The sequence below is a fragment of the Meles meles genome, chromosome 8 (assembly GCF_922984935.1).
Source record: "Meles meles chromosome 8, mMelMel3.1 paternal haplotype, whole genome shotgun sequence".
Lineage (NCBI taxonomy): Eukaryota > Metazoa > Chordata > Mammalia > Carnivora > Mustelidae > Meles > Meles meles.
In genome coordinates, this window is record NC_060073.1 from 29,488,606 (window position 1) to 29,632,784 (window position 144,179).

Genomic DNA, 144,179 nt, shown 5'->3' on the forward strand with positions numbered 1-144,179 from the left:
GCTTGCTTCTATCTCCCTTTGCCCAAGAATGATTAGCAATGAAGTATTTCAAACATACAGAAGAATAGGTCAATCAAATCACCTAGCTTTAACAGATGTCAATACTCCACTGTACATGCTTATTGTAATATTTTTAACAGAGCTCTTCAGTCATCACTGCCCTATTACAAGAATGTTTGGCCTTTTGCTATAACGTGTCAGATGAACACATCCTTATGTGAAAGTCAGTCAGATTTCTCTGAAGTACTTGCCTCGCTGTCAGCCCCGTGGTCTTTGCTGTTCCAGTACGGCCCCCTCTCATCTCAGGGATGAGACCAGGTGGTGTAGTGGCTGCAGCGTGGCTTTAGGGCCACGCAGATCTGATTTCCAATCCTGGCAACCAGATTACCAATCTGGTGGGCAGATGTCTGTACCTAGTTTCACATTTATAAGATGGGACTAATACGACCTACGTTGTAGAGCTACTGTGAGGTGATGTTAGTGAAGCATGGGAAGAGTACCTAGAACAGGGTAAGTGGCTGTTACCAGCTTGTGTATCTGTTGTATGTGCCAAGCAGCCCCATTCTTCTTGGGTCCATCTCTAAGTGAGGTGGTATTTACCAGGAACCAGCCAACCACCATCCAGATAATTAACAACTTATTTGTGGACCAATGGACACCAGCTTTCCACATGAGCCTGGATTTAGCCAGTAAAATGGAGGTCCCTTTTTTTCCTTTCCTTTTCTTTTTTTTTTTTTAGCAGCTGGAGGTGACTTTGCCCCAATAGTATGATCTCAAAAATATGATGGAATTTTTAAAAAAGATTTTATTTATTTATTTGACAGACAGAGATCACAAGTAGGCAGAGAGGCAGGCAGAGAGAGAGGAGGAAGCAGACTCCCCACCGGGCAGAGAGCTCAACATGGGGCTCGATCTCAGGACCCTGGGATCATGTCCTGAGCTGAAGGCAGAGGCTTTAATCCACTGAGCCACCCAGGCGCCCCAAAATTACAATGGAATTTTATAGAGTTTTATAGTACTTGCCTTTGTCAAAATTAGACCACGTAATAAGGGAGCAGTTGGTTATAATCAGGAAGCAAGTCCCCTCATGACCATGGGCATTATTTATTTCTGTGAGCATCTTCTCATCTTGTCCTTAGGTGTATCTATTATTTGTCATTAAAGCAAATTGTCTTTAAAAGACCACATAGTTTGGGTGCTGGGTGGCTCAGCTGGTTAAGCAACAGCCTTCAGCTCAGTTCATGATCTTGGAGTTCTAGGATCAAGTCCCGCAACCGGCTCTCTGCTCAGCGGGGAGTCTGCTTCTCCCTCTGACCCTCCCCTCTCTCATGTTCTTTCACTCTCTCTCTCAAGTAAATAAAGTCTTTAAGAAAATAAAAGACTACATTGTTTAACAAAGTGGTTCTCAACCATAGCTGAGCCTCAAAATCATCATTTTTAAATTGTTCTATCTATTTATCTATCTATCCACCCCAAGGCCCCCACCTAAAACATACTGGGAGCCTCTGAGAATGAAATCTTCATCTCCTGGATGAAGTGGAAGGGATTAATGTTCCACCCAGGTGAGGACCTTATAAACCCAGGGTTGAGAATCACACTGGGTTAACTACTTGAAGTGGTACCTACCTAAAGGGTAATTGAAAATTTTGGAATAAATCAGGAATTAAAAAAATAATAATTTTGAAAGCAAGATGCTGCTATTCCAAGTCTTCTGTTGCAAATGACATCTTCCCCAGGAACGAAGCATACACATGGTCCATCCAAGAACAATGTAAATCAAAACACATGTCCACAGCTGGAGCAAAAGTCTTAGGACTGTCTAACTGGATTCCATTGGAATGAGTCTGCGTGACACCATGTCAAAGTAACTGTGCACAATGTCCCTAAAGAAAGCTACATGAAGAATAGCCAAAGCACAAAAAACAGTTGGATTTAATTCAATTAAAAAAAGGATAACGCACACACTATCTTTTGCAAACAAAAGCACATCAAATGTCGGAAAGTGACATAAGACCACATCATTTTCCAGACTTAAATAGACCAGTGTTTCCAATACTCACCTTCCCTGCCTCCTTTCCTTATTCCAAATAGCTGTCTGCTCTCTCAGGTAATTGGGCGGAGAAGTGCATCTAAAGATGGAGGCCATTAGGAAATCATGCCTCCCTTTATTTATTAGTTTCCATGGCAAAAACAAAATAAAAGACAATTGTGTTTCAAAGCAACAACACTAAAAGAAGCAACATCTCGCTCAGGCAGACAAACCTCAGAGGGAAAGTCAAAGCTACACTACCCTCCATGCCTTTCCCCAAACCAAGAGGCATGATTTCTAATGGCACTGCCCAGGTAGACACTAAGTCCAGACACCGAGAAACTACTCCTGGAAACTACTAACTTTTGTATTTTCCTTGGGGATTCTGTTGCTAAGCTTCTCTTTCATTTGACTCCCAGAAATCTCAGGGGCTTTCCAGGCCACCAAATTCAAAGCAATCAGGAACCAGAGTAGGGTCAGGATGCTGGCTAACTTCTTTCAACAAACAGGGACCTAGAATGCGGGCTACCGAGGTATTTCACAGATCTATCCCTCAAGACACAGTCAGCACGTAAAATGCCCCAGAAGATTGGGTTTTGTAGTACCCGAGGCAGGGAACTCCAGGGCTAGATCCCTCTTCCTCTGAGCAGCCAAGGCCACCACATTCATTAGTAACACAGTGGTCTACTCCTGCACTGCAACCTCATTGTTATGGGTCCTCTGTGCCTCAAATTCAAATGCCTGGACCAGATCAACTGCAGCAGTTTGCTTTCCTTTTCTAATAAAGTCTCCAGTATCAAATCATTAGATTCCTCAACTACCCAACACAATGACAGTATTCTTGATTAGCCTCCATGGCCCCCTGTTAAAAGAGTGGGAAATCAGGCACAGGTAGAATGGTGAAAGCAGTAGTTTCTACCCCCCTCCCCTCCTTTTTTTTATTTTTTTTTTTATTTTTTTTTATTTTTTAGGGAGGAAATTCCCTCAGTGGATAATCCACTTAGAGCAAAAAATGATTCTCACCCTTGGGCTTGCCCCTACATTCATTCATGTTGGTACTTTTTATTTAAGTTTTTATAGTAGGTAGGTTCCCCTCTGCCTAAAAACCCAAGGGAAAAAACCCAATTCTTTAATTTACTCACACCCCGCTGCTATGCTTTCTCAGGCTACTCATTTCCTTACCCAGCTTCATCTTCAGCTTCAAGAAGCTGGAGTTGGAGAAAAGGGGGAGGCAGGTCAATTGAAGGTTGTACTGACCTCAGAGGGAGAGGACCCTGGTCATCAACACCAGGGCTGCCCTAGGCTATTTCAAAATGTCAGCAGGCTCAATTCCAGAAGAAAACACCATTTGCTTCCCAACAGGCTGGGGCTCAATGGGGCATAAAGAATAAATTAAGTAAATTAACCAACAAAATTTGGCAATTGCTACTTCCTGAGAACTTGAGAAAGAAACAGTAAGAGGTATCTCCAATCTTCAGGGCCATGAGGAGACTGCTTGATGTAGTAAAAATAAAGGAATGATGTACTCTACAGATTTGGAGAGGTCCTCCTCTCTGGTCCTGGGGGTGCCCATGTCCCTGGCTCTAGGAGACCATCCAACCCGCAACACTGACAGCTCAGAAAAGGAGTGTTGCTCTTGCCCCCCTTACCACTCAGGGCTCTGGACTGCTTTTATTCTAGGGGTGATTTTAAATGCTTCTCTTCCTGCCATGGCTGTAGTACACTGTGCCCCGTCTCGATCTGTATATCCAGGTTTGATTACATGGAAATGAACTCTGAGCATCGTCAAGGAGCCACAGATGGGAGAAGGAGGAAGAGGCAGTGAAGGGGGGCCAGAATGCCTACTTTGGTTGACAAGTATAGTCATGATCTTGGGGTGGGCTGGGGGGATTTTGTGTAGACAATATGTGAGACAGGACCATAAAATAAAGGCACCCACGTCACTGGCTGGCTGGAGAAGCCAACTTCACTACCGGGCCACCACACTGTATATGCTCATGAACCATACTGTATATGCACATGAACCACAGGTCTTTTTTTAAGCCCTTGCTGGCATATCTACTTCTAGCTCCTCCTACGCAGCCTTCCTTGGTCACTACTGAATCATCAGTTATCTCCAAAGCAAAGTTTCCTGGCCCTCGAAATATGGACCTCTGATCACTTGCTATTTGTAATATTGCCCCCTGAAATCTGTCTCCTTTGGGGCTCACAATGCTTGGATTTTGGCATTATATTCTTAAACTATTAAGTCCCCCACATTAGGGCCATTCAGAAAGTCTAAGCAGGCAAGACTAGTTCTTTTAGGAAATGGCCAATTTAGTCCATGGTAATCTGTTCCTTTCATTGCCTGGGACCTGTGGATAGCTAGTTCTTAGTCTTTCCCTAATAGCCATTTGACTTCGGGGAAAGACTTGCCTTTTCTCTGGATTTTAGTTTTCTCCTCTTAACAAATGAGAAGTTGTCTAGATAGTATCAGTCATATTTCCATCAGCTGTATATTCTATGCTCTGTAACCATGAGATTGAAGATTGGAGAATTCACGCATTCCCAAGGAGCGTAAAAAATAATAGTGCCTAACACACACTTTCCATGTATTAAGTCATTTAATTCTCTGTAGAATCCTGTAAGTATTATGACTCCTCTATTTGTTGGGTGAGGAAAAGGCCTAAAGAGGTTGAGCAGCTTAAATTGTGTCATAAAATAGCAGTACAATGGGGTACGAACTGGCTCCAAGGTATGTTCTAGAAACCACATCAGATACAGGGGAATAGGCAGATTTAAGGACCGATCTTCCTTGATGTTTCTGTCCTTAGGTGGGAATCATAGTTATCTGCCAATCAGTAGCAGTTACAAGGAGCCAAGAGCAGAGCTCGCCAGCATCCTCTCTGGCACCTGCTGGATTTTCCTGCATTATTTAGGGCACACATTACCATAGACAAACACAAGCACTTTGTGGCAGTGGTGTAAATTAGGATGATTCTGCCAGCGAAAGCCTAGAATCATGAAGATAAAATGACCAGCTTGGGATCTCTGCCACCTACTGAACTGTCAGTGTACTGATGCCATTTGGGGTAGAAAATATTCAGAAGACCCTGGATGAGGAGGGAACACAAGAGACCAGGCAAAGAGAGCTACTTCAAAGACTAGTTTAGGGAAATAATCTGTGTGTTCAGGGGTCTGGAAACACAGTCACTCTGAGGTTCTGACTGCCCTATTCTGATGTCCTAGCTGTCCTCCTCAAAAGCAAGCAGCCTTAGCACCTTTCCCGGAGGCCAACCCGGAAGCCAACCCCAGCCCAGGGAGATCTGTGCACAGGAAAGACAACAGGCTCATTCATTTTAAAAATAGGTCCATTAAGAACCCCAAACTCAACAAGACTATCTACCAGGAGAGTTCTTGCCAGTTCACTATAGAAAGGTAGTAATGAAAATTATAAGGCTATCTTGATTCTAAACTCATTGCCAGTAGGGCCCAAGGTCCTGAATTGGGCCTCTTTTCAATGCTTATTTAAACATTGCTGAGTGTTGAGTGTTGAATGTTATTTAGTTCTGTGCCCTTCAGGTCTTTTCCATCTTTAATCCTCTTGGAGCAGGGTGGGGCTGAGCTGGGAACTAGTGTAAGTCAGCTTGCAATCATCCTTGTGCAATCTAGCACATCCACAAGGTAACAAGGCCTTTCGGGGGAAATCAACACAATGGTGCTGTTTGATACAGCTTCTGGCTGCTCACGGTCACTGATAGGTCTATGGCCAACTGGGAAAGAGTTCTATACATTTTTTTTTTTAAGATTTTATTTATTTATTTGACAGAGAATGAGCGCAAGTAGGCAGAGACACAGGCGGGGGTGGGGGAAGCAGGCTCCCCACTGAGCAGAGAGCTCCATGTAGGGCTCCATCCCAGGCCCCTGAGATCATAACCTGAGCCAAAGGCAGAGGCTTAACCCACTGAGCCACCCAGGCACCCCAAGAGTTCTATACATTGATACTTTCTTTGACCTTATCTACCAAATGGCTATGTGGCATACAAGCTATCATGCGGAGTGAAATACCTTTCTTTCCCTGGAGCTAAAATCACACTATTATAAGAAGCTATGTATTCTTGCCGCCATGTCATGATTTACCTACTGTACTTTGTAACCCAGAACTATGAATCATCCTTCCTAACTTTTCAGCTAACAAAACATGTTCCTTAAGATAAAATCTCTTCTTTATCTAGATTTATTTGTTCTGGATCCTAATGCATTCTTAGGGCATTATTTCTTACTGAAGGTAGCCCTCCCTCAGTGTTTGTTTAATGATAATTTTTATTTCAAGTTCTTCCTGAGTAGTAGGCTTTAACCTTTCTCAAGGCTTTATATTCCTAGGACTCTCTGAGTCAGTTGTCAGATTTCTGGCATCTGTCAAGAACAGGCAAGGGGGCCGTATTTCCTTGCCTTTCTTTCATGGGTCACTGAACAGTGCTAAAATTCTGAATTCCTTGGGAACAGAACTCAGAGACAGTTTCATTTATTCCCCCCTTCTCTTATTCATTAGTTTTAATTTAATTTCTAAGCAGTGGAACAGATCATTTATTCATTCCAACACGAGTTGAAGAATCATCACGTGTCAGGCACTTTGCTGGGGACACAGAGATGGTCCGCTCTCAGGAAGCTCACAATATGGTGAACACGATCAGGTCATGATTAGAAAAGCAGTATGTGCTCCAAGGTCTGCAAGGCATTTCTAGGTGTGCAGATCCCAGAATATCCATCCAAAAGCCAAGAGGTGCTGCTTGACCTGAACTTTGAAGGACAAGTAGTAGTCCTTTTGGAAGAGTCCAAGCAATGGGTAGATGGATGCAGCAGAGGGACAGAATTAAGGGACTGACTGGAGAGTCACAGCCAGAGCATGAAGGGCTTTGTCCTTTGGGCTAAGAAATTTGAACTTTATCTTAAAAAAGAGAAGGAACCATCAAAGGGGAGAGGCAGCAGAACTGTAACATAGAATGGTATTATGTATGAAAGAATGAGAGCTCTAAGTTCACAAAAGTTAGTAAGATTCTGTGTCCCCATGTGCTTGATCTGACACTGCTCCTTGGCCCCCGGGATGGCATACAGAGCATGTGGAGACTAGTCCGGGCTCAGTGCCAGTTCATGGTGCCAGTCTGCCTCTCCAGGAGATTTACAACCATGACCTTCTTCCCACTCTGAGAGAGCCGTGCTTGTTGTGTCCTCGGCCCTGTACGGTGATCGTCTGGGAAGCCTCCCTGGAGCACGGCCTCTTTGCAGAAGGTCATGAAATAAGGAATCCAGATGGTGGACAGCAGTGCAAATGGCACTTGGGGACAGGAAGAGAATGTGTGTGCAGAGGTGGAGACAGTCAGCAAATACAGGGAGGCAGGGAAGAGGTGGGGAACATGGGGAAAGGGCCAGAAGATCCACTGGTTCCCTTCCAGGAGAGTGCGGCTGCACAGAATATGAACCCCTTTTCAAGTAGGAGAAGCTAAGGTACAAAGAGAGAGAGCCTGAATTGTCTCAGCACAAAGGTGAAGCAGGAGCAAATGAATAAAACAAATCACACGGGTTTGCTTGCTTCTTTTGCCGATCTCTGTTCTCCAGACCCAAAGCAGTCTGCCTGTCACATCAGGTTAAACATTCTCCCTGGGAAATCATGCAGTCGCAGAGCTTAAGGAAGCCCACAAATGGAAATGTCATTACTTTAAAAAAAAAGGAAAAAGTCCAAGTCCTGTCCTAATCACCTCCTGTTGCTGTTCCTGTCTGTAGCAGTCGGCGCGTGCTAATGCACTCCAGGCTCACGAGGGGATTTGGAAAATGCTCAAGGGAACAACTGGATGCCTAATGATCCCTGGAAAATTCTTTTCACGTTTTTCTCTGGACACTGACTTTTTACATTTTCCTTGAGAAATTCTGGGTATGGCTAATGAACATACATACCAGAAATGTGATGGGTGCACAGAACTTAGTTTAATCTGGTTTCGTGAATGCTGGCTCCCTGTCCACAGCCAGCCAAGGTTTTCCCCTCTCACTTATATGCTTTATGATGGATTTATGATGGATTTAAAAGAAAAGTTTAAAACTTTCACTCAAGCTGAGGTTCCTCAATTTTTATTTGTAAGTTCATTGGCCAGGATGGGACAAGAGCAATTTCAAGATTGCGGCCCCGTGACTCTCAGCGTAGCAAAGAAAGTGTTTTGTGTTGTTACTGTCCTCAAATATACCCTTTCTGCTCGGACGTCACCCCTAGTTCCTCTCCTTTGGGCCACATTTCCTATTTCACAGCTATAAAAAGACATGTTGTGGATACTGTCCGATGAAGGTAAGGTTCCTATGTGTAATGCAATAGGCGCACGTGTACAAAACATACGTGAACAAGGGTTTTGTGAGCACCATTTAAAACTATGTGAAGGGTATTTTCTAGGGAACTTTCTGTGGATCTTTCCAAAAAAACAAAAAGCCCTATGGAAAAATATCCATCTCTACTTCATGCGAATTTCAGGTTTTCATGGACTAATTTCAAAAAACTGAAGAAGGCCACCCATCTTTCTCCTTTATCAAGTAAGCTCCACATCAACACAAGAGCCAATCATGCTTGGCTGTTAAGCTTTGCTAAACAAAGATATTTGCAATGTGGAGTACTGAAACAGAAAACTTCCCCATGAGTCAGTAGCCAACCCCAGCAAAGGACCTCATGGTTCCAACTAACCAGCCCACAACCTTTCGTATCCAGTTCTGCTTTTTCAGTGGTTTCTACAGTCGAATTTCTAGTTAGGAACTGAAAAACTGGTTTGGTTTTGACTTCCGTAGGATAGGTAGTGGTGCTAGCCACAATACGCTGGGAGTTCCAGGATCTCCAACACGTGCATGCTTCCCCACCTGAAGCCCCCACTCTAACCTCTGCTCCATGGGGTTCCAAAGGGATACCACATATGAGCAGAGAAGAAGGCCAGGCAAGAAAGACATCTTGTTTGTGGGACTCCTAGCTCGAACCCTGGGCAGCTCACTTGGAGAACAAGCACTCTCACCCAAGGAATAGTTCCCAATTCTTAAGCATCTTAATCACCTGGGGAGGTCTGGATTTTGTGGTTTCAAGTCTAGCCCCGGACTGATCTTCAGGGGTAGGGCCCTGGATTCTGTATTTTAAAAGGCAGATTGGCGTATGTCTCCTCTGTCCCACCACCACAGGCATGAATGAAGTACAGGTTAGAGTTGGAAGGCGGAAAGCGAGGAGTGTGGGGAAGCTGCCTTGTACCAGCTTGGGAGAACTGACTGTTAAAAACAGCAGACTGTTTCAAGAATTTTGCAAGCCCTTACTAAATGTTAAATTATATAAGCTTAACTATTAAATAATTATCAAAACCAAAAATAATATCCACAGCTCATCGCCTCCTACTCATTTCCTATTATCTATGTTCTTGAGGTTTTTCACATCTATTGTATCTGTACTAATGGTGGGAAATGCTACATAATGGTGCACAGCCATGTGCCTCTTCCCTGCTCTACGTTCAATAACATCACATTGGTAGCTTGAGATCAGAGCATTTATATAACAGGTGAAAGCTAGGTATCAGGTCTTGACTTATTGTTATGTCCAGGCTTAAGATGGAAAGGGTAAATAATGCAGATTAAATGTAAAGATATGTCACAGGTAGAGGGTGTCTGGGTAGCACAAAGTAACTGACTCTTGGTTTTGGCCTGGGTCGTGATCTCAGGGTCGTGATACTGAGCTCCTGTCCCACCCCACACTCAGCAGGGCGTCTGCTTCGGATTCTCTTTTCCCCTCCCACTGCCCCTCCCACTAGTGCGCACTTCCTCTCTCTCCAAAATAAATAAATCTTAAAAAACAAATGTCACATCTATAGCTGGTATATTGTGAATAGCACAAAATTTGAGGAAATGTTCTTCCAGTATCTGAAAATTGTCCGATTTCGGTAAAGAAGTGACTCTCTTCATTGACAAACAAGTGAAATTCCAACATATGTCTATTGTGCTTTCATCTTAGTCTTTCATGTAAAGGAAAATCCCAACCAACATTCATGCTGGGAATCATACTTATTCATCAAGTGCAACCATAGTTTGGCTACAGATAAAGGAGTTCCATAAAATCAATGAACGCATTCTGTGAGAATCAATGAGCTATATAAATTTACAATAAAGTGGACTATGTATTCTATTATTATTTTTGAACTGTGTATTTTATTGCACTGTATTATTAATGTATTTATATACTATTATACTTAACAGTACTACATATTCTATTCAATTTGCTAATTGTATATTTAATTATTTGTACCTTAGTAAAATTTATAAGACTTACACTGGGTTATATGTAACTATACGTTTTCTCCCAGAGGGCCATTGTTAAACATTTCCCAGTATACCCCTGCCTAAGCCAAGAACAAAAACAGGTTGAACAGCTTCCTTGGCTTCTATCCTATAGGTCCACACCCTTATCTCAGCCGTTTAGTTTACCACCCTCTCATGTCAAGAAAAACACCAAGAACTGTACAAGAATAGAAATCAAAAGGAAAAGAGATTTTCCTGAAGACTCAAAGCAGCTAATTTAATCTGCCTAATCCAACGCTTCCTAGGAAGGGTGCCTTCCAAGGAGGGGCAGCTTTGGGCTGATCTGATTACACTTGCCACTGGAAAAAAACAAGAAAGGAACCTAACAGATGGCAGTTTGGGCACTATAGCCTAATAAATATCTTCCCCCTTGAAGCCATATAGGATGGTTCCTTGGGAGCAGAAGTAAGGGGACTACAAAGTCATCCAAGTAGGGAACAAGAGGAATTTGAATCTTCCCATCAGCTATGGTACATGTTTGGGGTACCTAACAAAAGGATCAGTGAGGATTCCCACTTGTCACCAACCGGAGTACACAGGCATACCATGGCTTCTTCCATATTTAAGTTGTCATTGCTTGTGATTTAAAAATATCTTTCTAGGGGCGCCTGGGTGGCTCAGTTGGTTAGGCGGCTGCCTTCGGCTCAGGTCATGATCCTGGAGTCCCGGGATTGGGTATGGCATCAGGCTCCCTGCTCAGCGGGGAGTCTGCTTCTTCCGCTAACCTCTCTCCTCTCATGCTCTCTCTCTAATAAATAAATAAATAAATAAAATCTTAAAAAAAAAATGTCTTTCTAAACATGGAATAAAACCCAATTACCAAACCAAGATGTACAGCAACTTTAAAAATTCCGTTACTTGGGGGCATCTGAGTGGCTCAGTCAGTTGAGCATCTGACTCTTGATTTCAGCTCAGGTCATGATCTTAGGGTCATGGATTGAGTCTTGTGTCTGGCTCCATGTCAGGCTCTGTGTTGGGCATGGAGTCTGCTTGAGATTCTCTTTTCTCTCCCCCCTCTCTCTGCCCCTCCCACCCTCACACATGCTCTCTCAAAAAAAAAAAAAAAAAAGAATTCTGTTACTTGGTAGTTTTATAACTACCAACATATAGTACATCTTTAGTCTCAGATGTAGTGTTTAACAATTTATCAGTTGCTTCTGAACGTCTTGTATATGGTACTGCAGATGTAAACACAGAGACCTTTTTCGACCTTCAAACAGAAGAGGACTCTGCTATCAGATACATAGCTATCCACCAGAAAGGGAGACTGGTCTCAGAACTCATCCTCTAGAGAGCATAATATTATGGGTGAGTCTTGCAGAATGTTAACATTTTTACTTCATCAGTGTGTTCTTGAAACCTAGGCACAGAACTGCTCCAACCAGATTCCCCAGGCCCTTAAAAAAAGGAATGTTTGTTGAAGGTCAGACCACACATTTGGGGATTGGGAGGAGGTAAGACATGAGAAATCCAACCAGTCAAGAATCCTATAACATGTCAGCCTATGTTTTGAACTAACAGCCTTGAAAGCGATCATAAGTATGAGGGGTGCTGTGATAATACTTCAAACAAAAACATATCCAAGACACTTGCAAAACAATCTGGGAAAAATCAAGAGGTTTCTACTTACCTGGTATCTGGCATCTTATCTGGTATCTGCATTGAAAGAACACGTACTTTCAAGTGCAAAGACATTTATTTATTTATTAAAAAAAAAAGATTAAATAGTTCTTTTTCCATAACTTGTTATCTCAGAGAAACACTGAAGAACTCTGGTCATCACTCAAAAACTTGCCGTGTAAAAAGAAGGTGGAGGTGTCTTCCTGTTTGACTAATTACTAAACCACATCAGCTACCACCCCTTCATGAATCAGAAGATTAAAGGAACACATCACTCATTAATATACAAATCTAGAGGGCACTAAACATCAGAGTACTGTGGCTTTAGCCAGACTCATTTGTATGATATTCCTGTAGGAGACGCTACTGAGTTCAATAAGCTGTCTTTATCAACATAGAGGCATTTCTGCAACTTGTGTCTTTGTCATGTGCTAAGCTCCAGAATTTCCTAATAGACGGATTTTTTTTAAAAAAGGACTCTTTTGCAAGGCTCTGGGGCCAGCCTGCCTGCCTTGACTCCTATCATCACTTCCTGCTAGCTGTCTGCTCTCAGACAGGTTACCTAATGTGTCTTCTGTGAAGTACTGATAGGACCGATTCCTATCTCAGGCGGTTGTGAAGATTTAATAAGTTAATAATACTTTACAAAGCATTTGGGAGAATGCATGGAACACATTAAGTTCCCTATTTCAATCATATTATTATATTTTCATGGTCAGCATATGTGTAGTTGGAAGAATGGAAAAAAGGTCCACGCCTACTTAAAGAGTATTAAGTAACTAGAAAAATTATATTAAAATAGCCACCTGGAAAAGAAAAGTCCTGTAGAGGATTTCCCAAGTAAAAGAATACTCTGGGTTTTACTAATATATGTTTCTTTTATCAGTTTTTCCATTTTTAAAACATTTTACGAAGCTATTCTTCCCAATATTTCTCAGAGTCGTGAGGATTCCTTCAGGAAATGAGGACACACACATACCAAAGCCCTATCCCCTACAGAATACTGAGTTTCCAATTTGCCCAATTCATAGGCTCATATATTTTCTGCATAAAGGAATAATGGCTTCTGAAAAATGGCCAATATTGAAATTTTTAAAAGGAGAGTTTGAGTCTGCTTTCAGGAACAGATATATCCATAAAACTTAACATATTTTCATTCTTCTGAAGTTATATCAAAGCATTCAAAGTATAAGAGAATACCTGGAAACTTAGTTCTGATTAGCATTTAATTAACAGGTTGAGATAAAATACACTCTTATTACTTTGTCACTAATTAATAGATGATTTGCTGCCAAAATGAAAATGCCCACAGACTGCATAATGTATTAAGTAATAGAATCAAGTTAACTGGGCTGGGGGGGGGGGAGGGAGAAGGCTGCATGGTGCTAGTGGGCGAATGAAGTTGGCTTCAGAACCCACTAATTTGATACTCAGTATCAAAGATACTGAATGGTAGAAATAAAGCTTGATATTCACTTGGACCTACCATTTTGCTAAGCTAGTTGGAGAGCCCAAAGATGATCATGATTCTCTAAAAATAAATTTAACAGATGGTCCCCTTTGATATGTGAAACAGTGAGCCTGAAGATACCTGAAGTACGTGTCCTGGCTGGAGACTTACTCCATTATCAGAAGGCATCTGCACATACATCTTCAAAAAAGCAGAGGCTGGGCAAGAGGTAAGGGAATGCAGGTAATATTAAAATACATTTCAATCAAACAGTGCATGAGTGCTTATTCCTAAACTAACCTTTCTTTAGGCATGACGACCTTGGCAAGAACATCTTCTTGTAGATAAAGTGGTGTAAAGCTTTCTCTGCCCATGAACTGCCCCCGTGGAGTAGCTTTCCTTCCAACTAACTTTCTAAGCTCTGTTGGAGTTAACATTACTAGAACAATATGCACAGGTACCTGGGTCAGAGTCATACAAAGATGGACTGCTGACACCCATACATTAGGCATATAAAAGGGGCTAAATATTTAGCTACTGAAATTAGAGAAGTCAGAGACAAAAAGGATGTCGGTTAAAACCAGTGAAAACCTGCTTCAAATGTTACCTTCTCTACAAAGTCTGCCTCTTAACGCAGCCCCTATGCACATACTTTGAATACAGAAGCCACCAAGTTGCTCATCGTTCATCTGGAGTTTAAGCTGATTGAACGGAAGGGCCATCAGCTGTAAATCCCGACTGCTGATGCACAGATGCTCACCGCTACTGAATGAACACTGAATTTCACACTTTACTTCTGTTTCACACTTTAATAACTGTCTCACCTAGGAAATAGGCAAACTTATTTGAAATGAAGCAACGATATTTTCAATATTACCTCTCTTTTAGGTAATTTCTACCCACAAAGCAGGTCATATATAGACTGCTATGCCTGCCTAAGCTGTCTTTATTATTCAGTATGATTTCAAGTAATGACATTGCATTTTATTTCCCAGCCTTTCTAGTTGGGATGATTGTGCCAGTTATTAATTCATTGTCTCTCAGCTGACTCTTGATTTCAGCTCAGGTCATGATCTTACCTTACCATGATCAAACTTACCCTTCAGTGCCTGCTCTAAAACAACAAATGTAATTCTTGTAAGCGTTTCTCCTTTTATAGCAGGAACAATGTTAGGCTTTCTCAGAAGATGCATGAAGGAACGAGTGGGTGTCCTTGCCCCTGCCATATGTCCAGAATGGCCCTCCCAACACTGTGTCCCCATGGCCATCTCAACATTTACATACCATGTGTTCCAGGCCTCCCATCCACTGTGGCGCTCCGACCCCCTCAGTGGACCAGCCCAGTGGCTGAGACTCATCTGTGCCCCAGAGGGCCACTTCCTATTTCCCTGGCACACGTGGACAGATCTGGCCTCAACAACCCAATGGACTCTGCCCGACAGTGAACTGCAACCAGGGATCCCTGACTGATAAGGTCAATACACGAGACTGGACCCTGACAGAGATGGCTGTCCACACAGAAGTCTGGAGCCTCCAGAGGAAAAACGGGGAACTACTTTTGCTTTTGAACTTGGACTAGATTCCAAGGTATTTATTAAAAGTGAAATGTTCTATATATCATGATTTTATCTTCAGAGGAACTAAGCTCCTAGTTTTTTAAGTTTCTAAGCCTTCCATTCAGAGAGAGGATATAATACTTAAGTTCAGCATTTCAAGTTAACAGGCGTTGTCCATATTAAAACAAAAATCCCTCGGCACTTGGGGCGCTCAGTGGGTTAAAGCCTCTGCCTTCGGCTCAGGTCATGATCCCAGGGTCCTGGGATCGAGCCCCGCATCTGGCTCTCTGCTCAGCAGGGAGCCTGCTTCCCTTCCTCTCTCTCTCTCTGTCTGCCTCTCTGCCTACCTGTGATCTCTGTCTGTCAAATAAATAAATAAATAAAATCTTAAAAAAAAAAAAAATCCCTCAGCACTTTGTGCATACGATTACCAGAAAGACACCAGGAGAACTACTACAGAAAAACTGTGAACTGATTTTAGAGCGGTCATGTAGCAAACACATCAGTGTTAGGGCCGAGGAGCAGGACCTTCAGTTACTCCAGGTGGAAAATGCTATGTGTTAATACGGAACTGTCTCAGCAACAGTACTACACCCTACAAACTCTGTCCTACGCTATGGCCAGCTTGAATTTGGGTGCAGCACAGACCTGGGTTCAAATCTCAGTTGTGGCACCTGAGCTGTGTGCCTCTGGCCAAATGACATCCTCTCTGAGTCTGTTGCATTGCACTCCCTGGCAAGGATGATGCTCAAGTCGGATATATTCACCTTAGAGAATTGAGAAGAGATTAAACAAGATCAGCAACCACCATGGTTAATTTTTCCTCCTGTTTTCTCATTTTCTAGGTAAGAATACTGAGGAAATACTGAGGTAGGAAATGAAGTTTCTACCAAGAGCACAGTAATTTATAGATAAAGCTGAAAGCAGGCTAAAATATTCTTGATTTAAGTGTGCAAACTTGGGCAACAAATTATGTACTAAAGACCAGTAATTCTGTTGAGGACAGTAATCTATCAAGTGTTATCCTATACCTTCCTTTACCAGACAGACCGTGGATGAGCCACAGAAAAGTATAGAATAAGTGCAACTTATGTGATTAAACACTGAACAACTTACATTTATAGAGTACTCTGTGCTTTATGAGCTCTGTGCTATGACTAATATTTCACCCGATCACAACAGCTTTCTCTTCAGAAGACTGCTTTTTGGGATCGCCTGGGTAGCTCAGTCAGTTAAGCATCTGCCTTTGGCTCAGGTCATGGGTCCTGGGATCGAGTCCCACATCGGGCTCTTTGCTCAGTGGGGAGCCTGCTTCTCCTTCTGCCTTCTGTTCCCCCTTCTTGTGCTCACATACTCTCTCTCTGACAAATAAATAAAATCTTTAAAATAAAATAAAAAAATAAAAGATTGATTTTTAGTGATGATAAGATAATTCTTTCATAATAAAGAATTTAATAAATCAAGAAATTTCAGAAAGAATAAATTTTATGTGTGAGTAAAGACAAATCATGACTAATTCATGATTTTATGAATAATTTCTCAACTTTTAAAAATGTCCAGGTTTCCTTTAGTTGTATATGTCATATGTAGTAGAGGGTAAGTTATAGGTTTTAAAGTATCTGCTTTCCTGGGAAGAACAGGCTGCTTGAACTTGTTGCAAAAAATACAGATGAGTGATAACATGTGAAAGTTAGCTTTATATACAATCAAGAAATAAAAGACTGCTACTAACAGAGTCTAATCATCATTTTTCAGAACACATCTTTATGCCTTATAATTTCATTCAATATTACAAGTCTAGACAAACCACACCTTTCCTCCAACACTGCGCCTACCCCCATCTGATGAAACCAATGGAAGCACTAGAAAATATAACGTAAAAGTCCACAAAACTATTTAAAATTATTTTATTGGAAGACCGCTGTTTTTTCCATTTATAAAAAGTTTAAATGGAGATATACCAACTGCTGTAACCTTTTAGAGACTGGCGATGTGGGCCATGGGGGACTGTGTTCTGGCCTGGGAAATTACATCATTCTTGCTACATCAAACACACCCACTCCATATATTCATAATATACCACAGCAAACTGACATGTACAATATTCTTCATTCCCTCCCTTCTTTAAAGTCCCCTGACTTAGTGCAGAATCTAGTCAACTCACACTCTCATTAATGCAAAAGCTTCCAGATGGTTCCTGCTGCCTGCATCCCTCGACCTGTTTTGACCTGCCTTGCACATTGTGGCCAGACTAACCTTACAGCAATTCTGCACTTTTACTTCCGTCTTCAAAAATCAACAGAAGTTTCCCATTAATAAGGTCATATTTAAATTAATGGTTAATTCTTACCTGCAATATACTTGATTCCTTTACTGACTCTTCACGTCACCTGAGACAAAGTCCATCGTGAGGCAGTGTGTAATGAGGACATATTTCCCTTGAGCTCGAAGATTTAAATGCCATGTTAATTTTTCTCCCACACTCTAACTACAATCCATTAACTCACAGCACCACCTATCTTTCAAGTAAAAGGCTAGAAAACTAGGTTTACTTTTAACACAATTCTCAAATGTCTGGCCTATATAAATTAGTAGGAATTAAGTCCAAAATGCAAAAAAGAAAAAAAATTCTAAAAATAAGTTTCACTTGACACCATTTGTAAGGTCCAGTCCATATAAAAGACTTATATACGTTTCAAAGAAAGAAGTTGGGCAAGCAGTATACTGATGCTACAAAACAGTGAACAAACTCGATCTGTAAATGTCAACTAGAAATTGCAATTGGAGAAGCAGAACCATTTGACCTATGTCACCTTTTCCTTAGACTTCCTTAGAAGTCTTCCCAATATTTTGCTTTTTCCCTGTTTAAATGAGAAAAAAGATGACCAAATATAAAATTTCATGTTTATATCTGTGTGATAACTATCAGCAGTACAAATAAATATTATCTATATATAGATAGATATATACACTATACATAAATATACACACTATATTTATTTATTTATAAATAAATAAAAACAAACAAATAAAATCGGGGAGGGAGACTGCCCAAACAGTGCATAGCTTGCTCTCTGTAGCAACCCAAGCCAAGTATACCATACCTCTTTCTCAAATCAGTGCTATGGCAATTTCCTTACATAATCAGTATAAATATTCGAGAAAACACTTTTAGTCAGAACCAAAAAGCCTTTGTACCAAAAGCTGAGAGGTCAACCCACGAAAAATCAAAATGTCTTAAATGTACGTGTCATTTCTCCTGTGCAGTTTGCAACTTTATAAGGCACGCTCTGGTGGATATCAGCGCCCACTTTACTGACAGGAAAACAGAGGCACTACTGTTGATGCACAACACAACTCCAAGCCAAGGCCTGTTTATGGCTAGCCCACGTTCTGTTCCTCAGATATAAAAATTAGGAAAAAACACTGGGGGGCCTGGGTAGCTCAGTTGGTTAAATGTCCGACTCTTGATTTTGGCTCAGGTCATGATCTCAGGGTCATGAGATCAAGCCCCATGTCAGGTTCTGTGCTCAGCTTGGAGTCTGCTTGGGATTCTTTCTCTCCTTCTCCCTCTGCCCCTCCTTCCTGCTCATACCCTCTAAAAAATAAAATCTTTTTTAAAAATTAGGAAAACACAAATAATTTCAGTTAAAACTGAAAGCATGTAACATATAAAAGTTATTTTGAAAATAGCACTTTGGTTATAATTTTCAGTGTAACTCTTAACGTAACAAAAATTTGGAAGACTACTTTGGAAAAACAGCTTATTGAAACTGAATAACGAAGTTAAGCATATTCTTGACAGCTGATATACTGGGGCTCTAATTGTTTCAGCAGCTCTTTGGTTTGGGCCTAAGTACTGCACTGTCATACCACACACTTAATACCACATGGGTCTTTTTCTTCTGGCGATTGCCCGCAGCAGATACCAACACAAGCCTTTCTGGGACTGGTTAATTAAATTACCACCCAATTTCAGTACAGTTAACTTGCCAACTGTAGAAAAGTTGTTAAAAGAGAGAAATAAGCTATTCTAATTTTTACAATAATTAGTAAAAATTTCATACTATTGATGGAGTAAAAAGGAGAGCTCTTGCCTACTTCGTAAGTTTTCCCTTCCACTCTCTTTCAAAGTTTCATATTCCTTGTTCATTGTCTTCCTAATGTCATATGAAGTTTAAATTCTTTCTCTCCTCCTGTAGAATTTCTTATAAGTTGTTCTACGCAAATTACTAACCTACTTGAAGGTTTTACTAAACTTCTGTGTCCTAACATTTAAAATACAATAGAAATTTTTAAATTTTCTCACATTTTATTGCACAATACAAACTTGATTAAAACGCATTAAAAACCCCCAACATTTTGTGTTTAAAGTAACACAAATTTAAAATGTTTGGTATGATATAGCATAATTTATTATATTCCAACTTAATATGAAGGTGAGTAATTTATTTCAGAAAATTTAGATATTTTACCTACAGTTTATTACTGAAACAAATCTTTTGGTCTCTCTCTCTTGCTCTTATTTTTGACTTTTTAATTCTTCCTCTTTAGAAGTTCACAGTGTCACAGAAGTGAAAAATAAGACTGACAGAAACCACTCTAAGACCTATGGCTTTATATACATAAAAAATTCAATAATGTTGCCATAACCCCTAATATAATGTGATCCTTACTTACTTACTATTATCTAGAATAAACTGTACATATTAAATTGTTCAAGTAACAGCAGTGCTTATAAAAAGTGAGGTCCCACTAATTAAATTGATGGGCTTCTCTTTGAAGATCACGTCTAATTTCAACATTAATTAGTTCTAACAATTTTTCAATTTTACAATTTATCATACATTCTCAAATAGTCTAAAATGCTCAAATGAGCCAAACATTTAATTTAATTTACATCGAGTTTAACTCCACTTTAGTACAGCACCGGAGGTTAAAAAGGGATCTAACCAAATGTTCTCTTTCATTAGTTACAGTTTGTTATTTATTTCTACATCATTAAACCCAAACTGAAAATGAAGACAACTCGGGCCAAACTCATTCACCTTGAATAAATAAACAACTCACCCACTTCATGCTTATACAGCTATTTGTTTTCCTATAGTGTAGGTTCTGGTAACAGCTATACGATAAACTAAGCCAAAGACCAACTTCGTATGAGGACTAGGCCAGTCGGATAGGATTCTCCAGGTTTGCTTTAAAATTTTTAAGAAACCTGGTAGCCAGTTCATCGTCCACCACTCGGCTGTCACTTGACATGGTGACTGTTAGAAGCTGGTGCTGCTGCAGCCTGGGATTCCCCTCTTCGTCCTGCTCCAGCTTGAGCACAGGTCGGAATCTCCCAACAGCCAGAATGCAGGCCTGAGGAGGGTTGATCACCGCAGTAAATTCGTCGATGCCAAACATGCCCAAGTTGGAAATACTAGGGGAAAACAAAAGCTCTGAGAGCGGCATGTCCTCTATCAAAGAACCCTTTCCCAGACGTGAAAAACTGTGACATAGAACCTTAGAGCAAGTTATTCAAAGACCAAAGACAAAGATGCCAGGTACAATGGTATCAAAAAAAACAACACGCATATATAAGTAATGTATCTAATATAAACATTCATTCAACATGGACTGGAAGTCTTGGCAGTGGATTATGACAAGAAAAAGAAATAATAAAATATAAGAAGAAAAAGAATAAAGAAATAAAAGTCATTATTCACAGATGAACTGACTGCATACAGGAAATTTAAGACTCTACAGATAAACTGATAGGATTTATAAGTGAATTTAGCTAAGCCACTAGATAAAAAGGTCAACATAAAAATCCATTTTTTATATACAGGTTGCTATAGTTAGAAAATGAAATTATAAAACAAATACCATTTATAGTAGTAGCAAAAACCAAGTATGAAGAATTACATCTAATGAAACAAATTTAAGACCTCTGTATAGAAGCCTATAAAATGGAACTGAAAGAAACCAAAAAACTAAATAAACAATGGTTTATACTATGTACACTGCCTGGAAGACTCAGTGCTGTAAAGACTGAATCCTCAAACTGATCAAAAGATTTAATGCAATCCCAATCAAAACTCTGGCAAAGTTTATTGATTTTGGTTCAGGTCATGATCTCAGGGTTGTGGGATCTGGAGCCCTATGTTGGTACTCTGCGTAATGTCTGTCTGAGATTCTCTCTCTCCCTCTGCCCTTCTCCCCACTCATTCTCCCTGGTCTCTCCATAAATAAATAAATAAATAAACAAACAAATAAATAAAATCTTAACACACACACACACACCCAAAAAACTCCAGCAAGGTTTCTATGTGTCTGTATATGGAAAGTGTTAAGTTGACTCTGAAATTTATTTGGAAAAAGAAAGAGCTATAAAAGACAGTATTGAGGGTGAACTAAACTAGAAGATTTTCCTTACCAGATATTAAAAGTTACAGCTTAGTGGTACTGAGCAAGGGATGGACAAATAGGCCAATTGAAAACAGAACACAGAACAGACCAAACATACACAGTCATTTTCTCAGTGCTATGGAGTAAGCTTTTCAATAAGTGATGCTGGGTCAACTTAATATCCATATGGGGGGAAAAAGAATCTTGACCTTTATCTTACACAAAATCTAGTTTTAGATGGATGGTGATCTACATGTGAAAAGTTATAAAGCTTCTAGAAAATAACACAGAAAAATAACCTCATGATTCTGGGACAGGCAATAATTCCACACATAAAACAAATAGTACCAGCTGTTTAAAAAAAAATACTAATAAATAGAATTTCATTATGATTCAGAACTTGGGTTCATTAAAAACACCATAACCAAAGTTCCAAAGGCAAGGGACAGAGTGGGAAAAGATATCTGAAATAATATGTATCCTATAAAGGTCTGTGTATCTGGAAATAAGAACCTCTACATATCATTTTTAAAAATGGACACAAGACATCAACAGGTACTTTATCTGATAAGTTACCAGATACTCAAAAGGTTATTAAATAAAAACAGTATTCAACATTATTAACTTGCATTTCTCTGACCACAAAAGAGTACCACTACACACCCCAACAACTGTTACAATTTAAAACCCAACATTTCTAAGTATTGATGAGAATATGAAGCAATGAGAATTCTGATACACTGTTGCTAGAAGTACAAATTTGTATAACCATTATGGAAAACTGACAGTATCCGTTAACACTTTTAATTCAGGTATTTCACTTGCAAGTCTATACAACAAATATGTTCACCATAAGATGCTAATAATAAGAATGTTCACAGTGCCATTATTTGTAACAGCATCAAACTGTAAACAAAGACAAATGCCCAACAGTAATATGGCATATGTATACAATATACTGTAAAATACCATATATTGCAATAATAAACAACTGTTTCATACTGCAACATGGTTAATCTCACAGACATTAATACTGAGTAAAAGAAGTCAGACACTAAGGAATATATATTATTTATATAAAGAAAAAGGTAGCAAAAGAAATCTATGGTGATGATTTTTGGAAGAGTGGTTACCTTGGCAAGGGAGATATTTAGGAAGGGGTAAAGGGAAGCTTCTGGGATGCTAGTAATGGTCTATATCCTGCTTTGGTTGGTTACACGGGTTTCTCCACTTCTTGAAACATTCATACTGTACTCAGTATATTACACCGTGTATAAGTGACACTTAAAAATAAAAATAGAGCTTATGATAACTAAAGGCTCTACGTGTTAATATTTTCCTTCAAAGTGCCTTTAAATAAGAGATCACGAGTAGAAAAAGTTGAGGTTATAAATCTATTATATTTATAAATATATTTTTTTAAAGCTTTAGAACCTGGAAGTCATTCTGAGAATACCTGAATGGGTTAACTAGCTAATCCTAGTGGGTTCCTACGAGCCCTGACAGGTCGCTTCAATTAAAAAAAGTGTTTCAAAAATGACACAGACTCCTAGATACCTGTTTGATGCTACTGATAAGTAAGAGTTTAAATATTACCTAAAAGATCCTCCTTGGTACTCTTCAGGTAACAGTTTTCCATCTCTTGCTTTCTTCGACAGGACCTGGGAAGGAAAAACACAAATACAGAATGACAACCAACACCACATTACAGGCTGATTTTGTCACTTAAAATATTTGTAGAGGGTATACACTCATCTCTCATGTGCCTTGATTTGACTTCATTTTCTCTAATACAATTAAAAAATGAACAAGTTAGAGAGCAGATAGTTTTAAGAAGCTAAAGCTGTAAACTGATACTCTACAAAAACTGCTTTCCTAAAAATTCTTCCAGTATTAGAATTACTCTATACATCGTTACTATGCAGAATGCTTCAGTGTTTTCTATAGAAACAGTGAAATTTATTGTGTCTACGCTGTTTTTTTCTTGTAGGACACAGTATTACAAGAAGCCATTCTTGTCCATCGGATTGCTTTTAATTAATTGTTCAATGGCAACAATCCCATAACCAATGTATTAGTTTTCATCTTTCAGTGTTTGCTTCTTTTTCACATATAACATACATAACTACAGACAGTTGTAAACATTCTAAAGACGCTACGTCTGCCACAATTCAGTCACGTCCCCAGTGTTTTAATTTGGTTCGCTGGTTTTTCAATTATTTCATATAAATTTTCAGAAGTGAAATTACAAAGCCCTAGAACATAAACATTTTCTTGGTTCTTAATTTTACAGCTGAGGCATTTCCTGAATGAGCTAGTCCAATTTGCACTGCCACGAGAGATAGAAGAATGTAGTAATTTTTTTATCACTTTAGCAAAACTGATTTTTAAAACCGATAGAGGGAAAGACAGACACTCTGAGACTGACTTTAAGTAATTAAATTTTCCTTTACTTGCATTTGCAATTAATCACACTTACATTAACGTTTATTTCTTAATGCTTCAAAAACAAAGGAATGGAGATTGAATCATTACATATGAGAAATTAATAATGAACTAATTCATGAGTGGAAGAGAAAAATTAAACTATTGTCATTTTGGGAGATGAAATAAATCTGATGCTTAATTTTCTGTACTATACAGCTAACATAAGTACAATTACAATCACCGCTGAGAACTGTTCAATTTTAAACCAGAGAGGACTTAATTTTTGAAAAACGAAAACATTCTTTAAAAGTCTAAAAGTGATCTCAACGTATCACTGTGACTTTCTGACAGTTGAGACAGATGTAGTTATCTGGATGCAGTTATTTATAAAACTACTTGGATCCAAAATGAAAACTGAAAAGATGAATTTAGACTTGTGTGGTCCTTGGACTATCAGAAATAGACAGGACAATCTACAAATGTGTTTTTTCTGCCTTAAGCAATGTGCCTGCTCACATGATATAAACAGATATGTATCATATGAACTTCAAAAGGCATTTCTTTAAAGGCACATGATCTCAACAATCCTGCTGAGTTACTAGGCTAAAAACAAATAACACAGACATTCTTTAAAAAACGGGATTGCAAGCCCACATTAAAAAAAAAAAGAAAGAAAGAAAGAAAGGAAAAAACAAAGAAACAAAAACTCTGTAGACCCTAAACACATCAGCAGGATACTCCTACCAATGAATTCTAAAAGCTTGGAATAAGAATAATTCTGAGGAGGATCACTGGTTTTGAAAATTGCTAATTCTCACTGGGATTTCCCAGCAATACAAACTTAAAATCAAAGCATATGCTACCCGAAGCCTCCAGCTGAAAGGATGTAATCCAAGATGACCAGCAAATACACATTCTTTATTAATTCGTTTAAAAAATTTACTGTGCAAATAGAGGAAAACTTTGCCTCTGTCTTTTAAGACTGTTATAATTAATGAAGAATTAAGAATAACATGGGTTCTAGTGCTTGTTACTGTATTACTTTTTATTTAGGGACTACACACTTGAACGCCGCTGAGACATGCTTTCAGCACCACACAATGACATCCTTAAGGCTCGTGATGGCCAGGGAAGTAAAAACTTAGTGCAAGTATTCTTAACCGGGGTCCACAGATGGAGTTCCAGAGACCCACAAACTCCTTAAAAAAATTAATATTAGTAACATTTTTTATTGAAAATTTAAAAAATAAATTTACTGAGCATCTATGATCTTCCTTCCACGCACTCTTGCAGAATTGGTTATACGGCAAGAACAAGGCCCTCAAGGTCAGACAGAAGGGAACAGAGAAGGACCAACAAATAAACAAGGTAACTTCAAAGACTGATCAACTGCATAAAAAGACAGTAAAAAAACAGGGTAAGGTCAGGAAGCTACTTTAGCTATGGAAGCCACAGAAAACCTCAGAAAGTAGCACCTGAGAAATGCCCAGATTTAAATAAATCCTCTCTTCTACTGCTTTTTAGATGGATTACCTTGGGCAAACTTCCTAAAGGCTTTACTAAAACTCCGTTTCCTCAACTTCAAATGGGGAAATTAAGGTTTCAACTATAACACAGGGCTAACAGAATTAAATAAAGTGTTTAGCCTAATAGTTGGTATATCCCAGGAACAAGAAAGAGTGGAGTGTTAAACACCAGCAGCAGGGTGGGAGAGAGAAGCAGAGAGAATGGGAAGCACAGGGTAGCCAGAGCTCAGGACTGCTGGGAATTAGAGGAAAACCTCGAGGACCACCAGAGGCTCTGGAACATTCCAAAGGGTTAAGACTGCCCTTCCCATCGCTCAGAGACTGCTCACACTGCCTCCTTACCATCTCAACCTAGGTTCTTCTAGGATACAAGGAACAGACTATGCATTATCATATTAAAATTAATAAATTGGTCAAAATCAAAGAAATCTTCTTGAAATGGTTAATTTAAAAATTTTATATAAGAAATATGCAAATATTAAAAATAAGAAAAATGTATAAATATTTAAGAAAATTCTAACTCTATGGTTAAATGTGATCTCATCTGAATTTCACAAAAACACTAAAATACATGAATTCTCATTATTGTTGAAAACTTTTGATGACCAAAAGGCATATAACTATCTTAATAACCAATCTAATTATTTGACTTTTGAATCAGTTATATTAATACCACCATCCAATTAAGAAAAAGTTACATTTTTATCTATAAAAACGCACTGCAAATCTTTTCAAAGAGGAGTGAAGATCTAAAAATGTCTATTCCACTAAGGTCACCCTTAATTATATCTAACTTGAAAATTGAACAGTATGCTTTTAAAAGTTGATTAATTTGTGTTCATGTATTTTGGGCAAGTTCATCAATATGTGTATACACTGTCAGCTCTCCAAAGAAATCTTATCTTCCACTTTTAATTCCTCCTTATAACTTTTCATCCACTATATATACAACTGGTCTTTGGTAAATGAAAGATAAAAGAATCATCTAAATGAATTATCTAAATGAATCTGAAATTTTCAGTTCTAACACTTTAAGAGCTGATACTTCTGTCAAAAAAGTACCTTTGGAAATTATAGTGTTTGTCAGAGCTGACCTACTCTCTGGTTCCTGCCAATTCAATGGAATATTTTGGGGGAAATCAGACTCCTCCATATTTGGAGCTATAAAAACTGCTCTTAAAGAAACTCGGGAAAAATTCCGTACTTTTGCTTCTACAATATTAAGTACTTTAGTGGTCTCAATTCTAGAGAGGAAATGAATGAAATCAACTTTGAAGAATAAAAAGTTGTAAACAGTGAGGTCTCTCCATCACCACCTTCATAGGAATATGGTTTCAGCTTTAACTTTAAAACCATCTAAAATATCCTTGTTAGAGTTGAATTCTAGACTTTGGGAAATAAAGCATTCACCTATAACTTGAATACAGTTGATCCTCATTTATCTGTATGTTTTTTTCTGAACTCTTGAAGGTTAAATGTTCTTAAAGTGGGTCATACCTAGGTTAAAACTTAAAAACCTTCATCTATGATTGATGATCATTTGGAAATACATCACAGTGTGACTAGATGATGCCACGACTTAACCAGAAAGTAAATACTAACATTCCGAAAGCATAATATTTCTTAAGGCATACCTTTACAGAGTCAGCGATCTCCTGTATACCCTTAGCAGCAGCATCTTTTATGATTGGTGTAATTAAACCTTTATCTGTTGCCACAGCCACTGAAATATCAATAAAGGGCAGTTGCTTTGGGCCCTCTCCATCCCAGCTTACATTAACATCTGGCATTTGCTAGGAAACAGAAACAGAAAAAACATGTCATTCTAAAGAAGCAGATTTGTTTGTCTGTTTGTATTTTTTAAAAAGCAGCTTTAGACCAAGGTGGTTACAGAGAAATAGCATTATTATGCATTTTTGAAAGTGAGCAGAGGTAGACAGAAGCAAATAAATGAAGATTTGGTTTGAAACAATGGTTCGGATCTCTGTGTTAAACGGCTTCTATGTTTGGGAAGAATACACATACCATGCTTTTTGAAGCAAGGTTGAGGAAACGCTGATGTACATGTTTTGATCTCTTTACAATAAATCATAGTTAAAAAAAGGTCTCCCTTTGTTCAACCTGATTGCTAAAAAGCATTCAACATTTGTTATACTTCCTGTCTCGTATGCTGACCGAGATGGCATTGAGAAGAGGGGAGGGAACGGGGTAACAATTCAACCACATTATTCCATTGGGAAGGTAGAAAGCCCAAGTTTCTAGTATAGCCCTGGGAGATCCATCCGGCCCTTAATAAGTGACTTCCCTCTTTAAGAAAGACTTCCTAGGCTTCATAAACATATGGTAAATGTATGGGCATGCTTGTATTGAACATACACAAAACTACACAGAGGATGAAAAGAGCAGAAGAAATCGGTAAATGCCTGGAGACAGTATGTACTGATACTGTTGCCAAATATTGAAGAAAAAATGATGGTGAAAAACAGAAAGCACAAACTAATTTCTCTTCTCAAAAATCTTTGCTTTGATAACAGCCTACCTAACTGTACACTGACCACTCCCTGGAGATGCATTCCCCACCGTACTCAGGCTTCTCTTCATCCTGCTATGCTCGCTCTCACTGCAGGTTTTTGTTTTGTTTTTGGTTTTGTTTTGGGAGAGCACACACACGAGTCGGAGGCGGGGGTGAAGGCAGAGGGAGAGGAAGAGAGACTCTTAAGTGGGCTCCACACCCAGTACAGAGCCTGATGGGGGCTCAATCTCACAATTTGAGGTCATGATTGGAGCCCAAATCAAGAGTCTTGACACTCAGCCAACTGAGCCACCCAGGCCCTCCTCCACTGCACTGCTTTCAGCTGCTCTGTGCATGGAGTTCTCCATCTCTCAAGGCTCAGCTGGTTCATTCAAAGTACTCAAAGCTCATTTATGTCAAAATAATAACAGTGAAGTCCCAAACCCCAAGGAGATTTTAAATTCTTCACAGAGAGCACTAAAGTAAAAGAGGAAAAAACCCTCCCAAGTGAGGAATATCTGGCAAATAAATGTAATTTCAGAGCTATGCAACAAAAACTTACGGGATCTGGCCTCAGTTGTGGTCAGAGGAACATTCATACTCTTAAAAACTCTTTTTCATATTCAAAATTATAATAATTACACATTCCCATTTCCTAACAAAATATTTTCAACCAAAGTCTAAAATAATTCCGATCTAAAACTGAAGGAAATAATGGAAGGAATACATAAGACAACAATATAAATGGACTAAGAACACAAATATGCAATAATAAGAGCAAGACAGAGTTGAGAACAATGTGAGTGTTGAGGATTATTATATTAAAATATTGTAAGAAGCACATTTAAATGACTCTGGGCTAGCAAGTTTTTGGGAATCCAGATGAAATGAGTGATTTTTCTGGGATTATATGTTTCCAAAATTGATTCAAGAAAAAGCTGAAAATTAAATGCACAATAATTATGGGGGAAAAAATGAGACAGTTGTCAAAGCTCCCTCCTCAAAACAGAACTAGGCTTCAGATATTTTTACTGGTGGATTCTATAAAGCTTCAAGAAATAAAAACCTTTATAATACTGAAATATGCACAGAGAAAGGGAAGGGAGAAAGTACCCAAATTCACTTTAAGAAGACACTGATTTTAAAAAAGAAAAGCACAAAACGTAAATTATAATTACTTACAGCTCCTGATACAAAATTATGAAATGAAATATAATGACCACTAGAGATTCACTTAGGGAGGGCAAGAATGATTCATAATTAGAAAATCACTAATATAATTCAAAATACTATTTGCTCAAAAGACAAAAGCCATATGAACACTTAGATATGAAAGGCTAAGAAAATGCAGGACTTTAAAATTCTCTATTACTGCACCGTTCAAGAAATAATAAATTCCTTATAAATATATATATTAAATATAGCACCTAACATGCAGTGATCCGGAAAAATAGCCTAGTCATATGAGAGAGAAAGGACAGAAAATGGCGCAGGAACAAGAAGGCAGGAAGCCCGGGCTTCAAATCCAAATCCAACTCTAGACTCCTGCCTAAACCTGCTCCTCTCCCACTTTCCTCAGCATGCGGGACTCCAGCCCTCCCACTGCTTGGACCAAAGTCCTGGTCCTTTCTCTCACACCACACAGCCAATCCATCAGCAAATCTTGTTGGCTCTACCTCTGAAATGTGTCCCAAATCTTGCCTTCACTCCAGCTTCACCACTAGATGCTGTGTTAGCCCAAACCACTGTCGTCATCCATGGCCTCCCAGGACAGTGCACTGCTGCCCCCTGGCCTCCCTGCAGGCTGTGTTCCACAAACCACCAGAACAGTCCCTCCTTTTTCTTTTTCAAGTTTAAGTAGGATGTCAATCCTTTCTCAAAACCCTCCAAAGGCTCCCCTCTCCTTCATAATAAAATCCCTAGTCCTTCCCACGGCCGCCAAGGCTTTACCAGCGCCTGCCAGCACAACTCCTCCTTCTTTCTTCTGTTTAATCGCATCAACTACCTCCCCTCCTCCAGACACAGTATCCCCGCGGGTCTGAAAGGCAGTGGCCCCTTCCCCCAGCCCTCTGTGGGCAGGTCCCTTGGCCTGGCGCACTCTTCTGATAGCTTTCCTGCTCAGACCCTCTCTTCCAGTCCTTGACTCAGTTACCACAGTGACAGAGAGACCTATCTTGCCTAACTGTGTGCACCATGATACCCTGACTTATTCTGCAGCGGGGTCTGCTTTCTCCTCTCCACAACACTTTCACTATCTGACAAATACTGGTTTCTCCCAACTACACTATAAGCTCCAGGACAGCGGAGAACATTTTTTGTTCACTTTTGTTCACTACTGTTTCTCTAAATGCCTATAATGTACTCAGCATGTAACAGGGGATCAGTTAGTATTTGCTGAATAAATGGTCTTTATTCTGCTATAATTAGTTATAACCCCCCTGATTCTCAGTTTCGTGTATAAAACTGAGGGAGTGAGATTAAATGATATATTTTTAGCAATGAAATTATATAATTTTTGTGACTTAAAAATGACAGTTCTATTTATCATATAAAAATCCCAAGACATGAGACCATTGTAGAAGCCAAAATGATTTAGGGTCTGCTACTTACTTTAAGGGTAATGGCTGCTGCCTTGATGATAAAATCATTCACTGATACTTTAATGTCATCTGAAAGAAAAACAAGCATATCAAAGTTAGTGTTCATAATGAAATTTTAACATTGGCCATTATGATTTCCAACTTGTTCATTAACGAATTATAGTGAAAAATATTGTAGGTTTTTGTTTGCTTTGTCAGTTAAGAGCCCCCGCATTAGGGGTGCCTGTGTGGTTCAGTTGTTAAGCGTCGCTTTCCACTCAGGTCATGATCTCAGGGTCCTGGGATGGAGCCCCACATTGGGATCCCTGCTCAATGGGAAGCCTGCTTCTCCCTCTCCCACTACCCCAGCTTGTGTTCCCTCTCCTGCTATATCTCTGTCAAATAAAGAAATAGAATCTTTTTTTTTTTTTAAAAAGAGTTCCCTGATTAGAAAAACTTTTATGAGATTCTACATAAGTAACATTAACCATAAATGTAAAAGATTACTTCTGGGGGGTGCCTGGGTGGCTCAGTGGGTTACAGCCTCTGCCTTCGGCTCAGGTCATGATCCCAGGGTCCTGGGATCAAGCCCCACGTCTGGCTCTCTACTCCGCAGGGAGCCTGCTTCCTCCTTTCTCTCTGCCTGCCTCTCTGCCTAGTTGTGATTTCTGTCAAATAAATAAAATATTAAAAAAAAAAAAGATTACTTCTGAATTACAAGTCTTTTAAACTGCTCAGATATACACGAGAACTTGACACATTATAACCACACTTAGAAAGAAAAGAACTACTTCTATGTCTCTAAAAACACAAATGGTCTCTACGGTGATTTCTCTCCTTTCCAAATGTCTTTATTCTGCATATGCTTTATAATACATTGATTATAGTAGAACAGTGGTAACATACAGTCATTTTAAAGATATCTGTATCTATCTATGTATCTAACTATATCTAGAGAGAGATTTTTTTACTAATGAAGGGTGTACCAAAAAAATTTAAGACCACCGAGCTGTTTTTTCACTTAACAAAACAGGATATATAGCAAAAGCCAAAGATGAAGTAATGTTGGCACAGGTCCTAGTGCAATGAACAAGATGAAGTTTTCTGTCTAGTTGTATGGTGATTCCATCTGAATCAATTTCCTCCCAGTATACATAATTATTTCAAGATAAAGCTAAGGTCTCCTCCCTTCCCACAGAGTTGATCATAACGAAAGCATCTGATATACACTTTTGCTTTTCCCAATGAGTAGGAAAGTGATGAAAAATGTAAACTACACTTGATTCTCTATTGCAAAAGCGTCTAGAAAACGAATTTTTAAGATCAAGATCTAGTCAATGGTATGTGGCAAGGTACACAAATCCTGTTACTATAGTATCATGGACTTTTACATGAACAATAGCTCATTACAAAGGCATGCTGGGGATTTCAGAAAGACATTAGATGAATTACCATAAACCCAAATACTGCCAAACAGTCATGGTAACCACCACCTGCTCATCCAATTCATAGCTCTTTTAATTCAGATTTCCAGAGATATAAATATTTTTGTTTGCTTGTTTAAAACCCTTTTGGGAGTAGAAATATAAGTAGTTTCCCAGAGCTTACAGAATTTAAATGATAACATACAAAAGACATGGCCTGCACAAATTCAATATGTGGACATATTTTATTACCTCATTATGCCTACCTCTTGTGTCTCCCTCAACCTCCCTCGTACTTTATCTGTATCTATAGGTATCTACAGCAAAGACTTCCCAAACCAACCCCCAGCTAATGATTCCCTATCTACTGCTGGAGTCCCCATGCTCACCTAAATTCTCTGCTCTCATCATATCCAACATTTTGTACTTTGGAGCTGATCACTTTCTTCACTGTGGAACACTTTTTCTTACTGCCTTCTATGTCACTGTACCCTCCTGGGTTTTCTTTCACTCTACCACTCACTCATTTTCTGTCCCTTCTTCTTAATGGTGACATCTTCCCAAGCAAGAACCTTCTGTTCCAAGGTTTCGATACCATCCATTTGCTGGTGATTCCTCCAAATGCTACTTCTTATCCTAATGCATCAGGAGCTTGACTTATATGTCCAATTTCTCACATGACATTTCTAACAGGCATGGGAAATCAAAAGAGTACAAAGGAGATTTTTTTTTTCAAAATCTTTTATTTTCAACTCTTTATTATGGAAATTTCCAAATAGTAAGGAGATTGTTGGTGACATGATTGAGAAGAATAGGAAGTAGTTTCTAAGGGAATATTAAATATTTTCATTTGCAAATTATTACAAAACGTTATAAACATACTTATCGAATGTTGCATAACTATATAAGAAAGAAGATTGCAGAGAAATAACGTGGGCTCTTTGGAGACCCCCTAGAAACTTCCTAGCTGCAAGGACATACCAGACTTGAACCATGAAAAGATACTAAACTAATCCATCTCTCCACTGAAATAGTACTGTTTCCTGCCTCATGAAAGGAAGAAACCAGAAATATTATTCCCTTAACGATCTCTATATCATGACTAAGCAAGTATGCTTACAGCCTGTAAGGGGAGCTTCTAGGATTAACTTTTTGAATATTGTTAATTTTCTGTGAGGCAAGCTTTCCATTCATTTCCTTTAACTTTTAAAAGCTCTCAGGTTGTCTTCATACGAATTCTTCAAAGTCTGTATTTAAATTGAAATATCAGTCCTGTTGTCACTTAAGATGTAGAAAGCCACAAGAGAACGTTTTTCCCACCCTAATAGGGTAGGGGTAAAAAGCAGGAGAAGTTACAAAATCGTAACTTCTCTTGAGTCTGTTAGGGAGTCGAGGTTACAAGACAAACAAGTGAACTGAACATCAAGAGTGATGATTCCCCCCGAAGAAGGATAAACACATGTCAGAGTATTGGAGTATGGGACAAAGCATGGAACAATGCCCATGAACAGATGGGGATATCAGCAGAGAGATGGAAACTCTAAAAAACATTCAAATGGACAGTTAGGGGGAAAAAATATGCAATCAAAGATAAATCATTTTTCGTTAGGCTTCACAGACTAAACATAGCTGAGAAAAGAGTCAGTGCCATTGAAATTAGGTCAACGAAAATTATTCAAACAGAAACACAAAGAAAAAAAAAGGATGAACAAAAAAAGAACAGGGGATCTAAGAGCTTTGGACAATTCAAACAGTTGAACATTTATAATCAAGAGTTCCAAAAAGAAAACACATGGAGCAGAAGATACAGTAAAAACTAATGGCTCGGAGTTTTCCAAAATTAATGAAAGACAACAAATCACAAATCCAAGAAGTTGAGAGAAACCCAAAAAGGATAAACACAGTTTGTTTGTTTGTTTTTGAGAGAGAGAGAGCACGTGCAAGCAAGTGCACAAGCCAGGGGGGAAGGGCAAAGGGAGAGAGAGAATTTCAGCGCCGGTCATGATCTCAGGGTCGTGAGTTCAAACTCCATGTTGGGCTTTGCACTCAGTGCACAGTCTGCTTCAGATTCTTTCTCTTTCTCTCTCTCTCCCTTTCCCCGTCTCCCTGCTTGTGGGTTCTCTCTCTCAAAATAAATAAATAAGATCTTAAAAAAAAAAAAAAATGTAGAGGGCACCTAGGTGGCTCAGTTGGTTAAGCATCTGCCTTCGACTCAGGGTATGATCCCAGGGTTCTGGGTTTGAGCCCCAAATAGGGCTCCCTGCTGCAGGGAGCCCGATTCTCACTCTCCTTCTGCCCTTCTCCCTGACTCATGTTCTCTCCTGCTTGCTGTTTTTTTCTCTCTCAAATAAACAAATAAATAAATAATCTTAAAAATAAAAAGTAGAACACACATTCTTTTCGACTACACATGAAACATTCATCAAGATAGACCATATTACGATTATAAAATCTCAAAAAAATTTAAAAAGATTTCAATCATAAAAACAGTGTTCTCTAAGCAAAATGGAGCTAAGCAGGAAATCACAAAAGAAAGGCTGAAAAGTCCCCAAATATTTGGAAATATACTTGCACCTCTAAATGATTCATGGATCAAAAAAGATATCACAAGGAAAAATGGCAAACATCTTGAACTGAATGAAAAGAAAAATAAAATACATCAAATTTTGTGGCATTCATCTAAAGTACTGCCAAGAGGGACCTTGAAAGCCTTATATGCTTATGTTAGGAATAAGGTTTATTATATCATATTGATCTCAGTATTCACCTTAAGAAACCAGAAAACAAAAGAGCAAATTAAACCAAAAGCAAACAGAAAAAAGGAATAAAGGTTAAGAGCAGAAATCAATGAGAAGAAAATTATAAAAAACAAAAGAGAAAGTTAATGAAATCAAATGCAGATTATTTGAAGAGATCAATAAAACTGAGCAATCTCCAGCCAGATTGATCAAGAAAGTAAGAAGACACAAATTATTAACATTGAAAATGAGGACCTTACTTCGGATTATATAGACATTAGAAGTATAATAGGATAGATACTGTTATGAACAACAGCTTTATGCCAATACTGCAGACCCCCTTATTCATGGTTCTGCTTTCCACAGTTTCAGTCATCCATGGTCAAGAGCAGCCCAGAAGCAGATGATCCTCCTGACTTACCGCCAGATAGCCAACAGTAGCCCAATGCTATGTCACAATGCCTATGACATTTACTTCATGTGATCTCACCACATGGGCACGTAATCTCACAGAATCATTGAAACAGTGAGTACAATACAAAATTTAGAGACGGAGAGACCACATTCACTTATTACAGCATAACATAAAATTGTTCTATTTTATTATTGTTGTTAATCTCTCACTGTGTCTAGCTTTTAAGTATGTATGCAGAGGAGGAAACAGAGTATATACAGGGTTTTGTACCATCAGGGGTTGCAGGCCTCCACTGGGGATCCTGGACTGTACTCCCTGCAGAAGAGGGGGGACTACTGTAAATTTCATTACTTAAATAGAATAAACAAATTCCTTGGAAGACAAAAACTACTAAAGCTCATTCAAGAAGAAACAGATAACTTACACCTATTTTTAAAAATTCATAGTTAAAAATCTCCCCTCAAAGAAAATCCCTGGCCTGAGAGCTTCAATGGTGAATTCTACCAAACAGTTAGGAAATAAACCAATTCTACCCAAACTCTTTCAGAAAATAAAAGAGAAAGGAACATTTTCCAATTCATTCTGTGAGACCTGGTAACAAATACAGAAAAAAAAAAAAAATCTTCAGAGGGTGCCTGGGTGGTTTAGTCATTAAGCATCTGCCTTCTGCTCAGGGCATAATCCCAGAGTCCGGGGATCAAGCCCCACATCAGGCTCCCTGTTCAGCGGGAAGCCAGCTTCTCCCTTTCCCACTCTCCCTGCTTGTGTTCCCTCTCTCGCTGTGTCTCTGTCAAATAAATTAAAAAAAAAAAAAATCTTAAAAAAAAATTCTTCAAGAAAAGAAAACTACAGGTTTCTTCATGTGCACAGATATAATGATTCTTAGCAAAATTTTTTTTAAAATTTTTATTTATTTATTTGACAGAGAGAAAGAGAAAGTGAGCACAGGCAGGGGGAGCAGGAGCAGGAGCAACAGGCTCCCCACTGAGCCGGGAACCAATTGAGCCACCTGGGTGCCCCAATTCTTAGCAAACTTTTAGAAAATGAGATCAAGAAATAGGTGAGAAAATTAATGATTATTGAGTTTTATATGGGGAATTAACAAGATTAATTCAACATCTGGAAATTAACCAATATAACTGACCAAAATAACAGAGTGAAAAAGGAAAGATTATCTCAGAAGATGCACAAAAGTGACAAAATTCACTTTTGTCACTTATGCTTAAAATTCTCAGCAAATTAGGAATATAAATTTCCTCAACCTAAAATTAGGAATCTACAAAAACCTACAACTGACATTAAAGAATGAATGTTTTTCCTAAGATCAAGAACAAGGCAAAAAGTCTGCTTTCACCACTGACATTCATTAATGTACCAGAGGTCTTAGTCAGTACAATAAAGCAAGAAAATGAAATAAAAGTCATACCGATTGGAAAGAAAGAAAACATCAGTTCGTGTTAAAAATTTGTATGTCTCCCAGCAACCTTAGTTTTAACTGACTGCTGGAAGGTACACTGCAAATTTCATAACCTGGAAGTTCACTTGGAAGAAGAAATAAAAAATTAAAACTTGTATAAAGCACAGGAATATCTAAGATCTATGGAAAATCTAAAACATTCTTCAATCAGTTGGGATTTTATACTTTCTAAAATGTTAATAAGTACTGCTTTATTCAGATATCATACCAAAAAGCATGATTTACTCAGTACTATGGAACCAGTTCGTTTCTCATAGGAAAAGTGAGCCAGTTATTTTCTCTAGCACTAAAATACACCCAGATGATGAAACTGAAATAAAAAGTTATACAATGTACCTTTATAAAGCAAAGGATTTCACAACAGTTAGCACATGTATTGTATTAAGTAAATGTAACTTTACTAACCTCTGACCAGACTTTGTCTAGCCTTTAAAACAGCTCCAAGGTCACAGTCAGCAGTAGCGTATGAATGAGGTACAGTACTCTTAGATTCAGTTAACCTCTTGGCAATAACTCTTCGAATATTGCTGGCAGGGATTTCAGTGAATGTGCCCTGCAAAGAAATTGTAATCTGTCCATTAAACCATAAATATGGAAATGGAAAAAACAAACTCCATAACTAAAATCTAGTCTCAGTGACTTAGCTTTTGGTAATAATTAAAGATTACTATAGGAAAAGTACAAGTAAAAATTCTTAGTATAAGGAGGAATATAAGAAACCCAAAGAGTTTTAATTTTATAGTACATGACTGTAGAAAATAGTACAATTCATGTTTTAGTTATAAATGGGTCATCTTATGTTACTATGTTTAAGATGATCAGAAAGAAATCTCCCAAGTTGTGAATAATTCTCCCATAGGTATCTGTGTGAAACAGAGACAGAGCGATAGACACACACACATACCACCGGTAAGCAGCTTCTGTTACAAATATCACTTCTTAATAAAAAGCACACAATAATTCAACAAACCAACAACAGAAAATTCTTACAAATGGCATGCAGTAGAAAAAGGTAATTCAATATACTGGATAATCTGCCAAACTATTTCTACTTTGGTTTGTTAATTTAAAAAGAAATTACATGAGTATCATATTTCCTAAAAATTCATAATATAAAGTACAGGTGACATAATAAAATCCTCCTGGTAACTCTACTGTAGCTTTTCCTCTCTGTTCCTTGGAGCTTTACCAAAAGCAGGATGGACCTTAAACCACATGTGATTCCTTCTTTGTCCTTCACGCCATTCTGGGACCAGATCAAAATCACTTCAGAATAATAACTACGCAGCTAAAAATACACCTGATTTTCAAAACTAAACACTTTAGGTTGGCAGAGAACTTGTCCAAATAGAATAAATGTTCTCTATATACCATAAAAATTTCAAAGTCAGGTTTATCTTCTTAATTTGAATAATCTACTTCTTAAAAATATAAGATCTGATTACACATATTTTGTATGTGCTGTTATGAATCATCAATTTACACTAAAGAATTTTGTTTCCCATGAATTTATACTGTTTGCAACTATTTTGAAATTTAGTGGGATATACTTCTCCAGAAGAAAGAGGAGGATACATTTGTGTGTTTAGTTCCCAAGTGCCCATTCAGTTTTTCACAAACCTGATTATCCTGCATTTCTTCTGACTGGAAGCAAATGACATGAAAGATACTAAGAGAAGGAGGTAAAAAGAGGCAAAAATGGAATATTTTGACAATAAAAAAGGGTTGTTACACTGCCTGTATCTGAAAAAGAATGTCTAGCAGTGCAGTCTCTAGCAGCGTCTAGCAGTGAGACTCCCCATTCCCTCAGTCAGAATCAAAGAGCCACAGAAGAGGGCTAGTGGCAGCTACCCATTAATAGTGCCACACCCAAGAACAGCTACATGAAAAGTATCAAAATTACAGAACATACATATATGGCAATGAATCTGGAAGTCAGCACCATACAAACAAATCAGGTTTGTGCTAGGAGTGTGCAAAACAAAACATCTGGAGTATTTCCTCTTTATCACTTTCAGGCACTAGTAAAATGGATTGGTAGAATCACTTGTAAAAGAGATGGTAATGGCTCTTGTTTTCTTTCTCACTGAAATCTGGAAAAAAAGCGAATCTACTCAAATGGTATTACCGCTGCATTAGGTTGTCCAGGAGTTGACAGTGGTGGGATCATTGGCCGTGGATGCAGTGGCGTGGCTGTGGCCTGTGCGGGTGGAGGCACTGTGGGAGTGGCTGGAGGGGCTGGGGTGGGCCTGGATTCAGTAATCTTGCCCGTTTCTTTCAACTGGACCAGTTTGAGTGCATCCCTGTTAAGGAACAGAGTGTTTAGAAAGCAGAGATGAGCTGTGGTGAGAAGGTACTGAACCACTACAATATCTGGACATTTTAAAAAACCAAACAAACATTCATATTTATCAAAGCACTGGGTGTAGGTATCTTTATAAAGGAAATTAATCTTTTTTTGAGGCGGGCTATCATTTGGTAGCTGAACAATTCATAAATTAAACCATATTATCGTTCTTTATACTTGTCAAATAACTTTCACGTGGCATTTAGAAAACGTCAAATTTATCACAACTTTTATTAGGATATTTACTAAATTATTAGATTTTCTAGTGCAGATTACGTTGTTTATAGCCAGGATATCACACCATTTGTATTGCTCAGTATGTTGTCAGCACCATCTAATGAAATAAACCTAACCCAGGGCATCATTCAGAATGAAAGAAACTAAACTAGTAATAGACTTAACTTGCATTAAAGGTATCTTTGGTTTTTAAAGGGATTTAATTAGATTACTATATCTGTATATATGTGTGTGTGTGTGTGTGTGTGGGTTATCAAGCTTTCAATCTATGCTAAGTTATAGTGGGTATGAAGTAATACATTCTCTTAAACAAAATGGCTTTTACAAAAATTATAATATTTGACAATTCAAAAGAACCCTTTCCAAAAACAAAATTTTACAGATTAGAAGTGTTTTTAATCTAAGAAAAATTTTAAAAGGGTTTTACATAATCTAAAACAACATCATGGTGACAAAATTTAAAGGCAAATTACATTCCTTAAACTTCTCAAACAGTTAATTTATTATTGTTTATCAAAAGAATTATGAGGGGGAAAACCTAGCAAGCTGGGCATATTTGAAATGACAATCAACCTCCCCTAAACAAAACCTTTCACTTAATATCTTACGGCAACATGGTAGGCAGAATTCTGAGATGGACGGCTCCAATATTCTTGTATATATAGAATTTTACCTGGTGTACACAGCCCACATAATCCCTTATGAGTATGGGTGGGCTTGAGTATGATGGATAGGCTCCTGATTAGGTTACATTACAAGACAAAGGTGATGGACTTTGTAGACATAATTAAGGTTCTCAATCGGCTGGCATTAAGTTCATCAAAAAGCAAAAAGTGAAATTACCCTGGTGGGATCAGACATATCAGATAAGCCCTTTAAAAGGAACCAGGAATTCCTGGAAGAAGAGACTTGAATGGAGAAAGATTCTCCTGCTGGCACTGGAGGAGCGTACAGGCATTTGTGGAGATAAGCACATGGCAAGGACCTGAAGGCGGCCTCTAGGAGCTGGGACCAGTCCTTGGCTAAGAGCCAACCAGGGCCACAGTGTGAAAGACTGGATTCTGATAGACTGAGTCCTGATAGACAGAACTGAATTCTACCAACAACCATGTGCCTAAAAGAAGACTCCAATAGATGAGACCCTAGCCCTGGCCAAACCCTGACCAGGAGCTGAGAACCCAGCCATGCTGGACCCCAATATCTACAGAATTGTTAGATAATAAACAGGTGCTGTTTTAAGCTGGTATGTGTGTAGTAATTTGTTATGCAATAATAGAAAATTGACCCAGGCAGGCAGGTTTCAACTGGGGGCACATTATTAGAGGAATCCCCCCATGTGTACTCATACCATTTTTAGGAAGGGAGTCCATGCTTTATACCTGGTCCAAAAAGGGGCACATGGAGTCAACACTAAGTACAACTAACTTATTTGTTTCAAAATTAATAGCTGACATTTAACAAGAGAGGTCAGATTGACGAAGAACTTTTTTTTTTTTCCATTTTATTTTGACGAAGAACTCTTAAACGTTTTATCATCTTGAATCCCTAATAAGTATTGAAAGGGGAGTAAAAGTGAGAAAATATGTCTCTTATGCTTGTATTGTGCTTCATGTATCTTACATGAGCCCTGTAAGGGAAGTATTATTACTCCCAATCCACTGGTGACTAAGTAGGCTCAGAGATGTTAAATTCCAAGTGTAAGTTAGTATTTCTCAAGCACCTACTCTACTCTAGGTGTTGAGGATACAGGGTTTAAACAAGACACTTTATTCTACAGGAGAGTCTATATTAATCAGGCAAACAAATGACAGATAATGACACACTATGAAGAAAATAAAGCAGAATAACAACATGAATGACAGGTGAGATGAGGGGTTCTTTGAAAATAGGATGGATGGTCAGGGAAGACCTGAGGACGTGGTATTTGTGTGGAATGATTTGAAGGAGCAAGCCGCAAGAAGACCTAGGAAAGCCTGCATCTAGACAGGGAAAATACAGCTGCTTCTAACAACAGAAGGCAGGTCAGTGTGGAAAGAGCAGTGCAGAAGGAGGAGAGGGTTAAAAGATGAAGCCAGGACTGGCATCAAACCCAGGTGTGGCCAACTCCAGAGCCAGTGCATTTTCTACTACTTTTCTCATACCTGTGCACACAGCATGCAAATATAAACCAAGGCAGAGTCAGAACAATTTTTTTTTTTTTCCACATGAACAGACTGGGATAGAATGCAGTACATCTCAGATTAACAGTAAGTCTGAGATTGAGCGACAAAATGTGATCTACCTCATCTAAAGCCAAATGTAGGATCTCCTGACCATGGCCTCCAACCCATCACACAAAAATCAGCACAGGCATAACTGGAGGCAGTGCTGGTTCTCAGAGCATGTGCCACAACACAGTGATGGGAACGCGAAGAATGAGGGTAAAGAGGAGTTACGTGGCCTAGGAGGGAATGACTTTATGTACTGTTAAGGTTTTTGACAACTTTGGAAGTCAATTTTTAATTTACTCATATTCACAACCGAAAGCACCATTTTCCAGTTAATTATGATAACATTTACATGTGAAATAAATGGCTGCCAATAACATTTCCGGGGATTTATGCCATAAGCTAAAACCCTAGCCAGATAAACAAAAATATGAGCACTGAGGGGCGACTGGGTGACTTAGTGAACTGAGCAACCAACTCTTGATTTCGGCTCAGGTCATGATCTCAGGGTGGTGGGATGGAGCCCCATGCTGGGTTCCGCGCTTAGCAGAGAATCTGATCGACGATTCTCTCCCTCTGCCACCTCCCCACCTGCTTGCTTGAGTGCTCTCTAAAATAAAATAAATAAAATCCTTAAAAAATAAGCATTGATATATAAAAAAATAAGCATTGATATATTCTGTTGATTCAGAAAAAAAAAAATGCCTTCAACAAAAGGTATCTAGCTTTTAAGAGCTCTTACACGTCATAGCCTAACATTACTAGTCTCTTTCCATTATATAAGGAAATTAAATACATCTAACAAAACCTATTACTAATCTGGGTTTTTTTTTTTTAATTTTTTTGGAAAGATTTTATTTATTTATTTGAGAGACAGATCACAAGTAGGCAGAGAGGCAGGCAGAGAGAGAGGAAGGGAAGCAGGCTCCCTGCCGAGCAGAGAGCCCGAGGTGGGGCTCGATCCCAGGATGCTGGGATCATGACCTGAGCTGAAGGTAGAGGCTTTAACCCACTGAGCCAGTGAGGCACCCCCCCCCCCCATTTCTTTATATGGGGATCACCAGCTTACTCTCAGGCATGAGTTAAAAAATAAACAAACAAAAGTAACAGTTGTCTGAATACGTCTATTTAAGAAAAGATTGGTCACACTAAACTGACATATTTTTATTTCAGTATCAGCATAACTACTATTTACTATTTTGTCAAGAAGTAGGCAATTTAGCTTCATTCTTGTAGTAATTAAGATTCCTGGGTATAAAGGCTCTTGGTAAAGAATAAAAGTAAGGAGAAGTCAATAATCATAACCAAGTAAACAGGAAAGCAATTCTGGCCACTACTTCACAGTAAACTTTCACTGCTGATTTTACACTTAAATACGTCATAAAGTATAAATGTTCATTATTGTTTAGTAACAGCCAACAATTTAGTTTCTATAATGCAGAGAATGCTTTTAATGATTTCTGTCCATGAAATAATGAATAAGATTTTACATGAAGAATCAGGTGGGCACTGAAAGCTCTAAAAATTAGGAGAAAAACAAATATGCCACACACTTCTGCACAAAGGCAGAAGAAACCCCAGCAGTTTATTCGGGGTAGTACCTTTTCTACAAGGCTCCCTTAGAGAGTAATTCATTTGGGTGGGCTATGACTTAGTTTTAAAAAGAAACACCACTGCAAACATGCTACACACTTCCCTGTCACACCTACCAGAGTTTTTCATGCTATGATATGAATACAAACATTAGCTACAGCTATGACTTAAGACATAGATATACGAAAGATATTAGGTTACAGGCAAAGAACTTAAATGTATTCTGTTTCTGTGGACCCCCGCACTAGCTTTCTAAAGTAATCACATACAAAGGCAAAGTCAACTCTGTATGCGTTTGTGCAACATACATTCTGAGCAATATGTTTCAGCAATATGTTTGCTCCGCTGCAACATTTAAAATAGCAACCCTAACACTGAGTTTACTTCATAAACACAATGGATCAGAGGCACTTCCACAACAGCTGGAACTGATTCTTCTATTCTGCTTGCATTTTTAGTTGACAATGGAAGAAGCAAAGATGTCCCCCAAATTTCAAGAATTTGTGCTGAGGTATTTTGAGGGAAGCTTAGCCTGCAATTTTTCAGTCTTATCAGAAGATGATATTTCTGTAGGCGAAAGCAAGTCAAAGTTTTTTCTGAAGTCCACCTTAATATTAGACTTAAAACACAGGCATCTTTAGCAGTATACGAAGCAAAAATCCTAAATAATGCATGCCTTCAGGTTCAATTTTTCCTCATGAAATCTTTTGTAATGTGTCAGATTTTGAAGACCAAAGGCTGACTCTCTTCTGGTGCAGAGTTAAAGAATAAGGACAGGAAATAAAACTGGAAATTAGGAGGAGGAAGATGGTAAAAATATTAAAAATATAACTCTACTTTAATAGTGCTTCCTTTGGGTATATAGCAAGACAATACCATTTTGTTTTCCTTAATAAATATTACATTACTATTATAACTTCAATACAGGTTTTTTTAAAAAAGTGCTATTTGTTCGTCATATATATAGGAAGCACATGTGGAAAGAGAAGGGCAAAAGAAGAAAGGGCTGTTTCATTCCTCTGCTGTCACACCACTGAACTGCCTTCTAAAATATCACCTAATAACCGACTTCAAGATTTTTCTCGGATTATACCTTCTTTATCCAGCTCCTAGATATCCTCCAACACTAGAAAAGTTGCCTTCTAAATGTTTACCTCCTGTTTATTTCAATTATAACTACTGCTCTACTACCTACCAAACCTCCCTCTCGAGTCCCGAAATATCACCTGCAAATAACCTTCACCTCACCGATCCCTATGCCTGTGGGCTTGTCTGTGCTGATGACAGGCTTTAGAGCTAACACATCACTCACTCCACCAAGACAAACAGTTTCCCAAAGCCCTTACTTGCACTTATGAAGCCAAAATATCATTATCCAGACCAGAATCCCAAATTCATTCCTTGATTTGCTGCTATCCTGGTCTAGGCTCCCCATCTGATCCTTTATGAAAGCTTCTGGATTCTGTCTTTACAACACTGTCTAGATCAATAACATCCCTTCTACTTCTTTTACCTACAGTCAAGCATTTTTTATCTTTTACCTGAATTACTTTATAAGCCTATTAATTTATCTCCTAACCTCAAGGTTTTTTCTGCTCCAATGTATCTTCTACAAATCGGCAGAATTAATCCAAGGTACAGCTATGATTACTTTACCAAAGATTTCACCAAATCTTGATCAATGATTAATGAATTCAATACAGACTCTCGGTCCTATCCTTCAGAAATACAGGTAAGTCTACTTGGTTACAAAAAAAGTGGCTTTATCCAATTTTTATGGAAAGCTTACTAAAACACAGACTGGTAGATTAATAAAATCAAGGGACAAATAATAGGATGGATGTGGGAGAAAAACTAGGCTTAACTGGGTATAAAGATACTTAATTTTAACATTTTATGGCTAAGTGAAACTTTTTAACTCCTTTAAAACGTCACAGTCTAGGATACTACTTTTCAGTCATGGGTCAGGACAGCTGATTTACTCCGCAGGTAGTATGGTAGAACTCACGGTATGCATTTAAGAGAACCACATACACATGTCTGATGAACTATCAATACAGCTGTAATACAGATAAATGAGGCTACCTACGAATCAAACCTGGATTGCTCACCATAAAAGTAATGCCCCAAATAAAACAATGTTTTATTTTTTAAAAAAGATTATTTATTTATTTATTTATTTATTTATTTATTTGAAAGAGAGAATGAGTATGAGTAGGGGTAAGGACAGAAGGAGAGGAAGCAGCAGACTCTCCACTGAGCAGGAAGCACTATGCAATGCTGGATTCCATCTCAGGACCCTGAGACAGTGACCTGAGCCGAAGGCAAACACTTAACCCACTGAGCCACCACTTAGGTGCCCTAAATCAATGCCTTAATGGAGAGTAAAATAATCCAGTGGAAAAAAAAAAAATGTCCCTTGGTCCAGCACTGCCACTTAATTTCATAACCTTTCTCAACTTAAGAAATGTTAGCTGATACTAATGATCACTTTTTATCAATAGTAAATGGGGAATAAGCATACTGCTTTAAAATATTAATTCAATTTGTTACTACGAATAATAGAAATGTAACAGAAATTTGTAATAGAAATGTAATAGAAATTTGAGTTACTACCACCAATAGAAATGTAACAGAGGGGCACCTGGGTGGTGCAGATGGCTAGGCATCCAACTCTTGGTTTCAGCTGAAGTCATCATCTCAGGGTGATGATCTCAGCGATCTCAGCATTGCTCTGGGCTCCATGCTCAGTGCAGAGTCTGCTTAGGACTCTCTCTTCTTCTCCTTCTGCCCCCTCCTCACACTCTCTTCCTAAAATAACACACACCACTATAGCAATTTTACATCGGTCATATGTCTAAAGGATTAATCTTTGTCTTCACCGCTAGACCAAGTTTCAATAGAGCAGGAACCATCTGCTCTCATACACTTTTTTTTTTTTAAGATTTTATTTATTCATCTGACAGAGATCACAAGTAGGCAGAGAGGCAGGCAGCGAGAGATGAAGGGAAGCAGGCTCCCTGCTGAACAGAGAGCCCGATGCGGGGCTCGATCCCAGGCCCCTGAGATTATGACCTGAGCCGAAGGCAGAGGCCTTAACTCACTGAGCCACCCAGGCACCCCTGTTCTCATACACTATTAAAAGAACCAAAATGTAAACAAACAGAAAAACATCAGTATCCTTGAATAGGAAGACTCAGGGTCATCAAGACATCAATTCCTCCCCAAGTTAATTGTAAAATGTGATACAATCCCAATAAAAACACCATCATTTCCCTGTATCAGCAGGGCAAATGAATTGTTTAAAATTCATTCGGAAAGATAACAAAATAAGAATAAACCAAGAAAAGTGGTCTATTGAAAAAGAACAAGGAAAACTCTATCAAATTTTAAACCTTACTATAAAGTATTTATAATTAAGAGTTTGGTACTGAACAAATTAGGTGCAACTCATGGACAGTGGAATTGAAAAGAAAATCCAAAAGAGCCAACCACATATGGAAATCACTTTGATCATACAAGTGACTAAAATCCAAATAGATAAGAATGAAACTGTTTTTAAAAGGATATTTCCAGGTTTTAAAAATTTAAATATGATTTAAGCTTATTTCAAACAAACGTAAAACAATATAAAGTTTCATCACCTGCACCCTATAATTTTCTGCATTTATCACTATTTCTAAGGATCTGGCTTAGTTACCGAATCAGAACAATTTTTCACTAATGCTGTAATTACTCCGAAATAACTCTTGCATAGAATACAATTCTGCACTCACAAAAGCAATTGAAAATACAAAAGAACAGTGTATGTCCTTTTAAAACTTAACACTGAATAAGCTCTTCTTTAAATACTTCCAGAAAAAGATGATCATGATAACTAATGGAACTGGTTATTACAAAAAGCACAAACATACTCTTTGGTGAATATCCCCCGAGGGCCAGTGGCTATACCCTGGCTAGCATCCATGGCATGTTTTTCCATAATATTACGGGCAGCTGGACTTAAACGGAACCTAAGAAGAAAACGTGATGATTAAGAAAACCAATAAACACTCATAATTTGAACCAAATATACCTAAACATCAACAGTTTTACTGATAATTAGAAAAATAAAAATTTATAATAAAGTTAAAATAATTCCCATAGTCACAGTCAAATAAATTAATCCATACTAATTTGGTTTATTTTACCACCCAAACATTTTCATATAAATTTAATTAGTTGCTATTTCAAAATATTCTTTTAATAAGAGTATATATTCAAAAGGAGAGAGCTTCTATTTTGACTAATAACTTCACATGGCTCCTCATCAAACACATCAGTGAGGAACTAACTACACTGCTCCTTCATTTTTTTCTGTGTGGTAAAATTTACAGAAAATTTACAATTTACATATAATTGAGTGGCATTAAGTACAATTACCCTGTTGTGCAACCATTGCCACCATCCATCTCCAGAATTTTCATTCTCTCAAATTGAAACTCTGTACCTGGTAAACAGTAACCCCCATTCCTTCCCACCCCCTGCCCCAAGCAGCTGGCATTCTACTGTCTTTACTAATTTGACTAGTCTAGGTAACTCATAAAAGTAGAATCATAGAGTATTTGTTCTTTTGTAAGTGGCTTATTTTACTTTAATGTCTTTAAGGTTCATCCATGTCATCATATATTTGTCAGTATTTCCTTCCTTTTCAAAGCTGAGTAACATTCCATTGTATGTATATAGCACATTTTGGACATATGGGTTGTTCTCACCTTTTGGCCTCTGTGCATAAGGCTGCTATCCGTGGCTGTACAATTATCAACGTGAGTTCCTGCTTTCAATTCTTTTGAGTGTGTACCCAGAGAAGGAATTGCTGGGTCATATGGTAATTCTATTCTTAGTTTTCTGAGGAACTGCTGTACTGTTTTCCACAGTGACTGCACCATTTCACACTCCCACCAACAGTGCACAAGGGTTCTTTCTCAATATCCCCATCAACGCATTATTACTATTTTTAACAGGAGCCAATCCAGTGAACGTGGAGTGGTAGCTCACTGTGGCACTGACTGGCAAGTCCCTCATGACTAGTGACACTGAGCATCTCTTCGCATGTTTATTGGCCATTCACGCATCTTCTCTGGACGAAATGTATATTTGTAGTACTTTGCCTATTCTAATTGGGTTGTTCGTTTTGTGTTGCTGAATTTTATCACTCATGTATTTTTAAAAGTCATATTATTTACACGAAAGCATTTTTATTTCACATATATTCCAGGAGAGTAAGTAGCAAAAACTTAAGTTGATTGTTAGACATGGAAACAGATACACCAAACAGTGACACAACTACTAAGTATCTACTTTTCAGGTAAGACGTTTAGATAAGCAGCAAATACAAAAGACTATATAGTCAGATAAAGAAAATGAGTCAAAGGGGCTAAGTCCCGAACTTTATAACCAAGAAATGGAGAAGAACAAATGTTGTGCTTGCTGTATTTCAGAGAAATAGCTCTCGATGATATGGGCTCAGTGCTATCAATCTTCAGATTTTTTTAAAAGAAATTGAAATTTTAGATTTCTTAATGTAAGATTAACTACAACCAATTCAAAAAATTTATTAAAAAAAAAAATCACTGTGTGGGCCAACACTGCACAGTTCACAGGTCTGAGGAGTTTTTTTTGTTTTGTTTTGTTTTGTTTTGTTTTGTTTAAGTAGGCTCCACACTGGATGGGGCTTCAATGCAGGGAGTCTGAACTCACGACCCTGGTACCAAACCTGAACGGAGATCAAGAGCCTGATGCTTAACAACTGAGCCACCCAGGTGCCCCAGGTCTGCTGGTTTCTCTATACCTCGGGGCTGCACATTCATTAAGTCTCTAGTGATGGATCTTTACAGAATGATGGAGGACATGCCATGATCTCTGCCTAAGGAGAAGAGCAGTTAAGTACCTCCATGATCCTTCCTTCTGATTTCCATGGTAAATGAAAGAGAAAATAAAGGGAAGTTAAAGCAACGCAGCGAGAAATGCTGTGTGGGGGGACGGAAATTTACAACTCAGCACTTCAAAATCACTGACAAGAACTGACACTGGTAATTTAAGGAAAAACATTTTAAAATGCTGAAGGGTCTGCGTTTTAAGTTCAAAAGCGGTTCTTAAGAGGCCCTTTCCTAAGAACTTTTTCTTATAAAGAAAAAGTAATCTTGTACAAAGAATATTAAATAAATGAACCTGTTAAAATTTTCCGAATCCATCAATTAAAGCTATGTAAGGCTGAAGTGAAATGGTGTTTACTAAGTCTGTGTGTTATACAGGACCAAAACTGAGCTCCAGTCTGTGTCAGATATTCAAATGCAGTATAGCTGTAAAGGAATGCATGTTAGGATGCCAATTCCATTTTATGTCAGTTATACATTTAAAATTGGAATTACGGTAACTAGAATTCCATGGACAGAAACATAGTATGAAGGCTGGTATACTGAATTCCATCTTATAATCCTAAAACCTACTTCAAGTTCAACATGGACACAGACTATTTGCTTTGTTCTCCACCAGGTGAGCAGAGTTTTCATACTACCTGGAAAGTGAAAGGTATTCAATAACTGTTTCTTTGTTGAATGAACAATGAGAGTAAAAGAATCATCCTAGGCCTCAGTCACCTAAGAGAAAAAGGGAAGATCACCTACTTCCTACGTAAGGTGCAAAAATGTTTTAAATATGATAATGATTAAAATATCCTAAAAGCTGCTGTAATTTTTTTTTTTAAAACCTCAGCATCCAAATAAACATACTCACTGCAGTTTTTCCAGCGTGTGTTCCTTTTTGACAGGATGAGAAATTTGTGGTTCGGGTGGAGGACAAGGCACTGATGGTTTTGAAGCTGGTGATGGAGGACCTACATCTTTGGGGATTTCAACATGTTTCCAATCTTCTCCTTCTTCAACTAGCAAACCAATTAGTGAACCTAGTCGTATATTTTTAGATCCTTCTTCAACCTGTATTTTAAAAAGAAAATAATTGCAGAGATGGAAAGGCTCATGATCATATGAAGTAGTTTAGGTAATTCTGTACTGATTAGAAAGATTTCTTAATTTGAGCTAAAATCTGCTTCTAAGTCAGCCTGCCTCCTCCTTCCACCACTGTCCTTTCTTACTGCTCCCCATGTATACCTTCCTTCACTGCACTTCCCACCCCAGTTATTAATGCCATATCCTGGAAAAAAAAAACTAGAATTTCTCCTCTGACAGCTTTCAAATATATAAGAGCAATCATTACCATCTTCCTTTTGATGTCAAGCCGTACAAATCCAAACCAGGAGACTGTGGTTTACTTCAACTATTTGTCTTTCCCAGATAGCTTCTTGTTACAATAGCTTAGGAATCCCAAGAGTTCACAATGAATTAAGTACCCTAAATTAGTCCTATTACTAACATTAGTCTAATGTAAAATGTATTCGGTAAACTTAGTCTCTGGAAAAAAGCATATCCCATCACAGAAACAGAATTGGTTAACGACTCTGGTTAATGTTGGTTTCTGTCTTTCCTTACACTTAATTTTTCCCATACGTATCTATTTACAAAAGCTGAGAAATAAAATAAAATCCCGTGAATTTTTACAAGTACATCAAAAACACAGTGGTGTCTCTGCTAATCAATCTTTCATAGGTAATGTCAGTTAAAATGATAAGTAAGATTGAATTCTAAAAAAAAATATGTATTTCAAACATTTCAGCACATTAACTTATAGAGAAAGGGCTGATTTTTATTTACTTAGTAAGAGAAGTTCCTAGGGAAACTTCAGATGACAACGTTTTTAAAGTTCAGTACTGGAAGAAAATGTCATTCCTTTAAAATTTTTATTATTCTCTTTCAATTACATTAAATAAAGCTCATTACCGATGTAATTTAATGAATAATAGAATGAGAGGCTGTAGGATGTTCACTAATATAGTAATTATAACTAAGAACATAGCTTTAAAATGGGCTTGACATTTCTGATTAACATTAAATTTGATGCTTATTAGTATGTACGCTATTCTAAAAATAAATAAGGCATGGGATTTAGGCAGCTTTTTAAGTTTACTAATTACTGATGGAGAAGAACAGAAATAATGCTTCGGTGAAGCAAAAAACATATATATAAGAAATGAGTATAGAATATAGGGGTATCTAATGAATTGCAAGCTGTGAAAAAATACTAAACAACTCAGGAACAATTTGTTTAGCTGTCTGTCAACACACTAAAATAAAAAGTTTTAGTTCTGTGTACTACTTGGAGTTTTTGTACTATGACATCAAAAAGATGAGATTTAATATGATGTTAAATACAAATTTTGTTTTAAAACAAAAACCAAACTCAACATGGGTCAAGAATGGACTTCAGAGGGGTGCCCTTTGGTAAGTGTTGGAAAAGCCTCACCTCAAGGCTCAGCATGAGGCTGGCGGGACTGGGGAGTAGACAGCAACATGGGACAGTAGGTGGGAAGACTGGGGCACCTACTTCTCCAAACACCCATACATGGACTGAATTCCATCCCGAGGGACACACCCCTAGGATGGAGCCTCTTTCTTTACAAGAGACATTCCAATAGGCTGACATGAATCACCAGCAAATGTGCTAAAGACAGCCTGCCCAAGCTCACCAGTGTCCCCGAGGATGTGAGATGGGGAAGTCGAGAGACAAGATCTGTACAGCAGAAATTCCCAACAGAGAAATTATTTGAGGGAGTTCACTCCATTAAAGGTGGTGGTAAAAACTGTGTTTTGATGTGAAGTTAAAAAATAATTAGTAAGTTAAATATTTTCTTCTGTAAAATTGAATAGTGTGAGAGCTGCTGAGCACAGAAGGAGTGTGCACTGTGGTGAGGGGAGAGAAGCAGTCATATGACTGACTGATTGGGTTTGAAACCTTAGTAAGTATTTTCCATCATGGCTTCAACCATCGTATAGTTTGAAATTATCTATATCCTTTAAGATAAACATTTTAACTTACATGCACAATGAATTTCGGTCTGAAAGGAAGATACATAAGAAACACTGAAGCTGAAAACAAATCAATGACAAGTTAAAAATGCAGAGGGGGAGAAAAAACACTCATTAAGTCCTTGACTAACAGTTTGGCAGTCAAGTGCCAGGCACTGTTCTAGCACTTGTCAACTCATTTAACTCTCCTAACAACCTTAGAAGGTAAGTGATGTTAATATTCAAGTAGAGATAAGGAAACTGAAACACAGAAAGGTTAAAATGACTTGTTCAAAAATCATTTAGACCAGTAGGTATCCAAGTCAAGATTCAAATGTAATCTGACATTACAGGTAGCATTCAATACGCCAAGTACCAAATCCGTAAACTGCATTCACAGGACCAAAATTATCATACAGCAGTTCAAGATCATGCTCCTACTTTAAAAAACAAGCTTAACAGAGAGGAAGATATAGACTGGATTACAATTCATTTAGCTTTTAATTCAGAGGGAACACAGACTCATTTACCACTTTAATATGTCATTTATCCATTTCAACATGAAAAAATTAGAACTGAGAATATCTCTCATTTAGTAGAATTTGCTTTGAACTTTGAGGGTTATTTTCTCAATTAAAAATGCTATTGTCTACAGAGAAGAATCAATTGAAGGTCTCACAATGTCCAATTTCAACTATAAACTTTCAAACAATGAAATGCAACTTTGAAGTTGACTCAGGCAATTTAATGAAAAATAAGGGTGAAAAGGACCTAACAATAAAGTCATACTGAAAAAATACATTAAAAAAAAGAAAAGAAAAAATACATTCTTTAGAAAAACACCAGTGACATAGAGTGAGATGCAGCTAAGAAACTGAAGAACATGAATAGTATCAAAAATATTCTTTGTTACTTTTTAATTTTAGGATGATCAACAAAAAGAAGCATTTTTTTCTTTTTTGGGTAAACTCTCCCGACATGGGGCTTGAACTCATGACCCAGAGATCAAGAGTTGCATGCTCCACCAACTCAGCCAGCCAGGTGTCCCTAAAGGAAGGATTTTTTTAAATTTTGCTTTAATATTCGTGGATTTTAGTTTTCAGAAAGAATTCTGTTCTTGAAAATGATTTTGAAAAATAATGGTCTATCAATGTTACAAAAATCAATGAACGTTTTGACAGTCAATACATTAAAATGTCAAAAAATTATGTACATTTAAATAATCTTAAGGTCATACAACCTTTTCATCCCCCAAAGTATCCTGGTTTGTAACAAATCATATAGTAACCTTAAAATGTAAGAAGCCAAACAAGACAATCTTTAATAAATTCTTCAAATAGGAGTTCCTGGGTGGCTGAGTCAGTTATGCACCTGACTCTTGATTTCGGCTCAGGTCATGATCTCAGGGTTGTGAGATGGAGCCCCATATTAGGCTCCACACTAGGCGTGGAGCCTGCTGAAGATTCTCTCCCTCTCCATCTGCCCTCCCCCCAAACCCTCTAAAAAACAAAAAAACAAACAAAAAACAACCCAAATATGTCATCCTAATATTCTACTTTATTAACATCATTTAAAATGCCTGCTAAATTAATTTAAGACTAAGCTTATGAACTGATACATGTGTAAAAATTCAAGGTTTTTTGTACAATTTACTAGTAATTAAGTAAGAATTTAACAACTTTCTCATTAGCTGAACTAAACTGGAAATAAATCCTAAAATTATCTACACTGAGAGCAATTATTCTTTATTAACATTATTAAAAGCTTCTAAGCTTTTTTCTGATTCTAACTGAAACATAATAAATATTATTTCATATAAAATGGAAATCAGATGCAAAACTTACGAATGAGAACAAAGAGATATGAAACTGGGCAGGGGGAGGGGAAGAATACAAAATCCTTTCAAACACTAGGCAAACAAATCTCCATGAAGAACATGATAGCTAAAATTTCTAATGGTTTAAAAAACTGTGTGCAAGCTAAGAACTAGAGCTTTCTATCATCACTTGCCTTTTAATTAGATTAATCTCCAACTCCTTGATTCTGAAAGTAAAGATCTCGTATAAGTATTCTTATTAAAATCAGTTTATAATATGTACTCATATAAGAACGGTTCCACAATGAAAGACAAAGGTGCAACCTGCATGGAGGTGGGAGGGCTGAGAGCAGAGAGGGGTGAAAGACTAAAAACCCCAGGGATATCACCTAATATCACTTTGATTTTTTTTCTCCGTAAAACTGTTACATTGTGACATGCATATACTCCCATTCCGATTATTCAAAACTCATGTGGAATAATAATAAAGCCTAAAGCCCTAAAATACACATACAATCTTTTCTTTGGCAAGGAAGTAGCCATTTGTGTAGCTAAAGCCCTCATTAATCATACCCTCCCCTCAGCCCCCTACCTTTTTAGAGCATTAGGGCCCACATGAATAGGCACTACTGACCTCTAACATTGCTAGCAATGTGAAATGCATTACTAAGGAGCTAAGTGGGAAAAGCTATCAATTCTGGAAGCCTTTCATAGTCAAACAATCCAGAGCCAGGGCCAAGAACACAGCTTGCCAAAAGCATACATAATAAAATGTAGCTGGGTTTATTACATATGGTAATTCAAACAATCTTTCCCTTTTTTAAAATGCTGCATAAATTAGTTGAAGAAACTATTCTTGGTATGAATATTTATATTTTCCTCATTAATTTTAGCTTTTCATTCATATTTCCTCCAAGGAAGTATTTTCAACACTGTTAATAATGTAGATGACAAGTAAAGGAAGCTTGATAATTATTATGTAAAAAGCAGCATATAAATGATGAAAAGAGGGAAAAGGATTTTCTAGTAAGAAACACAAGTGAAAAACCGTGTCTAGATCTACATCTAATTAGACTGTAACATTTGGGTGAAATGTACAAAGGAAGGTGCTGTATCCATTCCCAAACAGAGGAGAGCCGGTATCTCAGAATTAAAAACTTATCAACAATGGACTTCGAACAGAGGTGCAGTGTCTCTGTACAAACCAAACTATAGAGGCATGAATGGATATTTACTGTTCAGTTGCAAACAACCCATACAAATTATCAGATAAACATGTAGATTGACATAGGGGCTAATGGTCACCAAGAGCTGAGTAATTATAATAATAATGAAAGTAGCAATATTTATTGATGCTTGGTGGGTGACAAGTCTTGTAATGAGTGTGTATGTATTATCTCAATCTCTACTACTGCACCATGGTGCATATATTATTATTAATTCTACTTTATTATGAAGAAAAAGGCACAGAGAGGTTAAAGAATTTGCCAATCACGGGGCACCTGGGTGCCTCAGTCAGTTGAGCGTCTGACTTTTGGTTTCAGTTCAGGTCATGATGTCAGGTTTGTGAGATCAAGCCCCAGGCTGGGTTCCACGCTCAGCATGGAGTCTGCTTGAGATTCTCTGTCTCCCTCTCCTCCTCCCCCTGCTCGTGCTTTCTCTTTCTCTCCCTCAAATAAACAAAATTTTCAAAAATAAATTTAAAAAATACAATTAAAAATAATAAAAACACATTATGTAGATACAGATAATACAACACTATAAATACAGTGGTAAAAATAAAAGGAACTTCACACTTAAGAGATCTTCATCCCGTTGAAGACAATCAAAATAAAAACTTACCACTATTTTGGCCAAGATGCCATCATCACTTGCATCTAGGGTAACCACAGCCTTGTCAGTCTCTATTTCACATAAGGCATCTCCAGCACTCACAGCTTCACCTACAAAACAAGACTGGGTTTGTTTTGTTTTTTAAAATACAAGTGTTAATTATGTGGGCTAGTGTGTGTGCTAAGTGCATAAAACATGAATAATGAATACCAAAATATCTGGTAGCTAGCTCTGGGCTGTAGAACTACAAGTAATTTTCACTGTGTACGTGAGTGGGTTTGCATGTGTGTATGATTTGTTGTATTTTCCAAAAGCTCTATAATAGACATAAACTACATTTGTTATAATAAAAATAGCAATTACAAAAGATAATTAACAGATATTAAAAATGAAATCACATTTTAGAAACAATAGCAATGAATGCATAGACTCTTCAAACAAATCAATTCCAGACCTATTCCTTTCTTTTTAATATATTTTGACTATTATTCCACGAGGAGAAAAGTTTTACAATTAATACCATTTCTGGGTTAACACTGTAGCATAAATTCAGAAACGCTGTTGGCACTGCAGAGCATAAATAAATAAAGCATATTAAACAAAAAGAGACAATGTCAAAGACACAACTGAGGTCAAATGAGAAACATTTCTCTACAACAGAAACAATACGGAAACTCAAAAATGTTGAGCCAGACCTGACTTGCTGTTTCTGGATCTAGAAGCAGGTGAGGGTGGAGGGGCTAGGAAGGGGGAAAGGTTAGCAGGGAGAATGCAGTGGTTTCCTTTGCAATAAAGAAAACGAAAAGTGATTTGCTGCAGACATGGCTGCAGATCAGAATGTCCCCTTAAAGCTTGGGCTGGGTCAGTTTTTCTACTCATAGTAGAGGCCAATAAAGGGGGCAATCAAGACCTGTAGAGTAGGATTATGGCTTTAATCAGAACTGTAGGTCTAGGAAGGTAGGGAATAAAACACTACCTCAATACCAGGATCTGAGCCAAGCCACTCTCTGGCTCCATTACTGCATCTACTGATAACTCCAGTATCAACAGGAAAATTCCTAGACTGGGGGTGGGGAAAGGAAGAGTCGGGGGCAGGTGCAAAGACACTGAAACATAAACAAAAAGTCTTTTTAAAGAAAAGGAAGGAAGGAAGGAAAGATAGTTAGTTCCAAAACATTTTAAGAAATTTAATGCTAAGAAAGAAAACCACAAAACCAATAATGGAAACAGAAATTTATTTCAGATGTAATTCATTCAGTGCAACTTGTCAGAGATTTTTAAGTATTCTGAGGATGTTCAGAAATACAAATAAAGGTAAAAGATCCATCACGAGAACAAGAGATAAAAAACAATGTACAGAAATGAAACAAAATGACATCACATGTGGAGGAAAAACCCAATTAGAAATCTTGGAAATGAAAAATACAGTCATTGAAATAAAGAGAAACAATCAATGGGATGTATTCTAGACTGGACATAGTAAAGTGAATTAGTAAATTAAAGGCAGCATTAAGGAACTACCTGGAACTTACTACACGCAGAGAAAAAGATTAAAAATAGAAGAAAGCAGTAAGAGACAGAGACTGAGGTTGCAATGTTTGTCTAATAGATTTTCCAAGAGAAGACTAGAGGGAATAATGGAAAAGCAATACATGAGAAGATAACTGCTGAGAATTTTCTACAATGGAAAATACATATCCTCAACATGAAAGAGCTCTGAATGAGTTTAGATCATTGTAAACTACACTGTATTGACTAGGAAGGGGCACTGGCAGCCTTATAGCTTGCGGGCTATATTATGAATCTTGACTAGGTGCTGGTAACCTGGTTATATGTGTATGTAAAAATTAATTGAGCTCATATTTTCTAAAATTTATACCTCACTAAAAAAATTAAGCAGAAAAAAAGTATTAGACTGTATGAATCCACATTACATACACTGCAGTGAAATGCCATACAATAATTCTATACAATAAAAACCACCTTAAAATCTATCAGAGGAAAATTAAGCCAGATTACGTCAATGGAAATGATAGAGAGCATACTTCTCAGAAGCTGTAATAAAGGTCAGAAGACAATGGACTAATATCTTCGAAAAGCTGAGGAAAATGAACTTTCTAGAATGTTATATGCAATCAAACCATCATCAAGAATAAAGGAAAAGTGGGGTGCCTGGGTGCCTCAGCCAGTTACGTGTCTCACTCGATTTCAGCAGGTCATAATCTCAGGGTTGTGGGCTGTGCTATAGAGCCCTGTGTCAGGCTCTGCTCTGAGCATGGAGCCTGTGTAATATTGTCTCTCTCTCTCTCTCTCTCTCCTCCTCCTCTGCCCTTACCCCACCCTCTCTTTCATTAAAGAGAGAGAGAGGGAGAGAGAGAGAGAGTGACTGACTAAAGGAAAAGGATTCTTTAGACATAAAAGGCTAAGAAATACCACCTATTGATGAGCTATTAAAAAATGCAGTTCATCAAGAAGAAAAATGGACACAGGAGGGGACCAATGGACTGCATGAAACAAGTTACTACAGAAATTGATAGAATGGTAACTATGAATCATTTAAAAGCTAATTTCCGAGGGTTTAAAAAATGTAAAACTCAAACTCTTAAAAACAGTAAGCCGGATAAGAAAACGTTTAGTTGATGGTTAAAGCATGCAAAGAACTTTTGATATAAATAGGCAGGAAAAATGCTAAATAACTCTAGATTTTATTACCAAGACTTAAATATGCATCCAAAATACTTAATGATGTACACCCCCCACGTAGAAATATAATCTACAGCATTCCGCAAAGCAGAGGAAAAATGAAATAAAAACTATCATCCAACTAAAGACAGACACATGGAAAAGAAAAAAATTAAAAATACACCAAAACTGTAGAAATAAGTCCAAATGTATCAGTAATTGTAATAAATATAAATAGATTAAAACAACCTACTAAAAGCAGCAGCAATTACCAAAATGAAATACAAAAAAATAAAATCTGGATAAACGTGGCTTACAGAGACAGACCTAAAACAAAACCAGAATAAAAATATAGGTACAGAAAAACATGTAATATACAAATACACTCCTTCCCACATATACCAAAAACAGCAATACAGCAGTATTCATAGGCATACTCAATAAAAGAACATGAAGGAAAATCTAAAACATTATGATAAATATGCTCTGGAAGGAAGTTCACTGTACAGAAACTACACTGTATACCAAGATGATCACATAGATGGTTATATTATCTTCGGTTAAAACAGTCTGGAACTGCCAATATAAACTATTTTAATGGAATCAACATTATCTGTTAGATGATATTTATGAAACACCTAAAAGGAGATTATTGGTCTAACCTCAAAGAGATTTTTCTACTCAAAAAATATTTATTAAAAATGCTTTAGGGCGGATGCCTGGGTGGCTCAGTGGGTTAAGATTCTGCCTTCGGCTCAGGTCATGGTCCCATGGTCCTGGGTTGAGCACCGCATTGCATCGGGCTCTCTGCTCAGCAAGGAGCCTGCTTCCTCCTCTCTGCCTGCCTCTCTTGCCTACCTGTGATCTCTGTCTGTCAAATAATAAATAAATAAAATTTTTAAAAAATGCTTTAGGGCACTGAGGATACAGCAGTGGTGGGGGGAGGTTAAGATTCTAACCTCAAGCTTGCTTACTATCTAGTGACAATTAACTGGAGATTATGGTGGGATTAGGTCAAGTTAGGATGCCATAGGAACATCCAGGAGGGATATCTAATTTAGTTTTTGCAAGGTGAAAAGCTTCCTAAAAAAATAATATTTATTTATTTACATAATTATGTGTATTATATACATACTATTTATACATATAGATAATCTGAGCCTGAAAAGATGAGAAGACAATCAAGTAAAGCAGTGATCCAAGCAGAAGGCACAACATACCCAAAGCCCAGGAGGCAAAAGAGAACAGGAAGCTTTGGAGGAGCTGGCTAATAGTACCTGAGAGAAGCAATGAGAGGTTAGGCTGGTGAGGTAAGCACACATCAGACCCAAACGGAACCCTGTATGTCACACAGAGAAAGCAGATTATATCATCTTATACACTTCACAGGTGTTTAAAATAGACTGCATTTCAAAAAGAAAAAAAAAAAATCATACCCTTATGTTTCTGTTGTAACCATGGAAAAAACAATTGAACTAGGCAACCTAGCAATTAAGTATGTCTTCTAGGCACTGAGAAATTCTCCCCATAAGAAAACAGTAAAATGATGTTTTATCAATTATGCTCACCTACTGCAAATTCCAAACACCCTTTAAGAACCATAGATAAACATACACACACACACACACACACAAACAAACCATAGATCAGCCATCAGTCAATACAGATGACTTTGTTCCTATTCCAGAACTCCCACAACAGTTGTAATTAATTTGAAATGAATCACAAATTGCATTCTAAAATGTCACGTTGCTACTGTTACTTTTTGTTTTCAGTTGAGTTTTTCTGTTTACCTCGCTATAAGCTTCCGCACAATATGAATAGGATACATCTTAAGTGTTTTATATTCTACCTCATTACCCTGGACTTTAGGTAGGGTTTCATACATAATGAGCTTGCGATTAAAACACCTGAAGAAAAAAAACTGCAATAAATTCACAAATCCTCATGTCATCATAAAGTATACACCAAACTATCATTTATATTTCATTTGGTTCTAACATTTGACTTGTGGCATGCTCCTAACAGGTAATAGCTCAGATTGCCTATTTCCTTTTTATGGTGTTTTAACTGTATATACACCTATTCATGTAACATATATAGTTGCTATATGAGAATGGCAAGAGAGAGAAAATGGAAAGAAACATAGAGAAGGATCAATCCTTTACACAGTGAACTTTCCCCAGAAACCATAGCAAAGTTTGAAATATCACATTATTATATAAGGGCACATTATCCCTAATTTTATGAAACTAAGGTACTAGCTATCAATAAGCGAACATAATGTAAATACCAAAAGAAAATTTTGAGACCAATAATAAGCCATGATGATTCTAAATATCCTCAGTTTTGGCCTCGATTAACAAGTTAGTGCTGTAATTGAGAAAAGCTGCAAAGCAGAGTAGTTACAAGGAACTTTTCCAACTCAGACACAGGTCTGATTCCGAGCTCTGACACTTACAAGTAATCTTGACCAAATTACTTAATGTCTCTCTCAGGAAGGTTTTGAAAGACTAGCTGTTAAAAAAAGATCACGGAACTGGAAATACTAGGTTAACTCTTCATATACATCTCCAAACACTCCACAACATCTTTAGCTAAAAACATTCGGTATGTTATTGAGAACCATTAAGAACCAGGACTCATTCTCACTCCCTATCCCGTACTGTCCTTTCAAACAGATCATTCAACACCCATGAGTATATATGGCATCATACTAAGCACTGGTTATAAACACAAGAAGACGTGGTTCTGTCCACAAAGAGTTTGTAATCCAAAGGAGAAGGCCGAGAAGCCGACAGAACATCATGGATGGTGTGAAGTGATAGACGGCTCCTCAGCTGCCATGTTGCAGGAGATGGCAGCTTTGCAGTGTCCCTGCCCCATCTCCTCGTGGCGCATGTCAGCAGCCGAGGTGGAGCGGGCCCGGAGCGAGAGTGCGGGCCCCAGGAGGGGCCAGAGCAGAGGCCCGCCCGGGGGCCGCTCCCCAGCACCGAAGCCAGCATCATCGTCGGATCCTCTGTCCAGATGGGCAGCTGCCGGAGCTGAGGCCTGGAGTTCCAGAGGTTTCCTTTTCTCTTTTTAAATTCTGGGTATGAAGTATAATCTTGATCAAACACAATGGTCATGCTTAAGAAGTAAATAACAGCCTGTGACTTTAACAAAATTATTTTGTCCTGCCAAAAATTAAGAATAAAAGTCTTTATTCAAAAGGTGTAAAGGTGTATATGGTCATGGTAATGGGGGAGAGCTAGCTTTTATCTGTAAGACCAAGTAAATCACATCTCCGTAAGGAAAAACCTCTTCTCGGTACTAAGCTGAAGCATAATGATAGCTATGATTTGAGAAAAATAATTCAATGTTTTACACAACAAATACTTACTAGTTGAGTATGTAAATGACATTGTACCAGACAGTACGGTAAAAAAATAATAAAATCGGACAGACCAGCTTCAAGAAGTTCTTAATTTGACCAAAGAGTACAAACAAGCAGGCCATGGCCATCTCACCCAATCAGGGCTTACAGCAGTGTGGGAAGACAAAGGAGGGGCCTCTAGTCAGTGTTTGTCAACCCTGTTCACCTCATCACACACACACAAAATATTATTCGCATGACCAAAGACCCCAGACAACTGTGCTCCTAGGCCATCTGAGGCCCTGCCCTGAGAGCTAAAGGCAGGAATAGCAGTTACGAGAAGGAAATGGCTGGGCCAAGTCAACCTCCCTTACATCCTCCTGACCCTTTACATTTTATTATGTTGCCTTTCAAGTGCTCAACACACAGGTAGCTAGGGGTCCCCCACTATGAGACGGGGCAGACACAGAACATTTCCATCGTCACACAAAGTTCTATTAAATAAAGCGGCAATCAGTAACCGCACCCACCAATTCTAAAATCCTGACATGATAGCAATATTAACAACAAATGTAGAATAGCATAGAAGGAGTGCTGTTCAACACTGAAAGGAAGACACTGATGACACATGCTATGGCATGGATGAATCCCAACACCATGCTAAACGGAAGAAGCCAGTCACAAGAGACAACACCTTATAGGAGTCTATTACATGAAACGCCCAGGAAACGCCAAACTGTAGCCAGAAAGCAGATCACACTACGGATGGGAGAAAGAAGTGACGGCAGTCAGGCACCCGAGATCTTGTAAGTGACAGAAATGTTCTGAGAAACTGGACGGTGATGTCGCACAACTCTTTCTACCTAACTAAAAACCATGGAATTGTGCACTTAAAATGAGCAAAATCTATGGTATGTAAACTATACCTCAATAAAGCTGCTAAAAATAGTAAGACTGAAAAAAATGGTGAAGTTATTTATGAAACACATGTTTCAACAGTTTTCCATTCTAGTACCACAAACATGGATACAAATCCCCAGAAATAACAGACGTGGGAGCTCTTCTTCAGTAGAATTCAGAGACCCATGTGACTCCCCAATGGTACCTCATGATTACACTTTCGATAGGGAAGACCTCCTTCAACACAGTTCTACTTCAGAATTATACACTCCACATTAATGAGATGTTGTCTAAAGACTTATACCAAAGCTATTTGAGAGTCGTAGTTCCCAGTCACATGACAGGAGGAATGTCCACATAATATGACAGTCTCTGAGGGCAGCAGCAGCAGCAGCCAACATCACTGAGGAAGCCCGCTCTATGTTCCAGACACCATGACTAAGGAAGTACTTTGTGGGACTACCTCCACCAACTTTTCTTCCAGTATTTCATGGTATGTTCTGAACTATCCCAAGGGAGAAAACAGTGTTTTTCATACCCTCAAATATTCTCTCACAAAAGGGTGGACACACGACTATTTTCTTCCTTTTGTTATTTTAACAGATTTGATTTCAATTGATGAAAAAATAAGCTATATCCATGCTCATTAAACTGAAAATATCCGAAGCACATTTTTCCCTCCAAATAACAAACTTGTAAAAAAAGAAGATGTGGAATTAGAGTTCAGTTTACCTTTCAAGAGATTCTGACATTGTACATGTTACCTATCACTTTTGAAGTATCTTTTCCACCAATTTTATAATGCATATTCTTTACTTAATCCCAGACTTAAATTGTTATAACATTCATTAGAAAACTGCTTTAATATTCATTAGATCAACAAAAATGGGAAAAATTTATATATTACTGCATATTTCCAAGACCGACAAAACAAAATGAAATTGAGTTATCATAGAATTCTAAAGCTAGGAATATTACCTTAGATTTTAACTAGTTCGACTGCTGGATATTTCATGGCAAAGTGGGAACCCCAAAAGACAAACTGTGATTCCCAGGCCAGAGTTCCTTTCATTGAACCTTTATCACCTTAGCTTAAAACACACAACCTTCCAACACCCCTCAAAGCATCAGTAATTATAGTTGTGAATTAAAGAATCTCCAAGTTGCAAGAAATCATTAAAAGTTTATAAGGCTGAACTGCTATCCATTAAAGGTTATCAGATCATTAGCCTTAAAAATAAACTAGATTTATAATTAGGTAAACACTATTCTTTTTTATGAAAAAAATTCAATCCTCTTAACATTTGAAGGTCTAAACTCATTGTTTCAAATAACAGTGACATGCATTAAAAAGATCTCAAGATCAAATTTTTTAAAAACATAGCTAATAAGACAAAATGGTATACATAAAGTTTGATACAAGAACTGAAATGTTTTTAATACAGAATGACTGAACCAAGTTATCATAAATGTATCAAGCCCCACACATACTTAAACGTATAGTCACATGTGTACTGTACATAAATGTTAATGAATAGTAAGTTATGCTTAAAAGATCATTAAAGAAAGAAGATGGTGAATTGCTAAGGACCAAAGATTAAGATTACTCTCAATTATTTATAGTGTATTAGTAAAGGAACATTTCTCTTCAGCTGGCAGAACACAATTTGAAGAGCAATCTTCAGGGAAACATGCTCCAGGGGCTTACAGCATATCCTGGCCTGTCCTATGCGAAAATAGCACATTGTCATCAAAAGGAAAAAAGAACAGAATGATGAGACCATATGTCTCCTGGCTCTTCATCATACTCTCTGTATTCTAATGGATGTGAATAAGTTATCAGGTTGCCAGTGAGCTAGAAGTCTGAAAGATAAATGTGGTCTAAAGAATCCTTCTTATCTACTTGCCTCAAAATGTGAAAAATTTTAATCTTTTTATAATAACTCTAAAAGGCTGTTCTGTGTCTGAATCATTATGTAATGACAGCAACACTCTGTCATATTGAATGTGGAAACAGCCAAAGCTCTGTAATTCATCAGGAAAAAGACACCTAAAAATAGATTCTAATTGATTACATTATTTATAAAGGTGAAACTTCCATAGGTACTGGCAATTATTTTAAAAGATAGCAGCCATGCAGAGCCAATTGTTCAGAGTACTTCCTAACGAAGTGCTGGCTCTTTCATTTATGTGATCTATGTCCTCCTCAAATTCTAGAAAATTCTCTGCCATTTTTGCCTTGAATATTACCTTTTCCTCATTCAATTTTTTCTCCTCCTAGAATTACAGCTATTGGATTACTGGGTGATTTTCATTTTATTCCTCATGTCTCAACTTCTAGTTCATATTTTCTACTGCTTTATCTCTCTGGGTTGCATGCAAACTTATTTTCTCAGGTTGAACTTCTGTTCACTAATTCTTTGCTCAGTTACACTTTAACCCAACCTTAAGTTTTTTGTTTTCTAATTTTAGAGACAGTATTTTTCATTCTTAGAAGTTCTGTTTGTCCTCTTCAAATCTGCCTAAACTTTTTGGAGAGTGTCTCTTTTCAGATTTTCTTTTTTCTTTCTTTTTTTTTTTTTTTCTTTTCAGATTTCCAATTCCTTCTCTTATATGTGTAGTCATTTCAAACAGACAGTTTTATGTATCTAGTAATTCTAATTAACTGAAGTTCTTGTAGGTCTAGACCTGCTGCTTGTTATGTCCCATGACCTTAGCTCCTAAAAGACTGCTTCCATGCATATTATTAAAATTTAAGATTGTGAAATCTTCATAAGTGGGACTTTATCTAGTAATCTTGTACGGCTTGGACTGGACACTGTGTCTTTCCAAAATAATGGCTTCTGCCAGGTAATCCAGAAAGATTATCAGCCCAGAACCACTTTACCTCCACCTGTGGGTTCCCAGAAAAATGCAAGTATTATAAATGTGGACCTCAAAGCCTCATGAGGCAGGCTATGAAAGCAAATTTTCAAGGGAGTAAGCATTCTTTATTCCATAGAGATCTCAAGTCAAACAAATGAATTCACCTGTTATCTATGATATGGCATTAAATTCCATCCATATAATACTGATGACGCTCAAATTTCTATCTCTAAGTCAGTCTTCACTCATGAACTTCAAATCCTACAACCAATCATCTATTCAATACCTTGGCTTCAATGTCTAATAAGCATCTCAAATTTACCATATCAAAGCCTAAACCTAACTTCTTGATTTCCCCTCCTTCTTCCCTCAAAAACACCTGTGCCCAATCTCATTTATTCTTTCCAGTTCCGGCCCCCATGGGGCACATGGCTCCTATTCCTACTCACCACTGTGGGTGCTGCTAGCGTTTGATGATTCCCCTTTCTTGTATCTAAGCACCATCTACCATTAAGAAATTTGCTTTATAATTTTCTATTTAGTAGTGAGCAGAAGCTTTACCCCATTGCTTAGATGGTCACAGTGACCGAAAGTCCTCAAGGTTGACCTTTCCAATGTGAGTGGGAAAAGGGGGCTATTAAATGACTTAGAGTTTGCTCTTGACACTAGATTGCCGTTAGGGCCTCTCCATTCCGTGTAATGCCACAAACAAGGCTTAAGAAAACACACAGAAACCACTTCCTATAAAATAACCATGAGTGTGGCTTTATCTTGGTTTTAGGATAAAGACTCTCACAGACTGACAAACTGACAATTAGTATTTAATATCCGTCCTATAATCTATATGACCTCACACACACTTAATGCAGCCTGAACTACTTACTATTGCCAAAACATATGTCATAATATCTCACTTCTAACACTTTGCCAAAATGTTAACATTACCCAGGATGGCCTTTCACACCTTTTTTTTAAAAAACAAAACCCCTACAAGGGCCAGGTCAAATCGTACCTCATCTCCAAAGCTCTCTTAGATCCCTGTCACATTTCCTGCTTTTGGCTGACTCTTCCCCTGCCAGTATATTTACTGATCAACCACTTACTGTGTTGCTGGGTGTGTTCCAATTACATGCTAGTCATAAAAGGAAAAGGAGACATATCAAGACATTCCCCACTGAGTAACAGAATTAAGTAGTGTTTGCAACCAGATGTGGTATCTAGCACAGCAAGAACCAGTCATAGTCATCTGCACAGCCTCACTGTATCACACCTCCTAACCTCCATATTGGTCTAATCTCTAGTCCCAAGTGCCTACTGTGAGGTCCATTTTGTAATCTATCTTGTTGCGTTACCTAGCACCCCACTCTCTCTCAAAGAACTGAGGCCTCCTCCTAAACTCTCAAGCTTATTTGGCTACGGTTCGGAAGTAAATACTTGTAGCCTTCTTCCCAATCCCCACATCTGTCATCATTGGCAAAAGTGAAACCATGAATGGCTCTATCTCCTGGAATCACAGCATAACTGTCAGACTGAATTCTCGTCCACTGCCTAAACTCTCTCAATGTTATTTTACAAGTGCTAGACTGGACCACTCAATACCAGCATTTGCCCGGATAATATCTGTGTCCACCAAGTCACATACAAGTCCTTGCCAGGGCTAGTCTCTGCAATCAGATATATGGCATCCCAAGTCATGTCATACTAAGCTCTCCTCTTTCAGTTTTTAACATCTGATTCATCATTTTTCAAGCTGAAGCATAATAATGGCTGTGGGAACTCATATGGTCCATTTATCTGCGTATCTAACAACCTCGTTCCTCCACAAAAGTTAAACATGTTGCAGAATGAGTAAAGCAGAGGGAAACACAGCTACATCAATTGCGGAAGGAAGCTGTCCCCAGGCAATACCTGCACCGGGGAAGGTTACTCTACTGCCACACGTGGCAGTGACCAGAGGTGGCAGGTGGGGAGAAAGCATCAACCAGAAATACAAAGTCTCCTTCTCCAGATGCCTTCACATTAATCATTCCTTTGTCCCTCTGTATGCTGGAGGCATAGTAATACATTTCACAATCTAGTAGGGCTAGAATCCTTCTCTACTGCTCTTGAGAGTTTTCTCTATTATTCTTATTTGTTCTTGCCAATGAAATTTATAATCAACTTGCTTAGCTTCAGGAAACACACACACACACACACACACACACAAACACACACAGATAGCATCGTCATAAAATCACAAATTAACTTAAGGGGATCAACAAATTTATGATGTTGACACTAAAAACTAAATATAAAAACTAAAATTCAGAAAAACATGTCTCAAAATATTTAACCATTCTCTGCTTATGAAAAGATAATGGGCTGAACTCAGAAAACCTTCCCTACATTATACATTACCATGGGAAAAGTTTATTTAAGCAAACTTAAAATAACCAGCGGAGGATGTGATTATTTCATGTGTTGTGTAATATAGCTGATTAGAAAAGAACCCAAAACAACGGAATAACACAGGGCATTAGTAGTGTACTTGCTCACCTTCCTTTTTCAGCCATTTCACAATGTTTCCCTCTTCCATTGTAGGAGATAGTGACGGCATCAGTATCTTAATGGGATCAGCTGAAAATGAAAAAGGAAAGATTAGCCACAAAAAAATAATGCACCTCATGAGGCATCAATGAAAAGTTCAAATATGCTAAAATCAAACCCAATTTGAGAAAGAAAATACTCTAAAACCTAAAAGACTCCCAAGTGGTCAAACTAAGTGTCCAGTAAGCAGTATGGAAACATAAAGCTGTCATTTTTTTAACAACATAAAACTCTTATTGGAATACTTTCAATTCATTTTTCATAGTTCCCCAGTCATGTATATTTTCAAGCCAGATACATGCAAGATTTAAAAAAAAAAAAAAAAAAGCTAATTTATGTTTCACCTCCTTCATGTTCATCACTATCAAAAAATATTTACAAGTAAAATGACCAAAGGAAAAGACAAATAAGAAAAAAAGAAAAAAAAAATACTAGGGTTCTGATAACCTACAACGAAGTAATCAAATTACACTTTAAGAAATTGATTACAGGGGTGCTTGGGTGGCTCAGTGGGTTAAAGCCTCTGCATTCGGCTCGGGTCATGATCTCAGGGTCCTGGGATCGAGCCCCGCATCAGGCTCTCTGCTCAGCAGGGAGCCTGCTTCCCTCTCTCTCTTTGCTGCCTCTATGTCTACTTGTGATCTGTCAAATAAATAAATAAAATCTTTAAAAAAAAAAAGAAATTGATTATATTTTTTATTTTCCTCTACTATTACACTATTCAAGAATCAAAGGTTCTTGCTGGTAAGCATGAAAAGAAAAGATTCGCTTTGTCAAAGAGGACCAGGAAAGTGAACCTGCATGGTTAAATTAATCTCAGACTGTGTTCCATATATTTCAATTAGGGATCCAAAAAGGTAGACTCAACCTGAGGGTGACCCCTCAGGGAAACAAAGCTACTTTCTCCTTGGATATCAAAAAGGACACGCTCTTCTGTATTTGTCCAGACGTGCTTCCCAATAGTCATCCAGCGTGCAGGACCATACTCGAGGAGTACCCAGCTGGTACATTAAATTCATAATCCTATATGAATATATATATTCATATATATGAATGGATATAATATGAATATATTGAATAAGCAGTTAATAAACTATACCATCTCCTAGCAGTAGCCACGGTAAGAAATTACATTCCCTGAAACCTTCCACAGAACCTATCCTCTCAGATCATTCACTCTCTGAGTGAAAGCAAAACACTATAAAAGTACATCTAAGACATTTCAAATGTGAAAAAGTACAGGATAGGGTTTCTTTTTTTCCATTGACATTTTAGGGTTAAAAACAAGGGATCTGAACGCTAATGTTAAAGGAAGTTAAATATTTCTTTCAGGAAAATGAACTAATTTACTGTGACTTCAAGCACAGAGTTCCTACAGCTTCATGGTAAAGAAGTTTCATATCGGAAGCTTTTGGAGAGAAACTTCTATCTTCTCTCTCCACCTAGCACACACACCTGCCTCAGCCTCTTCCTCATTTTCTCTTAAGAATTACGCACTAGGGTGCCTCAGTCAGTAAAGTGTCAGCCTTCAACTCAGATCATGATCCCTGGATCCTGGGAATCCCTGTTCAGCTGGGAGTCTGCTTCTCCCTCTGTCCCTAACCCCCAACCTGTGCACGCTCGCTCTCTCTAGCTTGCTCACTCTCTCTCGCTCTCTCAGGTAAGTAGATTAAATCTTAAAAAAAAAAAAAAAAAAAGACAGGGCGCCTGGGTGGCTCAATGGGTTAAAGCCTCTGCCTTTGGCTCAGGTCATGATCTCAGGGTCCTGGGATCAAGCCCCCTGTTGGGCTCTCTGCTCAGCGGGGAGCCTGCTTCCTCCTCTCTCTCTGCCTGCCTCTCTGCCCACTTTTGATCTTTGTCTGCCAAATAAATAAACAAAATCTTCAAAAAAAAATAAGTAATAAAGAGAGAGAGAGAGAGAATTGCCTGCCATAAGGAACGTGCATCTCTCCTTCAACTCTTTCATGTGCAAGGTGTAACTGGCCCTGCCTTTCAAAGGCAGATAGCAGGCCTACCTCTCTTCCTGCCATCAGGCCCCACTGGGTGTGAGGAGCAATTCAGGTATCTGTGTTTGCTTTATACACAGGAACGCTCCTCAAACAAAAGCCCAAAGTCTCAATATGGGGTTATACTGGAAAGCCCAACTGCAAAAGGCCACAGATCAAAGTCCCATTGTCTAATCCAACAAAACCACCACACTGAAACTCCATCTGACTTTTTTGCCTCTCTCTCAATAGGTACCAAACTCAAAGAAGGACAGAAAAGCAGAATTTTTCACTCCTAATACCCCAACCATGGTGGGGCCCAAACTAAACTCTAAGTCAACGTAAGTCTAAGTAAACAACCCATTTCATCCACGAGACAACTACAAACCACTGCTTAAGGGATTTGAATTCCTCCTGCTTAACTCTAAAGGCTACACTCGACTACACTGCACAGATACTTCTCATCATTAATTGATGATCCTTACAAACACAGATCATCAATTAATCACTGGTTATCCATAGTCTTTCACCCAGAAATCCAAACACAGCAGATCAGATATCTGAAACCCATGTGAACACATCTTTGATCAAATTTCCCAACAAGCCCTTTCCCTACCTTGGGCTTAAAAAAATTCCTGTATCAAGAAACCATTTTTACTACTAACGCTGAATATTTTGAATGTAGAAGAAAGCAGGTAATCATTAAGTACATTATATCTTGAAAATAAGGGAAGAAAAACAGCCATGACTATCCTAATTCCTGATAAATCCTTATTTATTATATATTATTAATATATTATTATTAACACATGTATTTATTATTAAAATGTGATTTATTGTTAAAAACATTTATCACAGAAGAGACTGGCAAACACGGGCCATCAACTCCTGTGTACTACATCTCTCTAAAACTTTTACCGCCACAGTTTCATTTAATTTCCCAGCTCCGTCTAGTTAAAATTCAAACCATGAATGTAATACAGCTTAAAAACATCTGCACATTTTTTTCTTTAGTAAAGTAAGTCCTCGTGGACTAAAATAGACACATTAAGATACTGAATGGGTAGAAAAGAATGCAAACTACTACGCCCGACTTTAACTCAGTGCCGTCTATAGAACACACCAGAGTACCAGATTTTTAAGTGAATTAGAATTCAGGGACATGCACTTAGAGAAAACACTACACACACAAGGCAAACTTAACATTAGCAAATGTTAAGGCAAACAACATTAGTAGTACATCTCCAAATCCGAACTGTAACAAGCCTATGCTTAATTCCAAGTGCTAAAAGCCTGATAAACTAACCCCATTTAAAAACAATAAAATAAGCTTTTTTATCCCCTACATTACACTGCACGTGCCTCTTTCATTTTCTCATAGCTTGATGTAGAAAACAAATAAAAACAGTTGCCTTCAAACTGTTTGGCGAGTCTGAGCCTCCAGTTTTAATTTTTTTAAGTTCATAGTGACAAATGGGGTTTAAAAAAAAAAAAAAAGCAAATAAAAAATTTACCTTCTAATAGCACCATGGTAAGAGGTCAGCCTTTTCTTGAAAAACACAGCTTCCAAAAAAGGCCCAATATATTGCTTCCTTCAAAAAGTTCAAGGCTGGTATTATGAGACGGACTATTTCATAATCACATACATATGAAATTTATATCAAATAGAGTTCCATTTCAAAGCAACAAAATAAATGGACTTCAATGATTCTACATCCAGATTCCAATTTCTGACAAACACTAAATCAAGTTTCCAAAACAAAACAAGTTTCTCGCCTCAGTATTTTTATACCTTGGTTCAGTTGCCAAGATAGAATTCATATTTATTTTATGATTCTATCTCTTACTATAATCTCTCACCTATGAGACCTTCACATTTCCATTATTTCTGACATTAAGGACTATATTATGAAACTTTTGTATTTATTATTATTTTCCAAATTACCACATCACAAACTCAAAAATTTTCATATTTTAAAAATAAAAAGAACATAATCATTCTTCATGCAGCCACCCTTCAAGGATGAATTGAAATTGCTTCTCTGAATAATGACCGTAAAATAGAAAAATTCTGTAATAGATCACTATCCGGACTCTGAAATGAAGGTAACAAAAAAGAAAGACATTTTGGACATCTCTCTTATTTGGTAGTACCTCCTGATTGATTACACTAGTTTACTACAGAAATAAAACGTGCAATGTATTTTCTGATTAATCCAGCCAATCTACCCTTAATGCCAGAAAAAATCACTTCAAAACATAAACATCAATTTACTCATAATGGTACATATTTCATTCTAGTATATTCTCTTTTGACTGGAACATTATACATATCTTTTCCAAATGTATTTTTCCAGTGGAAAATAAGTATACAATCATATCAGCTTTGAATGACAGGCTACACATTATTAATATCTGTCCTTTATGGCTGTTGTAATTCTATTCAGATAGTTTGGGCTTTTTTCTAGACTTCTTAGAATTTTGGCCTAAATTAACATTTTTAATGTCATTAGAGAAACTAAATATAGCTTCCCTTTTCATTCCAGTAAGCAGTGCGCCCCACTACCTTCCTTCCTGTCAAGTTGAGGCCTTGAAAAGAGCAACTATATTTCCTACGAATAACTGGGCACAACTATGAATAAGAATAAAGGAAATGTGTTTTCTTCTCCACAGGTAATACCAGTTATTTCAATACTCAAAAATACACCCAAATTTTAGTTAGAATGTAACTCCTTGGTAGTTATTTTAGTCTTAGCCTTTTACTCTTTTCTAGCAAACTAACAAATTATAGCTAATCGCTTATAAAGTCTGTACTTCTGCAGTTAAAAACATATGTAAAAAGTTTTAAGATGACTACAGCAATGTACATTTGCAGTTTCTATTTAAAACATAATGATTTTTAAAAGTGGAGTCTCGAAAAATCACTAGAACTGTCCTAATCTTTTTTTTCCTTCGACAGAATGACACTATAAATTAAAATTTTTTGCTTAGTGTATTGTTGTTTTACTTGTCCTATCAAGCACACAAACAATCTACCAATCACTGAATATTATAAGCTTCTCTAAGCAATTCCTGCCTTTCTTCAAATTTGCTCTTCTAACCTTTCTGCAGAATAATTCTGCCTTCAACTTTAAATATGGTATACTAATCTAATTCTACTTCTTGTTCCCTAAAGAACTTCTTTTATGCTAAGAACAAAACACTCATACTTCGCATAAAATTGATTATATCAAACCTTTAAACTAATGTTCTATACATCACTTCTAAGGATCTCCGGATTAAAACAACAACAACAACAACAATATATGCAAACTCTTAAAATATAAAACAGACCAAATTGCTTTGTGGTTAATATGAAGCATATCTGAGTTCCATTACTGTGCCCAAGGAAATTAAGGAAACATAGCACTTTACATATAATAACGCTTCAGCATCAGGCTCTAGTCCATTTATAGTACTATTATGCAAATACATAAAAAATCATGAAGATAGACCAAGTGAAGAAGTAAATTACCCAATACTTTCTTAGTGTGCCTCCCTGCTCCTCACATTAATTTGCTGCTTCTCTAATAGGGAGAGATGCTGCTCATTTAATCACCTCTCTTTCCAATGCAGGAACTCATTAAATATAATTAACCTTTAAAATATCTGTTAAAAATAAAACAATTCTGCCATCTGCAGGCTGGATGAAATAAAGCACAATGAAGAAGTACAGGTAATTTAAAATCAACACCAGGGCACAAAACAGTATTAACACTGAGCTTTGAATAAAGGAGGCTAAAGCAAATTTTTTAAAAAATGAGTGCTTGGGACGCCTGGGTGGCGCAGTTGGTTAAGCAGCTGTCTTCGGCTCAGGTCATGATCCCAGCGTCCTGGGATCGAGTCCCACATTGGGCTCCTTGCTCCGCAGGGAGCCTGCTTTGCCCTCTGCCTCTGCCTGCAACTCTGTCTGCCTGTGCTCTCTCTCTCTTTCTCTCTCTCTCTCTAATAAATAAATAAAATCTTTAAAAAAAAAAAATGAGTGCTTGTCCTATATATCTTCTTCATTCACACAGTGATTTTGGTGTACTACCAGTGTAAGAATAAACTGAAAAGGCCAAAGGATAACAGAAGATGCATGAATAACTTGTAAAAATAGCATTTACAGGTCTTGCCATAGTAAAAGATGGCCCACAAACACTATGTATGATATAACCCATTTCCTACCTGCTTAGCTTGTACACACACACAGACTGAAAGGATATACTCCAAAATGGCAGAAGTGGTTCTCTGCTTGGTAATATTACATAAGCGCTTTTTACTTCTTTTGTTTCTTATAATCTACATTTTAGCAGTTTTCTCCCATTAAGTTTATTCAATCTTACTCCCTGCCCAATACTAATCTAACACTAAGTAAAGAAAAAAAAAAAAAAGGTAGTTTTGTTTTTGTTATTTTTAGATACAAACCCACAAGGTCAGAGAGAAAGGAAGGAATAACAGCACACAACTTTGGAAGTAGGAAAGTAAACAGATAAGTAATAATTGACTGAAGAGATTCTAGAAAGCTGAATCCTAAGCCAGAAGTGGGGAAAGCCAGGCTAATCACCTGTTCATAAAACAGAATCCCCCAAAGGCCCAGGAACTGGCAGTCCTGAGGATCTTTGGAGCTGGGGAATGGGGGTGGGCGTTTGGGTGAATGCTATTTGAGATGCAGATACATGGATCCCCTCGATCCCCTCCTGCAGTCCAGTGCTAGGTACAGCTCACTCTCCTTCAACAGAACACTGGGATACTGGAGACTGTTTCTCTGAAGAAGGTAAAAGACCTTTAGAATGGAGGTTCTCTAAACCTTCAGAATGGAGGTTCAACTTACGCATCTGGAGGCATGCAGAAACTGCAAAAAATAAATTAACTAAGAAATTATCTGATATGACTGACGATAAAGTTGTGCTGAGAAGCTATTAGATGGCGTGGGATGAATCAGCAATAGTGACAGAGGAAACTAGAGTAAAAATTTAAAAGGCAACAATGTCAGGAAAAGAAAAAAGTAAGAAAGGGAACAATCATAATTTGGGACAATATCAAGTTGTGTATAATATTATTGGGTGTAAATACTGAATATGGATTTAACCAGGAATTGCAAAAATAATTACATTGGTGGAACAAAAGCCTAGGGGATGGCCCTGTCCAGCACTCATCCAAAGATATTATGTAAAACAGAAATAGGGAGATGAGCAAATGCTGGAACGAAGCTAAGAGACGAAACTTGGTGCTTATAAGAAAGAAGATAATAATGCTTATTATCAGTGCTTATAAGAAAGAAATAGGGAGAGATCCACTGTATTGCTATAAACCTCTTAGTACTCTTTGACTATTTAAAAAAACTATATGCATCTATTACTGTGTTAAGATAAATATTTTATTATTTAATAAAATGTTTCATTAATTTTATAAAAATCCTAATAAGCAGCAGCATACCATGGTGATTCAGAGAGCAGGCACTGGACTCTAACTGCCTAGGTTCAATTACAGACTACTTACAAGCCACTCAACCACTCTGTGCCTCAGTCGCCTCTTCTGTAAAATACAGACTTTGTAAGGATTAAAGAAGATTAACACATACAAAGTCTTTACAGTGGGGCCTGGTGAAAAGTCAGTCAGTCTCAAAAACATTCGCTATTTATTATTAATAGGTGGCATAGAAATGGTTAAGAGGGAGGACTCTGCGGACATCCAGAATTGGCTAGATGTATCACAATATCCTGCCTTACACCTCCTTCCTCAAGTAATAGAAGATGGAATCACAGTTCCTTTCACATCCTGGCCTAAAGGTGAGGTTTTCTTTCTACTCTCTCCTTTACCTATTCTGGCCTTTGTTCTCACAGTTACAGTCTACTAATTCTTGACCTCTATTTTAACCGTAGTGCACATCTGAAAACCAAACTCTCATTAAAATCATCAGCAAAGGGGCGCCTGGGTGGCTCAGTGGGTTAAGCCGCTGCCTTCGGCTCAGGTCATGATCTCAGAGTTCTGGGATCGAGTCCCGCATCGGGCTCTCTGCTCAGCGGAGAGCCTGCTTCCCTTCCTCTCTCTGCCTGCCTCTCTTGTGATTTCTCTCTGTCAAATAAATAAAATCTTTAAAAAAAAAAAATCATCAGCAAATGTTTTATTTTCAGTGGTGCTGCCTGTAACATTCTCTACCAAAAGCTAATGAAGCAATTAGGCCCTCAGTAAGTGCCTCTTGAGCTCCTGTTATCCTGGCCCTGGACCAATACAAGACCAGAATCTTGACCTCAAAAGGATTATGGTTTAATTGGGCAGTTGAGATACATATGTAAGTACCACTTCACTTCATACGCATTAGAATGGCTATTATCAAAAACCGAGAAAACAAGTGTTGGCAAGACGAGGAAACTGGAATCCTTGTGCATTGCTAGTGGGAAAGTAAAATGGTGTGGCTGCTGGAGAAAATAAAATGATTCCTCAAAGAATTAAACACACGATTACCACTTCATCCAGGCCTCCTATGTCTAGGTATACACCGAAAGAATGGAAAGCAGGAGCTGGAACATATCTGTACATCCATGTTCACAGCGGCATCATTCACATTAGCCAAAAGGTGGAAGCAACCCCAGCGTCTGACAACAGATGAATGGATAAACAAAATGTGGTAGAGACATACACTGAAACATGACTCAGCCTTAAAAAGGAATGGAATTTGAATACCTGCAACAAAACAGACGAAACCTGAGCCATTACGCTAAGTGAAATAAGCTAAACACAAAAAGACCAATGTTGTAGGATTCTGCCCTTGGGAGATACTCAGAACAGGCAAACTCACAGTGACAGAAAGTAGAATGGTGGTCACCTGGGACTGGGGAGAGAGGGGAAAGGGGATGTATTAAGGGACATGGAATTTCAGTTTGGGATGATGAGAAAGTTCTAGACATAGATGGCGGTGATAGTTTCACAACAATGTAGATGTATTTAATGCCATGGAACTGAATGCATAAAAATAATTAAAATGGTGAATTTTACGTATTTTAACCGCAATTTTTTTAACGTAAAAACATGCATGACAGGCAAAGAAGACAAGGTGAGGGAATGAGCAGATATTTCAGATGAGGGGAACATCATTTGCAAAGGTGGGAATTACAGCTTAGTTTGGCTGGAGTGCAGAATATAATGAAAATGAAAAATAAGCATGGGAATTAAAAAAGTATGTTGGGACTATTACCTTATGGTTGTGTATAGTACCTTACAGTACTATTGTAACTTAACTTTAATACCTCATTAATGGGTTTGATGTTATTTAAACAGCAATGGAAAACCATGAAAAAAAATTCTGAGCAGGAGAAATAACCACAGTTAAAAACAGCTTGGTTACAGTTTCACATAAACGGCTTATGTTCACAAATTTGTAACATTTACAGAAAAAAAATAAAACTGCATATGCTTGGAGATGGTAGCAACTACAAATGTTGCAGAAAATTTCAAATATAATTTTAAGTACAAAGTGAAGCTACCCATGAATTTGTTACCTATTCTCCCTCATACATTTAGACCATTTGACGTGAGAGACTGAAAAGGCACCCAGAATCTTCCATTAGATCTTCCAAATGTTTGGCCTTCATTCTAGTAGTGGTAGAGAGAAATGAGAGGCATTTCTGGAAGATAGGGCCTTGTATACCAGAGTCAGGACTTTAGACCTTATTCTGAGATTAAAGAGAAGTACTGGAGGTTTTCAGCAGAGAACTGACATGATCTGACTTGTAATTTAAAAGAACTCTGGGAGTGCCTGGTGGCTCAGCTGGTTAAGCATCCAACTCTTATTGATCTCAGCTCACATTTTGAACTTAGGGTCATGAGTAGGCCCAGCGTGAAGCCTACTTTGAAAAAAGGTTGGGGGCACCTGAGTGGCTCAGTCAGTTAAGCATCTGCCTTCAGCTCGGGACATGATCCCTGGGTCCTAGGATGGAGCCCCACATTGGGTTCCCAGCTCAGTGGGGAGCCTGCTTCTCCCACTCTCTCTGCAGCTCTGCCTGCTTGTGCTCTCTTTCTCTCTGTCAAATAAATAAATAAATTCTCGAAAGAAAGAAAAAGAGAGAAAGAAAGAAAGAAAGAAAGAAAGAAAAGGAAGGAAAGGAAAGGAAGCAGCCCTCAAAGCTGTATGGAGAACAGTCTGTACTGGGCCAAGGGTGATGGTAGGGCTATGTGCTGGGACACTCCTGCAATAATTTAGAGTAGAGATAGTGGTAGCCTGGCCCAGGCTAGCTGGAGAGGAGTGGACAGATTACATATAAAACCTAGAGCCAACAGGAATTTCTGATAGACTGGATGTGCCATACGAAAGTCAGGAGTCAGGGATGACTCGAATCATGAGTACAAGTGAAATAACAAAAATGAAAATTAGATGCCACGGCTCCAAAAAGAAAATCTTTCTTCCTATAAGAAGTGCCCCAAGAGCCCTATAAACTACATAGATTTGGTTTCTATTCAGCTGTTCAAATGCCTATAGAAAAACAGGAACATCAGGTCAGTTATATACACCCTGTGCTTACCCCCTTGTGCCTGGCCCTGGCCTTGGGCCACAATCCAGGGAAACTACACTTGGCTTCTTCCAAGTCTAAAAACTATACTTGCTCTTTTCCTCCCTCGTACCATGAGAACCACCATATTTATAAATAATACAGTACTTCGTAGTTTCAGTGCTCACCTGAAGTGTAAAGTGTAATGACTGACAGGGGTCAGTCAGGAGGGCACAGGAGAGATCTCCCATTTGCCCCTCTAGACCTACTCATCAGCTTTGCCCATACCATTGTGTGTTTCAGTAGGCTTCCCTGGTGCAGGCTTCGGCCTGGGTTCAATCAATGGACAGCATAAGCAGGAGATGAAGGGAGAAAGGAGATCAAGGTCAGGATATTTATCTCCCCAGCTCCCTCCCTATGGGGTCACTTGGGCTGGTTGGATCCTTTAACTGAAGGACTGCACATCCACCATGGATCCTCCCCTCAGGGATCCTCCCCTCAGGGATCCTCCCCTCGGGCTCCCTCCGTCCTTTCAAGTCTGGCAATTGCTCTCTCCCCAAGCCTCTCCATGCTAAGGAGTGGGGAGAGCATCTCATTCTAAACAGTCCCTTAGTATAGCACCATCTCTAAATTCTGAATTCACAGAAATCACTTAGTAAACTCCCCTCAAATCAGCCATTTTTAGATTGCTATCTATTCCCTGCCGGGACCCTACATAAAGATTTAGGAGGCTGGCACTCAAGTAATGAGAAAAATTTCAAATCACAGGGAAGGTCACCCCATTTGAATAGTATGAATCAAGATTTCCAAATTACTGGTTTTCTTTCTTTCTTTTTTTAGAATAAATGCTTCCTTTTTATTTTATTTATTTGACAGAGAGAAATCACAACTAGGCAGAGAGGCAGGCAGAGAGAGAGGAGGAAGCAGGCTTCCTGCAGAGCAGAGAGCCCAATGCGGGGCTCGATCCCAGGACCCTGGGATCATGACCTGAGCTGAAGGCAGAGGCTTTAACCCACTGAGCCACCCAGGCGCCTCAAAATTACTGGTTTTCTATAAAGGTATTCTCTAGCCATTTGTTTATAATGGGAACCCCTATAAAAAACATATATTTCTCGTTCTCCAAGAGGGTAAATATCCTTGCAAAGCAGCACCATCCTCTACAGGAAATGACAGACTTGTTTATGAAAATAGGCTGGAGACTAGGCAGTGTTTATAGATAAATTACAGGGAGATCCATGGGCTTCCTGGAACCACACAGAAAATTTTGAATGTACACATTTGTCTCAAAAAGTGGTAGAGCTTTATCATATTTCAAATAGATTTGCACCCCCCCCCCCAAAAACCAAGACTAGGAGATTCCCAAGGAAGCTCTCCTGAATTATAAATATGCCAACCTTAATTCTCCCCTAAAATTTTTCATGTAATACAAGAATGCCCTTGATTGCAGCAAAGTATTGAGTAGATCACTAGCTACAGTAAATGTACTGCCTACCAAGTACAAAAATAAAATAAAATAAAATAAAATCACCATTGCCCCCATTTTGTTTAAGGGCTTTGCTGATTCTTTCTTTTTTTTTTTTTTAAAGATTTTATTTATTTATTTGACAGAGAGATCACAAGTAGGCAGAGAGGCAGGCAGAGAGAGAGAGAGAGGGAAGCAGGCTCCCTGCTGAGCAGAGAGCCCCATGCGGGACTCCATCCCAGGACCCTGAGATCATGACCTGAGCCGAAGGCAGCGGCTTAACCCACTGAGTCACCCAGGTGCCCCTTGCTGATTCTTTCATACATGTAGTATCCAATGGTGCATCTGTAAGGAAGCTGGCCAGAACTGTAGGTAGTCAGTCCGTGGCTGCCAAACTACCTCCTCTGAGCAGGAAAAACCACATGCCACACAAGCGGTTTCAGCTTGCAATATTGGTCTTGTAATTAAATTATAAAATTAAAATTCTACTTGAATCCATTTACTTTGCAATCTTGGAACAGGATAAAAAGAAATCACCACTCACGAGTCTCACAAAAAAAGGGAACACATGTGTAAGTTTGGGCATTTATGCATTTTGCTGTAAAAGGCAAATGAAATGAAGCCCAAGACAAGAAGAAACACTTAAGAGTATAGGTGACCCTTGAACAGAGTACAGGAAACCCTGCAGTTTGAACTCTGTAGGCCCACTTATACACAGGTTTTTAAAAAATAAGTATACTGGGAAATTTTTTGGAGATTTGCAAAAATTTGAAAAAACTCACAGATGAATCATGTAGACTAGAAATACCAAAACTTTTTTTTTTTTAGATTTTATTTATTTATTTGAGAGAGAGAGAGAGAGAGAATGAGAGAGAGAGCATGAGAGGAGAGAGGTCAGCGGGATAAGCAGACTCCCTGCCGAGCAGGATCCCTGGTCTCCAGGATCATGACCTGAGCCAAAGACAGTCGCTTAACCAACTGAGCCACCCAGGTGCCCAAATACCAAAACATTTAAAGAAAAAGTTACGTATATAAGAATATAGTATATAATACATATAACACACAAAATATGTGTTCATACACTGTTTATGTTATTGGTAAGGCTTCTGTCAACAGTGGGCTATTAGTACTTAAGTTGGGGCAGTCAAAAATTATACATGGATTTTCAACTGTATGGGGGGGGTCAATGCCTCTAATCCCCATGTTGGGGATTAGATCAACTGTACATCAATTATCAATTAGAAATTTAGAGATGAGAGGACATTAACATACACTCTAACTCTCTTAAATGGTTCTGCCACCCTTTATACACAGTCTAGACTTGTAATTGTTAAACTGTATGATTATCAGGACTATTGCTGAAATACTATTTCACAATGTAGCTATTACTAAAATATGTCTCACTTTATTTAAAAAAAAAAAAGGACAGGTGTTCACACAGAATACACACCTGGTAAACACAGCTTCAGTGCGCAGGCACTGCTCTGCTGATGGCAGACACCAAGGTAGGCTGTGGTTACGGAAACAGGCCTTGGAGTCAGGCAGAGCTGGGCTGAAATCATCCTATCCCCAGAGCACAGCATTAACTGCTGTGAGGACTAAATGAGTTAAGTCATGTCAAGTGCTGAGAAGGGTACATGGTACATAGTAAGCGATCGGTGCTACTTGTTACACTTAAACCCGCTCCCCCAACTTCTTTCCTGCTGGAAGAGACCAAATCTTGTTCACTTGTATGCCTTTCTTGTGAACATATGCTCTGAATAAAGGACCCCACTGCTCGGTGTCTCAGTCCCTTCAGACTCCTATAACAAAATACCTGGGACTGGTGGCTTACAAGCAACATTTATTTTTTCACAGCCCTGGAGGCTGGGAAGTGCAAGATCATGATGCTGACAGATGTGTGACGGCTGACGAGGGTCCACTTCCCAATTCATAGACAGGTGTGATGGCTGACGAGGGTCCACTTCCCAATTCATAGACAGTGCTAAGCACGGGGCATAGGTCATTACTCATAAAAATGCTGCCAACAAACACCACTTAAGGAAACCAAAACTCCAAGTGTGACTTCCATGGACAGACTTTAAGATCCTGGTTGATGTATGAGTGTGGAAATTATTCAGGAAGTGTACTTAATTCATAAGGTCTACAGATTACCAAATAGTTGCTTCGTTTTATGAAACTACAATTTCTACCAAACTCAGTGAAAAATGAGGCAACACCATATAATTTATGCTTTGTAAAACAATCAGTTCAAGGACTGCCACGTGCATTCACCATGGCAAAACAAAAAATCTGTATGTGAAAAGTCAGGAGACAAATCTGGCCTCAGCATTAGGAGGAAAAAAAAATATACCCCAAGATTTCCAAATAACTTAAAGCTACCCAATTAACAGTTAGCTACTGGGGTAGCAGAATAATACCCTTGCCTCTCTCCCACCTTCCTTCCCCCCTCGATGTCCCACATCCCAACATCCAGAACCTGTGAATATGTTATGTTACATGGCAAGGAGAAATTAAGGTTGGAGGAGGAAAGAAGTTTGCTAAAGAGTTGGCCTTGAGATGGGGAAAGAATCTGGTGGGACCAATGTAATCACCAGGATCCTTATACATGAAAGGAGGAGGAACTAGGAAACTAAGACGGCTTTCTTGGGATATAGTGTTCTCTCTCTTATGGATGACATTCAGGCTGAGTTAGACATGTTGCTCATGGTACACAGTGGAGTGGGTAAAATGTCATTATGCTTCAGATGAGGATTGCCTAAGTGAGTTTCCAGAGTCAGGAGTCCTTAAACGGGGTCGAAAGAAAACCCCTAAGAGAAGGTATTTGCAAATGACATATCAGATAAAGGGCTAGTATCCAAAATCTATAAAGAACTTACCAAACTCAACAACCAAAGAATAATCCAATCAAGAAATGGACAGAAAACATGAGCAGATATTTCTCCAAAGGAGACATCCAAGTGGCCAATAGACACATGAAAAACTGCTCCACAACACTCGGCATCAGGGAAATAACAAATCAAAATCATAGTGAAATACCACCTCACCCCAGTCAGAATGGCTAAAATTAACAAGTTAGGAAACAACAGATGTTGGTAAGGATGCAAAGAAAGGGGAACCCTCCTATACTGTTGGTGGGAATGCAAGCTGGTGTAGCCACTCTGGAAAATAGTATGGAAGTTCCTCAAAAAGCTGAAAATAGAGCTACCCTACAAGCCAGCAACTGCACTATTGGGTATTTACCCCAAAGATACAAATGTAGTGATCTGAAGAGGCACCTGCATCCCAATGATTACAGCAGCAATGTCCACAATAGCCGAACTATGGAAAGAGCCCAGATGTCCATCAATAGATGAATGATAAAGAAGATATGGTGTACACACACACACAATGGAATATTATGTAGCCATAAAAAAAAAAACCCTGAAATCTTGCCATTTGCAATGGCAATGACATGGATGGAACTAGAGGGTATTATGCTAAGCAAAATAAGTCAATCAGAGAAAAACCATTATCATCTGATTTCACTGATATGTGGCATTTAAGAAACAAAACAGAGGATCACAGGGGAAGAGACGAAAAAATAAAACAAAAGAGACTAGAGAGAGACACAAATCATAAGAGACCCTTAATGGTAGAAAACAAATTGAGGGCTGCTGGAGGGGAGGGGAATGGACAAATGCGGTAACTGGGTGATGGACATTAAAGAGGGCATGTGATATAATGAGCACTGGGTATTATATTAAGACTGATGAATCACAGGTCTGTACCTCTGAAACCAGTAATACATTGTATGCTAATTAATTGAATTTAAATTTAAAAATGTTTAAAAAACAAATATAGGAGAACTGTAAGAGGCAGAAAAGAAAAAAGAAAACCCCTGAAACTGCATGCACTTCTTTGTCCCTTTTTCTGTAGAGTAGGTCTAAAGCTTTCAAAGATTCTCTAAAGAATCTGTTTTACAAACAAGGTTAAGAACATTCTTCCTAATGCAAGCTGGTGCAGCCACTCTGGAAAACAATATGGAGGTTCCTCAAAAAGTTAAAAATAGAGCTACCCCATTACCCAGCAATTGCACTACTATGTACTAACCCAAGGGTAACAAAAATACAGATTCTAAGGGGCACATGCATACTGATGTTTATAGCGGCAATATCCACAATAGCCAAAACATGGAAAGAGCCCAAATGTCCAATGACTGATGAATAGATAAAGATGTGGTATATATACACAATGGAATATTACTCAGCCATCAAAAAGAAAGAAATCTTGCCATTTCCAACAATATGGATGGAGCTAGATTATACTATGATAAATGAAATAAAACAGTAAGAGAAAAGATAAGTACCATATTATTTTACTCATATGTGGAATTTAAGAATTAAAACAGATGAATGTACAGGAAGGAAAAAAAAGAAGAGAGAGAGAGGGAAACTTACCATAATTGACTCTTACCTATAGAAAACAAACTCAGGGTTGGTGGAAGGAGATGGGTGGGGGATAGACTCAATGGGTGATAGGTATTAAGGACAATTTTTTTTTTTAAGAGATTTTATTTATTTATTTATTTATTTATTTTTTAGATTTATTTTTTTTTTTTGACAGATAGAGACTACAAGTAGGCAGAGAGGCAGGCAGAGAGAGAGAGAGGAGGAAGCAGGCTCCCAGCCAAGCAGAGAGCCCGACGCGGGGCTCGATCCCTGGACCCTGGGATCATGACCCGAGCCGAAGGCAGAGGCTTTAACCCGCTGAGCCACCCAGGCGCCCCTAAGATTTTATTTATTTATTTGACAGAGAGAGATACAAGTAGGCAGAGAGGCAGGCAGAGAGAGTGAGAGGGAAGCAGGCTCCCTGCCGAGCAGAGAGCCCGATGCGGGACTCGATCCCAGGACCCTGAGATCATGACCTGAGCCGAAGGCAGCGGCTTAAACCACTGAGCCACCCAGGCGCCCCTTAAGGACAATTGTTATGATGAGCACTGAGTGTTAGATGTAAGTGATGACTCACTAAATTCTACTCCTGAAACCAATATTACACTGTATGTTAACTAGCTAAAATTTAAATAAGAATTTGAAAAAACAAAAACAAAAACCAACACTCTTACTAAATTATTTCCAACACTGAGCTTTTACTGTTTCATGATTTTTGAAGGTAGTGAGTGTCAAAGTGCAGCCCATCAAACACGAACATAAAACATCACAATTCACCAAAGGTAGTTTGTAAAATGAAGTGGCTGGGCTCCACCCCAGATGGAATAGCTGGGGACTATAGGAAAGTTTAATATTTAACAAAATGAGGAAAGGGAAAACAGGGAATTCTATACACAGTTAAAGTACTACTACTCCAAGAGGTATTTTATTAAATATTAAGCTGAAGAAACTGAAATAAATTCTTCTCATCACCAAATCTTAAAATCTCGGTGCACTCATCTTGTGACTCTTTGTAACGTAGTTTTTTTCTGAGCCTCAGGTAGCTCAGAATATTTAAGCACTGCCTACCGCACCTAGTTTCTTATATTAAAATTTATACTGTGGAGGGCCAGGATGACTGGCAGGTAATAATACATCACACACACAAAATGTAAGCCATATCTCCCTCCTCCCCTCACGTAAAGAAAAACAATGCCTGGCATACTATATTGCATCCCGTTAAATACCGAAAGAATTGTGTGAACCGTGTTAATGTCATTACTTAATGCCATTTTTTTGTAATAGCTTCTTGGTATGATTCCCCTCCAAAACTGCCACTCTTTTAAGCGCATATTTTGCTTAAAATATTCGTGTGCACCTACGTCTGTGATGCCCTAGGAATTTACAAATTAAGTCTTCTGCGAGTCGTCGCGCGGGGCAACCCGAGGGGCCTGGAAGAAAGGACCTCGCCGTCGAGATGGGCCCAGAGAATGTATACGAACGGCTACCAGAGGCTTTTGCATTTCAGCAACCTTGGGCAGCTTGACAGCTCTAGGGGAACCTGAGATATAACTGAGAAGTGGCCTGAAGAAAAGCGTTTAGGACCTGTCTCTGCGCGTCACAACTCAAATTCCAAGGCAAGGTCACAGAGAAGCCATAACAACCAGGGGCCCAGGAACGGAGTCAGGTTCTTCCAGCTCCCAAGAAAACCCTTCGCGACATGCACTAGGCCAAGTCGGAGGATCCGTCTCCAAGAAAAGGTCTCAGGAACAGAGAGCCCCGGCACCTCCAGACCCAGATAGGCCCTGAATCAAAAAGCCCCTGGCCCAGGCCCATTACTCAGCTACATTACTCAGCTACACAGGGAAGCTGAGAGACCCCGACCACTCACCCCGCAGCCGCTGCGTACTGTGAAGCCATCTCCAACTAGCTCCGCGGCCGACAGACCACCCGGAAGCGCCCTTCACCAGCTCTAGTCTTCGGCACCCGCCGAAGGCCAAGAGATAGCGCAGCACCCGAGGGTCACAGCCTAGCCTCCAGGAGGCCGCCATCTTCCCGGCCTTGTCACGGGCTGCCCGCGGCACAGCCTGATGGCCCCGTCAGCAAGACCCTCCCGGGCCCCGCCTCCTGTCATGTTGGCCACGCCTCCGAACTCCTGCGGCGTCCGTGAATCTCCGAGGCAAGAGGCCCTCCTTAGTCCCGCCTCCAACCTCGTTCGCCCCATCTCCCGGCTAGGAGGCCGCGCCTCCGGATCTCGCCTCCGCGAGGCCCTCTGAGACCTGCTTTCCGCCTGGTCCGCCCCGCCCTCGGGCTGTCCTCAGCGCCGCCCGTTTGCAGTTGCGGGCTCACCACAGACGGGTCTTCCTTAGCCCAGACTGAGCGCGGGTTCCGAAGCCCGCGAGAATAGGAGGCCGTGGTTCTCCTCATCCGGGCCATGTCGAGCTGTCACGCTCGGGAGGGAGACTGCGGCTCGCTGCGCTGCGGCGCGCAGGTAGGGGCGGGGCCACGGCTGCGGGATTAGCCGGGAGGTGAGGCGCTGGTGGCACGCGGCGGCGGGCGCTCGGAGCGCGGCCCCGCAGGGCCTGGGGCCAGTGCCGACGCGATCCCCGCTCTCCGCCGCTTTGGCTCCCCGGGCCGACCCGAGGCCACGACCCCGCCGTGGTCCCTGCTCTCGGGGCTGGGTTCCGACGGCGGACGCCGGGCGCCGGACACTTTATTTATTTATTTATTTTTAAGATTTTTATTTATTTGACAGATCACAAGTAGGCCGAGAGGCAGGCGGGGGGGGGGGGAAGCAGGCTCCCCGCCAAGCAGAGAGCCCGATGCGGGGATCGATCCCAGGACCCTGAGATCATGACCTGAGCAGAAGGCAGAGGCTTTAACCGACTGAGCCACCCAGGCGCCCCGGCGCCGGACACTTTAAAGGGAAAATAAAGGAGGAGAGCGCCGGGTGTCTTGAGTGTGTTTTGAAACAACTTTGGGGACATACAGGCCAAACAAGGCGACGGGAAACACGAGTGCAAATGGAGCTAAGGCTGTTTGTCCGCGAGCTTATTTTCTGCGCCCTTGGCGACGAGCCGTACGTTTGGCAGGCAGTGGGCGCACTGGAAACGGTGGCCGAATCTGGACTGTGCTCCAGGAGCCAGCGCTTTCCCTCTCTGCCTGACTCAGTTTAGAGTGATTGTGGGATGATCCGAGAAGCTCGCTTTCTTGAGCAGGAGTCATAGGAAAATCCACCCTCGGGCTTTATCTGCTTTTCGTTCACTGGGTATACTCCCCAACAGTTTTATGGAACACCTACGTGCTCAGGGATACGGCAGTGATTAAGACAAATGGCCTGGGGTCTGGAGGAAAACTAGACGGATAAATAATTGCAGTACACCCTGCTTCAGAGGCAGGGAAAGCCTCCCTAAAATTAGCCTCCTTATTCCCCATGTTATTCTTTTTTAGGACTGAAGGTTCCAATTAAAAAGTAATAACACGTGGGAGATTTTATTGCGAAATACTTGTCAATCTCGTATGAGTAACTCACTCCCCAGATGAGCAGAAACGACTGTGAGGATGGAATGCTGGACAGGGAAAATTGAGTGAGAAGGGGGAGGACGTTGGATACAAGTCAGATGGCCAGGCAGGTGTGTGCGGAAAGTGAGGAAAGCAACCTGTTAGAATCGTTGCTAAGACGTTTCAATAACACATATGTTAATGCCCCCAGTAAATAAATCTTGGTGAAATAAAATCTAAATGAGCATCAGGGAGAGCCTTTAATCAAGAGGGATGAGAATAAACGAGAATTCTCAAACCAAACCTGGCAAGTTTAGTTCACTTCATTGCTCATAAAAAATTTGAGCCAACCTTTCAAAATGGAGCTCTTCCGGCTTCTCTTAAAACTTTAGAACTCTGACGGCTCGGGGTCTAAAGCGAGCTGACCGGTGAGTACCACCTAAATGTGCTCACCAGGTTACCATAGCTCCATACTCAACAGTTTTGGATATGCACTTCAGTAAACCACTTCCTGTAAGTCTGGTTCAGGCCATGGGCCACCAGTTTGTAACCTGTGACATAGGACTTTTTTTTTTTTGACAGACAGAGATCACAAGTAGGCAGAGAGGCAGGCAGAGAGAGAGGAGGAAGCAGGCTCCCCGCAGAGCAGAGAGCCTGATGTGGGACTCGATCCCAGCACTCCAGGATCATGACCTGAGCTGAAGGCAGAGGCTTTAACCCACTGAGCCACCCAGGTGCCCCCATAGGACTTTTCTTAATGTAGATGTGATCTTAACCCAGTGTTCATTGAGCAAAGCACTGTGGTAGGTATATTGATATATCAAGAGCATGTTTCCTGTCCTTCAGGAAGCTATGCTTAGCTCGGAAGTAAACCAGGAACTACTTGTATTTTTTAATTATACCTTACCTATCACAGTGTCCTGTATGTCTTAACCCTGAATAATTCTTGTTCTTTGATATTAAGATAACACAAGGTTTTTCAATACCCTTCCCTCTGTTTTCCTTGACCTCATCAGATCTTCACCCTCTCCTCTGCTCTAGCAGCCCATCCCCATGGCCATATCCTTCCCTGCCCAACCACTGCCCCTTTAGCCCATACTTTTTTGGGTGAAGGATTTTTCTTTCTTTACTCATACAGGTCTCTCTGTGTAGCCTCTATCATAGGATCCTCCATCCCGTATTATAAATGATTGCCTTTACTTAAATGTCTTCCACTGAGAACTCCCAAGGGATGGGGGGGAGGGTCACTCAACGATACACATTTGTGTGTCTACAAATATTACTGTGTCCTACTGCGGCTAGCTACTGAGCACCTCATGGTAGTCCCCTGAGGGGCTTCCCTTCACTTTACCTTAAGTGACTATCCCAAAACCTCACCATCTCACCTCGTCCTCTCCTCTAAGCCTGTTTTGAAGAGGACTTTGCCTCCAAAATCACAAAGAAAATGAAGCTATTAGGTTTGAACTTCTTCAATTTCTTCCCATTCCCACCTAGGTTATAATGTAAAGGTTAAGAACAAGACATCCACGTTATAATGTAAGGGTTAAGAATAAGACATCCAGAATCTGACTCCTTGTGCAAATATTGGTTCTGCTAGTTGCCATCCGAGTGCTCTTGGACATTAATCTTTTTAGCATAATACAGTTATTAGGAGTAAGTTAAATTGTGCATATAAAGCCTTTGGTATGTGGTATAAAATAAATACTTGGTGAATGTTAACTATTTTTGTTATTAATTATATTATTACATATTTTCCTGCATCTTTCTTCCTCCTCCTGTCTAAGGTAAATACCTCCCTGGTCTAATTCCAGCTGCTCTGTCTCGACAAAAATTGACCTATTTTAGGCTTTGCGTTCCTATGTCATTAATCTCTCCCTCTTTCCTAATTTTACCTTTTAGCCTGTAAAGAAAACTCTGTATTAACCAGTTTCCTCTTCTGTTTCCCTATCCAGCCTTTCACAGCCACACTATGGAGAGAGTCCTTAGAATTCTCTGCCTCTAAGTTTTATTCACTACTTCATCCACTGAGATCTGGCTTCTACACCCTGTCTATTGAAACAATTCTTATTTAAGGTCATGGTTGACCTAATTTACAAATACAGTTGGCCTACCAAAACCCCAGCCCAAGATGAACCCTACTGACTATCGTTTTTGTTATTGTACTGAGCCACATTCCTAGAGAAAACTACACAACTACACGGACCGGCCTTGCTTCATCTTCAACGTTTCCGCCTCAGATTGGCACTTAACACTGCCCAGCAACCATCCTGGGTTTCCCTAGTACTTTACTGTCCCACTCCCTGAAATTACTAGTTTATACCTTTTCAAGGTATTTATCTTTTATATTATCTTTTTTATCTTTTCAAGCCTCCCATACAGACCCTGTCCTCACATTGTTACTCAGCTGATGGCTTTGTTCATAACGAGAAAATAGAAGACATTGGATATGAACTTACTCACCTTCCTCCCACAAAACCTACTGATCTGTCTAAACATGAACCCATCTTCTCATTTCTCAAGGTGGAAGAAGCCAATCCCTCTACTCAGGATTTCCCTGCACTCTCACATCCAAAAGTTGTTTCTCCCCTTCTCCCTGTCTCTCTGACCATGAATGCCTTCCCTCTCAGCAAGACTGTTCTCATCAGCATGGCTTCCAGGCCCCTTTGTGATATGGCCCCTGCAAACTCATCTGCACTTTCCTTGTCAGTACTCTGCTCTGGCCACCTGGCCTTTTTCCTGTTCCTTAAACATGTCAAGCACTATCTCATTCCACGGCCTTCACATTTGCTGTGTTCTTGGCCTGGAGTGCTTGCTGTTCCCCAACATAAAACCTTGAGTGAGAGGGGCGCCTGGGTGGCTCAGTCCTATAAACATCTGCCTGCTCAGGTCATGATCTCTGGGTCCTGGGATTGATCCCCCCTCAGTGGGGGTCCACTTCTCCCTCTGCCCCTCTCCCCTGCTTCTGTTTGTATGCGCTCTCTATCTCACAAGTAAAACATTTAAGAAAAAAAATCTTGCATGTACAAACACATTCATTACACTGGTTTTTTTTCACACTTTGCAGGCTTTAGATCCTCATGTGCTCAGAGAGGCTATCCTTAACCACCTCAATCAAAGTTGATCTCTGCTATGTTTCTCTAAGTTCCTAGTTTGTTTCCTTCTTCCTATGTAAATTTCTTCAGGGCAGGGACTTTGTCAAGTGTTCATGGCTGAATTGCCAGGAAATGCTCGGCATACTCGGACTGTGCCTCATTAAGACTTAGTTCAACCATCCCCTTCCCTGTGAAGCGTTCCCAGCTCCTGCACCCTCCCACCACTAGCTCTTCCTGCCCACCCCCCACCACCAGTAGCTACCTTGGACTATCTTATATTATGTATTGCATTGTCTTTTCATAACTTCTTTACTAGATTGTGAGCTTCTCAAGAGAAAGGATTTTTATCTTACTCATATTCATTTCTTCAGGGCTTACAGTAAAAATTTGCTGAAAGAATGATTGAGAAGAAGGCTCTATAATACCAAAGGAGAGATACATAGAGCAAATGTCCTGGCACAGGATTAAAGGAGGGAATGATCACTTCCTGCTGGGATGATGAGAGAAGGAATCCCAGGTGAAGGGGGTAGGGAGTCTGGCATAAAGGCCAACAAGCAGAAGTCTGACAGCTCGAGTTGGGATAATTGGAAATCCAGCATGAGCAATAACAGTGCGAAGAAAAAAAGATGCACTTGGTTAGCAAGAAAATATGTCTTAGTTAACTAGTGCTCCATAACAAATACCCCAAAACTTAGGCTTAAAACACAAGCACGCACTGTCTCACAGAGCTGCTGAGGATTAGGAATCCAGGAGCGTTTGGCTCAAGATTCTGGCTCAAGGTTTCTCATATGGTGACCATGAAACCATCTGCTGGAACTGCTGTCCTCTCAAGGCCTGACTGCAGCTGGAGGTCTGCTTCCAAGCTTGCCTGTGTAGTTGTTGGCAGGCCTCCATTCCTCACTGACTTTTGCCCATACACCTCTTCACCACATGACCTTCTGCATAGGCCAAGTACCTTTACTACTTAGCAGCTGGCTCGCTCCCCTGGAGCAAGTGAGCCAAGAGAGAGCAACCAAGCTCAGTGTTTTATAGGCTATTGTCAGAAGTGACCTACCATCTCTTCTGCCCTGCTACTGCAGTCCCTGGTCATGCAGCCCCGCCCCGGTACACGGTGAGAAGGACTGTGCACCAGGGTGTGAATACCAGAAGGCAGGGACCACTGAGATTCATCCTGGAGGCTGACTACCACAACTAGATTGAATACCAACTAAGAGATTTATATAAACATAAACTGAAAGAAAATATTTGAAAAGGTAAATTGGGGTAAGAAAGCAGAAGGACTTAAGTAACAGACCAAGGATGTAGCATTTGAGCTTTCTGTGGTTGGAGAAAAAGGGGTTCAGTGATCAAAGTAGTGTATCCTTTTAGTACCAACAGGAGAGTGGAGGGTAAGCCAGAGAAAAAGGAGTGGAAGGAGAAATTGTAGACAAGGAGACCAAATAGGAAAAGATCACCCTATTCCTCCCCCAAATAGGAGTTCCTGAAAGAGTTTTTTTTTTTTTTTAATATATTATTTATTTAACAGAGAGAGCACAAATAGGCAGAGAGGCAGGTAGAGAGAGAGGAAGGGAAAGCAGGCTCCCGCTGAGCAGAGAGCCCAACGCGGGGCTCGATCCCAGGACCCTGAGATCATGCCCTGAGCTGAAGGCAGAGGTTTAACCCACTGAGCCACCCAGGTGCCCCCTGAAAGAGTTTTTACTCAATTATTGCAAAATAGAAAAATCAGGAAAATCAAAAAGTGAATTTCACAAAATTAATGCATTCAATTTAAAGGACTACCTTTTATTCTGAGATGATCCTACTTTTTTTATGTTAAAAATGCCCTTTCTGGGGCACTTGGGTGGCTCGGTGGGTTAAAGCCTCTGCCTTCGGCTGGGGTCAGGATCTCGGGGTCCTGGGATCGAGCCCCGCATCGGGCTCGCTGGTCGACAGGGAGCCTGCTTCCCTTCCTCTCTTTCTGCCTACTTGTGATGTCTCTCTGTCAAATAAGTAAATAAATAAAATATTTTTTAAAATGCCCTTTCTTTTTGGAGGAGCATGATAATAGATGGTTAAATGAAATAAATGCTATAACTTGGCAACCTGTCAGTCCCTGAAATTTAAACAACAACAAATTGCTGGCCTATCTAGGGAAGTCTGGGAATCAGGGATTCAAGTTATTAACATAAGGAAACTGATACCCAGAAAGTGTCACTGACTTGCCTGAGGGCACTCAGCTAGTGGGAGGTCAAAGCTGAAGCCGGCTTCAGGTCTTCTCATTTCTTCTATTCAGTGTCAGCTGACCTGAAGAAGTATGGTAAAGGCCAAAGGGAGAAATAGGGCTCTGAGGGGAGGTGAAGTTGCAAAGAAAACTCCTATGCACAGAGAGGTGAATGAGACCGAGGGAAAGCAAGCCCAGGGACAGAGAAAATGCTGACAGCTTGGCTCTGCCTGCATCCAGTCCCTGCCTTAGTCCAGTGTCAAGAATTAGAAAAGACTGAAATGAGCAAAAAAAAAAAAAAAAAAATCACTAGGTGTCTTAGGGCCATCTTTGAGCTATTGTGCAGCTCTGTAAACTATAGAATGCCGATCACAGTGCAGGTGATTATTGATCAGAGAAATGTGACCTGTATTCTGGACATTGAATTTGTTGCTGCCTGGGGGATATTGTCCAGTTTTTCCTTATTTGTAAATCAAGGATTCCTGATTATTTTATAAGGATGTGTGTTTTGCATTGTCTTTGGACATCGTTGTATCATCTTTCTGGTTCTGTCATTAGTTGATGGGTTAAATATCTTTGACATGTTGATTTTATAGTTGGGGGAGAGTCCTCCAGGAAAACCTCTGTCCAAGCAGAACATGTCTCTCTTATGCTTAAATTGAAAGAAAAGGTGGAGAGGGGCGGGTTTAGAGTCATTGTTGGCTGGGACCAGGTATCTCAGTGACAGTAGAGCTGATTTCCTTAAAACAACTGGATTGGAAAATTTTTAAAAGTATTGATTCAACCACTTTTTAGGCTTTAATGTTTTTAATATACACAAAATACTGTTAAATCTTTCTCCTTCATGGTATAGGATCTCTACTATAAGAAGCTGATTGTAATCCAACTTTAGAAATGTCTTTCAACATTCTTACTCTAATTGAAAACCAGACATAACAGTAACAGACAAGTAATATTACTGACATTCCAGGGAGAAGTAAATGTTAACCTTTTTCCTTCTTGTCTGTTCTTACTGAAATATATGTTCTAATATTTATTTCCTTACCATTCTGAACAATTTAGATGACTGCATTTTACCCAATATATTTGTTAGTTCCCACTGCTTCATGATTATTTTCCCTGAAATTGTAATTTTGTGGATTTGAACGGTTGAATGAAACTTTATTAACAACAGCTGCCTTATCATTGTTATTCCTGTAGCACAAAGCGGGCTAATTGCTGTACTAACTCAGTACTGGAAAAGACAAAAAGAAAAGGGGAGAGACCCATAATAACAGACCATTTTCTATAATGTTTGCAACTTGCTATGCAAATTGATGGTTTTAAGGATTGGAAGACTGCAGGAGTCTTCTCATTAGCTGTACTTTAATATATAATTAAAATATCATTTGTATCACCAAAAAAGGAAATAGCAAATTATACAGGGCTTGGATAATTCTGGCTAGATTTTGTAAGGATAGATATAAGGAAAAGCAACACAGCATTCTTATTATTTTTAATTCAAGAATTTTTAACACATTAGAATAGGAAAGAAAGTAAAACTTCCAGTTATAAAATAAATAAGTCACAGGGTTGAAAAGTACAATATATGGAATACAGTCGATAATACTGTGATAACATTGTATGGTAACAATGGCAACTATACTTACTGTGGTAAGCATTGGGTAATATATAGAACTGTTAAATACAGTATATTGTACACCTGAACTAACCTAACATTGAAAAAAAAACATGGGAGGGAAACTAACCCTGTGTCACATACTGTCCTGGTGGATGCTTTATCTTCATTATTTTCTCTTTTTAAAAAAAAACTTTTTCGGGGCGCCTGGGTGGCTCAGTGGGTTAAAGCCTCTGCCTTCAGCTCAGGTCATGATCCCAGGGTCCTGGGATCAAGCCCCACATCGGGCTCTCTGCTCAGCAGGGAGCCTGCTTCCTCCTCTCTCTCCCTGCCTGCCTCTCTGACTAGTTGCAATCTCTGTCTATCAAATAAATAAATAAAATCTTAAAAAAAAAAAACAAAAAAAACTTTTTCATCCCATACCTGGAATCCTGTAGCACTATATCTCCTTTTAATCCTCAGAACGCTCTCATTTTATGGATTAAAGTGAAATCCAAAGTCATATAAGCAATAAATGCTATAATGTCAGTTTCACTTTATGTCCATTAACTCCTAAGCCTATGCTATCTCAGAACTTCAAACACTTTTAACATTCCCATGTTCTTAATTTTATATTTTGAAGTCTACTCCATCAAATTATCATTTATACCAAAATACAGTGTATGTGTAAAATATTGACAGTGAATTTTGGAAAACACCATAATTTCCAAAGCCAGTTAAATAGCTGAAAATTTGGTCTGTTCAGTAATTCTCTTTGGACTCAAAGAGGTTTTTCCCCTTTACTCAGTGCCAAGACTTAGCTAGGCAAGCTTCCTTGCTGTGCTTTTGTGCACAAGCACTATGTCTTGTTCACCCTTACCTGGAGGGTGTAGCTCCATGTCTGGTCACACGCCTATGGAGGGATTTTCTATCCGGTACCCCATTCTGAGGCCATCCTAGGTTTTATCTCACATTTCTAGTGGCTTATAGAGCTATCAAAATTGAAGCTTAAGCTCACCAGAGTTCTGCAAATACCTTCAGGGAAATTATGACTTCAGAGCCTCCCTCTCAGGTAGAGTCACCCTGGTTTCTTTTATGGCTACTGTGAAACCTTACTTTCTTGCCAGCCTAGCAATTTGAAATGCTTTAAAAAGGGGCGCCTGGGTGGTTCAGTGGGTTAAGCAAGCCTCTGCTTTCGGCTCAGGTCATGATCTCAGGGTCCTGAGATCAAGCACTGTATCGGGCTCTCTGCTCAGGGAGGAACCTACTCCCCCTTCTCTCTCTGCCTGCCTCTCTGCCTACTTGTGATCTCCCTGCCAAATAAATAAAATCTTAAAAAAAAAAAAAAAGAAATGCTTTTAAAAAAACTTACTTAGCATTTTTAGTTGTTTTCAAGTTAAGGGTTGTATTTCATACTGCAAAAGTAGAATTCATTGTGTTTCTTTATTATTTTCATTTTCTTTAATTTTATCTTTTAAAAACGGGGGAAACATTGATTTTTTTTCCTAAAAAAGTAATCATTAGACTTAATAAAAATAAGCTCTTATTTTAACTAGACTTATTGTGCTGATCATTTCACAATATATACAAATATCTACTCTTCATGTTATCCACTATTATAATGTCAAATGTCAATTCTACTTCAATAAAAATACATAAAGCTTGAAATTTATCCCAGCCTGCAAACATTTGTTCCCAGATACACATACCTTCAGAATGGGCCCAGAAAGTGTTTATGGTGATTGCTTCTTAGTGAGTCCTTTCCATGTTATTTTCTTGACTTTATACTCCATAGTGAGTATTGCTTTTGTAATAAGAGAAAACAGTGTAATCACTGGAAAAAAGATTTTAGAATAAAAATAAAATTGAACCAACACAGAATATGAACACATAGCTGTCATATGTATTTCATGACTTAATTGAGTAAGATGTTTTGTGTAAAAAAATTCGGTAGACAGACAGAAGCATGTTCCTCTCAGCACTAGATTCTGTTTTATTTCAGCCATTGTAGTAGACACTTATATATACTGGGCATCTCCCACCTTGTTATTGCAGCCTGTCCCATGGTGTTGTACTAAATGCTCCTATTCTGAATAATTCCATGTTGCCAAATAACAGCAGGAGATCCACCTTCTAAGCATTAAAAACAAAGCATGTTTTCTAATAGTTTTCTCCCTCGTGGTACCTTCTCTATGGTAGATTTTCTTAAACTTCCTTCAGTCTCTCTCTCTTTTTTTTTTTAAGATTTTATTTATCTATTTGAGAGAGAGCACAAGTGGGGATGGGGGAGGGGCAGAGGGAGAGGGAGAAGCAGACTCCCTGCTGAGCAGTTAGGGGGAACCCACCCTGCCCCTGCCACTTGACAGGGGACTCCTGGACATCCAGGACCCTGGGATCATGACCTGAGCCGAATGCAGACGCTAAACTGACTAAGCCCCCCAGGCACCCCCTTACATAGGCTTCTTAACAGAGTTGTCAGCTAGAAAAGTCACCTGATAATATAATGTCTATTGGAAAAATCATTATCTTCTTTTTAAGGACAAGGAACATCCAAGATACCTGATTCCAGAGCTTTGCAAACAGTTTTACCATTTGGGTTGGGTCACTGGGACTGGAGGAGGAATTAGCTTGAAACATGGGTAAGTTTGGGGCTGATTTCACTTCTGGGAATTATCCATATAAGTAGTCCAGTGAAAAGCCCAATATGTGTTATGTCAAAAGAACACCTGGTGCCAGTTTTATGTGATACTAGAAATATTTTGTTTCTAAATGGAGAAATGAATATTTGCATAACTGAATAGTAAGTGTGCAGAAGTTGTAGAAATAAAAAAATACCTAAGGATTTAAGAACCACAACTTCTAATCAGAATAATTTGGTCCTCAGTCTTTGGAGTACCAAAATTAAATAACATGCTGCCCAGTATGTTTATATGGCTGGAATTAGAAAAGGTCCCGGACCTCTAAGTGAACAGGATTTGTTTTAAAGGTTCAGATACATATTTTAAAAGTCACTTAAATACAGATGACAAGCCATCAAAAATACTAAAAAATACATTTTATTAAGTCACAAGACAGGCAATATGCCTTTCTAAATGCATCGTATGTCATCATCAATGGACAGCACCTGCTGATCTTTGTTGCTCAGAGGACAAAACACGAGGCACTGGCTGAAACAGAAGGAATGAATAGTATTTAATTGTTCATAAGATTTATTCAGTGTCTTTCCTCTAAGAAGAAGAAGTGGTGCATAACCTACTAACGATGAAAATGCAGGTTGTGGAATCTCGTTCTTTTCAGTGTTTTAGAAGAGGATGAATTTTTTTCTCCTGAAATGTTTTAGGAATAATATTGTCTGGAGGCTGAATGTTAAACTAAGTAACTTGATTTATTTCTTTATCCTAATTCACTTTCTTTAGCAAAATTGAGTTACTATAACACTTGTATAATCTCAAATATATATAGTAACACCCCCTAGGAGGCTGCATTTCCTAGAAAGGAATGGAACATAAAACTTAATCAGAACATCTAGAACATCTAGTATCGGCATACTACAAGATGATGCCAGTGAAATTTCACCTGTTTCAAACTGTCAAGTTACTCATAGAATATTAATTGAACTATGGGGCCTTAACTGTCACAGTTACATGTATCGGGATATGCTCTGTCTGGAAGGGTCATGTTCCTCATGGGACATCGCACGTCCCCTGTGCCTCCCCTCTTACCATCACCCCGTGGTGCTCCTGTGTCAGTTCAGCACTTTGCAGGTTTTCAGGTGATTTTGCCAAAACCTCCCAAGTTGACCTGTTCAGAGCAAAGCCCTGTAATAACAATGTTTGTCATTGTTGTTTTCATTTATCCACTCATTTCATGGAGTTCCCAGTAATTTGTTTTCTCAGCTGTATTTATGACAAATTATACTCTAAACATTGCCTTTAGTTAACTGCTTTTTATTCACATATGCAGAAAGTTTATGCGTGTACAAAATAGAGCTTTCTACCCAGCTCACTTACAATAACTGTTTTCTAAGTGGCTTTTTAAAGAAACAGCCACATTTTTTTTTATCATAAAGACATAAAAGACTGTGTTCTTTCTAGAAGAATTTTGTTAACCCATGCACTGAAATTGTGGGTGGTCACTCTAAAACACTCACTGGCACCTTTTAAAATTAAATGGTTTTTATAGCACTACAATCAATTAATGGGGACATTGCATCATCAGCGTAAAATGCTTTGCCCTTAGTTAGATTCTTAATAGGTGAGGAGCTCCTCCTGGAGGTCACGGGTGGAAACAGCCACAATTATATGGCATTGTTTGGAATCTCACTAAATTTGTGCTTTACAAAGTAAGATGGGTAATTTGTAGTAAAACGTCCAGTTTTTTCCCTAATATTTAAATGACTTTATAAGTCCCCATCATTAACTTTATCCACTAAGTTATACCCATGCTGTTAGTAAAACTTCACTTTTCTTTGCCTGAAGCTTAAAGCAAATAAATTTGGAATGAAGGATAAACCCAATAAATAGATTGTGTTTGGGAACATAAAATTATTTACTTGACAAGGTTTGGCCGATATGATCCTAGATTATGCTACTTGTGTGTAGTCTGTGTAATCCCAAAAGATGTATATAAAAGACAGCTTAAGATCCATACGAGTGTCAAATCAGAAGGAGGAAATGGAAGACCAAGAAAATGACAGTAATCATAAGCAATTCCAGGATACTCGGCAGCCGCTGTATTTAGGTTGGGTCACTGTCATTCACATTTAACATTTCCTGTTTTCATGTTATGATATCGTCGTGTGTCAGAGACATAATCCTTGGGCATGTTATTAGAATTAAAATTAATCAACCCATACTGTAGACAAGATAACTGAGGTGTAAGATTTAAATTTTTTTTTAATAACTAGACAATAAATAAAAATAGAAGCAACTGAACACAGATGTATTGGGAACTCTTGAATTTTGTCCCCCTCCTTACTAAATAGTGAAAGAGCAGGGAGTATGGAGAAATAAATTCCAAAACTTAATGCCTTCAAATTCAAAAATGCTTTTCGTTTGCAGCTTATAGCACCAAGTAAAGACTTCACTTTTAGGCCTTGGCGTATTTCCCTCCTAAAATAAAGTCTCTATCATCTTCCTATTTTTATCCTGATAGCTCCTTCTTTATAGGCGTAAATATGTTTTTTCCACAACCTATTTAGCTAATCTTTTAATTACCCAAAGTTGATCAGTCTAAACTGATTTGTTTTCAGAAAGGCAGCAGTAAAAACAGATTCAGATTACCAAATTATTTGATAGCAGAATACCCTGGATTTTCCCACTTTGTAAGTGGATTTTATTTATCAGCAGGCTGTTTTGAACTTTATTTGGGTCTCTTCCCAGGATTGCATAAATTTCTCCCCATAGAAGAAGACTTACCCTACAAATCCACTAACTTCGTACCACACATGGCTCTCGAATTGCTTCCATGTTACCCAAGGACAAAAGATTTGGATCCCTGTTATTTTCAAAGGGCCCTTTTTAACAGTATGACCCCTACCAATTCCACTGATTCTAGAAGAATGCCGCTCCATGTTTTCTTATGGAACAAAGCCTTAAATTGAGCTGTGTTGTGAAAACAAATGATTGAGATAGCTTGCTGTGCTTTGGATTTCTCTCCCATTTTCAGGCATTTATTTTGTAGACCTTAGTTTACAAGTGGACCCTTAAAGGAACTTTCATTTGTGTCAGTTACAAGTCTGTAGGTTTATTAAAAACCCCAACTGGATTGATAGCTTGATTCAATATAGGCCATCATCCTCATTTTCACTAGGACAGTTAATATTCAGTGTCCCTCTATTCATGGCTCAGTGGCAGAAGCTGGAGCAGGCAGGTGCTGGGATTTCCTTCATTTGCATGTACGTGGCAGCTCTTTAATACCCTCTGGCAGGAGCTGAAACTGACAAAGGAGCCAAAGGACCTTGTTGAGGGCAGAGAGAATTTAGCGAAGGTTTTGAAATTGATTTCCCAATCAAATTTGAGAGTACTTTCTGTTAAGTAGAATATATAACATCTCCCTTAGGACCACAACATTCTGTAACAGGAAGATCTCAAGATGTAAGCATGCCTTTTATATTTTTAACTTTCTGCTGTTGTTTTAGCTTTATTACCAAATATTTTCACAAGAAAGATGTGCTTTTCAAATAGGAAGTGTGTGTTCCACCCAGAAAGTAGACCTGTTAATGCTGTAATTTAACAAGCTGTCCAGCAGGGGTCCCCGAACTTCATGTTTTATAAGAAGAGCTTTTGAAGCAATAAAGTTAAACTTGATCCCTTGTAAGACGGAGGTCTGCTCCTCAGGAGCGTACTTTCTTCTGAATGGATTTTATAATAAATACTCCACGTGTAATAAGATAAACTTCTTACTCGAGCTTAAAGATGCTAAAGACTTGTGTTTTTAGAATTGTATTTCCCCTAACCAGTAGTTCTGATCATTGATTTTGCACTGTAAAGAGAAATATATGTGAAAAACTATATCTATTATAATTTTACATATAATATACATATTATATGTATATATATATTTTTTGCTGTGCCACCGGCATTATAAAGACATTACAGTAATTTGATATTCTTTCTATACAGCATATGCCATTAATTAAAATCAAGCAGCTTTCTGTGTGACTTGATGTATAAAGAATATTGATGATTGGACTGCAAGAATACAGTTGTCTTTGGTCAAAAGCAGAACAGTAGAGTTAAATAAATGCCAATTTCTATATTTTGTGTTACCAGCAATGAAATCTACATTGCTCCTTCAGGAGTGCAAAAGGAACGGATTCAGGTATGTTAAAGGGATCCTTCTTAACACCAAATGACTTGTCTTGTTTATTTGACTATTGTTTTGTGAAATGGAATTAATCTCAAAAGAAGTTTTGAAGGGGGTAATATTGTTATAGTTTAAATAATCAATAAACATTTGTTAAGTGACTATTAACAATTTTTTAAGGTGATTAATCTCCATGCAACTAATATGTTTTGAATTCTCATTCAACCTCTAGAGGGCACAAGTGAAGAGCGCAATCTTTACAAAGCGATTCTCATTTTGCAGCATTATACCACCATCTTTATCAGGCTAGTAGGGGAATCACACTGATAGTCTCAAATGGACCAAACTGGCTCATATTTAGCAATAGCCAGGCTATTCCAATCTAAAGTTATAAAACTTTATTTCAAATCTTTGAGAAGTCTCATTCCATACTCATGCTTAGAAGACTCAAAATCTAGTTAGAACAAACATATAGCACTTAACTTCTAGCTAAGGCATAATGCTTCATTAATAAAACATTTAGACTGTAGTTTGTAATAAACCCTGGCAAGTGAAAGTCACAAGTCGGAAGTATGCCTGCCCTACTAGGAAAAATCCATGCATCTGCTTAACTGCTTGAACTTTAAAATAATATGCTTTATTGAGGTGAACATGGTTCTGATCACCAGTGAAGTTTCTCAAGAGATTAGAAATTCTACTCTAGATTTTTCCTCATGTCATGAAATATAAAAAAAGAACTGTAGCCATCTCAGAATGATGACTTCTTTGTATAGCTTCCCTGAAATATAGTTGTGAAATTGCAGAGGAAATCTAAGAAGCTACGTAAATGAAAACAGCAATATCATTACAAACATATGAAAATTTCCACATCAATTGTTTCTTCAAATTCTAAAGGAAGAATTTTAACTCTTGAGAATAGTCATCAGTGGAAACATTTTTTATTTCTCAAAATGACTAAAACATTTTCAAAGAGAAACTGTATATGGATATTTAAAATATAAGTTAAATATGCTTACATATATATTAGCACACACAAGAAAAGGGACACTTCTAACCGATACTGTATAAGCCTTTTTTTCTTTTTCCCTACTCTATAAACAGCCTGAAGATATGTTTGTTTGTGACATCAATGAACAGGACATAAGTGGACCTCCGCCATGTAAGAATCTTAAAAAAAGCCAGTGTACTCCTCTTTTCATGAATGCTTACACGATGAGAGGTAGGCAGAAAATGGTACCATTTTGACTATGATCTCCATGATTATTACAGCTGTACTTCAAACCATCTAAAGCTATTTCTTGAGCCACGTGTAAAGTATTGAGCATTGTCCCAATGTAGATAAAAGTTAAATGCCTTTTGCTTTCCAGCTTCTCTGTTACTATTTCTCTCTTCCTCCCTCCTTCCCTTCCTACCCTCCTGTCTGCTGCCAACTTATGATTCCATGCCAAGAAAAGCAAGTTCAGAATCATATACGAATAAATATATGTGTTGTATATATACATACATAGATATTTCTCTAAAAGGTAGCATTTCGTCTTCACTGGGCATGTGACTTTTTTCTTCCTCCTCCAGGAGCAGGTGCAGTGATTCATACCCACTCAAAAGCTGCAGTCATGGCCACCCTTCTCTTTCCAGGACGAGAGTTTAAAATTACCCATCAAGAGATGATCAAAGGTATAAGGAAATGTACTTCGGGAGGGTATTACAGGTATTTGTTTTCTATTTTTGCTTAAGTAATTTGAAAAGTACTTTTCTGTCTTCTGATAAAGAGGCTGCTGATCTTTTTATGCCTTTAATGAGATATTGTGAGATCTATGTTAAATAAGAGCCCACTTACTATTATACTATTATACAGATCTGTTCTCAGTGACACAAATCAGACACTTCCCCTCCTCCTTCCCTACTCCTGCCCCAACCTTGGTAAATTATTAGCAACATGAATAATGAAACATTTGTCAGAATAAAGTGAAAAACCCTTGGCTGAGCTTTCTGTAGAGATGGAAAGATTATGTTCCAAGTGAAGTCACCCAGAGAGCAAGATCCCCTTACTTTCACTTGGTCTCCAGGAAGCTTCAGCCCTCACTGAAGTTTCTACTTCATCCTGATTTAATTTGGAATTTCCAGAACATTTTAGTATTTATAAACATTGTGCAATTATTTCAATTAAGTAGATCTCTGTATTTTTATAATTTTTCAGAATGGAAAGTGGCATAGATGGTTAAATAGAACCTTCTAGATAAAATCAAATCCACCAGCCCACAAAAATGTAGTAATTATTTGCCAATCTAGAATACAGGGACAGGAAGAAACGTGTTCTCAGTGCTCAGGTACAAGCTAAGCATTTCTTTTGAATGTATTGACATTCTATTTCTGAGCTTATTAATTTGCTAAAGGGCCTGATTCTACCTTATCTTGCTTAGAGGAAGTGGGTGCCAGTTTTTCTAAAGTGTTCTGATGGCAATATCTTATTGTTACTCCATGTCGTAGAATGTACAAGTTTAAACTAGTGTGCCGAGAACTTACTATGATTTGATTTTAGTTAATATTTATTGTATGCCTACAGCATTCCTTGGCACTGTGAAAAAGTTAAATGTTTAAATTATGGAAGTGTACATACTAAAGAAAGTATAGCTCCACATTGCCTTTTCCATTCTGGGTCTTGAAAGAGAAGCATTATGCGTGCTTTTAATTTCCTCAGCATTTGATTGCTTTGGTGAAGAAATAAAATTAGGTCAGAAGGAGGTATAACAGGGTGCCTAGAGGAGCACCACAGTAGAATTCCACAGCCTTTGGAATTCTGTGGGGAAAAGAATGCCATGAATGAAAAGATAACCATTTCTTATGCACCATAACATACACATTTCATATATTATTTTAAATGTTTTGGAACTTAAAGAATACAAACTTTTTTGAAATGTCCTTGGCAATTCTCTTTGAGCCTGGAAATCAGAAACAGGCTCATTATCGGGGCGCCTGGGTGGCTCAGTGGGTTAAGCCTCTGCCTTCAGCTCAGGTCGTGATCTCAGGGTACTGGGATCGAGCCCCGCATCGGGCTCTCTGCTTGGCGGGGAGCCTGCTTCCCCCTTTCTCTCTGCCTGCCTCTCTGCCTACTTGTGATCTTTCTGTCAAATAAATAAATAAAATCTTTAAAAAAAAAAAAAGAAAGAAAAAAGAAACAGGCTCATTATCACCACTCAGGGGGCAGAGATATGTCTTTTTTTTTTTTTTTTCTTTAAGTCCATCTTGAAAAACAAAAACTTTCAAATACATACCTAATTCTCCTCAGGGGAGGTTCCCACATGTAAGTGTAATTGTCCTCTCTCCTGGCAGCAACACGCCTGTGGTAGAGTGAAAAGAACACTGTTTAATGATCAAAGGACCATCCTGGCTCTGTTCCTCATTTAACTCAGAAGAATTAGTGTTCTCTATGTAAAGTAGGTGATTCAGATTGAATTTCAGGTCTTATAGCGCTATAATATTATTTTACCCCCGAAAAGATGTCTGACTATTCAGTATAGGTTCAAGGAAGATATATGTTTGTGATTCTCTTGGCCAAAATTAGGAAATGTTTGGGATTAGCAATTCATTCCTTCCATGTTTAAGAATATTCTTTAATTGGGGGCCGGCCTTAGTGGCTCAGTCAGTTGGGCAGATGCCTTCGGCCCAGGTCATGATCCAGGAGTCCCAGGATCGAGTCGGGCATCGGGCTCTCTGCCCAGTGGGGAGCCTGCTCCCCCCTCCCCTGCCTGCCTCTCTGCCTACTTGTGATCTCTGTCTGTCAAATAAATAAATAAAATCTTTTTTAAAAAGAATATTCTTTTATTACTTCTATTTTACTTAAATGAAATAGTAAACATCTCCTTACATGACAGCTACTTAACCTATTCCTGTCCTAAAGCTGCAGGTTGTGGTAAAACTATACCTAGAACTTGTTTGTTGTTTAGTTTGGCCATTGCAGAGGTAGTGAAAAAGCAGATGTTACATTAACAAGGCAAGAGAAATTCATGTAAAAGGGAAAACATGTCTGAGTTTGACTGGGTATAAACAACCTCAGAGATAGACTTAATTTTATCAGTAACTAAATTATTCACTTAAATATTATCTTACACAAACAGAAAGGAAACACATGTGCCAATTTTATCACATGTATTTCCTGAAAAAAGGTGGAAGCTAAAGAAGTTCTAATGCCACAGACTTGAGACTGTTCTGAAAATATTATCACATCATATTCAGAGTTATTTCCAGAAGATTCTTGCTATCCCAGTGCCACAAACCACACCTGTATTTATTTGCCTGAAACACTTTGGGGTCTTCCAGAGATAAAAGGAATGGATTTTGTATCTTTGGAAAATTCATACTTAATAAGTAGTTAAATTGTTAATCCTTTCTATGCTTCTGGTTATCCAATCTATCATGTCTCATCACCTGTTGAAAATATTATGGTTTTCTCTGCTTCAAGGAAATACATGTATGATCTTGATCATTTCTTTGTTAGGTTTTGGTATCCTGTACAAATTTCTGCCACTTATACTTAGAATAATACCTGCCAAACTCCCAAGGCGTCTTTTGATACAGCTGTTTATGCAAGATATACAGAATAACATGCAACATCTTGTCTGTAATTTGGAATGGCTTTCAGATATAAAGAGAAAGTCTAACTGCTTACTTGAAAAAAAATTATAAACTTAACATACGAATACCTTTATTTGTTTTAATGGGGAAAAAATGGCTTATTTTGTTCTGTAGGTATGATGATATGTTAGTGGTACCCATTATTGAGAACACACCTGAGGAGAAAGACCTCAAAGAACGAATGGCTCGTGCAATAAATGAATACCCCGACTCCTGCGCGGTCCTAGTCAGGCGTCATGGCATGTATGTCTGGGGAGAAACCTGGGAGAAGGCTAAAACCATGTAAGTATCAATCATAGGACATTTGGGACAAGTCACCATACTCGAAATGTGAAAGGGAATGAAGTATGTTTTGTGATCTGAAAGGAACTATGATTTTGTGTGTGTGTATTATTGGTCAGATTGGTTTAAATTTAAGTAACTTACTATTTCTAGATATTTGATTTGTATTATGAAATATTTATTGGACAAGCTGTTATTTGGCAAGGTGCCATCATGCACTTGACAAAGAAGAAGGAAACAGATCTCATTCTCCAAGTTTAAGGCTAGAAGGAAGAATAAAGCTAACCCAAGTTATATAATGATTTCCTACACTTTTTTTCAAAAAGTGACACATGGTAAAAACAACAACAACTTAAATTTATATAAGTAGTATATTTTAAACTCCCTTTATGTCCTGGGAAGCATGTAATATGATTGCATGATTCAGTAGGATTCCTTTCCATGTTTTAATAATGCTGGGGGCAAAGTGAGAAAATTTGGCCTGGAATTGAGGGAAAAAAAATGCACGAGAAACAAGGTTGGCTTTATGGAGAGGAGAAACGTGACTGGTAGGATTGGAGAACTCTCTTTCACTGAGACCTTCAGTTCTTTGCTTTTTCTTTTATAGGTGTGAGTGTTACGACTATTTGTTTGATATTGCCGTATCGATGAAGAGAGTCGGCCTGGATCCTACACAGCTTCCAGTTGGAGAAAATGGAATTGTATAAGCCAAATGAAAGTTTAACGATATACACAAAGTTTATCTTAATTATGACTCAAATGAAACTTGACTATTCTTTTTAATGAATTGAACATTTCTGTGATACTGTTATTTTGTCACTAAGTACAAGATGGCCACCCCGAATCTCTTCTGACATTGGATGATATTTGCTTATATTTTTGTAATTTTAAATAACACTGCAGTGGAATAAAAATTATTTCATAATGAATTTTTTTATGTTTACTTTAAAATCCTAACAACAGAATATTCCCCTCTCAATTAATTCCTTTCTTACATATACTCCCAGAGAATTCCTCTTATTCTTTAAAGTTACTGATAATATAGACATCATGAGAAAATTTCCATTTGTTATGAAATGAGCATTTTTCTTATTTTAGTATTGGCATCGTAACATTGATGTGAGGAGTTAAAATCAAACGCATCTCTTAATATTGATGTCAAAGCAATTTATAGATTGCCCCTCTATGCTGTAGTGCTTCCCTGTGATAAAACAAAAGGCACTCATTTTATATTGGAACCGATTGTGAGGTTCCCATTAACTCCCACTCTCCTAGCCAAACAAAGCCCGACCAAACCAGTGATATAATCAGAAAGTGCTTTCTTTAGGGCAGCCAAAAGCAACATCAGCTTGATCATAAAAGTTTCACTTGGTTAAGGCTCTTTTCAGTTGGGGGAGAAAAATCAATAATGCACCATCTCCACAGTGTGAACCTCATACACCCCCTCTCAGTTTCCTGTCCTCTACCCTTTGAGTTCACTTACCCCAGTTCTTTCACTCCAGCCCTTGGATCATACCCTTTGTCACTACCCAGACCCCGTTCCTGTCCTCACTTCCTCCCTGATGAAGCCCAAGTGGCAGCCCCATATTTGCACCACTTCATGGCAAACATCCTAACCCCGAGTACTGTGCTCCCTCCATGACGCTCACCTGGACAGCCCTCAGTCCTCGTGAAGCCACTTACTTGGCACCTGCACCCACACAGCAAGGCCTGACGGGGGAAAATTACACAACTCTGTTGACTGATCTCATTTCAGAGTTAGGACCACAAATCTCAGGTGGGCATTCAATCCTGCCAAACAAACTTCCTATAATTCCTTAGTAAATTCATTTTCCCAACATCGTGACGGTTTCTCCTCACCCTTGTCTTTCCACAGATCTCCACCATTCCCCCCCCGCCCCGATCCACCACACCAATGACAACCTCTCATACTTGAAGAGATAAAATAGATTCATTGCAAAGAGAACTAACCTTTCCAGCTCCTGTTTCTACCAGTCTTCCTGCCTACAGCCTTCTTTGCCACCTTCCTTGTACAGAGTTGGTTCTAAGGCCAATTCTCCCACTTCTCCCTTGAATCCAATGCCCTCTGACCTTCTCAAGGGCTTTGTTTCTACAAGGATGCCCACATGTATGCCATTTTTCTCTTGTATTGGCATTTTTTCACCCTGTTAGCTGGATCTTTTCTATTAGTATAAAAACCTACTAAAATATCATCTATCTTAAAACACACACACACACACACACACACTTTGCCTTCAACCTTCAGCTCTTTCAGCACCTTCAGAGCAAACATTTCTTAAAGAGTTGTCCACTTTTCTGTCAGCTGTTCTCTCACTTGTTCCTTGACCCACTCCTTCCAATCAGGCCACACCACTCCACCGAAACAGATTTACCAAGAGTAACAACCCCCCCAGTCTCCTTGAATGCTTCTTTTACTTCTTTGCTTAGAATGAAACTTGTCTCTCCCAAAGACACAGTTTCCCCTGAGGCTAGCCTCTCAATTGATGGTAGTTCTCACTTCCTGTACCCTCAGGCGTCGAGTGAGTGAATTCCTTGAACATTAAAAGTCTTTCCCCTTCTCATTCCATTGTACTCAGCAAACCTTTGGTCACAGCTAATTCCAGCTCTTCTGACTCCACACCCACACCTGTGTGCCTTAAGGTGGCTGAAGGAAAACTCATAACCACGTTAAGGTCACAAGGTTGAGTGGGCTTTTTAATGCTGCCTGGGAATTTTACTTCACTACCTCATCCATTCATTCCCTCACTCTCTTGACAAGTGTCTCTGCAAACTTCATATTCACTCTTCATATTCACTCTTGGCTGACGACCCTGAGTGCTATTTCACTGAAAAAATAGAAGCCATCAGGAGAGATCATAGCATAAGGTATAAAGTTATTGAATGACGGTGTTGTACACCTGAAACTAATGTAACATTTTGTGTCAATTATACTTCAATTAAAAAAAAAATAAACAAAAGAGCTTGCATGGGCTTGTACGTCTCTGCCAGAACTCTGATGATGAACTGTCCATGCTTCCCACTAAGGCTAGCCCCTTCATGTAAAGAAATCTCCACCCCCTTCTCATGTAAGGACAATATCCGTGACAGAATTTCCAATTTCCTGAAGTCCTCCCCAACGCAGTTAATGGTAACGCCATCTTTCAAGTTGCTCAATTTCATAATCTTGCTATCACGTTTGGTGGTTTCTTCAACAGGCTATACATCCAGCTAATCAGCAAATCCCATCTGCTTTGGATTCCAAGCCTATCCAGAATCTCTCAACTTCTCACCAGGTTCACTGTTAACCCCCTAGCCCAAGGGCCACCATTTCTCACCTAAACTCTTGCAGTTACCTCTCAAACAACTTCTCCACTTCAGTCTTTGCTCAGCTCCCCACTCCTGTCCCCATTCATTTATCCTCAACACAGCAGCCTGCAGGATCCTGTCAATACGGAAGTCAGCCAGCGTCACTCCTCTGCTCAAAACCCTGGCTTCCGGTCTCACAGTAAAGGCTCCACAGAGCATCCCCTACGCCCCCCCCCCCATTGCCTTATTCAATTTCTCTCCTCCCCACTTACTCTGCTCCAGCCACACTAGTATCCTAGTGAGTCTTTAAACTTTCCAGGCAATTTCTTTGGCAGGTGTTCTTTCCCCCCTTAAATGTTCTCCCTCCAGAACACCTGCATAGCTCATTCATGCCCTTTGCTCAGGGAGGTCTTCAAATTCACCTGTGTGGTTTTCCCTGACCACCCTATTGTAATCGAAACACTTCTCTATTCCCCTCATCCGGAACTCTCTTCTACCTTGTTTTAGTTTTAGTTGTAAAGCCCTTTTAACCAACTAGCGTGCTATTGTGAAAATTAGTAAGGGGGATAAATAAAGTCAGGAGCTTTCCACAGGGCAAGTGATCACACCTACCACTCAGTAGTCAACTGCAGACCCAACAGGAAGAGATGGATGGACTTGACCTTGCACGTAGGTGCTGCTCTATTACTCCAGCTGGAGGAGGACAAGCTTTCCTTGTGCCCTAGCAACAGCTCAGCCAATGTGAAGCCACCAATGCTTTGAACTCCCAGTTTACTCCGGTGAACTTTTACTTCCTAACAGCCTTTTCAAATTACCCCTTTTCTCCTTAAACCCACGTGCCTATGGTTTGCGACAGCTTGTTTGTCCCAGATTGCAATTCTTTTTTACTCCCTAATAAACCTATGTTTTGCAGGTAAAAACTGGCAGTTTTTACTTTTATGGTTAACACTGTGATTTAATTGTTCACCTTTCCCCCCTTACCAGAAAATGATCCCCATGAGGACAAGGATTTTTGTCTGTTTTGTTCACTGGTGCCTCGAGCATATCTAGTACAGATTTGGTACTAAATAAATATTTGTTGAATAAAAGAGCAACTTTTTGCCAAAACTCGTGGTTAGTTCTCTGTATCTGGCGAGACCTTACAGTAGCATGACTAGTGATTATTTCCCCTTGAAACATTTTTCTCGAGGCTTCCACGACCCCAGACTCAGGTCATTTTCCACTCACCTCATTGGCCATGTCTGCAGTTCTTTTCCTGAGTATTTGTCCTCTCTCATACCACAATGTTGGGGGGCCCCAGGGCTGTCCACCCTTAACTGTGTTCTCCATCTTTACTTTATTCCTGGGAAATCTCATTCAGTGCCACAGCTTTAAATATTATCTACATGCTAATGACTCAGTGTTGTATCTCCGGCACAGACTTCTTTACATTCCAGACTTGTCTCTACCTCCTACTCCTCACCACTTGGATGTCTAACAGGCATCTAAAACCCAGTGTGGCCCCAAACAGTGCTATTGATTTTTCTTCCCTATAAACCTTCACCCTCCCCTCCCTACTTCCAAACATTTTCTGGAGGCTTATGCTAAAATCTCTTTGAGACCTACCTGTCTTGTTCTTTACAACAAGAAAAATGCCTGACACATTTTAAGCACCCAATAACTATTTGTTTTTCTAGGTTCTATAGTTTTGGTTACTTCAGCTTCATTTCATTCTCTTCATTTTTAAGTGAAGCTAATGAATGAGATAAAGTACATAGAAGAACAGACCACGTGCTCGACCTTTGGCAGGTATTCAATACTTCAATAAATATTAATTAACCTTCTTTCTAGAAGTCCCATCGAATTCTCATAAGAGTGTTTGGAGGTAGATATTGTCCTTTTCTTTTTTCTTTTTTTTTTGGATGAGGAAATTGAAGCTCAGATAAGAATAATAACTATGTAGAATATAAGAAGTATATAAACGTCTTACTGCGGTGCCTCAAACTAGAAATGCACCCAAGGCATTCAACTCAACCTCTTCAATTTCTCTCCTAAACAGCTCTCACTTAGCTATCCTGGAGATAGTTGTAATGCAAGAAGTCATTGACGTCTGGCTGCACTGTAGCACCTCTCCCTTTGTGTGTTTCTTACACCTGGAAATGCAGAAAAGATTTGCAAAACCTGAGGTGCAGAAATGGTTGCTGAAAGTCTGTATCACCCAGTAAATTTTTTTTTTTTTAAAGATCCTTACAATGTGGATTCTAGGAGCTGAGGTCCAAAAGTGAATGCAAATACAGCTGTGGAAGGGCTTATTCTCAGTGTCTGACACAGGGGTGTTGAGTGAAGATTTGGGGGGTGGGGGTGGACAGGCATTCTTCAGTTGTCCTTGTGACTATCCTCTCAATTATTCCTACTTCTTTAAATAAGGAGGGGAAAGGTTGGTTACCAATGAAGGATTAAACTGGTAAGAGATCTAGATCAAACACTTTTATTTCATTAAGTGCAGGACATTCCATTCATGTTCAGATTGAATAAGGGATTAACATGGTTTAGTCAAGAGTATGTCATCTGTTTCTCAACTGATTTTAGAGCTGTTTTGTCCCACCCCCTCTCTTTTGTGAGAAGTACCTCAAAAAATATAGTTCCCCAGAGAAGGTCCCAAACAAGGAGAAAGATAAAGTTTCATCTTGTATTTCAATTTGCTCAAATACTTCCCCTTGCATGAAGAAAACGGGTATCTCATCAGGAATTCTAGTCAAGATGGTCAGATATGGGAGTCACGATTGGTCGCACTTTTCAAGAAGCAATTAGAATTCTCCCTCCAAGTTTAAGACAGAAAGAGAATTTGGCTTTATTTCATTGATCTATAATGTATAAGCATTGAATCATCACATTTTGGATGATAATCACTGAAATGAGTAACCTCTTATGTGGTTATAAGTTACAAGCAGTGTTCCTCTCTTACTCTGTCACAATTCTTAAAAAAAAAAAATTTTTTTTATTTATGGGGCACCTGGGTGGCTCAGTGGGTTAAGCCTCTGCCTTCAGCTCAGGTCATGATCTCAGGGTCCTTGATCAAGCCCTACTTGTGATCTCTGTCTGTCAAATAAAGAAATAAATAAATCTTAAAAAAAAAAAAAACTAAGCTTTTGGGGGGCATCTGGGTGGCTCAGTTGGTTGAGTGGCTGACTTTTGGTTTCAGCTCAGGTCCTGATCTCCGGGTCTTAGGATGGAGCCCAGCATTGGGCTCACTTGAGGATTTTCTCTCCCTCTCCCTCCGCCCCTCCCCCTGCTCTCTCTCTCTCCCAATCTCTAAAATAAATACCTAAAATCTTAAACAAACAAACAAACAAAAAACCAACCTTTTTGATTGTTTGCTATGTGTAGGAACAGGGCTATGGGAATCAGTGGGACAGGGTGCCAGTTCCCCAGAAGCTTCTGTGTGTGGGCAGATGGTGATAATAGTGCAATCACAGGGATGTCAAGAAGATGAATAGGAGAGTGGAAGTGTTTGCTAAACTACAAGATTTTATGCAATTATTATTATTAAACATAGCTAATGACTAAAGTGACTCATAGTTTGCTAATGGGAAGACTCATAAAATTTAAAGACATTTCAATAAAGAGATATTAGATAAGTTTTATTGCTTCAAGATTTTAGAATCCTATTCTTTCTAATCTCTTCTTTTGTGATGTAATATATGACTGATTTGTTTACCTATAATTCCCCCTTCCAGTGCTGTCCCAAGCACGGATTTAAGACTTTCCCAGTCCTACTCCATTAAACACCATGGCCAATTTTGTCCATAATATAAAAGCTAATACAGCATTCATTCTTCTTAGGCTCATTTCTCTCCCAGTGGAATTGGGAGGAGGAGGTGAGGCAGACATTTCATTTCATTCCTAATTCCTAGCTGCTTTAATATTTATGGGACGGGGGCCCAAGAGTCATTCATTCAACATCTATTGACATCTACTTACTATCTTAGGTTTGCAGTCATATCATTTGAAGGATCAAGATTTCCCACCCACTATTGGGCAGGAACATTCAGTGCCCTGGGGATGTTGATCTATTTCATTCCTTTGCTGTATCCTTCTTGTAGTTTCTTTTAGTTCATTTATATCACACCTATAAGTTGACAGATGGCCATAAGTACTTCAACTGGGAGAGCCTTATATTGGACACCAAAAGAACTGCCTGCTTCAGAGAGAACTTATTACACTAATAAATTGTATTTCCTTGGGATAGGATATTTTGCTTTTTACCTAGTTTTCATAAAATAATGGAGGCCAAAATGAGCATAAGATTACACACACACACACACACACACACACACACACACACCTTTCTATATTTAGAACATAGGAAAGAAAAGTTTATCAATTGAATAGTTCATTCACACCAGAAAGAGAAGGAACCTTAACTAGCTAGTGGGTTCCTGTTAACAGTAGTATTTTATTATGTCCAAGGTAATTAAAGAGGTTGTATACCAGGACAAGATCCCTTTTTTCTTATATTAAAAGTGATGGATGCAATGAAACTTGAAACCAACAATGAACATTTGTGAAACCAATGGAAAACATTTTTGAGTGATTTTAAAACACATTACTCAAATAGAAGAAAAATTGTTGGTAATGATTTAGTTCATATCATCAAGATGGGAAATAGTTATGACTGAGGGCCATATGTGAGTACTTACCATTGAAAGAATGAAAAAAACTAGGCTAAATTCACAAATCACATATATAATGTTATACTTTACGAGTGATTGAAAGAATTTTTAAGGTAATTTTGACTATTGGAAGTTTTCACTTAATCATTAACTTTCAAACCTAAGATGTAGCTCTACTGTACATTAAGAAATTGATTCCTTAATTTTGTTGGCAAAGACGTGGCCCCTCTTGAGATAAAAATAATATCAAGTAGGAAAGTAAAAGGTACTTAATAAAAGTATAAGTAAACTAATAGAAGGAATAGAATGCTATATTTATATTTAAAGGAATAAAAATTAATCAGATAGCTGAATAATAAATGGAAACTCAATGTACCATCAATAAATAGTCCCCAAAGAAATTTTGGAAAGTATTAGGTCAGTAACACCAAAGATGCTTCTTTGTGAACATATTAAAAGTTCTTAAGTTCCTAAGTCTCTAATGCCTATCTCAGAAGCCACATATACTTTAAGAGGCAAGCTCTTTTTATAGCCATAAGAGTAAAATTATATTGCACTGACAAGATAAAGTTAGTTAATGTGGAAAGTGCAGAGAGCTTACTGAATGAGTTTGGTAGATTTTTTATTTGGGTAATTTAACCTCTGGATTTTATTTTCTTCATCTGTAAAATGAGGGGTAATAATATCTTCAAGAGTTACTATAAAAAAAAAGAGTTACTATAAAAATTGAATATAATGTATTTAAAGGTTCTTACCATATATGTCAACAAACTGGGCAATCTGGAAGAAAATGGACAAATTCCTAGAAACATACAAACTACCAAAACTGAAATAGGAATAAACAGAACATTTGAACAGACCCATAACCAGGAGAGAAATTGAATCAGTAATCAAAACCCCCCAACGAAAACAACAAATCCCCAACAAACAAAAATGTCCAGGGCCAGATGGCTTCCCAGGAGAATTTTACCAGACATTTATATATTTTTTAATTTATTTGAGAAAAGGAGGGGGGAGGGGGAGGGACAGAGGTAGAGGGAAAGATAGAATTCTGAGCAAGTTCTCTGTGGGGCATGGAGTCCAACCTGGGGCCAAAGCCTGATGTGGGGTTTGATTCCACAACCCTGAGATCATGACCTGAGCTAAAATCAAGAGTCAGACACTTAATTGACTGAGCCACCGAAGCACCCATCTCTCAGACATTTAAAGAAGAATCAATACTTATTCTTCTCAAATTGTTTCAAAAAATGAAAATGGAAGGAAGGTGTCCAAACTCCTTCTACAAGTCCAGCATTACCTTGATTCCCAAACCTAAAACCCCACTAAAAAAGGAGAATTATGGGCCAGTATCTCTGATGAACATGGATACAAAAATTCTCAACAAGATCCTACGAAATCAAATCCAACAGTACGTTAAGAATTATTCACCACGATCAAGTGGAATTTATTCCTCGACTGCAGGGGTGGTTCAGTATTTGTAAATCAATCAACATGATATACCACATTAATAAAAGAAAGGATAAGAACCATATGCTCCCCTCAATAGGTGCAGAAAAAGCATTTGACAGAACACAGCATCCATTCTTGATTAAAAAAAAAAAACCCTCAACAAAGTAGGGATAAATTGAACATACCTCAACATCATAAAGGCCATATATAAAAGGCCCCTAGCTACTATCATCCTCAGTGGGGAAAAACTGAGAGCTTTTCCTCTACAGTCAGGAACATGACAAGGATGTTGACTCTCACCCTTACTATTTAATATAGTACTGGAAGTCTTAGCTTCTGCAATTAGACAACAGAAATAAAAGGCATCCAAATCAGCAAGAAAGAAATCAAAATTTCACTATTTGTAGATGACATGATACTCTATGTAGAAAACCCAAAAGATTCCATCAAAAAATTGCTAGAACTCATATACGAATTTAGCAAAGTTGCAGGATATAAAATCAAAGTTCAGAAATCTGTTGCATTTCTATATATCATAATGAAGTAGCAGAAAGAGAAATCAAGGTATCAATCCCATTTACAATTGCACCAAAAACAGTATGATACCTAGAAATAAACCTTTATCCAAAGGGGGAAAGGATCTGTACTCTGAAAAATATAGAACATTTATGAAAGAAATTGAAGAGGGCACAAGGAGATGGAAAGACATTCCATGCTAATGGACTGGAAGGACATTGTCAAAATGTCTATACTACCCAAAGCAATCTACACATTTAATGCAATCACTGTCAAAATACCATCGGCGTTTTTCACAGAGCTATAATGAACAATCCTAAAATTTGTATGGAAACACAAAAGACCCTGAATAGACAAAGCAATCCTGAAAAAGGAAAGCAACGTTGGCTGCATCATGATTCCAAATTTCAAGCTCTATTACAAAGCTGTAATCATCAACACAATATGGTGTTGGCACCAAAACAGACACATAGCTCAGTGGAACAGAATAGAGAACCCAGAAATGGACCCATAATTATATGGTCAACTAATCTTCTTTGACAAAGCAGGAAAGAATATCCAAAGGAAAAGACATTTTCTTCAACAAATGGTGTTGGGAAAACTGAACAGCAACATGCAAATAAATGAAACTGGACCACTTCCTTCCATGCACAAAAACAAATTCAAAATGGATGAAAGACTTAAATGTGAGACAGGAGTCCATCAAAATCCTAGAGGAGAACACAGGCAGAAATCTGTTTGACCTTGGCTACAGCAACTTCTCACTAGACATATCACTGAAGGAAAGGGAAACAAAAGCAAAAATGAACTATTAGGACTCATCAAGATAAAAAGCTTCTGCACAGAGAAAGAATCAATCAACAAAACTAAAACGCAGCCTTCATGATGGGAGAAGATATTTGCAAATGACATATATGATAATGGGATAGTAGCCAAAATCTATAAAGAACTTATCAAACTCAATACTTGAAAAACAAATAATCCAGTTAAGAAATGGGCAGAAGACATGAATAAAAATTTTCTAAAGAAGACATTCAGATGACTAACAGGCACATGAAAAGATGCTCAGCATTACTAATAATCAAGGGAATACAAATCAAAACTATGATGAGATACCATTTCGTACCTAACAGAATGGCTAAAATTAACAACACAGAAAACACTGATGTTGGTGAGGATGTGGAGAAAGGGGAACCCTCTTACACTGTTGGTGGGAATGCCAACTGGTATAGCCACTCTGGAAAACAGTATGGAGTTTCCTCAAAAAGTTAAAAATAGAGCTACCCTATGACCCAGCAACTGCAATACTAGGTATTTATGTAAAGGATACAAAAATCGTGATTCAAAGGGGCACATGCACCCCAATATTTATAACAGCATTATCAATAATAGCCAAACTATGGAAAGAGAAAAATTACACAATTAGAACTGCGACAGGGCACCTGGGTGGCTCAGTTGGCTAAACGTCTGCCTTCAGCTCAGGTTGTGATCCCAGGGTCCTGGGATTGAGTTCCACATTAGGGTGTGGGGGGGGGGGGGTCCTTGCTCAGCAGGGAGCCTGCTTCTCTCTCTCTCTCTGCCACCCCCCCAGATGTGCTCTCTCTCTCTCCGTCAAACAAATAAATAAAATATATTTTTTAAAGATTCTATTTGTTTATTTGACAGAGAGAGAGATCACAAGTAGGCAGAGAGGCAGGCAGAGGGAGAGGGGGAAGCAGGATCCCCACTGAGCAGAGAGCCCGATGTGGGGCTCGATCCCAAGACCCTGGGATCATGACCTGAGCCGAAGGCAGAGGCTTAACCCACTGAGCCACCCAGGTGCCCCCAAAAGCTTGTTTTTTAATGTAAACCTCGATATTACAAATAAAAACACAGGTTTCAAAAGGTTAACTTGCTCAATACCTGTGAGGGGCAGGGATGAGAATTTGTCCCAGCCTTTGTCTCTAAAGTCTGTGACATTTGTCCAAACTGGATGAACAGTTATCTCTCAGCAAATACAAAGATATGCCTTTGATTTTTAACATTTTTAAATTGTTCAAGATTTGAAATGCACATAGGGACATTTTTTGGTTGACATCTGTTTTTGTTCCTTATATAAATTTCAGGTATATTCTCTCCAACATTTTAGTAAAACTGCATGCATATTTCAACAATATTCATGGACGTGATAAACATCACAATATTAGAATATTAGGATGTTATTACAGAAACAATTATATTCCTTTCTCTACAATTCCTAATAATGAACTTACACTAACTGATAATTCTGCACATGTCTGTTCTTCCTGCTTTGTTCCAGTATTTTTTCAGGGATATGAGGATCTTGATAAGCCTCTGTCTCATGTAAGTTAGAAATAAATGCGTTGATTCTGTTTTAAATTCAGACTTCTAAGGGGGCTGCACATAAGGGTTACTTCCCAAAGGTACTTTCAAAGCCATTCGTTTTACAGGATGCCAAATAGAATTCTGCCCTTTAAGTCCTCTTCACAGCCATTACTGCAGTTATTTTAATCACGTGGGATCTCTAACTGGTGATCTTATCACACAGTGGAATGAATGAACTCATTTTATTCTACTGCTCCTCAATGTCACAGCAGCAATCACTGGGTGCTTTTTATAGAAATTCTCTGAAAAAGACTTCTTTCCTCCATTCTCCTAAATTTCGGAACTTCCTATAATCTTCTCCTTGACGCCTTTTTATCCAGAAAGCAAAATTGAGCTCTTACTTTGCGTTGCTGATTTCCCTTCCCAGCCAAGAAAGATTGTTAAAAACCCCCGCTCTGTTGTGAAAGCCGGCTGTTGTGAAGGAGACTTCTTTGGCCTCGGGTGACTTCCTAAGAATTACCTTTTTTCATTTACAGTGATTCTGACTCACCTCGCTTACAAGTAAGTGTGATTTTTAACCCGGGCCTTAACTACTTCAAGCTGTTAATCTTCAATCATTCAATGCCATTCATATAGTCTTCAGGCATTTTTCCTATTTACTTACGAAACAAACCACCACCTGAAGTCCCAATATGAAATGAAAACTTGACCCTTACCCCAAATCCACAAAACACAAAAGGATGTATTATCACTTCGAATCTTTCGCAATGCTTTCACACCCTGAGAACGAGGCTTTCCTGCACGTTCTCTTTTTCTTTGGTTTCTTCTGCCCATCCATTATCAAGACGAGAGGCTCTATTTATTGCTTTATTCCCCCCCACACACTTTTTTGGGAGGCCTTTCTCTTGTTTCTCTTCTTTTTTATTCATTGAACATGTATCTTTTATTCTATTCCTTTCATCTTCTGTCTTGACTTACACTGTCTCTCCTGACACTGATGTTCTCAGCCTATATGCTAGTTAGCACTTCTAATATTTCACCTTGACCTTGAGCAGAATCACTGCCCTTTCTTTCACTGATTGGCTGACAAAAAAAAGTCCAATAGTTAGGGGCATGCTAGGATATCTCATCCAAAGTGAAAGACAACTTATTACATCTTGTATTTCCCACTAAAAAGAAGGAGGCACAATGCCTAATAGATTCTTTTGGGTTCTGGAGGCAACATATTTCACACACAGAAATACTATTCCAGTCTATATGCTGAATATCTTGGAAGGTGCCAGCTTTGAGTGGGACCCAGAGCAGGAAAGAATTCTGCCACAGCTCTAGGCTGTGGTACAGGCAGCCCTAGTGCTTGGGCCACATCACCCAGAAGACCCTCTGGTATTGAGAATCTGTGGTGAAAAAGATGTCATGAATAGTTTATGGCAAGTCTCATTGCGAGAGTCACAGTGCAAGTCCTGGACTTCTGCAGTGGAAAATTATTTGCCTTTCGAAAAGCTTTAGTGTGCTTCTAGGCCTTTGTAGATATGTAGAATTTGGGACACTGATGGTGATGGTTAATTTTATGTGTCAACTTGGCCAGACTCTGGTGCCAAGACGGCTAGTCAAACATCAACCTAGATGTTTCTCTGAAGGTATTTCTTTTAGCTATAACTAACATCTAAATCAGTAGACTTTGAGTAAAGCAGATTACCTTCCGTAATATGAGTGGGCCTCATCCAATCAGTCAAAGGCTTTAAAGGAAAAAATTGTGGTGCTCTGATGAGGAAAGAATACTGCCTCTGGATTGCTTTCAGTCTCAAGATTGCAATATTAATGTTTCCTTGTATCTACAGACTGTTGGCCCATTCTGCAGATTTTGGACTTGCTAGGCCCATCATCATAGGAACCAGGTTCCTTAAAATAAATGTCTCCGTGTGTGTGTGTGTGTGTGTGTGTGTGTGTGTGTGTGTGTGTGTGTGTAAAATATACAATATATAACCAATGTTTCTGTCTTATTGGTTCTGTTTTTCTGGAGAACCCTGACTAGTACGTCACATGATCATGCATCCAGAACAACCACCATCCATCATCGTGTTGGGTTTTTCAGACCCAGCCACGATTCACAAGATAGCGGTGGAACACCTGGGGTCAAGCATGGGCTGGGCCAGAGGTCACAAGAAAGCTGCCATAGCAGATAGCTCTGCCTTTCATACCATGTATTATTGTCACATGAACACTTCTGGCTTAGCTCACACCTATGCTCTCATGGTGGATTCCTTACAACCAACTGACGGAGAAGGAACAAGCCTGGGCTTGCATTATATATAGGTCATCTCAACATATGGATATAATCCAAAAAGGACAAGAAGCTGCACTCTATTCCCACACAGGGGTGGCCTTGAAAGACAGTGGTGAGGTAAAAATTCTTCCAGTTGGCAGAGTATCCAGTGATGAATTTGTTACCCACTTTGCAGGGACAGAAGAAGTGGCCCAGCATTAAAATATATACAGACTCACTGGCAGTGGCAAATGGCCTGACTGGCTGATCAGGTGTCTGGAAGAAGGAAGATGGGAAAATTGGGATCACATTGGTCTGGGATGGAAGCATGAGGACAAATACATAATAGCAGGCATGAAGTGTGCAGATTTTTGGATCACATGGTAATGCCCACCAGAAGCACGTAACATAGAAAAGGCATGAAACAAGTGGACAGCATGACTCAGCCAGTAGATGTCATCCAGCCTCTAAGTCTCTCTCTCTCTGATTATACCTCCCACAAATTGTTTGATTAATTATTTAAGAATGAACAAATCCTCAGTGTACCACACCCTTAGTAACTAAGGCTAGCCACCAATTTTGGCATTCACAGCCAAATTTTATGGGAATATTTGAAGACTCACAACAGGAAGAGGTAACAAAGGGACACATCTGGAGGCTCTGATAGGATCATGACTCTTCACGGCTATGAGCTCATTATTCTTCCATGCCTAGACTTGATCTGGACATAAGTCTCCCTGGGCATTCAATACTAGGATGAATTTACCCAATGAGTGTGGTGATATTGTCACCTTCAAATGAGCTACTGGTTGCTTTGGGTCCAGCGATCCTTCTTCATCCGTGCCTACTTAGCAAGGACTCCACCCAGTAGCTGCACTGATATCCTCCCAAAAGAGCTCAGATCATTGGAAGGAACCAACAACCTTCTATTCTCCCCTACAGAAAGTCTATATAGCTTCCTTCAATGGGAAAACACAAGAGAACCCAACTGGTGTGGCTGCCCTAGCAAACTGTCAATTATTCTACTAAACTCTTACTGCCATTTCATTAGCAATGGCAGGGCACTATGGTAAATGTCCAAAAGGTAGCTGGAAATATGGGTCTAGACTTTGGAAAAAGAGTATCTGAAAGATGTCAGCAGATCAGTGATTTGCCCATTCACTCATTCACTCATTTAATAATATTTATTGAACACCTACTATACGTCAAGCACTCTGCAAGATGCTTGAGATTTCCAGTAAATAGGACAAATCTGGTCTCTGTTGTTCTGGTACTTAGAATCTGGTGAGAGCATAGAAGAATTAATCGAAGTCATGAGTAAAGATGATCTTTCTAAAGGTGAGAAGAAAGACTGAGCTTTGAGGGCACATTCTAGAGTCTAAAAGAGAAAATAAACCAACAAGGGAAACAGAGAAAGAGGAAGTGCATGGAAACCAGAAGAGCATAGCATTCAGTTTTAAAATATGAGAGTTTCCAAAGGAAAAGAGAAGCCAAAATACCATCTTCTGCAGAAAAATCAAGAGTAAGACTGAGGGAAAAAAAAATAGAGCATGATATTGTTAAGAACATGGACTCAACTTCAGAAAAATAAACTTTGAATCCATTTACTATGGATGTGACTTTGGTGGGGATTTAAAATGCCTCTTTTCAGGGCTATGTAAGTGATATCATGTATGCAAAAGCGTCCATACTGCTTAATACATAAAAGTTTGGCTTTTTATTCTGCTTTTTTTTTTTTTTTTTGGACACCTTTGAATTTGGCAAAAAGGAGAATCAATGCATTCTTAAAAATTTGCCTGAATTCCTTAAACTTTAAAATCCAAAAGACTCTTCATAAAACCCTCCAGTGTCTATGTATCTCAGACCAACTGTCTTCCACTACACACCCCTCTGATAATATGTTGGAAGAACGGCAATACCGAGGACATTTGTGATAATAATTTAGGGCCACCACTTGGTACCCAGATGCCTCAACCTTTTAGCTTAGAGGAGGATGTGATCGGTCACACAGCTGGAAATTGAAGCAAAGTCTATATCCAGCCTCTTACAATTCAGAACTTTGGGGCTGAATTAGGTTCTGTCTCACACAGCCAGAGTAGTATATGAATAAATCTAGCATGAGACTCACACCAAATTAGAAGGCTACAAGTTACTTTTCTCTTGCCTTTACTTGGACCTTGGAGGCAGGGACAGTAGCAGAGAAGCATTAAAAGAAATAGCAGGGCAACTAGGGAAAACACTGACAAACACAAATCCAAAAGTGGAGACAAATTGGCTTGGGGAAGACTGAAAAGTGAAAGCTTGGTAGAGGAGGGTTAAGGAGAAGACCTTGAGAAGCATGCATAGAACACTCAGAGAAATCTGGTAACGCAAAAACAGATACAGGGAGTTATGGCTGTGCTGCTGTCAACTTCAGCCCAAGCTTAAGACCAATTAGTTAAATCCTCTTTGATGAGCTGGTTTCTCAAACAAGCAGTTTGTCTCAGCTAGTTCCCAGGACCTGACTTTCTTGTGTTCCATAAGCAGAGAAGATCATAATCCCTACTGAGATGTCAGTGGAGAAGACTCTACCTTTCGGTATGCCCATTCTGCAGATAATGATCTTGCCCAGAAGACTGCCAGTAAGAGCAGTGAGGGTGCCAGAACACACTGTCCTTATTCCAGCTGGGGGAGGGCCATTCTTTCTATGCCTTTGCTTAGGAAAATAAAACAATCACTGAAAGTCCTATTCCTTACAGTGACACCAGGTTTCAGATCAGCTCCCACTCTGGAATGCAGGTAGAACAGCACCTAGGTCATCTCCATATTTGGCCTTCCAAATCACTGATGGGCTATGGATGAACTCTATGGTCAGACCATTTTCTCAAAGAAGTTCGGGTCAGTGAAAGAGGATGAAGACTATAGTTTGACACAAAATTCCCAAGACCTCCCTCCCATCCCAAATCTACTCCAGAGCATCTTCTACTATGCTCCGGTTGGTCCTAACTCTGACCGTAATGAACAAGGAGAGACTGAAACTTCCATTTCTGTCCTCATTTATGGAAGCAACACTACCAGCCCATGTTCACATGGTTAGATTAGCCACCGGGGCTACCTTTGACCTGCTGTGTGTACATCTATGCCAGCCAGGGAAGTGAAGGGGGAACAACCAGAATGTTCCTCCCAATTGTTAGAAAGTACAAGGAATAAGAGTTTATAGTGATGTCTGGCTAGGAGATTTGAAAGCCCTTTATGGCTTACAGTCCAAATTGTATATAAATCTGCATATTAGCCTCATGGCCATACAAAGAAATTTCAAGTCCTTGCCAGGGCTCCCTTCTGAGTACATTGATACCTGGTATAGGTCATGGGCTGACATAGGACAGTCCGGCCTATCACAGTGATAAAATGGAATGTTTCTACAGATTTCCATTGTTGGAATTAAATTTAAATAAAAAATTTTGACATTAGGTTGCTGGAGGGTGAGGACAGGAATAAAACAAAGCATTGCATTTTAATTTTTGTCCATTCATTCATTCAGCATGTATTTCTTGACCCTTTGCTATGTGCTGGATATGGAGCTAAGTGCTGGAGATGCAGAGTGAGCAACACCAGTCAGGTTCCCAGCCTCAAAGAGCTGGAAGGATTTAGGTAAATCATCTTACAAGTAAATAGAAAAGCTCAATGCTACAAAAGAGAGCTATGGGGTTTACGGGAATGTATGAGAAGGAAGTTTGACCTGGTTTTGGTGGGAATGATGGTGGAATTAAGGCATATCTTAAAGTTTAATTGCCAAGAACACAGAGGCCATGAATGGCTCATCCCACTTGGTAATCTTGGGAAAGTCTTAGATATGGCGTCCTTCCTCAGGTTGTTCCATGTTTCTTTCTGGGTAGAAAGAGAAGATGATAAAATATCCACACAGGTTTAGGGGGGTACATTTGGATAAAGAAGTAATCCAGTTAAAGAACATGATTTCTTGATTTACTAAATTCAAGGCTGACTATGCTAGTTGCTACTTTCCTAAATAAAAACGTATCAGGTAGAATCCCAAGACAATGACCATAGTCAATCTTTTTTGAAACACAATCACAGCAAACTCATATGGTTTGGACTGAATGTATAAAGACTTCAGATAAAGAACTTTTTAAAGTATCGACATTAGAGAGGAGGGCTGAGCTTAAAGCACGCAATGGGGAACAGTGCCCCAATGGTATCTTTGCAATACAAGGTTCAGGGAAACTCTGCAGTAACAAAATGGTGTAAAAGACCACTAGACAGGGGCGCCTGGGTGGCTCAGTGGGTTAAGCCTCTCCCTTTGGCTCAGGTCATGATCTCAGGGTCCTGGGATCAAGCCTCGCATCGGGCTCTCTGCTCAGCAGGGAGCCTGCTTCCCCCTCTTTCTCTGCCTGCCTCTCTGCCTACTTGTGATCTTTCTCTCTGTCAAATAAATAAATAAAATCTTTAAAAAAAAAAAAAGACCACTAGACTGGGTCAGGAGACTTTGGTTCTAACTCCAGCAAGACCACAATATTTCCTCTGCAACTTTGCCTAAGTTGCTTTCTGTCTCGGAAACGATAGCTTACTATCTGTGAAATTAGGGGCTTGAGCTATAATGTCTAAGGTTCCATCCTTCAAGACTCTTTTCTACTCCTTGCTACTGTAAGACAGTAATACTCACAGTAACAAGTTTTTAGAATCCCCACCTCAGAGTACAACCATCTCTCATTCCCTATGCCTCCCTCTATGGACAGGTGCAGACAAACGGCAATACAGCCCATATCTCTCTGCCCATCAGATGTGCTCCATGTGGACCAACCAAGACAGGAATGTATTCACTTTTCTTGGTTGGATGATTTGTGAGTTAAGAACTCAGATTTGGATCCACGTGAGCTAGGCAGAGCCATTTACTACCTGTGTGAGCTAGGTAGCTGGTTTCAGCTCTCAATGACTCTATTTGCCCATCTGTAAAATGGGGATGACAATCATGTCTCAGAGTTTTCTTGTGTCTGGAATACAATAAATACAGAAAGATAACTTTCAGGTTATGTGCTAAGAGACTGGACTCATCCACCCGGGTTTGAATCCCACATGTACCACTTATCATCCCTGTGTCCTTGGTCAGATTACTTAACTTGTCCTGAATTTCACTTCCCAATCTGTAAAATGGGCATGATAATCACAGTGGTGTGCATCCGATGCAATAATAACCCATGTAAGCACATAGAACGTCCCTGGCGCTTGTTGGAACTTGGGAAAAGTTAACCATTATTATTGATAGGTGGTAGGTAATACCTTTTAGATCAGAGTCCACACTATACAGCAAAATGCAAACACTGAGCAGGAAACCATTATTGAGAACACTATCCAAGGAATCAGAAAAATAACTAACTACTAGCTAAAGCAAACACAAATTAATTATCAAGCATTTTACTTTTCCACCCTTGATGAAAACAGACAATATTGCTCAGCCCTTCGGAGTTAAATCTGAAGGAATCAGACAGGAAATGCTTTCTGAAGCCCAGGCAGGGGCCGGTGGCTCGGATCACCTCCACTCTGCTAACTGGCATGACCATGTGCCGTCGCGCAAACCCTCACATCTGCAGGCAGAAGGTGAGTGGTAACCACATGGGACTTAGGCCTGCCGCGAGTGAGGTCATGATTCAGGATTTTGACTCTGTCAACCAGTGCTGACAAAGACACACTGTTTTCTCTGCCAGGACAGAATCGTATTACTGCACACACAAGTGCCTCACACCTGGGAAAGATGAAATTACATTGCGCTTAATCCTCCGAAACCAGCTCAACAAGAAGTCACTTAAACATTTAGGTTAGGAGTTGTCTCCTGGCAAAGAAAATATTGCCAGGCCACTGGGCAGTTTTCACTAATTAGAAGGGCCTGGCTTTGTCGGTTGAAATAATCTTTGATCCTTTATTCTCTTTATTAATTATACCTTGAGAGGTCTAAACACAGTCTCTTTTAAATGGACACTTGGGTTCTGTACTCGTCCTTATTAAGGGAAGAAATCTGTCCTTCCGTGGTTACATAAGCACATTGACATATTTCACTAAAAATAGATGCACAGATTCATCCCTTTCAGCCAAACTGAGCTTTGCTTCGAGTAGGGCCAGTGACAATTATTTACACGCTAGAGAGCATTCATGAATACAAACCCAGGGTTGTAACCCAAAGTGTGGTGAGACAGAAGTTTCACGATCTTTATCTCTGGGTTCAAGTCAGAGAAAGCCAACATTTGGAAGGGTGTTCAAACAAATCTTCCAACGAGTTCCGCTGCACACCTTTGCCCAGACACATGATCTCTCCCACCGGCCTATCCTGCAGGAAGGCTGATTGTCCTGGCATTGCCCGAAGAGGTGGACTGATGCAGTCTCCTCGCCAGGCCACCTTCAGTCTGTAGCTCCAGCTCATGGTGGTCAAGCTCCTCCTTCTTCACTCTCCTATAGGAAGATAATTTAGTTTGGAATTTTATGGAACATTAAATCCATGGAACACCTATTGGTTGATCTTCCTACCAAATGCAAAAATTGCAATGGGGTGTGTGTGTGTGTGTGTGTGTGTGTGTGTGTGTATGGGGGGTGGCCAACCAACATTTTAAAACTTAAAGTTAAGAATCAGATAATACAAGGTAAAACATTATAATAAAAAATGGGAAACACAGGGCAAAAACTCAGAAGGCACCAGACTTGTACAATAAAAAAATAGATCTTTATAATCTCTCTCTCCCAAGCTGCCCCATCTCCTTCCCAAGAAGCACCCAGTGTTACCAGCTTCTTTCGATTCTTCCGGAAGTGTTTAATGCATATTCAAGCCTATATGTATTCATTTCCTGAAACAAACATGCACATAAAATGGCGAAAACCTAAGCCATTACTCTGTACGTTGCCTTTGCCACTATATCTGGGAGATTCAACCACATCAGTAAGTACAGGACAGATTTGCTCTTTCTAACAACAGCAAAGAATTCTATGGTATGATTGCGCCATGATGGACTCAACCAACTTCTTAACAAAAAAGATTTAGTTTTTTTCCCCAATCTTCCGCTATCACAAATAATGTTGTAACATACATGTCCTTGTATGTACAACACCATATCCATGCTTGAAAAATGTTTGCAGAATAAATTCACAGGAATGGAAATGTCAGGTGAAAAAAACTGTACATGTGTAGTTTTGAGAGATGCTGCCCAATTACCCTCATAAAGTTTGTGCCAAATTATCCTCCTACCAACAGTGTAGGAAAGCAGCTGTTTCCCAAACCCTGGCTGGGCCAGTGTGTTACCAAACCTTTTGATCCTTGCCAGATCAACAGTGACAATTATATCTTACTCCGATTTGCCTTTGCATTTCTCTTTTAAGAAGGCAGAGTGTCTTCACAATGTTTAAATACCTTTGCTTTAAACTCTCTGTTCATGTCCTCTGTTCTTGATTTGTCGGTCTTTTTTCCCCTTATCTTTAATTTTTTTTTAGTTTTTTTAATTTTTAAGATTTGCTTTTTATTTTTTTACTTTTCAGTAATGTCCACACCCAACGTGGGGCTTGAACTTACATTCCCGAGATCAAGAGTCACATGCTCCACTTGACTGAGCCAACCAGGTGCCCCTTCCCTTATTTTTTTTAAATTGACAATGTAACATTGCATTAGTTTCAGGTGTACAACATAATGCCCTGATATGTGTCTAGGTTGCGAAATGGTCACCACGATAAGTCTAGGTAACATCCTAACTCCACACGGAGTTCCCTTATTGATTTGTAAACACACTTAGTATATTAAGCAAAAGGACTGTGACGTGCAGTGCAAATATTTCATCCTTGTGTGTTGTTTGACTTTTGACTTAGTGTCATTTCCTTCCATGCACATTGAAAATTTTTATTCTGCATTATTGAGTTATCAAGCTCTTCTTTTGTAGTTTGGGAGGGATGGAAGTGGGGCAGTAGCCCACCAACATTCAATGGGACCAAAGTCCAAAGTGACCCAAAACCAAACTCCTCAAAATGATCCACACATTTAAGTCTTCCCTGCTTTCCTTTCAGGTCCTATCGCTACACCTCCTCCCCGGCACATTGAATCCCAACCCTATAAACTATCTGCATCACCCAAAACAAATCATTTTATCGGCTTGTTTGTTTTATATGTACAGATGATGGCATTGGCTATTTCTTCTACTTGGAACACATTTCTTAATCCCGTACTCCAAATTTATCTGTTGGGTGAATTCCTGTTTGATACAAAGCAATTCAAATATCATCTCCTTTGTGAGATGCCTTTTTCATCTGACCTGTGCATAATTAGTTATGTAGCTTTTTCTGTGAACCCTTCTGGTTCTGATCATATGGGTTGGTTCGGACCTTAAAAATGCCAGAGTGGGGGCGTCTGGGTGGCTCAGTGGGTTAAAGCCTCTGCCTTCGGCTCAGGTCATGATCTCAGGGTCCTGGGATGGAGCCCCGCATCAGGCTTTCTGCTCAGCAGGGAGCCGGCTTCCTCCTCTCTCTCTCTGCCTGCCTGCCTCTCCGCCTACTTGTGATTTCTGTCTTTCAAATAAATAAATAAAATCTAAAAAAAAAAAAAAAATGCCAGAGTGTGGGCTCTCAAGCTAGGTTGTCTGGGTTCATATTGTGCCTCTACTACTTATTTGCTGTGTGACTGACCTTGAGCAAATTCCTTATCCGTCAAGTGCGAATGATAATAATACCCCCTAGGATTACTTTGGGAATTAAATGAGTTAATATTTGCAAAACTGTTAAAAAGCACCTGTGTTGACAGTCCCTGACACACAGAAAATGCTCATTAAGAAAAAACATATTGAACCCATTGCTTCTCTAAGCAACAGACAGTAAGCCTCCAGAAGGCAGCTGTGTTCCAGTTTATCTCCTTTCCTGTCCATCTTCCTTTCTCAGCTGTGAACATCTTGAAGGAAAGGGCCGAATACTATGTTTTACTTGGTAAGTCCTTCCATGCACGATTGTTATGGGAACTGTCGAGGAGAGAAGTAGAGTAGAACAAAACAAGGTCCTTGGGAACATTTCCTGTAAAGGTTTAAGTCCGTGGAAGAATATGGATTGTAGATACAATTCGAAAGAATCCCAGAAAGGAGATATGACCCCCACAAGGGGGGGGGGGTCACTTGAGCTCAAGTCTGAGGCAGCTCTCATCCAACATATTAACATATAACCACGTCCATCACAATTTGGGGGCAAAAACATTTAATTAATTTGGCTTTCAAAATTCTTTTCTAGGGTAACTTCTTTGATTCACACTCATTATGATTTCTTAGCAATTGCTGGGAACCCAGGAGACATTTTAAGTCAGAAAATCCAATGTGCACACCGTTTTCATTGCAATGAGCTCCTTATGAATATCAAATTCAGTAGTCAATGAAATTGACATATGCTGTAATTTGTAGCAACGTCAGTAAACATTTTAAGATTCTGATTTCACAATTTCCAGAGTTTGGAAGCATAGCCTTTCTTTCTTTTTTTCCCCAGGTCTCAGATATTTTGACTGGCTCTTGAGATGTCCTCACAGCTATCCCGGGCCTTCTGTGCACAGAGCAGCCCGGCTCGCTCAGAGTCCTAGAGGCAAGTGCAATCAAGCTTTATGCTGAATATGGCAAACGTATTTTCTCTGTTGAAGCCAAGTATTTATGTGGAGGATTAGTTGGGTACATCCTTCCTAAAGGCAGCAGCTGTTCTTATAAGTAAATGCCTGTTGCAGAAAGAATAAAAAAAAAAATCTATTTCGATTGGGAAATGGGGCTGCAGAGGAGACTTTGCTCTTGGCCTCATCTCCCAGGGACGCCATATGCCCTCATTTCAACTCAAAGTCTATTAACACTCAACACCAGATACAAGATTCAGGATCAAAACTACTATTTTCTGTCACAAGCAAGTTCTCACACCTTTTCCAGAGCAATGTCCCAGCCTTTTCGCACATACCTCAGACTCTTCTTTTTCACCCCCCAGGTCTCCCTCATGTCAGAGGGCACATACCACCACCCTTTGGACTGCCTGAAAAGTCTTATCTTTGAAAGATGAACAGGAAGAAGTAAAAACAGACCTAGCTGGAAAACGTCATTTAACCTGAACCAGGTGGTGGGGAAAGAATGCTAGAAGGGAATATCCAGCTGGATAGGAACTTCATTTTTGGCAGCCAGTGATACAAACGGCCCCATTAGCAAGGAAGAAGGATTGGTGTTTTGCATAACTGGGGGGGGGGGCAACTTTCACAAGTGGGGTTGTGCAAACTTGTGGGCCTGAGAACAATGATTACATGCCACTCATTCCCAGAGAAATGAGATGCAAAATGGTCCAGGAGAAGAGAGAGAATATCCCACCAACTTGCCTGTACGCTACAAGCATTCCAAAACTGCCAACTGATTTCATGCCCAGCTCTTGCTACACCTAAGATTTGCATAAGCCAGTCCTGGGGAGGTTTGGGGGGAAAACCAAAATTCCACCCCTGAACCACGCCAAGCCTTCAATGACTGCAGACTGGGAAAACGGCCTTTTTTTTTTCCCCCTTCAATTTTAATCTAGTTTCTCTTTCCCAACAACATTTAAGGGACAAACATGTTCTGTTCTGCAGCCCTAGAACTCACTATTCATGGGTAAGTCATTACCTGTGAGGACTTTATAAGGGTTATTGGAAGCTGAGCTTTACCGTAAATGGAGTGTAATTTACACAATAAAATGCAGTCCCTTGCCTAATTACTTACCTCACCTATTGGGAGTTTTAACTTGTTTCTCAGGTCAAGGTTTTTACTTTGGGCCATAACCATGGAGTTGACATGGCCATGAAACGCTTCTGAACCCCTCCGAATAAGACTTCTTGACTACACCTAAAGAGTAACTCGCCAGAAACAATGAATGCTCTTTCACAATCTGAGTGGGTGTACTTCATCTAACTAACGTGTAAACAAAGGAGTGGTGAGTTAACAGCTCAATCCTGGGGGCGCCTTGCAAGCAAGCTCAGCTGCTGGAAATTAAGGGCAACTTCCCTCCAGTCCTGTGACACTGCAGGATGTAGGCACAGCCGGGCGGCTGGGTCTGGACCAAGGGGAGGACAAAAGCCTCCTTTCTCTCTCTGGAGCTCACCCATGTCCATATGGATGTGATGCCAAGAGGTGGGACTCCAGAGCTCGTTCTGAATCCTCCCATGTAGTTTTTATTCCAGCCTTTTTTGTTTTCTGTTTAAAACCACTGGAGAATGACAGGTGGACCCAGGGAGGAAGGGATCAATGTTGCACTTTCAGCTTGTCCTCTGGTTAACATCAGGGGGAGAGCTCAGGAGGCCAGCATGACTTAAGGGAGCAGAACCACCCAAGCCCAATCAGACAAAGGAAAACAGAAACCTTGGAAGAAGAAAAATAATATTCGAAGGTACTAATGGAGTCACCATAACATAACGATTCCCATGTCTGTAGCTCGCCCTTGCCCACACTTGCTTAAACGGGGACCTCAGACCCTAGCAAATGCTGCCCACCTTCCGAGGTGTTCTGGGAGTCCCCCGCTGACATTCCATAGGCATTTGTTTTCCGTTCCAGCCTCTGTGTCGATGATGTCCAGTTCCCAAGTTTCCCTCTATGGTTTCTGTGTCAATTCTGGTGTCTGGGCTGAAGCTGTCCCATGCTGCTCTCAGAGCCGATAACCTGAAAGGGGCCAGACTGGGCGCCATCCTTTCGCCTTGGCCTCAAAGTATCGCAGGTCTTCCAGGGCCACTTGTGAAAACAACTCCTTCCATTTCTCCTGCATCCCTTCTCTCTTGAAGAATTCAGACAGGACCCCCAAGAGGTCACACTGGTCCTTGTGGGAACTGGTATCTCAGACAGACATGATTCTTTTCTCTGCCTCTCCTTACCTGTTCTTCTCCCACAGCCCTCCCTCCACTCATTTTATTATATCGGAGTGAACGCCAGTCATCTGCATTTTAATGAGTTTCCACAGAGGCCAGAGATGACCTTCTGAGAAGCAACACTTGGGTTCATTAAAAGGCAGGAGAGCCTGGTAGCTAAAGGTGAGTCAGTCATACCTAGATCTGAATACAAGCTCTACTACTTACTACGTCCTTCAGCAAGTGACTTAATCTCTTTGTGACCCAGTCTCCTCAGTTATCAAATGGAGCTAATAATAGGACTTAGCTCATAGGGTTGTGGTTAGAATTCCACGAGATCATTCATTGGTGTATTCCTTGTATAAATAATTTATTGAGGGCTTGCACTGTTCTGAACCCTGTTTTAGATACTAGATTTTTAGATTTTAGATTTTAGATACACACAGAAAAAAAAAACCCCAAAACCTCTGTCCTCATGGAGCTTACATTCTAGTTGGGGACACAAACATTAAGCAGAAAAATAAATTCTATAAAGCATAGAGCCTGATTAGGGTATGAAGAGTGATGGGGGCTATCTGAGATAGGATAGTCAGGAAAGGCCTCTCTGAGGAGGTGGCATGTGAACAAGGATCGGAATGTGAAATATTTAGCATAGATCAAGCATAGAGTACTCAATAAATGGGACCATTCACAATATTACTCACCAGTTTCTTATCCTCAAGAAGCTTATGGACTATGTGCCTGAAGTGTGACAGGTAATTTCTTTTATTTTTAAAACTACATCTCCAAACAACATTAAAAACATGTCAGCTCATTTCATGAACACAACCACTCGTATTTTAATTATTTTAGGCCACTTTCCTATTGGGTGCCACAGCAAGGTCCAGAACTGGATGTCTTGACCACTCATCCACACTCTCCCACAAAAATCTGTCAGTGCCTGAGAAGGGTAGCAATACACTTTTCAGAATGGAGCCACTGTTGGCTTTTGTGGAATCTGGACTAAAGATGAGGAAAGAAGGAATGGGGAAGGGAGTGAGGGACATTTAGGAGACAGCTCTATCACTTAGGAGTATAATTCTGTTGGTGGCAAATAAGCCAGCATGGATGGTGTCGCTGCGGTATGATCTCAAATTACTTGGGAAACTTTGAAACCTTGTATTGCGGACTTTTCCAAAGTGTGTTCCTGGAAACATTTGTTCTACGGGGTTCCATGTTCAAAGTCTTTGGCAAACACTGCAGACTAAATTCCTCTCCTGAAGATTTACAAGGCATATAAACAGAGTAAACTAAAGGACTGGAGAAGGGATGTGGTAAAGAAATACATTTTTTTGAAGATTTTATTTATTTATTTGACACACAGAGAGAGAGAGAGAGAAAGAGAGAGAGAGCGAGCACAAGCCGGGGAGCAGCAGAGGGAGAGAGAGAGAAGCAGGCTCTCTGTTGAGCAGGGAGCCCGAAGAAGTCCTTGATCCCAGGACTCTGGGATCATGACCTGAGCTGAAGGCAGAAGCTCAACTGACTGAGCCACCCAGACACCCCTATGGTAAAGAAAGTTCTCTGGCCACAGAACCCCTTTCTTTCTCATTAAGCTGCACTTTTTGAAAGACTAATATAAAATAAGGGCAGTGAATTTTAAACAACTTCTCCCAACTTACCCTTCTAAAATCTTAGCTATAGCACAAGAGTAGGCATCAGTAAATATCAGTAAATACAGGGGCCATGATAGCTGAGGCTGAATGAAATACACATGCAACTTACATTCAAACTTAGGTTTACAAAGCAGTGCTCTTGCCTCAAGTATCACAGGGGCATTTGATATTATAGAAAGGTTTTGGAAGTCCTTTTGGGGGGACCCAAAATCATTCTCAGAATTTAAAAATTTGGAGGTGAAGAGTAATCTTAAAGAGCATTTGAAGCCACCAGTTCTGAACCATGTTGTCAAGATATTGTGAAATTTGTTAAAATTTTAAAACACACAGTAGTATTGTAGATGGTGAATGATATTTCAAAAAACAAACTAGAATGGTGCCAAGGTTATTCCTACCATATTACCCCCCTTTTATTGCACTGCATTCCAATATTCTCTTTCGAGTGGGAAGAAGGGGTGGAGTTACAGCCAGACTGCTGGGAATTGCCCATAACCTGTAGCCTCTCTTACAGGTGGGAGGGACACACCCGTGGGAGTGTGTCATGAACATAAATCTTATCTGTTATCTGATGGAAAGAACTGAAAAAACGCTGAACTAACACAAACCCTATACTTTACCTACAAGAACATGGAGGCCTAGAGAGGCAGAAAACACGCCTAGACCGTTCAGTCAGGAGAAAAGTCTATAGCACCAGGAGCTAGGTGTTCTATCTTCTGGCCCTGGACAACTGGTCTCTTTGGAAGAAGCTGTCTCATGTCGGGTTCTTAGAAGGAAGGCCGAAATGGGAAATATAGTATTAGAGATTTATTGATTTATGTTATATGTTCTATAACATAAATCTCTTGTTCACTCAATCTCCATGGGATCCTTCTGTGTCACCCAATAAATGGTCCAGTATTCCCATGTGGAATATACTATTTCCTAAACCCAGAGAGGCCTATCAAGGGCTATGCCCCTTTCTTTGCTATATAAGGTACAAAGCACAAAAACTTGACCTTTGCCTAAGATAGGATAGCCCAGCATGGGTATGATATTATATCCAAATCATTGAATCCCTAAAAACTTCACCAGTGTGGCAAGTCCCTGAAATCTTGAAGCACTTGTATCTTGCGAAGTTATCCAAAGAATTTGTCATCCCTCATCAGGTTTGATTAATATGATGTTTGATTAATATGATGTTCTGGGTAATCATCAGATGGTCTACAACCCTTTGGACTACACTGGGACAGAGAGGAGGAAAATGAATATGGTCTTAAGGTAAAACTGTGAATGGATATTGTTCTTCAGCACATATTCATGTCAGCTGCTTCAGATCCTCGTTTCTGATGGGTATTGAAAACCACATATTTGCCAGGAAGAGTTGAATACCAAGCACATGAGGATCTGTTAATCTGCTCTAGTGAAAATGGCTGAAGTTGGGGGTATTCTCAGTTTTCCGCAGTACACAGTTATACCCCATGATTCAGTTTTTCAGGAGCCAGACTGGAAAATTAAATGATAATATAATGGGGACTACTACCCCTACATCCTTTATGTCTTCAAGGGTGGCAGCAATCTGCCATTCTCCCTATGGGGCAGACTGTCCCCATAGGCAGACTGTGAATATACTAAATTAACCAAAGGGTGTCATTTGGGAGACTGACACATGGCTTTTCCTACTACAATTGCCTTTACTCTACAGGTCTAAGAATAAGTATAAATATTCTGCAAATTGCTAAGAATGTCCATTCCATTTATACATTTGGGAGCTGGAAAAATGATCACTGGGTGGATTCGTGGATTCAGTTTACCAGCTGTGAGACAAACCTGGGTTGGGGCTCCACTTATTGCCTGGCTTGCCTATGTCTCTACTCTAGAAGGGGTCCTGATGACACTTTGGGTTCTCTAGTATCAGGATCACCTCTGACCTTAAATTCAACACACTTGAAAGAACTGGATATTTCCCTTTTCCCCAGTGTATAATTACCTGTGTAAAGACCTACAGGTTTTTTTGGAGAAGGACCTGATGAATTGCTACAGGACATACTTGTTATGTACTTCTCACATGGGGACCCAACTCCCTACCTTCTCACATGGGGACCCAACTTCTTTTGTAATCAGTGGGTTCTGGATTTTAGAATTGACTGAACTCTGGAGCCTGGGCAAGAAATCCTGGTTTTCTTTTGGAAGGTTTGACCTTAGGCTTCTGTTCATCCATTCTTTTTTTTTTTTTTTTAAGATTTTATTTATTTATTTGACAGACAGAGATCACAAGTAGGCAGAGCAGCAGGCAGAGAGGGAAAGAGGGAAGCAGGTTCCCCGCCCAGCAAAGAGCCCGACTCGGGGCTCAATCCCAGGACCCTGAGACCATAACCTGAGCCAAAGGCAGAGACTTAACTCACTGAGCCACCCAGGCACCCTTCTTTATCCATTCTTATCTCTTTTGACTTCATATGTTAAGTAAATATTCTTGTTGGCTATTTATCTTGGCTCTAGGGACAACATGACTATTAGCCACCTTCACAGATAACTTCAGGTCAACTTCCCTGGGCACCACCAGGATGGTGGTGTTGCTGCCCATCGCAGGAATTACATTCACCCTGGCTTCTGAAAGTTAAGTGTTACCATCTAACCTCTGCTTTTCTGGAACAACATTATTATCGTTGATGCTAGGGCACCTGCTTCTGCAACAGCTTCTTCTGTTATCATCCCCAGCCTAAAGACAGCAGCCTCTACACAGCTTCTCAGTAGTACTGGTAACTTCCCTCGGCCACTCCCAATGCATTCCTTTTCATGTTGGTAAAAAAAGGAACAAAGTCAGCTTTGGGATTTTCTGTCCCATGTAGTTGACCTAGTCTAGCAGGCTTAGTTCTCAGAAACTTTTTATCTCTTCCCCAAAGTCTACCAGGCAGTCTGGTCTCTCTATGTCATTTAATATGACCTATCACTTATTCTAAGATACTAACAACTCCTACAGCCATATATTAGCCATGTCTCCTGAGGCCCTTAATCCATATTAACAAACGTTCCTTTATGCTCCTACCTCCCAGCATCCTCTGAGAGAAGACTTGATATTAGCAGACAACCAAAAAATGGTTTGGCTCCACCTTGGTGAATAAGCTTAATAAGCCATATATAGTGTTGTGGGTTCAAAAGAAACAACAATTAAGTTTTTTTTTTTTAAGATTTTATTTATTGGGACACCTGGGTGGCTCAGTGGGTTAAGCCGCTGCCTTTGGCTCAGGTCATGATCTCAGGGTCCTGAGATCGAGTCCCACATCGGGCTCTCTGCTCTCTGCTTGGCAGGGAGCCTGCTTTCCTCTCTCTTTCTCTCTGCCTGCCTCTCTGCCTGCTTGTGATCTCTCTCTCTCTCGCTGTCAAATAAATAAATAAAATCTTTAAAAAAAAAGATTTTATTTATTTGACAGACAGAGATCACAAGTAGGCAGAGAGTCAGGCAGAGAGAGAGGAGGGAGCAGACTCCCTGCTGAGCAGAGAGCCCGATGCGGGGCTCCATCCCAGGACCCTGAGATCATGACCTGAGCCGAAGGCAGAGGCTTTAACCCACTGAGCCACCCAGGCACCCCAACAATAACTTTTTTTTAAGTGATAATAACAGAATTTCCTCTTGCCTCTGTGCCTTATAATGACTTGCCTGCCCTGGGACGTAAGGGAGTTCCAGATATTTTTTTTATTTAGTGCTGCTATTATCAGATCAAGTCTCTAAGCGATAGCTCTGATATTGACAACACTCACTTTGAGACATAAGCTCAGGAATGTGTGAATAAAAAATCAGGTTCATCTCATTAGATAAAACTAGATCATCAAAAAAGAACAATTGATACTAGAATAAATTTAAATGGCCAAAACAGATTTTAAATAATGTTCAGCTTCCCTTGAGATTAAAGCAAGGGGCTCTCTTTCCTCTGCCTATCATGTTTGCAAAAATATTAGTGAGGATGAAGTGAGGAAGGTAGTTTTTGGGGTGGACTTGTGAATGGGTATAGACTCTGGAACATAATTTGGCAATATGTTTCAAAACTGAAAAATTGTTATCTCTCCCCAACCCAATAAGTTCACTTCCAAGAATGGATTACAAGAAAATAATCAAGGATCCCAACAAACCTATGTGTTCAGCAGTACTCATCTAGTATTATGTCAGTGAACAATTGAAATCTTAAATGTTAAAAAATTATAAAATGAGTACATAAAGGCTGGAACATTTGGACGATGAAATATTGTGTTATAGGATTACCTAGGTGTGGATTCCAATTCCAGTTCTGTCTTTCCCTAACTATATAACCCCAGGTAAGTTAATTAACATTAATTAATTTTCTTTAAAAGGAAATTATCATCGTTCCTATCTCAAAGGGTTGTTATGTGCAGCACTTAGAATAGGGCCTGGCTCACAGCACTGCTTATTATTGTTTAGGAGAGAAAACATGAAGATATATTAATGTCTTACATAAATATTAATATGTAATATATTAATTAATTGAAAATGGAGGATACAAAATAAACCTACAATGTGATGCCAATTTTTTTTATGATTAGCCATATTCATAAGACTGGGAAAAAGTAACCATTAAACCATAAACATTTTGCGCTCGGGACTCTTTTATGCTCTTAGAAATTATTAAGGATCACAGACAGCTTTTGTTCATGTGAGTTCTACTTATGGGTGGTTATTATATTCAAAATTAACATGAGAAAATGGAAAGACATAGTTCTGTGCCAGCACAGGAGCTGTTAGAGTAAGGATATCGTCACACATTACGGACCTTCTGGAAAACTCTGCTGTACACTCATGAGAGAGTAAGAATACAGCAAACAGATAATGGTTTGGAATGATTATGAGAAGAATTCAGACTCTGTAGACCCCTTAAAAGAGTCTCAGAGACCCCCTCCAGGGGGTCACACTTTGAGAATGTTACACTAACCCATTAACTATGAGTATAAATCATTTATAAATATATATTTTTAAATTTTATTTAATTATTTGACAGAAGGAAAGAGAGATCACAAGTAAGCAGAGAGGCAGGGGGCAGGGGGGAAGCAGGCTCCCTGCTGAGCAGAGAGCCTGATGTGGGGCTCGATCCCAGGACCCTGAGATCATGACTTGAGCCGAAAGCAGAGGCTTAACCCACTGAGCCACTCAGGTGCCCCATTTATATATTTTTAATTGTCTTCTGTATTTTTCAACCTCTCTATCATAAACATATGAATTTATAATTACAAAATGTAAGAACAATTTAAAAATGTATTTCTTATAGTCATGCCGCAGGAACACACATTCAGTTGGATCCAAGGTTCTTCTACCTGAATGGGAGTCCTGGATTTTCCAGAGCTCTGAGATGATTCTTTGAGATGTCCCAAGAATACAGGAACTGGTAGTTCTATGCCGTTGACATTATTTTGGGTGCTTCTCAGAGACAGATCATCACCTAAAGAAAATGCTTTAGAAACCCTCAGGAGGAAGCTAGATCAGAGACGGAGGACTGGTTAATGGCTTCTTTCTTTCTGACATGCTTATGGACAGAGTTCGGGTCTTGTTCCTCACAAACAGCCCAGCCACGGAGCTAAGAAGCCTGTTCTGCACGTCTTCACGCATAGCGATCACGTGGTCTCAATGATGGCATCTGGCCCTGGATGTTTAACACCGAGCACAGCATGTGACACACAGTAGGCGTTCGGTCTTTGCGAAATGAATCGCTGTGTCAGCAAGAGCAGCCTACAGGCAACCTACAAGCTGCCAAGGGCTGTTGTAATAATCGTTTCCATGTCATGGTCCCAGTCTCAACCTCCAGCAACTCTCTGAGGTGGAACTTTTATCATCTATGCCTTCCAGACAAGAATACAGAAGCTCAGAGAGTATCGGTCACCCGCTCAGGGACACCCAGCCAGGAAAGAGCTTGGTCTGAGTGCCGAGGCATATTCCCAATTCTATAGAGTGCCATCTTCATAAAAGGCTGGTATGGTTTTAGGGGTGCTATTTCCCACTCCAGGAAATGCTGAGGGGAAGATCACCTGAAATCCCGATATTAAAACCCCACCCTTATGGGGCATCTGGGTGGCTCAGTCAGTTAAACATCCGACTCTTGATTTGGGGGTCATGTCACCATCTCAGGGTTGTGGGACTGAGCCTGTGTCAGACTCCACACTTAGCAGGGAGTCTGCTACCCCTCACTGCCCTTCCCCCTTGCTCATGTTCTCCCCCTTTCAAAAAATAAATAATATCTAAATAAATATAAAGAATAAAACCCCACTCTTAGAAACCCTTGTCTCCGACTGAAACCTGTGAGCTGCGGCTTTCTGAGTATAGGTTACAACGTGTGTGGGAACCAGGGATTGGCAGAAGGGAGGAAGAAGGAGCCTGGAGTAAGTTGAAAAGGGGAGCTGGAGAGGTTGGGACCCACCATAGATGTGGAGAAACCACAGAAACTTGAAGTTGGTGGAATTGAAGATCCACACAACCACCCCCTTCCCAGGTTTCCTGGCAACTGAAATCTTGGCCAACAGGAGGAGAATCTCTCTTAACAGGCTGAGCTGACACCAGAGCTGCCTAGAAACCATGTTTGAGGAGGATGGAGGATACAAATGGGCTTGACCTTCCTTTAGTAGGTCAAAGTCCCTGCAAAGACCTCACTCACTCAAGATGGCAGCTTTCGTCCACCCAACATCTCAGCAGAACCTCAAGCAGAACAACACCCTTTTGGCTTTCAATGAACTCAAGCAAGATGGAGTCTGAGGAACATGGCAAAGGGTCTCCTGGGAAGGACCGTTCTCCATAAAGAACTAGGGAGGGGGTAGAAGAGATAGAAGTGGGAGCCAGGCCAAGGCAGGTGAAAAAGTCAAGAAGGAAAGAAGAATGTGATTGGCAAATTAGCAGAGTGACTGGAAAGGTTTTTTTCAGGCTCTATAGATGGAGAACACATTAATTTGGTGAAAAATATTTGCTGTGCATGTATTAGAATGCTACACTAAAGCCAGTACCTATAGAGTATATGCTTGGTTATTTTGGCCCTACTTCCTGTCCTTTGTATACGCCGTGTCCTCCGTCTGGAATGCTTTTCCACTCTTGCCACTTATATCAAATTCACTCTTTAAGACCAAGTTCAGAAATTGTCCCCTCCAGGCAGCCTCCTATGATTCATTCCACCCCCCCCATCCTTAAATGCCCAGCCAGGAATGGATTATGTTACTGGGTATCCATAATATCCTATGCTGGGTAGCCATAATATTTGCTCTTGATGAACTAAGTCAAAATAATTTGCATCTGTGACTATCTCCCTGGCTAATCTGACGTTTCTTAAAGGACTGTGTCTCGTTCACTTTTGTGTTCCCCCGTGCCTGGCTCAATAATTCTTGTTCAGTTAATTTTGTTGATTCTCCACTCCCCCTACCCTACACCGTTGGCTAATCTTACACATTTAAATGAGAGGCAACTCTTATAGCACAAAGAACAAAGTCTGGGAATCAGAACAGAATTGTAGTCCTGGCCCCACCACTTTCAAGATCTCTACCCTTCTGGGAGTTACTCAACCTCTCTGAGTGTCAAAGGTCACACAAGAGTTGATGGGGCTAGGCGGTTGTCTGGGCCTTGATAAGGAACAAAGTCTATTGATCCTGGAGATTGCATAGTGCTATGTTCAACCCTGAGCTGCAATCCTTAGTGGTCCCTGAAGGGGGCAGTGGAGAGCCTATCCTGGAACATAGCTGAGAACCCACCATGTCCTTCTGGGCCAGGCACATACCAGGGCAGGCTCATGAAAGGGGGCTTTTGTCAAAAGGACCTCGAGGTGGAGAAGACCTGAGATGGCTTTGCAGGACAACGGGAGTGACTAAAGGAGGCAGTTCCCATGCAGCTGGCATATCCACATCTGAGGATTCTGGCAGAGGCTGGCTTCTGGGGTCTGGTTTCCCTCACGCCTCCTCTTGGAGCATGGCCATCCTAAGGTTTTCTACCTCCAGCCAGGGAAAATGACCACAACACTAAAAACCTAATGATAAAGACTGTCTGGACAACCAGACTTAAAGGCAAGACTTAAAGGAAGGGAAAAGGTGGAATGAGGAAGAGAGTAGACAGGTTTAAGGCGTCTAGGACCCACGAGGGCTGTATGATTAAGAGACAGCCCAGAAGACAGTGGTTCCCTAAGGCACCAGGAGAGAAGCCCTTCAACAGGTGGCTCAGTCAGAATCCATTCCAGATTTCAATCCAAATGTGGACTCTGAGGGACCACAGTGGGCAACTTCAGGCCAAAGGAGAGAATAGCTCTATATGTCCTTCTGGATTCACCATTAGTTATCAGTGAAGCACCTTGGATACTGGGCTGTGCCTTCCTGCCCTTCCAATGTTATGAGCAAAGTCAGGACTATTGGTAAATATGGTTAATTGTCCTCTTAGAAGGGATATTTCTTTTTCTCCTTCTTCCTAAGCAATAGACTCCCTGCCACATTTCAGTTGCACATGCAGCTACCTGGAATAAAGACTACATTTCCCAGCCTCACATGAAGCTAAGCTTGACCACGAGACTAAGTTCTGGCCCAAAGGACAGATGCAGAAGCAAGCGTTCAACTACCATGAAATGTTCTGTAAGGTAGAGGGGGTGTCCTTCTTCCAGCCAACTTGGAATGCAGATGTGATGGTGAGGGCTAGAGCAGCTACAGTGGAGCCATGAGGTAGGATCTTTGTTTTGAAGGTAACAGAGCAATAACCTAGAATTCTTGGTCTTTGAATACTGTGGATTTGCCATTCTAGCTGACAATGCATACCACAAAAGGGAAATAAACTTCTACCTCTTACTTCAGGTCTTCTGTTACATTTAAGTCTAATCTTAACTGATACAGGGGCTCCACAATAATTTCAAAAACCAGTCCTCTATTTCCCTGGGGAAAAAATACCATGCAGGTTAATGAAACTGAGTAACAGCTCTTAAGTGCTTACTATGTCTGACACTGTCTTAAGCACTTTACATGCATTAGTTCATTTAATCCTCACAATAATTCCATGAAGTAAGTGTCATATTGTTCTTAGTTTATAGATGAAGAAACAGGAATGAGGCAAATTAACTAGCTTGCTCAAGTTCACATGGTGAGCAGTAGAACTAGTATCTGAACCCCGAGAGCCAGGCTACAAACCCAGGCTCTTAATCACTGTGTTAATTAAAATTTAATCATATCAGAAATCCATATCAAAGCAATTTTGGTTGTTCCCTGTCCTGCTTAAGAGTCCCCTAGCCTTGGTGCTCATAACCCCATTTCCTTCCCCCTTGTGACATTTATCACACATGTAACAACTTGTTTCTTGACTATCTTCTCAATAGACTGACAGTCAATGAAGTCAAGTTCTGTGTGCATCCTATTCATTACAGTATACTTGATACCTAATTGTTTCTGGTATTCAGTAAGTGCTCAACAAGCATTTGTTTATTGGGAAGGAAAAAGGGAAGGTTAGAGCGGGGAGAGAGAGGGAGAGGAACAGGGAGAGAGGAGAGAGAAGGAGAGAGGGAAGAGATGGGTAAGGATGGAAAAGGAAGAAGGGAAGGGTGAGGAGGATGGAGGGGAGGTATGGGAGGGAGGGGAAATTAGAGTGGGAGGGAGAGGCTTGATCAGAGCCCATCAGCCCCCTGTCCCCCACCCCCAGCTCCCAGGAGTATTCACCGGCTGAACCCTTTCTGAACTATTTTAGTCCAGCAGGTCCCAGGGCTGCCTTGAACCTGGTGAGTCCTCCATGGGGAGTACGGAAGTAGGATGTATTCATTGGTTCATCAGCAGATCCAACAGGACTTACCATGCATCAGACTTGCTCTGCTTGGGGGGATGCTGCGGTGAGTGAGAACAGACAATGTCCCTAACCTTGTGCAGCTTAGACCACAGGCATGAACATAATC

The 144,179-nt window shown here is 39.4% G+C and overlaps 2 protein-coding genes across 3 annotated transcripts; one reads left to right on the top strand and one right to left on the bottom strand.

Moving 5' to 3' along the window:
- Window positions 1–18,553: 18,553 nt before the first annotated feature.
- Window positions 18,554–86,311, bottom strand: PDHX (pyruvate dehydrogenase complex component X). Its single transcript, XM_046015317.1, has 11 exons — window positions 86,101–86,311; window positions 67,796–67,876; window positions 55,468–55,568; window positions 49,645–49,844; window positions 46,785–46,883; window positions 38,615–38,789; window positions 36,892–37,039; window positions 30,464–30,522; window positions 26,976–27,134; window positions 22,985–23,049; window positions 18,554–20,420 (listed from the first exon to the last, which is right to left on the bottom strand). The coding sequence occupies exons 1-11, from the start codon at window positions 86,258–86,260 to the stop codon at window positions 20,162–20,164; spliced, it is 1,506 nt and encodes a 501-aa protein (XP_045871273.1). The 5' UTR covers window positions 86,261–86,311; the 3' UTR covers window positions 18,554–20,161.
- A 134-nt stretch (window positions 86,312–86,445) lies between these two features.
- On the top strand, window positions 86,446–107,249 carry LOC123948382 (APAF1 interacting protein). Of its 2 annotated transcripts, none has more exons than XM_046015319.1 (7): window positions 86,446–86,700; window positions 97,138–97,238; window positions 101,373–101,421; window positions 102,508–102,625; window positions 102,979–103,114; window positions 106,153–106,320; window positions 106,928–107,249. In XM_046015319.1, exons 1-7 carry the CDS (start codon window positions 86,644–86,646, stop codon window positions 107,025–107,027), a joined length of 729 nt encoding a protein of 242 aa, XP_045871275.1. In that variant the 5' UTR covers window positions 86,446–86,643; the 3' UTR covers window positions 107,028–107,249. The 2 variants fall into 2 exon arrangements, with proteins under 2 accessions (XP_045871275.1, XP_045871276.1); XM_046015320.1 differs by having other exon boundaries at window positions 86,660–86,700; window positions 101,223–101,421.
- Window positions 107,250–144,179: the final 36,930 nt, after the last annotated feature.

Coding starts and splice junctions, on each gene's coding strand:
- PDHX (XM_046015317.1), bottom strand. CDS start 86,260: ATGGCGGCCTCCTGGAGGCTAGGCTGTGACCCTCGGGTGCTGCGCTAT. Junction 38,790..46,784: donor CGGGGGATATTCACCAAAGA/GTATGTTTGTGC, acceptor GTTCCTTAACAG/GGATGCACTCAAACTGGTCC. Junction 23,050..26,975: donor AGATCGCTGACTCTGTAAAG/GTATGCCTTAAG, acceptor TTTCCTTCCCAG/GTCCTGTCGAAGAAAGCAAG.
- LOC123948382 (XM_046015319.1), top strand. CDS start 86,644: ATGTCGAGCTGTCACGCTCGGGAGGGAGACTGCGGCTCGCTGCGCTGC. Junction 102,626..102,978: donor GAATGCTTACACGATGAGAG/GTAGGCAGAAAA, acceptor TTCCTCCTCCAG/GAGCAGGTGCAGTGATTCAT. Junction 103,115..106,152: donor ACTTCGGGAGGGTATTACAG/GTATTTGTTTTC, acceptor TTTGTTCTGTAG/GTATGATGATATGTTAGTGG.